Below are 144,179 nucleotides of genomic sequence, written 5' to 3' on the forward strand. Positions count from 1 at the left end.
AATACATTTATTGATAGACCCCAATCAGAGACAAATGTGCTACTGGAGCAATTAGTAATACATAAAAGACATAAAAGCCTGCAGTACAATATGCAAAAATATATGATGAAATGTTTGAGAAATTGGTTAGAGATAGGGCACCACCATCCGTAGAACTTAGTGGTGCTGGTGCCACTGCTCTCAAATGTTAGTCTCGAGCCCTGGAATGGTTAATCATGGCATGATGAAGTCTTTAACTTGAATCTTTTTTGGAATTGACCTAGTATCTGATTGCTGATTGCATGCCCCCTGAGTCTGAGCGGAACTCTTTCCAAACAACATATCCAGGATTCTGCAAACCTTATGGCCAATAAGTAAATTCTCAAACACCAATTACAGTTATGACCCCCTATATGGTCTAACCATTTAAATAATAATACAGCATATGTATAATACAATATAATTACAAATTAACATATCCACAAACACAAAATAAGTATACTGTTTTCATTACATGCCGAATTCTTTTAATAGGTCTGTTTGGTTATAGCTTCTTCATACAAAAGCTGCACATTTAAAACTGGAGGGTTTAAACCAATTACAATGACAAGATGGAAGCTAACCCTAACCATAATAATAAGTCACTATAGGGTTTTTTCCCAATCAAATGAAATCAACATGAAAAAAAAAATCTAATTTTCACTACAGAAGTTGCAAAAACTGTATCTGAACCAATTCATTCAAATGGCTTTATTCTTGAATCAATAAAATGACTCTCTTTGTGAATGAGTGTGGATTCATTCAGTAACAATATTGTGATTCAAAAGTTCAAGTGCTGACACACTCAACAATTATTTTAAAAATGTTTTTATTAATTAAAAACGTTTTCAATAATATTGCAATGTGAGGTTTAAAATTATGCTTATACATAATTTTTAAATATAGCTGCTGTTGACTAATGTATTTGATACAGATATATGAATAGACATATAAATACATAAACAAAATACATGACTTTCTTAAAAAGTCATTCTTCTTCTCTAAAAATAACATTAAATCATTCTTTGATACAACATTTACAACAGTTAGAGTACACCAATTGTATAGATTTAAGTCTACACAACTATTTACAATTCTAATTTTTAACTTTAGTATTACATTTTGGATAAAATTAGAGGGTAATATCAGATGCTCAGCTGATCGGAATGACTGTACAAGGAGGATTGAGAACTTTGTGTTCTGTTGTGTCATTTTTAGTTGTTTCTTTTCTCGTAAAGTGTAAAACCGCCAAGTATGCAGATATGATTCCCAAAAAGAGTAGCAACCCAATTGTGATGTAACTGTTTCGTTGACTGACTGGACTTTCATTGGGATTATTTTCATCTGGGACACTGAGATCTATGAGAGAGAAGAAAAAAACTGGTATGTAATAGTTATTTAGCAAATGTTTGAAACTTGGAATTCTAATAGAGGATGTTATATACCTTCTGTTGCATCAATTGGTGATTTGCCATCACTACATGTTTTTTCTGTTGGACCAAAGATTGTTTTATTAATAATACAATAAAAACATAAAGCATACTCTATTCTATTCAAGTATTGTGTATTTAATATAAAAAATAAATGTATTTCAACAAACCTGCAGACCTTCTACACCTTTTTTCTGTAAAAGGGAAATTAAAAAAACAACAAATAATTAACTTCTGCAATTTATCATAATTTTAATGGTATTGCTAATGAAATTATTTTAAGCATTAAGTAGCATTTACCAGTGATGAGTAGCCTAATGTTACAGGATGGTTTCCCATTGATGCAGAGAATATATACCCCTTGGTCTACTTTATTACAGTTATTAATAATAAGAGAGAAATTGCCACCAATGTCAAATTTCCTGTCAAGGAAAGTTTCAGCTGTTTTCTTCTCTCCAAAATACTTCCAGATCACCCTCTGACCAGTCTCTTTTTTCCAAAGTACATTTATGTTTGTTTTATCCTCAATATTACTCCCTGTAACTGTACAGGATACTGTAATATTGTTACCCTCAGTGGCTTTTATGATACCTAAACATAAACATTGAATCATGTTAGAAAATGGAAAACAAATAAATAAATTGAGAAACCACTCTCAACAATGAATAAAAAAATAAAATAAATTAACAGCCAACCTCCATTCACAATGCCGATTATGTGGACCAGCAGGTGGATGCAGGAGATGCCTTTTAACCTGTAGTTAAATTGTGTTCAATTTTAAAAAGCTTTTTCTTTTCAGACCTAATTGTCCAATGTATCATTGTATTTTGAGTTTATTGCTAACTTTATTTAGTTTTAATACACTTCTGTTATGACTTGTCAAATAGACATAGCCAGTCGGATGTATACCAAGATGTAGCTGCTGTGTAATATCAGAGCGTATACTCACAGCATTCTCTGCCTTCAAGGATTCATTCAATGTGGAATGTTAGTCTTTCTCTTTCAGCGTTTCTCTTCTTGGCTGTGCCTAACAAACTCACTTGCTTTATAAGAGAAAGGTGGGGCATGCAGTTTCAGTATGACAGCTGAACTTTACCTGGATGCGCCCTTGTTTATTTTACACAAAACCTGCATATATGCTGAGCGTTGGGGAACGAGTCAACGACTTGCTTCACAAATAAGAGAATAATGTTTTTTAATAGGCTAAATAAATAAACAAAATACACTGCATATAGTTAAAAATATTTATCACACTTTCTCTACAGTAATAATAATAATAATAATACTCCTCTACAATAGCTAATAATAATATAATAATAGTAATGCAGAACAATGTGAAGCTGGTAAGTCATAAGTTGGTAAGTCGGAGCAAAATTTTTTTTAAATCACCTCACTGATTTAGCAATCGTTCAATAAAATCGTCCCTGTACAGCAGTGGAAAGGTGGGAGGGTATAAAGTAAAACGAGTGGATAGTGTGAGGAGAAGAGGTCAAAGTGCAATAACCCACATATTTGCCATTTTTAAAAATATGACCCTATGACAACCTAGCATTTATCAGAGAAATGATACCAACAATGTTCGAATTTCATCGTCTTCTGTTCATGCTACATTTACATGCACAATTTTTGGTTCAACTGGATTGAATTCATTCCGATTAATGAATCTGAATGTAGTGTTTACATGAATGCTAAATAAAGTGTTTATATGTCACAAGCTTCAAATTGGAATTGATTTTTTTTTTTTTTACATGCGCACACTGCCCAAATATATAGAATTTCTCACTGTTTGCACATAACAACCAGACTCCTCCATTGTTTCTTTATTTGTTTTTAACAGCAGAATCGTCTCGGGTTACGTATGTAACCCTGGTTCCCTGAAGGGAACGAGACGCTGCGTCGAACGCTACGGGGAACGCCTTCAGCGTGACCGCGCTCTGAACCAGAGTGTAAAATGTCCAATGAAAGGGCGAGACGTCATAGGCGGTGACGTCACTGACCGGAAAGCATATAAGCACGTGCGGTGGAGCCGGCGTTTGCTTCCAGGAATGAAGCAACCGCTCGCAGGGATACAGGAAGTATGGCCTAGAGACGCAGCGTCTCGTTCCCTTCAGGGAACCAGGGTTACATACGTAACCCGAGACGTTCCCTTCCAGGAACTCGAGCTGCGTCGAACGCTACGGGGAACGAGATGCCAACGCCACCAGACTTCCAAATACCTGCCCTGTGTGTATCACTAGGAGCACAACGAGGGCGAGAGAACAGAAGAGCCGGGAGTGGCCCTGAGATCAAGACCGTAGAACCGGACAAAGGTGAGGGGCGTGGACCAACCCTCAGCATTGCAGATATCCTGCATCGAAACCCCTGCCAGAAAGGCCTTGGAGGCCGCCATACTCCTAGTTGAATGGGCCTTAAGCCCCAGAGGCGAAGGGATGCCTGAAGATTCATAGGCCAAGGAAATAGTATCCTCAATCCACCTGCTAAGGGTCTGCCTAGAAGCAGGCAGACCCCGCTTAGGAGGACCGAAGCAAACTAGCAATTGGTCCGTCCTTCTCCACAGCAGCTCTGTGGACGTATGCGTCCAGTGCTCGCACTGGACACACACAGTTATGCTTCCGCTGGTCAGGCTCCCGAAAGGGAGGAGGACTGAGGGCCTGCAGCACGACAGGCCGTGGTATAGAAGAGGGGATCTAGGAAATAACCCGCTCGAGGGTAGAAAAACGCTTTGGCCCGACCAGGGGCAAAGACGAGATAAGAAGGGGCCATGAAGGGCCTACAAATCCCCACTCTCTTAAGAGACCACAGCCAGGTCCCCGTAGGGACACGTCGTACAGGAGGCCTCAGCCTCAGCGCACCGTGGAGGAAACATGTAACCAGGGGGTGTCGACCCACTGAAAGGCCACCGAGAAGGGCATGGTAGGCCGATAAAGCCGCCACGTAACCTTCAGGGTGGAGTGAGTTACCCCTGCGGAGAAACGGGCCTGCAGGACCTGCAGCACTGTACCAAACGGGCAGTTAACTGGGTCAAGGTGGCGGTCTCCGCACCAAGAAGTGAAATATTTTCACTTCAGGGCATACAGTTTCCTCGTAGAGGGAGCTCTGGATTGGAAGATGGTCTCAGCAACCTCGGTTGAGAGACCGGAAGCTATGAGCTGCGCCCCCTCAGAGGCCAGAACTTCCACACGTAATGCGCGCGTCGCCTCGGCAACGTGCGCTGCAACAGCGAGCACTCACTCAGAGGGGGAAGAACCGCACACGCGGGCTTCCACGAGCGAGAGCGCTAGATCTGGGGAATGCAGGAGGAGATAGGGCAAACCGTCTCCAACCTGTTCACCAGATCCCTGTTTCCATCCAGAACTCCCGGGAGCAGAGCGATCGGGGAAAAACCGTACAGACGAAGCCTCGGCCAGGTCTGTACCAAGCGTCCAGTCCAAAGGAGCTGGAGGAACTAGAGGGGCATAGCGCTGACTCTCGAGTCGCACAGCCAAAAACCGCCATATCTGCTTCACCACCTCGGGGTGAAGCATCCATTCCCCGGGCCTCAGCCCCTGCCTCGACAGGATGTCTGCTCCCACATTGAGATACCCAGGGATATAGATGGCTCTGAGCGAGCGAAGTTTGCCCTGGAACCACACAAGGATCTGGTGCGCCAGCTTGTACAAGGGGCGCGAACGCAGACCTCCCTGGTGGTTGATGTAAGAGACCACCGCTGTGCTGCCGGTGCGCACCAACACATGGTGATCTCTTAGGTCCGGGAGAAAGTGCTTGAATGCACGAAACACGGCCAACATTTCCAAACAATTGATATGCCATGTTAGATGGCGACCGCTCCACAGACCCCGGGCAGGGTGGCCACTCATGACCGCTCCCCAACCGGTGAGGGATGCTTCCGTCGCTAACATTATGCGGCGACAAGAGGCTCCCAGCACCGGGCCCTGAGACAAGAACCAAGCTTGGCTCCACATGTCTAAGGCACGTAGGCATCGCCGCGTGACCTTGATCATGCGAAGCGGGTTTCCCCTCGGGGAGAACCCCTTGGTCTTGAGCCACCACTGTAGGGGTCTCATGTACAGGAGGCCAAAAGTAATCACGTTGGACGCAGCTGCCATGAGCCCCAGCAGTTTCTGAAACTGCCTGACAGTGAGTGACTGGCCCTCTTTCACTCTCTTGACTGAGGTGAGGATCGACTCGCTCCGAGCAGGAGACATACGTGCCTGCATCGTGGTCGAATCCCACACCACGCCTAGATAAGTGGTTCTCTATACTGGAGAAATCACACTTTCTTGGCGTTCAGTCTCAACCCCTTCATGTGCGGGAGAACGACATCTCGATGCCGACTCGTCACCTGCTCTGATCGAGCTAGAATCAACCAATCGTTGATGTAAAATGCGGGGTACGAGTGCAGGGCCAACGGGAAGAACCCGATATCGGTAAGCTTTACCCCTAAAAGCAAACCTGAGGGACTTCCCGTGAGAGGGAAGGATGGAGACGTGAAATATGCGTCCTTAGATCCATCGTGACAAACCAGTCCTCGGACTTGGTCTGAGACACGACTGATGAGTGTAAGCACCCTGAACTTCAGTCACATGACTGAGCGGTTCAACTGACGCAGATCTACCATCCTTCCTTGGAACAATGAAGTACCGGCTGTAGAACCCGGACTCTCTTCCGTGAGGAGGGACCACCTCGATGGCCTCCTTCCCCAAGAGAGTGTCTACTTCCTGTTCCATGATCAGAGCCTGCTGGGGACCCACGCACGTGGGAATCACCCCGTTGAAAGGCGGTGGCGGAGCGCCGAACTGAATACAAAAGGCCTTTCTCTACAGTACGCAGGACCCAATGAGATCCATTTGGCAGTAGTTTCCACGCTGCCTAAATGGTCTACTAAGGGAACCAGTCTCTCGAGACTGGCCTCTGATGTACCCAGAGCTGCTGGCACGGTGCCCTGAAGCGGAGGACCGGCAGGAGACGGCCGAACCAGGAGCTCTAGGGACCCCTGCAGGGGTGGCGAGCTTCTCAGCTCCGCTACACTTCGGGGCGGAAGAAACTGAGAACACCGCTCGCTGGAGCCAGCTGCGCCCTGGAACTCTAGCAGGGTTGGCAGACTGCTCTCCCGAGGGCACTGGGGGAGACGGACACCCGATCTGCCCCAGAGGGGTCTGCCCTCGTAAGTCCTGGGCACAGCACCAGGACTGCCTCAGCCTCAGCCTCCTAATGAACGACGGTCCTCAGACCCGCGTCATTCCTAGGAAGACCACGCTGAAGAACCAGACCCTGCAAGGCAGGACCCAAAGAGACACATCGGCAGTAGCTCCCACGCTGCCCGATGGTCTCCTAAGGGAACCAGTCTCTCGAGACTGGCCTCTGGCGTGCCTAGAGCTGCTAGCTCGGTGCCCTGAAGCGGAGGACCGGCAGGAGATGGCCGAACCAGAAGCTCTAGAGACCCCCGCAGGGGTGGCGAGCTTCTCAGCTCCGCTACACTTCGGGGCGGAAGAAACTGAGAACATCGCTCGCTGGAGCCAGCTGTGCCCTGGAACTCTGGCAGGGTTGGCAGACTGATCTCCCACGCCCGTAGGCTTCTTGGCCGAGAACCCCCTTAGACTTAAGAACGGTCCGCAGATCCGGCTTAGCCTTAGAGGTCCCCGACCCAGAGCGTTAGCCGCCACGGCGGGTGGGGTGCGAGTAGCCACGCTCTGTTTTGCGCCTCTCTAAAGAGGGGCTGGCACGCGGCGAGGACTGCTCCCGCCCAGCAGCCCCCTGAGCCAGAGATAAGCGAGGGAGAAACCGCTGACGTTTCTAGGGAGCTCAGCGATCAGTTAATATTCCAGTCAAATTGAGCCCCATCCCTCGTCCAGCTCTCTAAGCAGGTACGTCAGCTTGGTGCGCCCTTTTTTTTTTTTTTTTTGTAAAACTGCCATGATGTGCAGACACGCACCAGCCTGACATGCAGCCGCGAGCCTTCAGAGACAACGCCACGCAAGGGGACAGATAGCTCGCGAGCGTCTGTTCCACCCGGGGCATCGCTCTGATATGAATGAGAATACGCAACGCACGCGTCGCCTCGGCAACGCGCGCTGCGATCCCCGCACTCACACTCGCCGCCGTGCCTCAGCAGCGGCGGGAATGCGAGATGTACAGCGGAGAGAAACACAATCAGCCCCCTTTCTCCTTTTTTTTAGAGCTGACTGCGCGCCGTTCTCATTCATAATATGCTTGTGCAAACACTGTTTCATTGACGCGTCCACCTCCTCGGAGGAAGACAGGTCTAGGAAGGGAAGAAGACACGGGCTCGCCCGTCTTCATTCAAGGCTAGTGAAACTCACTCCTCTCTTTTTCTTTTTCAAAGAGAGCCTTCAGAGAGCAGGCGTAAGAAATGAAAAAGCTCACAAACGGGCAGTCAGCTCCCTCGAGAGCTGAATCTGCGCGCTCTGCTCTCAAGCAGACCACACACAGACTGCGTGTATCCCAAGCAGTGATATAATGTGTGTAGGGAGGAACACACAGCCCGGAATGCGATCTGCTATCGCCCCAGTGCTTGCACATATTGCTGGAACCTATTTAAGTGATTGTGCAGGACAAACAACACTAAATAAGACTCACAACATGCAAAGACAATACACACAGACAGAGAAGCGGTTGCTGAATGACAAAAAGCAAACGCCGGCTCCACCGCACGTGCTTATATGCTTTCCGGTCAGTGACGTCACCGCCTATGACGTCTCGCCCTTTCATTGGACACTGGTTCAGAGCGCGGTCACGCTGAAGGCGTTCCCCGTAGCGTTCGACGCAGCTCGAGTTCCTGGAAGGGAACAATATTTATCCATTTCTGGATAAATAGCCTACATATAAACCGCCGTGCGTGCTTGCTGCATATTTATCATGCAGTAAAATGCCCCTCCCTGTGCACAAAACAAAACAAAACTGGTGGAACGAGTTCACTGACAAGTGAAAGGAGAGTTCCAAACAAGTTCCAAACGGCTTTTTTGCACCCTTGAAGGGCACTTTGGGAAGGGGACGCCATTTGTAGGGACATTCCAAACAAAAGTGAATAACTTAATACCTTCAGGAAGGGTCCTTCCAGAAGTCCGTTAGTGAAGGTCAAACATGCAGTGGTCACTTCATGGAAGTGATTTCCATTTGTGATCACGTAATCTTCAGTTAGGAGATCTTGCAATGCATTTTAAAGCTAATTTTATTTTGACTTTACATACAAACGTAAGTAGAATAAGCTAATTAACTTTGTCTTTATTTTCATGTAATACAAAATGTTTTAGTCAGTGAAAGAAATATGATTTAAGACTGTATTGTAAGCAAGTTTAATTTGAAAAAGTTGAATAGTAAATAAGATTAAATTTGTATTTGAATAAAATAATAACAATAAGAAGAAATATTTATTTGCAACAACCGTGGGAGTGCTGAATGCTGAAAACGCGCAGCGTTGTCAAGGTAAAATTTTGTCTGTCGTTCCCTTCGCTAAGGGAGTTCCAAATGCTTATACGAGACAGTAATGCCCTACACCCTTCAAAGAACTCATTCAAAGGGCAAATTCCAAACAAAAGTGAGCACCCTTATTCCCTACTCCAGGGATAGGCAACTTCGGTTTAACTCCAACCCTAATCAAACTCACCTGCCAACTTTCTAGTGATCTTGAAGACACTGATTAGCTTCTTCAGCAGGAGTGTTTGATTAGGGTTGGAGCTAAACTCTGCAGGACACCGGCCTCCCAGGACCGAAGTTGCCTATCCCTGCCCTACTCCCTTCGAAGGGCAGAGCTGTTCTTTGAAGGGTGTAGGGCATTACTGTCTTATATAAGCGTTTGGAACTCCCTTGGCGAAGGGAAAGACTGACCAGATGTTACCTTGACAAGCGCTCCATCAGTTGTTGCAAATAAATATTTCTTCTTATTATTCAAATATTGTGTAATTGTGTCTTATTTACTATTACACTTTTTCAAACTAAACTTGCTTACACTTCCGTCTTAAATCATATTTCAATCTCTGCTGAAAAATATTTTGTATTACATTAAAATAAATAAAAATGTAATCAGCCAATTTTTGATACTTATGGTTGTATGTGAAGTCGAAATCAACACCAACTTTGCTTTAAAATGAATCGCAAGGTCTCCTAACAGAAGATCAGAATCGGAAATGAGTTCTGTGAAGTGACAATCGCATGGGGAGCAGTTGGGGGTTTGGTGCCTTGCTCAAGGGTCTCACCTCAGTCGTGGTATTGAGGGTGAAGAGAGCACTGGACATTCATTCCCCCCACCTACAATCCCAGCCAGACCTGAGACTCGAACCTGCAACCTTCAGGTTACAAGTCCGACTCTCCAACCATTAGGCCACGACTGTCCCAGTTTTGTTTGGAACGTCCCTACAAATGGCGTCCCCTTCCCGAAGTGCCCTTTAAGGGCGCAAAAAATCCGCTTGGAATTTGCCCAAAGTCTCTTTAAGACAAGTCATGTCACTTGGCAGCCATCTTTGAAACGCCTCTCGGGCATCTCTTTGAATGGGGAAACATCAAATTCTCCAATACTGTTCACTAAGCTTACGATTAAATTTAATATTTGAAATCAAATAAAAAGTTTATTTTTCAGGCTAGATCAGTCAGTACGCATGCGCAGTCCTAAGCACGTCTCAGAAAACCGACTGTTTCTATGGCAACCGGGACTTCTAATGGCAGCTGCAGTGACACGCTGACTTTACTGATAAGGATTGGCTCTTTCATTCAGAAGGCGGGACTTCCTGCGATATTGCATATTGACACCATATTGAGCGTTGCATTTTTCCCATTCAAAACTATACAAGTGACATTTCTTGGGTATTCTATAGTCTTTGACACACTTCAAGGGCTTTGCTCTTTGAAGGGAGTAGGGCATGGGGATGCTCACTTCCATTTGGAATTCGCCCATAATAACAGGACATGCATTTATACAACACTTTATTCAAAAGGAAGAAGCGCTCCTTCCGTGCGTTTTACGTAATTACGCTATTTCTGCGTCATTGCACATGCGCAGTCCTTTCAGTTTCGGTTTTCAATCAGATTAAAGGGTGGGTTGCACCAACAAGGATTAATCTTAAATCTAGATTAAATCAAGGTTTTCTAATAATTCTGTTGCACCAAACTTCAAACCTTGTTTAAAAATAAGCAGGTTTACATTTAAACCATCAGTTTGATCCTGGATTTATTTTATATTTAAAATAGATTAATTTTAATCCTGTTGCTCCATAATTTTAAACTCAGATTTAAATCTCAATTAAGGATTAACTTTAAATTTACAGGTGAGGAGGTTTAAATACAATAAAGTGCACTTACAGTTACAGTATGTGGCTGATTGAACAAAGACAGAAACAGTGGGTGTGTTCTCAGGTCTCAGAGAGGTGTTTATTATAAATAAAAATGAAAATTAAAGCGTACTGAGCCCCCAGATTGTGAAGGTAGTGGCAGCCTGTAGACTGTATCGACAAAAGCAATTTATGTCAGAGACAGATGATAAGGAATATTAACACTGTTGTTGATTAATTACATGACGAATCCATCATGACGGAGAAAATTAATCTTAGATGGGGGTTTTAATCGCAGGTTAGAATTCTAATCCCCGATTTGTTAATCTCAGTTTAAAATTAAGTGGTGCAACACAACTCGATTTAAAATAAAACCCAGATCAACAAATCCTTGATTAGCTCTAAACTTTAATTTAATCCTTGTTGGTGCAACCAACCCTAAAAGTGTTTACATTCACTCTCAATCGTATTAGAAAAGGAATAAACTATAGAAGCAGAATAATGACAATAGTTTTTGAAACATAAAGCATGCTGAATTCTATGGAAAAAAAAGATGCATTGCAATTAACAGTGCTTGCATTTTAATGCCTTGTATTTCCAGGACTTGCATTTTTAGGTCCTGAAATTTAACATAGTTGTTTATTTAAGATGTGAATATTTCAATTCAAAATATTTCACACACATTTTCATAATTCAAAATTCTATAATTCATATTCACCTTCCAGAATTCACTTCCAAAATATTCAGCCTGTTTAAAAAAAGTAAAGTGAAGTGACATACTGCCAAGTATGGTGACCCATACTCGGAATTCGTGCTCTGCATTTAACCCATCCAACGTGCACACACACAGCAGTGAACACACACACACACACACACACACACACACACACACACACACACACACACACACACACACACCGTGAACACACACCCGGAGCAGTGGGCAGACATTTATGCTGCGGCGCCCGGGGAGCAGTTGGGGGTTCAGTGCCTTGCTCAAGGGCACCTCAGTCGTGGTATTGAGGATGGAGATGTAAAAATACGATGTATGATACTCGACAGGCAAATTTGAGTAATTTTATTTCACTTTCCAAATTCAGTGGTTAAAATTCGGCAGAAAATTCAGCGGTGCACATCTGGGACCAGCAGGAATAGCAGTAGAGCACTGCTGCATCATCTCCAGCTGATGTCAGCTGTTAACCAGCATGTGGCGCAAGCGGCTGTTGATGAAGGCCATATGTGGATCAATTCATTAATTTACAAAAAGTGATTTGCAGAAATGGAGCAAGTCCTAAGTAGACGTTTTGATTATCGGGTGTATGTTTAAAAAAAGCTGATTGTGTGTATGTTTAATTTAACATCTTTGCTGTTTCCCGTAGCCTACATGTAAGCAGCTTTCTCTATCACAAAGAAGATTATAATGCTCTTTTACCCAACGCTGAAGTACAGAAATAACATTACATCTGAGGAAAATATATATTGCTTTCAGTTGCTTAGTTTCTGTAACTTTGTATCATGGCTTGTGTGACACTGTGCTGTAATACTGGGGTTCCCCTCATACGTCACACTCCAGGCAGGGTTTCTGCAGGATTTTTAAGATCAAATTTAAGACTTTTTAAGACCTGCACAAATAAAATCAATACCATATGAGCGGGGTAGGGCAATGTCTATAGTACCATATTAAACTGTAAAATGACTTTCAAACATGAGTTTTCAATGTTTTATGTTTCAAATATCAAAACATCATTTATGCATTTGTAACTGCAACTCAGTGTCGAACACAGCACTAAGCTCAAGTAATACTAGCAATGAGATGCAGCCTTGGTCTGAAGCAAGAAGTAAGTCATTTATAATTTTAACAAGTGCAGTTTCCATTCAGCCATAGCACAGAAACGTCTCGGTTACATAGGTAACCCTCGTTCCCTGAAGGAGGGAACGGAGACGTATGTCGGACTGACCGATGAATAGGAATCTCGCTAGAGAGGCCAATCTGCTTTGAGTGTAACTAAAACGAGCCAATGCACATTGGCATGCAATCACATGCAGCAGCTGCTCGCCTCGCAGAGCGGGTATATAACGAGCAGCAGGTGCGCTTTGAAGCTGAACAGTTGTTTCTGCTAAGAAGTGGTCTCAAAAGAGTGTCTGCTGGACGATCTCTTTGTGAGGTGCGGGTGTGTTCTCTTCGTTCCTTTTCTTCTCTTTTTTTTGCCTTTTTTTGAGCAGAAAGAGCGGAAAGCGCAGTTTTCACGGCTGGTAAACGGTGCGCTTAAGAGCGCATAAAAGCTGTTTTCACAGCTGGTAGAAAGCGGCGAGAGAGAGAGAGAGAGAGCACACAGACAGGCTGCACAATTTCCTGTCTGTGTTGCCACGGCCTTTCCCCTGCGTGCTTCAGCACTGACTAAGAGAGCGAGTCCCTAAAAGAGCTTGCACAAGTAGAGCTTGCGTCTTTTTAAAGATGACATTCTACTTGTGTGTTTCTGGATGCGGTCGTTACCTGGCGCCGGGAGATGATCACGAGCGCTGCATCGCGTGTCTGGGCTTAGTGCACGCTGAGGCAGCGTTTGTGGATGAGTCATGTACCCATTGTGGGAAGATGACCATCTCGGAGTTGCGGTCGAGACTCCAGCTCCTGCAAAGGGGCGGAGTCCCAGTGCCGCTGCCTCGTTCCAATCCTCCTCCTCCTGAGGATCACAGTGAGTGCGCTTCCTTTGGGGAACCAACCCCCTAGGAACCCTCACTCCTCCTGCACTCCGCAGCCAGTGGAGCTGCCAGGGGAGCGCGGTGGGCCATCTCAGAGGTATGCACCATCTGTGTCCTTCGGCGCTCCTCCCGATGACCGGATGTCGTTAGCTGCATCGGAGGGTGAGTCAGACTTTTCTGGAGATGATGTGTCGGCGCAGTTGCCTCCTTCGGGTACAGTGGCTGTGCCCAATACAGATCCAGAAATGATGGCTATGCTTTCCCGTGCCGCCAACAGGGTCGGGCTCGTGTGGAATCCTCCACCGTGTCCTGAGCCCTCGAGGCTGGATGATTGGTTTCTCGGGGTGGCACGAGCTGGTTCTCAGCCACCAACCCCGGTTCCTTTCTTCCCGGAAGTGCATGAAGAGCTCACTGGTACGTGGAAGTCACCTTTTACTGCCCTAAACCGTGCCAGTGGGTCCTCCTCCCTCACCACCCTCGATGGCGGCATGGCTAAGGGTTACACGCGCATCCCCCCGGTGGAGCAGGCCGTTGCTATGCAGCTGTGCCCTAACTCAACCTGGCGGGGGGAGCCGTCTCTCCCTTCCCGGGCCTGTAAGCACTCGTCGGACCTTACCGGCAAGGCTTACCGGGCCTGTGGGGAAGCCGCCTCCGCCTTACACGCTATGGCGTTGTTGCAGGTCCATCAGGCCAAGGCACTGAGGGGCCTGCACGAGGGTGGTCATGACCCGCAAGTTCTTCAGGAACTTCGTGCCGCGACAGACCTCGCGCTTCGGGCGACGAAGGTGACTGCGCGGTCGGTGGGTCGTGCGATGTCCACTTTGGTGATCCAGGAACGCCATCTCTGGCTGTGTCTGGCCGACATGAGGGATACCGACAAGGTCAGGTTCCTTAATTCCCCTGTGTCCCAGACCGGCCTCTTCGGCGACGCGGTCGAGTACTTCGTCCAGCAGTTCTCGGCTGTACAGAAGCAGTCTGAGGCGATCAGCCACATCCTGCCACGGCGGTCCGCTGCTGCATCCAATCCACCGCCGGCGAAACCTCAGCCTGCTCGTCGCCGAGGGCGACCCCCTGCGGCTGCCCCCGCTCCCGCGCCGCAGCAGCAGCCTCCACCCAAGCGGCACCGTGGAGCCAGTCGTAAGCGGGGTCCCCAGCCCGTCCAGGCCCCCGCCAAGAGAGGCGGTAAAGCCAAGAGCAAGAGGCCCTAGGACGGGCGACCCGGAGATGGTTGGGACTGCTCTTCAGGAGATGGTGACTGCACCGCTCCTTCCCCCGGAGGAGGGCCGGGTGGTAAATCCTTTGTTCCCTTTTCTTTCTGTTCCGCCGCTGGCCCAGCAGCCAGCGGTACCCAAATTTTCAGTAAAAGAGCAGTTTCTATCATCTCCGGGTCCGAAGAGGGCTCGGAGAGTGGTGGGAGGAGCAAAACCTCTGCACTCTCATCCACCTCTTCTATCGCCAGCAGACAGCAGCTCGCAGTTCGAGATGGGCACCCAAGCCTCTCCTGCAGCCCCTGTCCGATCGTGGAACCAGGTAAGTGTTGCACAGCACACACAGACCCCGCTACGGACCGCCTCCCAAGGAGAGCCCCCCGAGCCGTGTCCCTGCGTTCCACCTCGCTGCCCCACTGCGGGTACGCCTACGGTCTCTGCGAGCCTGGTTAGTGCTCCCCAGTCCGTCTCGCTGGCTCATTCGGACCATCAGGCTCGGCTATGCGATTCAGTTCGCCCGGCGTCCCCCCAAGTTCAGAGGGGTCCACTTCACTTCAGTGAAAGCTGTCGATGCCCACGTCTTGCGTGCAGAGATCGTAGTCCTACTGCGAAGGATGCGATAGAGCCGGTCCCTCCAGCCGATATGAGGTCAGGGTTTTACAGCCCTTACTTCATTGTGCCCAAGAAAAGCGGTGGTTTACGACCGATCTTGGTTTCCACTGCGAGTTTTGAATCGGAGCCTTCACAGGCTACCGTTCAGAATGCTCACGCAGAGACGCATTTTCGAGTGCATCCGTCCCCGAGATTGGTTTGCAGCGATCGACCTGAAGGACGCGTACTTTCATGTCTCGATTCTTCCTCGACACAGGCCGTTTCTGCGCTTTGCGTTCGAGGGTCGAGCATATCAGTACAAGGTCCTGCCCTTCGTGGAAGGAGCCCTTGTTCCCATGAGAGAACAGGGCGTTCGCATCCTCAACTATCTCGACGACTGGCTCATTCTTGCTCAGTCTCGGGAGCAGTTATGCGAACACAGGGATTTGGTGCTCAGTCACCTCAGCCAGTTGGGACTTCAGGTCAACTGGGAAAAGAGCAAACTCGCCCCAGTGCAGAGGATCTCTTTTCTCGGTATGGAGTTGGATTCGGTCGAACAGTCAGCACGCCTCACAGAGGAACGTGCTCAGTCGGTACTGAACTGCCTGAATACATTCAGGGGCAGGACAGCGGTCCCACTGAAATTTTTTCAGAGGCTCCTGGGGCATATGGCAGCCGCAGCGGCAGTAACCCCGCTCGGTTTGCTTCATATGAGACCGCTTCAGCACTGGCTTCACGGCCGAGTCCCGAGATGGGCGTGGCAACGCGGCACGTACCGGGTGGCAATCACTCCGGAATGCCGCCAAACCTTCAGCCCGTGGTCAGACCCCTTGTTTCTTCGGGCAGGAGTGCCCCTGGAGCAGGTGTCCCGGCATGCGGTAGTCTTCACGGATGCCTCTGCCACCGGCTGGGGGGCCACGTACAGCGGGTATGGACGGGCCCTCAACTGCATTGGCACGTCAACTGCCTCGAGTTGCTAGCAGTACGTCTTGCCCTGGGCCGCCTGAAACGGCCATTACGGGGCAAGCACGTGCTGGTCCGTACGGACAATACTGCGACCGTGGCGTATGTCAACCATCAAGGGGGTCGTCGCTCCCGTCGCATGTCGCAACTCGCCCGCCATCTCTTCCTTTGGAGTCAGAAGCATCTGAGGTCGCTTCGCACCATTCATGTCCCTGGTGTGCTCAACCGTGTGGCCGACGAGCTCTCACGAGCTGCGCTGCCGGGAGATGGCGACTCCACCCCCAGGTGGTCCAGCTGATTTGGGGAGAGTTCGGCGAAGGTCAGGTAGACCTGTTTGCCTCGCCGGAAACCTCTTACTGCCAGTGGTTCTACTCCCTGTCCGGGGGCACACTCGGTACAGATGCACTGGCGCACAGCTGGCCCCGGGGCCTTCGCAAATATGCGTTTCCCCCAGTGAGCCTACTTGCACAGACCTTGTGCAAAGTCAGGGAGGACGGGGAGCAGGTCCTGCTAGTTGCGCCATATTGGCCCAGCCGGACCTGGTTCCCGGAACTCACGCTCCTCGCGATAGCCCCTCCCTGGCGAATTCCTCTGAGGAGGGATCTTCTTTCTCTGAGACGGGGCACCCTTTGGCACTCGCGTCCAGACCTCTGGAAACTCCATGTCTGGTCCCTGGACGGGACGCGGAGGTTCTAGGTGACTTACCCCCTGAGGTACTTAACACCATCGCTTCGGCACGTGCACCGTCTACGAGACGTGCTTACGCCTTGAAGTGGAACCTGTTTGTCAAGTGGTGTTCTTCTCGCCGAGAAGACCCCCGAAGATGTTCGATCGGTGTCGTGCTTTCTTTCTTGCAGCAAGGGTTGGAGCGTAGGCTGGCTCCCTCCACCCTCAAAGTTCATGCTGCCGCTATTTCCGCATGCCACGACCACATCGATGGTAAGTCCATTGGTAAGCACGACCTGGTCGTCAGGTTCCTTAGGGGGGCGAGACGGTTAAATACTCTTCGACCCCCCTCCTTACCCTCTTGGGACCTTGCTCTGGTGCTTCGAGCACTCCAGATTGCTCCCTTTGAGCCTTTGCAGTCAGCAGACTTAAAGATTCTGTCTATGAAGACTTTGTTGCTGGTTGCACTGGCCTCCATCAAGAGGGTAGGGGACCTGCAGGCATTTTCGGTCGACGAATCGGGCCTAGAGTTTGGGCCGGGTGACGGCCACGTGGTACTAAGACCCTGGCCTGGCTATGTGCCCAAGGTTCCTACCACTCCCTTCAGGGACCAGGTAGTGAGCTTGCAAGCGCTGCCCCCGGAGGAGGCAGACCCAGCCCTGGCTTTGCTCTGTCCAGTTCGCGCCTTGCGACTGTACATAGACAGAACTCAAAGCCTCAGGACCTCAGACCAGCTCTTTGTCTGTTACGGAGGCCAGCAGAAGGGAAAGGCTGTCTCCAAGAAGAGGATGGCCCACTGAATAGTGGACGCCATCGCCTTGGCTTACCAAGCTCAAGGCGTGCCCTGCCCGCTCAGGTTGCATGCCCACTCTACGAGAGGCGTGGCATCCTCCTGGGCGCTGGCTCGAGGCGCCTCGCTGACAGATATTTGTAGAGCTGCGGGCTGGGCGACACCTAACACGTTCGCTAGATTCTATAGCCTTCGTGTCGAGCCGGTCTCCTCCCGTGTTCTCAAACAGGGGCACGGAGAGGTCCCGGCTTAGTGTCGGCTTGCTGCGTTACATGCGCTTATTGCTCCAGAGAGTCCCTACAAGGCAGACCCTGTTGAGTCCTCCGATCACCCCTCGGCAGCCAGACATGGCGGAGCGTTGGCGCCAGGCCTTACTCCATTGTATCCTTGAGAACTGGATTTAGGCTGGGTTCCATATGTGTGACCCTACGGGGATCCCATATGTGTTATTCCACGAGTTGCTCCTAAACGAAGCCCTTGTCTTTCCCTCTGGGAGAACCCACCTCTCGTCGGGTTGGAGTCACCCCAGTATTCCATGTGTAGTACAATCCTACGGGGTTAGTCCATATGTACTTCTCCACATAACTCCTTTGGGAAGGATGTGGCTTCCGCAGCGTTCCTTTCCAGTGGAAGGGTACGCTTTCCCAGTGTTATCCAACAGTCTCACTGAATGGGTTTGGGGAACAGCAGTGATCGACACTCTCTGTGTTTGCCCTGTCCCACCGTCCTTAAGCAACAGAGCTTGCTACAGAGCGCTGGAAGGGGGCAGCTCCTGTGGCGCTTTGGTAGGGATTCCTATTCGTCGGTCAGTCCGACGTACGTCGAACGTGACCGACTGAATGGGAACGTCTCGGTTACATAGGTAACCCTCGTTCCCTGAAGGAGGGAACAGAGACGTACGTCCCGTCGCCACAGTCGCTGGACCCTGCTGATGCTGCCGCCTTACCTGTTCGGCTCCTCAGCGAAAACCTGAAGATGCAACGCACCTGCTGCTCGTTATATACCCGCGCTGCGAGGCAAGCAGCTGCTGCATGTGATTGCATGCCAATGTGCATTGGCTCGTTTTAGTTACACTCAAAGCAGATTGGCCTCTCTAGCGAGATTCCTATTCGTCGGTCAGTCCGACGTACGTCTCCGTTCCCTCCTTCAGGGAACGAGGGTTACCTATGTAACCGAGACGTTTCTGTGCTATGGTGAGGCCTGAAACCTGACTGAAATTCTTCATAGAGATAATTTTTTTGCAAGAAGGAGCACAATTGAGCAGACACAACTTTTTCTAAAATTTTAGACATAAACGGAAGATTTGAAATGGGTCTTTAATTTGCCAGTTCATTAGAATCTAGTTGTGGTTTCTTAATAAGAGGCTTAATAACCGCCAGCTTGAATGGTTTTGGGACGTGACTTAAAGATAACGATGAGTTAATAATATTGAGAAGCGGTTCTTATGCTACAGGTAACAACTATTTCAGTAGTTTAGTGGGTACAGGATCTAATAAACATTGCCAAGCTTCGAAACATGCTACCTGTTTCTGATGCAGAAAAGCTAGTTCTTGCAATCATGACCTCTAGACTGGACTATTGTAATGCACTGTTAGGTGGTTGTCCTGCATCTTCAATAAACAAGCTACAGATAGTCCAAAATGCAGCGGCTAGAGTTCTTACCAGGTCAAGAAAATATGATCATATTACCCCAATTTTACAGTCTCTGCACTGGCTACCTATTCAGTTCCGTATCATTTACAAAATATTATTACTTGCCTACAAGGCCCTAAATGGTTTAGCTCCTGCGTACCTAACTTGTCTTCTACCACGCTATAATCCAACCCGCTCCCTAAGGTCGCAAAACCACTTTTGGTAGTACCTAGGATAGCAAAGTCCACTAAAGGAGGTAGAGCTTTTTCACATTTCGCTCCCAAACTCTGGAATAGCCTTCCTGATAACGTTCGGGGTTCAGACACACTCTCTCTGTTTAAATCTAGATTAAAGATACATCTCTTTAGCCAAGCATTCACATAATGCATCTTATAATCTTGTACTGCAGTTATATCTGATCAAATGTACATTATTATTATTCTTTAGCTTGGGTTGAACAAATCATTTTTGCTTAGATGGAACAGCAGCGACGATAATTATGTCTCTATTTGTTTCTCTGTTTCTGCCACGGGATTAACATCCCGTGGTAGCTAGGAATTACAGAACTTCAGTCTGGATCCAACCCTTAAATAATCTGAGATGACCGAACACCTGAGAAAAGATAATGCCAAGCCCTCAGAGGACCTCAGAGGATGCCAATGCTCAGACAACATACAGAATTACCAAATTTTGCCATAAATGAAATATATTAAGCTTCTGCAATATATAAATATATTGTGGAAACTTAAATTCCTGTAGAGCTGCTTTGCAACGATTTGTATCGTAAAAAGCGCTATACAAATAAACTTGAATTGAATTGAATTGAATTAATGTTATTTCTGTACTTCAGCGTTGGGTAAAAGAGCATTATAATCTTCTTTGTGGTAGAGAAAGCTGCTTACATGTAGGCTATGGGAAACAGCAAAGATGTTAAATTAAACATACACACAATCAGCTTTTCCACATGTTTATACTGGTCCCGATAATCAAAACTTCAACTTAGCGCTTGCTCCATTTCTGCAAATCAGTTTTTGTAAATGAATGAATTGATCCACATATGGCCTTCATCAACAGCCGCTTGCGCCACCTGCTGGTGAACAGCTGACATCAGCTGGAGATGATGCAGCGGTGCTCTACTGCTATTCCTGCGGGTCCCAGATGTGCAACGCTGAATTTTCTGCCGAATTTTAACCACTGAATTTGTGACAGCGAATTTGGAAAGTGAAATAAAATGACTCAAATTTGCCTGTCGAATATCATACATCGTATTTTTAAATAGACTGAATATTTTGGAAGCGAATTCTGGAAGGTGAATATGAATTATTTAATTTTTTAATTACGAAAATGTGTGTGAAATATTTTGAATTTAAATATTCACATCTTAAATAAACAACTATGTTAAAGTTCAGGACATAAAAATGCAAGCCCTGGAAATACAAGGCATTAAAATGCAAGCACTGTTAATTGCAATGTAACTTTTTTTTTTCGATTTATGGAATTCAGCATGCTTTATGTTTCAAAAACTATTGTCATTATTCTGCTTCCATAATAAACCACCCCTTTCAATCCGATCGAAATTTCATTCCGATCGAGCTCAATCGGATCGATTAAGGTGTTTACATGAAGCTTTTCATTCCGATTGAGCCGTCAATCTGATTACAGACGGATTATTTGGTTGCATGTAAACGTAGTGTGTCATCACTTTCATGATCAGACGTTCCATTGTAGGCTATCAATGCTATTTTTATAATGTATTTCATTCGGAGAAGATGTAGGCCTTTACATCTGGAAATAGGCTATATACACACAATGGTTCATTTTGGAGCACTAGAGTACATTAAATACATGCATAAATTCTTGAAACATGCTTGCTCTGGTGCCATCTGTCTCCTAGTGGTTCCACTATAATACTGCCAAATAGATGGCAATACACCAAGTATTAAAATTAAATGTCAGTGACTGATTAGTAGTAGCTTTGCAAAAGACATGGATTCTGTCCGTTTTGTTATTATCTGAACGGCATACATTTTATTTATTTATTTTATTTTTTGCTTTGAGTCTCTTTCTTTCTTTCTTTCTTCTTTTTTGCCTGATCACAGAATATGATATACAGATATATATCTTTTTTAAAAGTATTACTTTTATTTGTACAAAAGGTATGCAGATATATTCTAGTTCTGACATGTTTTTTTTTCATTTAATCCTTGCATACACTGTGTCCTGTGTGAGTTGATGTTCTCCCCTGATTTTTTTTGCTTTGATTATATTCACAGATGCATATGAAATCTCATCAGCTTCATTCGCCTGAAACAAACAAGAGGTAATGGTATATGGAAGTCTATTAAGATTATTAGAAAAAGGTATCCCCTATTCCCCTCTAACACAATTGTATAGAGTTTAGCCCTATTCACATCAAAAACGGTAATAAAGATAATTATGTTAGTGTCCACACCAACATATGAAAGCATTGTTTGCCACTATAAATGCTCAAGCTCTTTGAAACAGGGTGGATTCTGATTGGCCGATTTTATCATTCATCATCTGAAAAAAGTTTTTAAAGTGATTCCAATGATACTGGAACAATTTTTTTTTTAAAACTTTATATTTATTGCTATAATTAGTCAATTGTCCTCAGCGTGAACAGGCCTTTAGTCTACTTCATAATTCTGTTTGATAACCAACAAGAAAATGTGATTGTTAATAAAAATGTAGAAAAGATGGATACCTGCTTAACTTTTTCACATCTGTTTACTTTCTTTGATGCAGCCTTTACATTTTCTGCTGAGAGAGAGAGAAATATTTAGATCATAACAATTTAGGCAATTTAGGTTCACCGAATGATTTATTAATTGAACAACATAACTAAAAATAGGCATGTATTTGAACTGTATTATATCCTTATGTTGATTATGTTATGTATTGTTGTTTACCTCTTTTGTGTTTTCTTCTTCTCAGGCACACACATACATTTAACACCAGTGACACTAAAAGAAGCACACAGACAACAGGCAGCCACGGACCACAGGTCGAGAGTTGTTTGATATTGTCTGTATCTGTATCTGTATCTGTATCTGTATCTGTATCTGTAAAAAGAAAAAACACAAAACGAACTTCCTATGCTCTCCTTCTATTTTTAGTGCATTTTCATTTTACATTTTTCTTTGATCACATGGTCATTCATTTTAAATCACTATAAATTAATGTACCTATGCAATTGTCTGAAGCATGTACCTTCATAGTCCAGTTTTGTGCAGTGAGTTTGCTCTAACATGCATTCAGTGCAGCAGTAGAGCATGAGATCAGTGTCAGTGATGTTCATCAGAAGCAGAGAGTGAGTGTTTGTGGATGAACTGAGAGCTCTTATCCGACCTGCGTAACTGGGGTGAATATTAGAGGGCTCGGGTTTAGATTCTGGACCATAACCATATTCTAGTCTTAGAATTCTAACAAATGTTTGGTTTCCATCTGTGATGATCCAGGTAATCTCTTTATCATCTTTAATGCTACAGGGGAGTGTTGTGTTTCCTCCTGGATGAACTTTCACTGATGATCCTTCAGTGAGAATCACAAAGACAACACTGAAACCTAAACATGAAATAATACAACAAAACCATTGCAATGTACATTTAATCCAAATTAGATCATGAACAATGCATATTTTTTTAAACATTAACATTTACTATAATCTATCATAATATTAATATCATAATATCATATGCACTGTAAGCAATGTGCTTCATGTGGACTAGATTACATTAACAAAACTCAGGAGATCAAGTAGAAATAACTTCTTACGGTAACAACTATATGAATAATTTTTTTTACAGTGTTAGTATTTATGAAGTCATCATAGTGTCGCTGTACAATTATAAAGCATACTTACATATTAAAATGTTGATCATTGTTTTTTTTCTTGGTGTTTCTTTCCCTAAAGTCTATCTGAAATAGCAATTTCTGTTACCCTTGTCATTAAAATGCCTACAACTAACTGAGACCATTATGTGGTAAAACTGTGACCAGTAAGGAAATAAGTACAGTACTAGCCGTTTAATTTAAGTTCATGTTATTTCTCTCTCAGTAGCTCCGCCCACCATGAGCTCTTCAGACAAATGAGCTAAAGGACAAGTGAATGTATAGTGGCATCAGAACATATACATATTATCTCAGTTCTCTATTCCTTTTCACTTATAATATTAAATGTGTAATTCAATTAAAGTATTTACATAATTTGAAAAAAATGAACTGAAAGAAAATTATTACTCATTAAATAATAAATTGAACTGACCTGGGGTGCGTTTCTCAAAAGCATCGTTAGTTAACTATGGTCGTTATTGCCATTGAACTCTATTGGTATCATATGAAAGGATGATCATGGTCACTCATAACATATATTCACATTTGTTCAGACCTAGATATTACAGGTCTCATGAATGGGCACTTCCATTTCTCATTTCTCCATTTCAATTTCTCAAAGGGCAGACCATGGGGAGTGCTGTACATCAGCAGTATAACCACTTAGAAATTAGGTACAATCACTATCATACATGAGTGCCAGTTTCCTGAAGTGACAGTAAAAGTCATATCCAATGTAAAAGATTTGCTAGACAAAAACCAAACCATAATGGCAAAATCAACGTTTCACTGCTGATTTGCAATCAGTTTAAAAAACAAAAACTGAAAACTATAAATTTTAGTCTATCTCTCAGTGAGTAGACAGGGAGGATCTGTTTACAAGGACATTAGTGTGGACTGATTTAATTAATCAACTTTTAATTAGTTCTCAAAATCTGGCTATATCGACATAACCTAACAGGATGATTAGTATATGACAACTTTCTCTATTATGTTTCCAAGGGAACTGATATTGATATTGAATTAAGAGTATTGATTGCTCACATGATCATTCATTTTAAATTAATATATTATATTTGTCTGAAACACATGATGTTTTATTAACAAAGTTCGGGAGGAGCTCGTTCAGATAATTATCACAAGTGGAGAGCACTCAGCAATCAATGGTAAGAGGTATATATACACTCAGCAGTCTCACCTCATTCCATTGACAGTTTGCAGCATGTCTCAACGTCTAAGCTCTTCCTCCGACGAAGAAATAAACTTAGCCAGGGATGCACCTGCACATTCCACCGGTCCCACGACCATACCTCCTACGCCGGACGTCGCACCTGAGCCCCAGGCTTCTTCACGCGGCCGCACATCGGCCCGAACAGCCCTGCGCTCACCAAGACGCCGCGGCCAGTCTTCACCGCCCCCGGCAAGACTTCCATCTTCTTCTCCGGCTTCCTCCTACCGCTCGGCCGTCCCGACGATCCCACCTATCAGGAATTGGACCGTAGCGGGATTAAAACAAGCACTGGGGAATTCAGACGTACAAGCTTCGCGGAAAATGAACAAGGCGGAGCTGTATGATCTGTATGTTTCCTTACAGTCAACTCCCAAGACGACCCACAGGCAGAGCAAAGCCCGCAGGGCCCAAAAATCGCCTGCCCAATCACCACCGTCATCTTCCCGCACAGGATCCGGATCGCTTCGCCCATCAAAACGCAGCAACAAGCCTTCAGCGAGCCTGGGCCGCGCACCAGATTCCGCCATGGCACCCCCACCTCTCAATGAGGCCCAGCCCTCCACCACGGCTTCTGCTGCCACAGCGCCGCATACAGCCGGGCCCAGCGGCCTCCCCACAACCACTCAGTTTCATACTCCCGCTGTTTATAACCCTTTTCCTTTTCAGTGGCCTCCAGCTCCTGTCACAGACACTAGCGCGAGGCTATCACCGCTAGCAGCACAGGTCCAACCACTCCAACAGTTTCACCCAACAGGTTACAACCCCGCCCACTTTCAGTGGCCTGCAGCTCCAGTAGCTCAAACAAGCACGGGCCCGCCTCCGCTTGCAGCTCAAGCTAATTTTTCATCATATAATCCTTCTATTCCTCCATATCCTCCAACTAACTTTCCTTTTCAAACCACAGCAGGTCATCCAAGCGCGAGGCCGCCGCCGTCATTTGCAGACCCGGCTTATACCCTTCCCAGTTCTGTTTTACAACATAAATCACCTTATTCTCTGTTCACAGCAACACCGATGCCCGTTCCGTCCAACGCCGTCGCTATGGAACCACCAGCAGTATCCCAAAACATCCGCGCACAGATCCTCTCAGGTGCGGATGTAGACCTTTCCTCCCTTCTCTCTCTACTCCCCGCAGCTGAACCAGACCGCCAAATAGATTGCGGGGATTTCTCCGTTACCCTAAAAAACACAAACACTCACTCATCTCGCGTTCTTTCATTTTCTGAATTTTCAATTGCTTTTTCCCGTTACACTGAAATCATCTGTTCAGCTTTCCCCCACAGGCGGCGCGAACTGAATGATTATCAAGCAATCATAGCCGAACTTGCGCTGTCCTATGGGGGTGGGCATTTTTTCACATACCATAAACTGTTTTCAGCCAAAAGTGCCGTGCGAGTCGCACAGTGGAACCAGTGCACATACTGGGGCGCACTCGACCAGGATCTCCACAGCAGGGTGTTTTTAGGTTGCAAAAACATTTCTTGCGCAGTCTGCAGGTCAGTAGCGCACACGACCGCGTCGTGCCCGCAGGTTAACCCTTCCTCTCTTCCCTACCCGGGATCAAGCACCTCTAAATCCACCAGCTACGTGCCTCGTGCAGCAACCACCAGCGCAAACCAGGATTCCGCTTTCGACGAAAGCAGACATCCTTGTAATCATTTCAACGCGGGTAAATGTAACAGATCGCGCTGCCGGTTCATGCACATTTGTAGTTTCTGTGGCGGCGCTCATGCCCGCATTGTATGTCCAGTTTACAAATCTGTGAATAAAAAATCCAAAAATTATTTGGCGACTCCTGTAAATACTTCACGCATGCAATTCGAACTAGCTCATCACCCGGACATTGAATTTACTCATTATCTGCTGTCCGGTCTAAAAAACGGATTTAAACCCGGCTTAGAACGCCCGCTCTCCCAAAACATCACATGTAATAATCTTCAATCCGCCCTCATAGAACCTGAAGTCGTAAGCAAACTGATCAAAAAAGAAGTTGAGTCAGGCTTCATGATTGGTCCGTTTGACAATCCTCCATTTAATCTGTTTCGTATCAGCCCCATCGGAGTGGCTACAAGAAAATTCTCGGGTAAAAAACGCCTAATAATCGACCTGTCAGCCCCGCACAATTCCCCGTTCCCAAGCATAAACAGCTTGATTCCTCTCGATGAATTTTCGCTGAAATACCACGACATAGATCAGGCCATCAACATGATCAAAATCGCAGGTCGGGGTGCTTGGCTTGCAAAAATCGACATTACATCTGCTTTCAAAGTAATGCCCATCCATCCAGATTCATGGCACTTATTTGGAGTTCGCTGGCTCGGGAAATATTATTTTGCAGTGCGTTTAACTTTCGGATGCAAAAGCAGCCCTAAAATTTTCGACATGCTATCAGAAGCCGTCTGCTGGATTTTGTCGAACAACTACGCCATTCCCCACCTCATTCACCTGCTAGACGATTTTTTAATAATCTCGTCTCCCAATGCCATCCCAGCCGCGCACATCCTCACGGTCCAAAACGTTTTTTCTGAGCTAGGAATTCCAATCGCAGAGGAAAAAACCATGGGCCCTGCAACATCCATTGAGTTCCTAGGAATTACTTTGGATTCAGACAAATTCCAAGCATCCCTGCCCAAAGACAAAATTGATCGAATAATTGTCGTCTCTTCTACTCTCCTTAAAAAATCTAATTGTTCAAAACGCGAACTCCTATCCCTGCTCGGCCATTTAAACTTCGCAATGCGCATCATTCCGCAGGGCCGCCCCTTCATATCGCACCTCCTCTCACTCGCATCCTCCGTCCACTCGCTAGAGGACCTCATTTCTATAACTCAAGCATGTCGCGACGAACTTAGGCTATGGTTAACATTTCTAAACCAGTGGAACGGCCTATCCTTTTTCTATAGCAACCTTGTTTCGTCCCCGACCGATATCCAACTGTTTACAGACGCCGCCCCCTCAATCGGTTTCGGGGGATTTTTTCAAGGTCGTTGGTTCGCGGCTCCGTGGCCACCGCAGCTCCAGGATATATCCCAATCCTCAGCTCTATTCGAGCTTTACCCTCTCGTAGTAGCAGCTTTTCTGTGGGGGAAAGAATGGGCTGCTAGTAGCATTTTATTGCATTGTGACAATGACGCAACAGTGCATTGCATTAACAAAGGCCGTTCCCATTCACCTGCTCTGATGCCACTACTAAGGCGTCTCACCTGGATTTCAGCTTGCGACCAATTCATCATAATTGCTAAACACATCCCTGGGTCAGAAAACCAAATCGCTGACTCCCTGTCTCGTTTTCTGTTTCAGAAATTCAGGACGCTGGCTCCAGAGGCGGATCAATTCCCAACTCCAGTACCTCGCTATTCAGAACTAATATTCCCGTAACCCACCCGTTAAAACCCCTGCTTGACGCATCGCTCGACACTATCCTCCAAGCAGTTTCTCCCAGGACCCTCCAATCCTACGTGACTGCTTGGAGATGTTTCAAAACATTCCATGTCTCTTATAACATGCCTTTCCCTGATTTTTCTCTTCTCTCAATCACCTCTTTTATTTCCTACCTTAATAGCGTTAAGGGCCTTCAAGTCGGGTCCATCAAAGGTTACTTGAGCGGCATCCAGTTTTTCCATAAATTGATGTACGGCGCTCCTTCCCCTGAGATAAACAATTCACAAACCTCCCTCCTGATCAAAGGGATTCAAAGATCCCAGCCCACCCGTCCCGACGCCAGACAACCCATAACGCTAGACATTCTCACCAAATGTATTCACGGCCTCCGCACAGGCTACCAGCCCATCAGTACCGCTCGCACACTCGATGCCATGTTTATCCTAGCCTTTTTTGGTTTTCTTAGATGCTCGGAACTCGCCATCACTTCCAAATTCGACCCAAAAATCCACCCCACCATCTCAGATTTATCAGTACTAGATGGTGAAACAATTTCATATTTGATTAAACAAAGTAAGACCGACCAAACCAAAAAAGGTCATTTCATCTACATCTTTAACCTCTCTTCGCCAATCCAACCATACCAGTCAATTCTGGCATATTTGCAATGGAGAAACTCTCAGGCTAAATCTCCTCTGGAACCCCTATTCATAGACGAATCCAAAAAACCTGTGACACGTTTTTGGTTCCAGAAACACCTCAAATCTGTTCTCCAACAGTCAGGCATTCCAGTAAAGAATTTTTCAAGTCACTCTTTCCGTATTGGGGCAGCAACTTCAGCAGCCCAAAAAGGCCTCTCCCAACAGCAGATCCAAGATGGTCCTCAGATGCTTTCCAAAGCTATATCAGGACCAACCGATTCCACATTAAAAAAGCTCACCAAACCCTCATTGATTAAAAACCCGGGAAAAAAAAAAAAAAAAAAAAATTATAATTCTGTCCAGCGAGACATTAATTTGGTCTCACAGCGGACGCAGCGAGAACTTTCCCGGTAGAGCAGTTACGTTTTCTCTTTCGTCCAGCGAGCATTTGGTCTCACAGCGGACGCAGTATGAGAAAATCTCCCGGTCAAGCTCTCATTTTCCTCTTTCCTGTTTCCTCTTTCTGTCCAGCGAGCATTTGGTCTCACAGCGGACGCAGTGAGAACTTTCCCGGTAGAGCAGTTACATTTTCTCTTTCGTCCAGCGAGCATTGGTCTCACAGCGGACGCAGTGTGAGAAAATCTCCCGGTCAAGCTCTCATTTTCCTCTTTCCTGTTTCCTCTTTCTGTCCAGCGAGCATTTGGTCTCACAGTGGACGCAGTGAGAACTTTCCCGGTAGAGCAGTTATGTTTTCTCTTTCGTCCAGCGAGCATTTGGTCTCACAGCGGACGCAGTGTGAGAAAATCTCCCGGTCAAGCTCTCATTTTCCTCTTTCCTGTTTCCTCTTTCTGTCCAGCGAGCATTTGGTCTCACAGTGGACGCAGTGAGAACTTTCCCGGTAGAGCAGTTACGTTTTCTCTTTCGTCCAGCGAGCATTTGGTCTCACAGCGGACGCAGTGTGAGAAAATCTCCCGGTCAAGCTCCCATTTTTTCCTATTCCCTGTTTCCTCTTTCTGTCCAGCGAGCATTTGGTCTCACAGTTGACGTAGTGAGAACTTTCCCGGTAGAGCAGTTACGTTTTCTCTTTCATCCAGCGAGCATTTGGTCTCACAGCGGACGCAGTGTGAGAAAATCTCCCGGTCAAGCTCTCATTTTCCTCTTTCCTGTTTTCTCTTACTGTCCAGCGAGCATTTGGTCTCACAGCGGACGCAGTGAGAACTTTCCCGGTAGAGCAGTTACGTTTTCTCTTTCGTCCAGCGAGCATTTGGTCTCACAGCGGACGCAGTGTGAGAAAATCTCCCGGTCAAGCTCCCATTTTTTCCTATTCCCTGTTTCCTATTTCTGTCCAGCGAGCATTTGGTCTCACAGTTGACGTAGTGAGAACTTTCCCGGTAGAGCAGTTACGTTTTCTCTTTCGTCCAGCGAGCATTTGGTCTCACAGCGGACGCAGTGTGAGAAATCTCCCGGTCAAGCTCTCATTTTCCTCTTTCCTGTTTTCTCTTACTGTCCAACGAGCATTTGGTCTCACAGTGGACGTAGTGAGAACTTTCCCGGTAGAGCAGTTACGTTTTCTCTTTCGTCCAGCGAGCATTTGGTCTCACAGCGGACGCAGTGTGAGAAAATCTCCCGGTCAAGCTCTCATTTTCCTCTTTCCTGTTTTCTCTTACTGTCCAGCGAGCATTTGGTCTCACAGCGGACGCAGTGAGAACTTTCCCGGTAGAGCAGTTACGTTTTCTCTTTCGTCCAGCGAGCATTTGGTCTCACAGCGGACGCAGTGTGAGAAAATCTCCCGGTCAAGCTCTCATTTTTCCTCTTTCCTGTTTCCTCTTTCTGTCCAGCGAGCATTGGTCTCACAGCGGAGAAAGAAGGCGCAAACTCTCCCGAACGGTCGCTCCAAATTACAACTGCTCCCCGTTGCAGGCCAGCAGGGCCCGTCAGTCCAGGCACAGTGAGCCACCATCACGGGCCCCCCTGGGCAAACATCCAGACCCTTTCTCGAGATACCAGCCCGCCAAACTCGGCACTCATTTGGGGGGGGTTTTTGTTCGGCGGCTGTCCTCTGCCGTTTAGCCTTTTGGGGGGAGTACTCTGGGTTCGGGCCGAACTCCGAGCTCGGAGCCCTCCCCCCGGACAGCACGCCAAATACGCATTAAACTTACCCCTTCAAATTATATGTAAGTGTGAACTCGTGAAATGATGTTTTATTAACAAAGTTCGGGAGGAGCTCGTTCAGATAATTATCACAAGTGGAGAGCACTCAGCAATCAATGGTAAGAGGTATATATACACTCAGCAGTCTCACCTCATTCCATTGACAGTTTGCAGCACCCCTCCACCACCCCTTCTCCACGCTTCTAGTCCTAAGCACTTACATAGGGGGGGAGTACTCTGGGTTCGGGCCGAACTCCGAGCTCGGAGCCCTCCCCCCGGACAGCACGCCAAATACGCATTAAACTTACCCCTTCAAATTATATGTAAGTGTGAACTCGTGAAATGTGGATCAGTCATAAATGAGTGATAATCGATATCATCCCGTGGCTGCCTGTCGTCTCTGTGCTTCTGCTGCTGTTACTGATGTCAAGTGTCTATGTGTTGGAGAGGAACAGGACTGTGGATAGGTGCATTTTACCTGAGCATGATTTAATTTTAATGAATACCAAGATTTTATTCAGTAATATGTTTTGGTATAATTGTTTTCTTGTGGAAGAATTGATAACCTGAAGCAGGACTGGATTTACAATAGTGTTCATGTCAGAATCTCTCATTCAGTATAATTTATTAGTTAATAGTAACTCTAAAAGGGCCTTTCACACTTGAAATAGTTAACCCTGGGTCATCCTAAACCCCGGATAAGTGGAATCCTGGGTTATCTGTAATCACGTTTCACACTGCTCATACTATACCTGGGGTTAAATGTTAACCCTGGGTATTCATTAACAGTCGTTTCACACTGTACATTCCTAAACCCCGGGTTAACGTTCTTATTTGCATATTTGCAGTGTCACTGTCACTGATTGGACGAACAGCGATTTAGTGCTGGAAATCCATTTATCCTTTGCTGAAACTTATGCGTCTTCATGAAGAGCGCGGGTCATGGTTGCTTAGCAACGGCAGACGCCACGGGAACGCGAGCTACACGATGCGCGCTTGACGTGACACGAGCTTCGCTGCTCATTTTCTGATTGGCTGTCTGTTGCCAAGCGTCTAGCAGCAACAAGCAAACACCGCTCCGTTTCACACTGAACAAACTTAGCGCCGCAATGCGGGGTTAACACCACAAATGCGGTGCTAACCCTGCTCCGGAGCAGGGTTTCATAACCCCGGGTAAAATGCGGTGCTAACACCGCTTTCAAATTGCCGGTGTGAAACATGTCTTTACCCGGGGTTAAAAGCGGTGTTTAGAACGACGATAACCCGGGGTTAAGCACAGTGTGAAAAGCCTTTTTGTTCTTGCTTTCCAGGGTAAACTGGGACAAGTTGATTGGACACTGGCTGAAGTTTCAAAATTGTTTCAAAATTCGTTTATAAACTTATCTTCATCTTTTGTCTTTAATTCTTTAATACAGTTAGGCATCAGTGTCTCTGTGGTAATCAGAGAAGTAGTATTATAACACCTATTTTCAGACATGCTTATATTAGATTGTTATGAATTGCGTAGGCCTATTGAAGACTTAACTGTTTATATCAATGCTGTATGAACACTTTTTCATGAACACTTTTTCTGACACTTTAAATATCTAATTTGTGCACATGAATAACGACAATACTTGCAATGGCTTATACTATTGTATTTTGTTGTGGTTACAAAGCATCAAAAAGCTCCTCTCTCACAACAGCCTTTTAACAATGTTGTTTCCTGTCAGTGATTTTTGACAAAATGTAGCTCTTGTGCTAGCAGTTAAACAAAGAGACACTCTATTTAAAGAAATAGTTCTAATAAAGAAATGAATTAAGAAGCTTTTTGGATGCATTTTCTTGTGGCTGTTTGAAGCAATGACTTTGGTGAACATATCCTAAACTTTATATGTTAGACATATATTCTGTTCAGTGGCTGTTTTTCACTGCTATTAGTCATTGGTTGTTTATGACCACATATAGCACTTTACCACAATGAGCCACAAATGGGAGAAATGTGCTGTGGTATCTGACCAGAGAGATTGTGATCATTTCAGAGAACAACAGATGGAAAGATGGTCACACCACTCAGAATATAAATGGGGTTTATATCTGCTTGGTAGTCTTTGATAAATTGTATGATGTTTATGATGTGGATTATTGTGGATTGATTAATTAAATCTACAGTTAATTAGTTCTGATAAAAAAAACCTGTGCTTCATTTTATTATAGTAAATAATTCACCACTGCCTGATTTTTATAGGTAAAATAGACACCATAAGTGTTTTTTAATATCTCTATAATACCTGGAGAAAGCATCTGCCACTAGATGAACGTGAACACATACTGTAGCTCTCTGTAGGTATTAGTCCTCTTTAGTTTAGCCCAATTTTAACCGTGGATTGTTCGCAATTTAGTCTGAATTGGACAGATCAGGTGGTGAACTCGTTTGAAGAAATACCCAGATAGCAAAATTCCTGAGGCCAAAATCAGGCCCACACCTGACACTTTCATCTGGCCCACATACCTCGTGGAATGATGGCACTTGGGTGGTCCACTCCTGTTTGCCAGATTTGGGCCACAAGTAAGCCAAAGGAAGGCCCAATGTCAGCCTTGAATAAACCAAATAAATCAGAACTGGCCCAAATCTGGGCCACATTGATTTTAATTCTGGCCCTGATCCAACATCTTGCTCCGGCCCACATACCGTGGAGAATGATGGCGGTTGGGCGGTCCGCTCCTGTTTGCAAAATTTGGGACACAAGTAAGCCATAGGAAGGCTGCATGGCAGCCGTGAAACAAATAAATAAAATAAAGCAGAACTGGCCCAAATCTGGGCTACATTTATTTTAATTCTGGCCCAGATCTAACGCCTTGCTCTGGCCCACATACCGTGGAGAATGATGGCACTTGGGCGGTCCGCTCCTGTTTGCAAAATTTGGGCCACAAGTAAACCTTAGCATTGCCGCATGTAAGCCAACCAAATAGACCAAAACTGGCCCTAATGTGAGCCACAGTTGATTTGAACTGCCAAAATACAGACAGCACGTTACATGTCCCACCAGAGACAGTAATATATTGGATCATTGTTACACAATAATTAAAGATGCATATCACTTTGTCCCACGGGCAGCTCTGGGGCTCTCTGATCACTGTTTGGTTCATCTCATACCAACCTATAGGCAAAAACTCAAATCTTCTAAGCCTGTATTAAGAACTGTTAAGAGATGGACTAATGAAGCAGAGCAAGATTTAAAAGCTTGTTTTGACCTCACTGATTGGAGTGTTTTTGAAGCCGCTGCCACCAATCTGGATGAACTCACAGAGACTGTAACGTCATATATCAGTTTCTGTGAGGATATATGCATCCCCACCAGGACATTCTTATCATTCAATAATGATAAACCGTGGTTTACTGGGAAACTCAAACAGCTTCGTCAGGCCAAAGAGGACGCTTACAGAAGTGGGGATAAAATCTTGTATAACCAGGCCAGGAACAGACTAACAAAGGAGATCAGAGTGGCTAAAAAGAACTACTCTGAGAAGTTGAAAAAAGAACTTTCAGCCAACGATCCGGCGTCGGTATGGACTGGTCTGAGGAACATCACCATGTACAAGTCACCACCCCCACAGTCTGTGGAGAATCAACAACTGGCTGACGATCTCAATGTGTTTTACTGCAGATTTGAAAAGGCCAGACTGACACCCAGCACCCGCTCTGATCTGCACTTCACACATTCACCTTCACCCCCTGCAACCCCCCTTACTCCTTCCCCCACCATTCTACCTGCGTTTAAAGTCTGTGTAGAGGATGTGAACCGGGTCTTCAGAAAACAGAAATCTAGGAAAGCTTCAGGACCAGACGGTATTTCACCTGCCTGTCTAAAAGTCTGTGCTGACCAATTGGCCCCCATCTTTACACAAATCTTCAACAGATCTCTGGAGCTGTGTGAAGTTCCCTGCTGCTTCAAACGCTCCACCATCATTCCCGTCCCCAAAAATCCCAAAATCACTGGACTTAATGACTACAGACCTGTCGCACTCACGTCTGTGGTCATGAAGTCACTTGAGAGACTGGTCCTGGCCTACCTGAAGGACATCACTAGACCCTTGCTGGATCCTCTTCAGTTTGCCTATAGAGCAAACAGGTCTGTGGATGACGCTGTCAATATGGGACTGCATTACATCCTGCAACACCTCGACAAACCTGGGAATTATGCAAGGATCTTATTTGTGGACTTCAGCTCGGCCTTCAATACCATCATACCTGACCTTCTCTCAGACAAACTGAGACAGCTCTCGGTGCCCTCCTCCATCTGTCAGTGGATCACCAGCTTCCTGACAGACAGGCAGCAGCTAGTGAAGCTGGGAAAACTCACATCCAGGACTCTCACCATCAGCACTGGTGCCCCTCAGGGTTGCGTTCTCTCCCCACTGCTCTTCTCCCTCTACACGAATGACTGCACATCAAAGGACCCCTCTGTCAAGCTCCTGAAGTTTGCGGACGACACTACAGTCATAGGCCTCATCAAGGACGGTGACGAGTCTGCTTACAGACAGGAAGTTGAGCAGCTGGCTGTCTGGTGCAGTCTTAACAACCTGGAGCTGAACACGCTCAAAACTGTGGAGATGATAGTGGACTTCAGGAGAAACCCCCCTGCTCTCCCCCCACTCACCATCATGAACAGCACTGTGACTTCAGTAGAGTCATTCAGATTCCTGGGCACCACCATCTCCCAGGACCTGAAGTGGGACAATCACATTGACTCTATTGCGAAAAAGGCCCAGCAGAGGCTGTATTTCCTCCGCCAGCTAAGGAAGTTCAACCTGCCTCAGGAGCTGCTGAAACAGTTCTACTCTGCAATCATCGAGTCTGTCCTATGTTCTTCTATAACTGTTTGGTTTGGTTCAGCTACCAAAACAGACATCAGAAGACTACAACGGACAATTAGGACTGCTGAGAGAATTATCGGTGCCCCTCTGCCCAGCCTCCAAGAACTTTACACCTCCAGAGTGAGGAAAAGGGCTAAGAAAGTCACTCTGGACCCCTCACACCCAGCTCACTCTCTCTTTGTACTGTTGCCCTCTGGCCGGCGCTACAGATCACTGAGCACCAGAACAGTCAGACACAAGAACAGTTTTTTCCCCCAGGCCGTATCCCACCTGAACAACACATAACACACCCCGGTACTGTACATCTGTAAATAACTCATCAAACCTTCATCTGTACATAGGACACATGCACATTCACAGATCTGTCTATGGTCATGTCTCTTTTCTGTATATTTTTATTTTTATTACTATTGTTATTCTTAATTATTGTATATTCTCTTCATTAGTGTTCTTTATCACCTTAATTATATGTTGTCTGCACTATGTTTGTACTTTCTGTACTGGAAGCTCATAACACCAAGACAAATTCCTTGTGTGTGCAAACACACTTGGCAATAAAGCTCTTTCTGATTCTGATGCAATGACCACAACAGCCAAACTCCTCATGAGGATTCTTTGTATCATTATTTCCATATTTGACATCCAGCTTTCACTTTATTTATCTGACAGAATTCAAGGTTCTTGTTAGTTGACCTAAGGAAAGAGGAAATTGCATGAGACACCCTGTCCATTGCAAGCACATTTATTTGGTGATTTATAATTTTTCTGTCTCATCAGTAAATCTTGATATCTAGTTATTTTGGAAGTAAACTCCGTAAACCTATCTGTTTACTTAAAATCATTAGTGGTTACTATTGATCATGTTATGTGGCCTTAATTACTACTCTAAAAAAATCAATACAAGCAGAAGTGAAATAGAGAATTAAAAAGCTTTATTTGGATGCATTTTCTGTCTGAAGCAATGACAATATGTTCAGTGGCTGTTAACTAAATCCTGTTTTTCACTGCTATTAGTGATGATGGTTGTTTATGACCACATATACAGCACTTTACCACAATGAGCCACTAATAAGAGAAATGTGCTGTGGTATCTGACTAGAGAGATTGCGATCGTTTCAGAGAACAACGGATGGAAAGATGGTCACACCACTCAGAATGTAAATGTCTTTGATACATTGCATGATGTTTGTTTAAAAAGGATGTTTGTTCAATCTATTATTGTGGCTTGATTTATTTAATCGACATTTAATTAGTTCTGATAAAAACAAACAGGTGTGAATTAAAAAAAAGTTTCCATAGTTTATTGACTATGTATTACATTTTCTTATAGTAGATAATTCACCAGTGCTTGATTATTGTAGGTAAATCTGCCACCACCTGCAAGAGATTGATATTAACGTGAACAGATACTGTAGCTCTCTGCAGGTATTAGTCTACTTTGGTTAAGTCCTTTTCTGTCACCTAGTGGTGGAAATTCTGTTTTCAGATTCCTAAATGAATTTAGAGTCTGCTCTTTTCCATGGATTGTCTACAATGGGTCTGAATCGAACAGATAATGCGGTGAACTCGTTTGAAGTGGTAGGGCCTATCTACCTCTGTAAAACAAGAACTCAGTAGGCCTGCTAAGAACACAGGAAACAAGACGAGCGCTGGATTAAGGGAAAGTTGAAAAAAGCATCACTGTACTATGGTTATTTTGACAAACTCTGTCACGTGTATAAATATTAAAATAATGGGCATTGATGGTGTCCTTTGCTGACAGAAAAGCCTACTATATATGTGTAACACAGGGAGACCGGGTATAGTTGTAACATGGGGAGAGTTGTAACAACACCATTTCCACCAATCAGGGATAAACTAGGAGTCCTATGATAATTTCATTATTCACTTCCTCCCTGATCTGAATGGTTGTCAAGGCTATAAATAGGTATATGCAGATTTTATAAATAAAAAACTGATTTTTTTAATGTAAATTTAAGAATGTAAATTTTTTTGACCAAAACTACATTTTGTTTAGTACTTAAACTGTTTCAGATAAAATCATATAACTTAAGAATAAATTGTAGATTCTCAGACAAAATGTGACGCATTTCTAAACTGCTAATTTCAAACCATTTATGCTAATACAGCTAACTAAACACTGGATAACAGGAGTGGGGTAAGTTGTAACTATGAGGTGCCTCGTAGGATTTAAATCAAACTTCGCTTATCAGTACATACATAAAACATGTGCATATACACCTATAAATTACTCACATATACATGTATACTATTGGATGTTCAAAATATATATATGAAATACATGTGCACACTAATATGAAATCCATACCAATAATATTATGTTAGTAATGAATGCATATACACTTGTGAATAACTTGCATATACATTTAAACCTGACGCATGCATACCCCTATAGACACTCGCTAATACATATAAACACGAGCCATGCATATACACCTATAAACACTCGCACATGCATATAAACTCAATGCGCGCATACACACCCATAAAACACTCACGCAAACATACAAAATAAAATTCACAAACCCATCGTTGTCTAGGGTCACTGCAGAAATGTCCCCGCTCCGTCTCAAAGCTGTCAAAGAGAATAAAAACATTGAAAACACAGAAATATAACATCAGATGCTGTTGATGTCTAATCATGACATGTTTTCTTTAGAGAGGAACTGTGATTCTTACATGACGGCCTTCACACATGGAAGACTTTCACGTTGCAATGTGACATTGATGATGGGGTCAGTCACCTCTGCAGCTGAGACTTTAGTACAGCATGAGTTCAACACCTTTTCATCTGCTAAGATTGTCACGGTTCATGAATTCACTGGTTTCTTCATGTCTCGTGCATTGTTGTTCTCTGTGTGTGTGTGTGTGTGTGTATGTGTGAGTGGGCGTCGCCGCTCAGTGCTCATCAGCGCGCCAGCTGATCTCATTACCCGCACCAGCTGCTGCCAATCCACTCACCTATAAAGTCTCACCGCACTCTCCTGTCTTTGTCAGATCGTTGTTTGATGTCCTCCGTATCGTGCTTCGTGTGTCGTCTGCTTCATTGTTCCTGGTCCTCGTCTGTCTGGAGTCTTCGTGGTTTTCGTCATCTGGATATTCACCGTCACTGGATTCACCGTCACCACTCATCATCAGCACGCTGTCCATCTTGTCCCTGCGTCACCATCCCATCCGAGAGACTGTACTGTATTCATGTCATCTGAGTAATAAACTTCTTGTTTCACCTGCATCTCTGCTTCCTCCTTCCAGTCGTGACAGAACGATCTGACCTACATGGAAGCAGCAGGTGGAACCACGTCTTCACGAGAGGATTTTCTAAGATCCAGCGTCTCTCGGATGGATGCCCAGGAAAGGAGCATGAAGGAGTCGGGACAGGCGATTCGTGCTCTTGTGGCGCAGGTGTCTGAGCTCACCCAGCAAGTGCAACATCTGCAAAATCCCGCTGCGCCACCCACACCGCCAGCTCCCTTCGTACCACCGGAGAGCGTCTCCCAGTCAGAGCCCCGCCTACCAACTCCGGAACTATACAGCGGTGAGCCGAACTTTTGCCGTGCCTTTCTGACTCGCTGTGCTATGCATTTCTCCCTGCAGCCCAAGACCTTTGCCAGCGAGCAGACCAAGGTGGCGTTCGTGCTCACGCTGCTGACTGGGAGAGCAGCATTATGGGGAACAGCGGTGTGGGAGAACCAGGATCCATGCTACGCCTCGTTTCAGACACTCTCCGCCGAGATGAAGAGAGTGTTTGACCGCGCGGTCGCTGGGAGGGAGGCCGCGTGGAGTCTGGCGGATCTCAAACAGGGGGAGAGATCCGTCTCTGACTACTCCATTGAGTTCAGGACCTTGGCGGCAGAGTGTCAGTGGAACGAGGAGGCGCAGTGGGATATGTTCCTGCATGGGCTGGCTGATCGCGTCCAGAAGGAGATCTATGCCCTGGACCTACCCCCCACACTCAATGGGCTTGTCGATCTGGCGTTGCGTGTAGACTCCCGGCTCTCTCGAGTCGAGCGGCGGAGGTTACCCGCTCGGCTTCCCGGGGAGACGTCTACACCACGAGCCAGCGGCAGGGACGCGGTCAGTCCCATCTACGATCACGAGCCCATGCAGGTCGGGCGAGCTCGGCTTTCCCGGGAGGAGAAGGAGAGGCGGAGATCCCAGGGCTTGTGCCTGTACTGTGGCACGGCAGGACATTTCGCCCACAACTGTCCAGCTAAGGGGGCAAGCCCCACAGTAGGTCTGAGGCTACTGTCGGGTGGGATCTCCGCTGAGAAGACCTCATGGACATCTACACTCCTCCCGGTAAGACTACGATGGTCAGCCCACACTCAGGACTGTCACGCACTGCTGGATTCTGGGGCTGAGGGTAATTTCATGGACTCTGCTTTTGCACATAGGACTCAAGTTCCCCTTCTACCCCTCACACAGACCATCGCAGTTCACGCCCTCAATGGCCAAGCCCTTCCCATCATTTCCTTCACCACCGGACCCGTCACACTCATTGTATCTGGCAACCACTCTGAAACCATCTCCTTTTACATTCTGGACTCCCCCCTCGCACCCATTGTTTTAGGTCACCCCTGGCTCATCAAGCACAACCCCAGAATCGATTGGCAGCAGAGAACAGTATCGGAGTGGAGCAGTAAATGTTATGAGTCTTGTCTTATGTCTGCTTGTCCGTCTGTTTATGTTTCTACGTTTCAGGAGGAGGCAGTGGATTGGTCAAACGTGCCCACGGAGTATCACGACCTGAAGGAGGTGTTCAGTAAGTCTCGGGCTGCTTCTCTCCCTCCACATCGTCCCTATGACTGTGCTATAGAGTTACTGCCAGGTACGTCTCCGCCTAAGGGCAAGTTATATTCACTTTCTGTTCCAGAGAGAGAGGCTATGGAGAAATATATTTCTGATTCTCTAGCAGCAGGGTTCATCCGTCCCTCCTCTTCTCCAGCGGGGGCGGGGTTCTTTTTTGTGGGGAAGAAGGACGGGTCCCTGCGACCTTGTATTGATTACCGGAGACTGAACAACATCACGGTAAAGAATACTTATCCTTTGCCGTTAATGTCTTCAGCCTTCGAGAGATTGCAGGGAGCGTCTATTTTCACAAAATTGGATTTACGTAATGCTTATCATTTGGTCCGCATTAGGAAGGGGGATGAGTGGAAGACTGCTTTTAACACCCCTAGGGGGCACTTTGAATACTTGGTCATGCCCTTTGGGCTGTCCAACTCCCCAGCGGTCTTCCAGGCACTCGTCAATGACGTGCTGCGAGATATGGTAGATCAGTTCATATATGTTTACCTGGATGACATACTGATTTTTTCTTCATCTCTCCAGGAACATGTGCAGCACGTCCGGCGAGTGCTTCAGAGGCTGCTAGAGAATGGGCTTTTTGTCAAGGCGGAGAAATGCGCTTTTCATGCACAGTCTGTTCCTTTTCTAGGGTACATTGTGTCGTCCGAGGGAGTGCGCATGGATCCTGACAAGGTTAAGGCTGTGGTGGAGTGGCCAAGTCCAGATTCCCGTAAGGCCCTACAGAGGTTTCTGGGCTTCGCCAACTTCTACCGGCGTTTTATTCGCAATTTCAGCCAACTAGCCGCGCCTCTGACCGCCTTGACCTCCCCCAGGACTACGTTCAGGTGGTCAGACGCAGCTGAGGCTGCGTTTGCCAAACTGAAGGGCCGCTTTGTTTCAGCCCCCATCTTAGTCACCCCTGATCCATCACGTCAGTTCGTGGTGGAGGTCGATGCGTCAGAGGTGGGGGTAGGTGCAGTGCTATCCCAGCGCTCTCCGGCGGACGACAGAATGCATCCATGCGCGTTTTTGTCCCATCGTTTGTCCCCTGCCGAGAGTAATTATGACATTGGTAACCGAGAGTTGTTGGCAGTCAAGTTAGCATTGGAGGAATGGCGTCACTGGTTAGAAGGGTCGGGGGTACCTTTTATCGTATGGACCGATCATAAGAACTTGGAATACATTAGAACTGCCAAAAGATTGAACTCCAGGCAGGCTCGGTGGGCACTTTTTTTCGGACGTTTTGATTTCACTCTCTCGTACCGCCCGGGTTCCAAGAACATCAAACCCGATTCCTTATCACATATTTTTGACCGTTCCGATCGCCCGTCTACTCCCGAGTGCATTTTTCCAGAGACACTAATTGTCTCCACACTCACATGGGAGGTCGAATCGAAGGTCAAAACAGCCTTACAAGGGGTAACGCCTCCGGTCGGCTGCCCACCGAACCGGTTATTTGTGCCGGAGGGATTACGGTCCAACGTTATTCAGTGGGGTCATTGTTCCAATGTGGCTTGTCATCCAGGAGTCAGTCGCACTACATCTTTAGTCAAGCAACGATTTTGGTGGCCACTTATGGCTCGTGATGTTCACAGTTTTGTTTTGGCTTGCTCCGTGTGTGCCACTGGTAAGACTTCCAATAGACCCCCAGATGGGCTCCTTCAACCGCTGCCGGTCCCTTCGAGACCCTGGTCCCATATCGCTCTAGATTTTGTCACCGCCCTCCCACCCTCTCAGGGTAACACGGTAGTTTTAACCGTGGTGGACCGATTCTCGAAGGCGGCCCACTTTATTCCCTTGCCCAAATTACCCTCAGCCAAGGAGACAGCGGTAACAGTCGTTGACCACGTCTTTCGGTTACATGGCCTCCCGACGGACGTGGTTTCCGACAGAGGTCCCCAATTTGTGTCCAAATTTTGGCGAGAGTTTTGTAAGTTGCTGGGTGCTACTGTTAGTCTGTCCTCAGGGTTTCATCCCCAAAGCAATGGTCAAACTGAGAGAGCCAACCAGGATTTGGAGAGAACGTTGCGATGTCTGGTCTCCAAGAATCCTTCCTCATGGAGCCAACAACTGTCAATGGTGGAGTACGCCCACAATTCGTTACCAGTGTCATCTACGGGCCTGTCTCCGTTTGAATGCAGTATAGGTTACCAGCCACCAATTTTTCCTAGTCTGGAATCCGAAGTCGCGGTTCCCTCCGCCCACGCCTTTGTCCAGAGGTGTCATCGCACTTGGACTAGAGCCCGCGAGACTCTACTCCAGGTGGGAGCGCGCACCAAGGCCAAGGCCGATCGCCACCGGTCTAGACCTCCCGTATACGTCGTCGGTTCCAAAGTGTGGCTTTCTACTAAGAACATTCCTCTCCGCTCCGTGTCTAATAAACTTGCTCCTAAATTCATTGGCCCGTTCGCTGTCACCAAGATCATTAGTCCGGTGACAGTCCGCCTCAAACTCCCTCCAGTGTACAGGAGGATTCATCCCGTTTTCCATGTGTCCAAAATTAAACCCGTGTTTTACGCACGCATAAATCCGCCAGCCCCGGTTCCCCCACCGCCGCGACTCGTAGAAGGGGAACCCGCTTATTCGGTCAATCGTATTCTGGACTCTAGGCGGAGGGGACGCGGATTCCAGTACTTGGTGGACTGGGAAGGTTACGGTCCGGAGGAGAGAAGTTGGGTACCTGCTAGAGACATTCTGGATCACTCCCTTATTGATGATTACAATCGACAGGTAAGGGAGTCTGGGAACGCCAGGAGGCGTTCCTAGGAGGGAGGGTACTGTCACGGTTCATGAATTCACTGGTTTCTTCATGTCTCGTGCATTGTTGTTCTCTGTGTGTGTGTGTGTGTGTGTATGTGTGAGTGGGCGTCGCCGCTCAGTGCTCATCAGCGCGCCAGCTGATCTCATTACCCGCACCAGCTGCTGCCAATCCACTCACCTATAAAGTCTCACCGCACTCTCCTGTCTTTGTCAGATCGTTGTTTGATGTCCTCCGTATCGTGCTTCGTGTGTCGTCTGCTTCATTGTTCCTGGTCCTCGTCTGTCTGGAGTCTTCGTGGTTTTCGTCATCTGGATATTCACCGTCACTGGATTCACCGTCACCACTCATCATCAGCACGCTGTCCATCTTGTCCCTGCGTCACCATCCCATCCGAGAGACTGTACTGTATTCATGTCATCTGAGTAATAAACTTCTTGTTTCACCTGCATCTCTGCTTCCTCCTTCCAGTCGTGACAAAGATAGAAGTAAAAAAACCAAATAAACCTCAATATTCTGCATCATTCCATCAGATTTAATAATGTATAAACAGTTAAAGTACTTTAAATGTTGTAGTCCAGATCACAGATTCAATGACCACCGCAACAGCCAAACTCCTCATGATGATCCTTCGTGTCTCCATTGTCACAGTCGATCTTCAACTCTCACTTCTTGTATCTGAGAGAATAAAATCAAGACACTTACTAGCTCGCCTTTAATAGTCAATAAGGCAGAACTTAAAGGGATACTCCACCCCAAAATGTAAATTTTGTCATTAATAATTAGTAACGCATGGATACGTATTGTATGTTTATTTACGCTTTGATTTGAACGGAAACAACGTATCCATGCGATGACAGAGAACAGCATACGCACTTTGCGTTCATCGGATGCTCTCCAAAATGGTGCTACACTGACACAGAGAGACAGAGAGGACACGAATTGTTGAATAAATGTAGTTATTTTAATTTTCTTTGCGTACAAAAAGTATTCTCGTCATAAAATTCAGATTGAACCACTGATGGCAGATGGACTATTTTGAAAAAAATACTTTTCTGGGCCTTGACTGTTATTTACTTGGCAGTCAATGGGACAGTCACAAACCTCCCGGCTTTCATCCAAAATATCTTAAATTGTGTTCCGAGGACGAACAAAGCTTTTACGGGTTTGGATCGACATGGGGGTGATTAATGACAAAAAATACATTTTGGGGTGGAGCAAAGGCATTCCCCGCTTTCTCAGCCAAGTCCAAACAAGGTTGGTTAATTTTTTGAGCATTAAATTGTACTGCCTATAATAGCACCAGTGGCGTGCGGTGGTGTTTTGAGGAGGAGTAAAATCAGGAGGCAGGTATACAGTATATATATATATATATATATATATATATATATATATATATATATTGTGGCGGGAGGAGCCAACGACAGACACAGTGGGTGTGGCGTCAAGCCTCGGAGAGGTTTTTATTAAACAATAAGGGATAAAATAAAGTGTCCAAAGGGGAAAAGTGTCCAAATAAACGGGGAATCTGGTGTCCTCGTTGTGCCGCGGGGCTAGTGAAGGAGGGTAGTGTTCGTCAGGGAAGGGTCCAGGGAAGGGGCGGAGTCCGGTGGCCGCACGCGCTCCCCTCTCGGGGCCGGGAGCGAGTGGCGGCGGCGTCTCTTGCGCGGCTCCTTCCTACTCCTGGGTTCCCGGCGCTTCTGGGGGATTCAGCGGCCCGGCATCCTGGCCCGTCAGCCGCCTAACGGGTGCGGCAGTCCTCCTCGACGCTCCCTTCCTGGACCCACGAGGACACCAGCGTGCATGCACGGGGAAGAGACCGGTCTCCCGAGGAGAGGCGCGCTCGGCGTTTAAACGGCGGCGGTGATGAGGCTCTATTCACGTCAGGTGCGCCTCATCACACGCCGCCAGCCCTGCGTGTTCAGCGCCCCTCCTCTCTCACACACCCACTCCCGTCAGGAGCCTGGTGAAGGGCGGCGAATACGGGACGGGGTGGTGATGATGGACAGGGGGGAGGCAGCCGACTCGTTACATCCCCCCCCCCAAGCGACATCCCCGTCCGAGGGTCGCCGCCCACGCGGGAGTGCTACCTTCCTCAACCAGGCTCCAGCGGTCGGAATGGGCGGGGCAGGGATTCCTCTCCGGGCAACTCTCCCTCTCGCACCGCGCCGGAACCGGGACAGAGGAACCGGGTATTAGTTATCAGCCTCAACCAGCCACAGGGTAAATGACAAATAGAAAGAACGTCACTTACCCCTTTGGTGGCTGGGAGGCTGTCCCCGTTCCTTCCTCCGTCCCCTTACGGGCTCGACGGCTTCTTGCGAGCGAGAGGGGATGACGTCATCTGATGTTGCCCAACTGCTCTGTCTAGGCTCCGCCTGCCCGCATTCTCCACCACTGTGGCGGGAGGAGCAAACGACAGACACAGTGGGCGTGGCGTCAAGCCTCGGAGAGGTTTTTATTAAACAATAAGGGGTAAAATAACGTGTCCAAAGGGGAAAAAAGTGTCCAAATAAACGGGGAATCTGGTGTCCCCGTTGTGCCACGGGGCTTGTGCAGGAGGGTAGTGTTCGTCAGGGAAGGGTCCAGGGAAGGGGCGGAGTCCGGTGGCCGCACGCGCTCCCCTCTCGGGGCCGGGAGCGAGTGGCGGCGGCGTCTCTTGCGCGGCTCCTTCCATCTCCTTGGTTCCCGGCGCTTCTGGGGGATTCAACGGCCCGGCATCCTGGCCCGTCAGCCGTCTCACGGGTGCGGCAGTCCTCCTCGACGCTCCCTTCCTGGACCCACGAGGACACCAGCGTGCATGCACGGGGGAAGAGACCGGTCTCCCGAGGAGAGGCGCGCTCGGCGTTTAAACGGCGGCGGTGATGAGGCTCTCTTCACGTCAGGTGCGCCTCATCACACGCCGCCAGCCCTGCGTGTTCAGCGCCCCTCCTCTCTCACACCCCCACTCCCGTCGGGAGCCTGGTGAAGGGCGGCGAATACGGGACGGGGTGGTGATGATGGACAGGGGGGAGGCAGCCGACTCGTCACAATATATATATATAAATATATATATATATATAAATTTATGTCCCTGTTACAATTTTTTTCGTATTTTATTAACATTATTTTTATTTTATTTAATATTTTAAATAATATTTATACATTTCATAGTGTTTCTATGCAATTTTACATCCCCCCCCCTAAAAAAAAATAATAACGAAAGGCAGTAACAATTTGAACAATATTTTGGAAAGACTTCATTAGTTAGGCTAATATTAGTTAACATGAACTAAGACTAAACAATACTTCTACAGCATTTATTAATCTTAGTTAGATGCTATTTACACTAAATGAAAACAGCAGTGCAAATACTAAGTGCAAATAACTATAGATTATATTTAAACTATGTTAAAATACCAGGATTTTCTGCTATTTATACTACTTTTTTTCAAATAGTGGCAATTATCTACACATTAGTATTGTAGAATATTATAAAATGCAATAATAACATATTGAGAGTAAATTCAAATTATTACATGGATGCCACTGTGTTGTATTGGGGCAATATAAGCCCTCCCTACACCTACCCCATGTGATATGAGATCTGAAAATAGAGAGAGAAAAACAAGGGCGGAATCGAACCCGTGTCGATCGCATCAAAAATGATTATAACAGGAGCTTTACTATCTCCGCCTGTAAACTTGTTCATTAATAGGTGTATTTTGTAGTAACTTACATTGATGGGCGGGGTTAGTGTAAATAACTTCTACCAACTATTTGCACTTAGTGTAATAGACAGTCCGTTTTTTAATATTGAGCTGATGTTCAGATATACTTTTTAATAGTTAACTTATTCGAGTCAGTCATAAAAGCCATGTAAACACTGTCACAGACACGAAGATACTTTATTTCATCACTGACTGACAGTTATCACGTTTTCAAGCATTTCAAGTTTTATTGTGTGACTCATAGCAGTGATGTTTAAGCGGGTGAGTTTACTTACTTTATAAATCGTCAATAACGCCACTATTTTCTTCATTCAGGCCAAGAGCCCGCAGGAAACAAGAGGCGGGATTTATCGCATGAGCCAATCACATTCAATCATAACCGATCTTATCCAATCATATCGCGATTGAGGCAGTGCCTCCCACAGACATATATTTATATGCTGCCTCCTCTCACGTGAATTAGGCTACTATGTTGCATATCAGCACAGCTAATCAAATTGATTAAAACGGATCATTATTAGATTATTCCTCACTTAATTAGTAGATTTCAAATCACTGAGAAACATCAACCACAACTCAAACCAGTAGTTGCTTATCATACTATATTTGTAGTTTCCACCTCACATAGTCATGCTAACATGTCCATGTTTTTTTCATACAAATCAGTCACTTTCATCACACTTGCCAAGAGTACTTTATTAGACGATAGTCACTAATGGGTTATGTTAGCGGGAGCATGGAAGTCAGAGCTACTCCAATAAAAAAATAAATGTAAACAGTTTCTAACATAGCACCACAATATCCACAATCATCAGTTTTCCCCCCTTTACTATTTATGCAGTTATTAGGGTCCTCTAAATGGTTGCTAGACTGTGAACAGTGAGTAGTGTCAGGGTGGTACTGAAATGCTGCTTGCTAGCCTGAATTAAAAGAGCCCACCCTGATCCACCCCATGTTCTGATCCAGATTTGATGCAAAGTCTGATTCATACGTTTTAGTAGGCCCTATATATTAGTATTGCTACAACACCACCACTAAAAATGGTGTATACTAAATATTTGAACACTTTATTAGCAAGTTATGTTGATACAAATGCTTGAGTTTACAACTTACAAAAACTGCAGAATTTTCCTCCTCACCCATGGTTGCCTAGGATCACTGCAGAACTCCCCCTGTTCAGTCTCAAAGCTTACAGAAAGAATACATTGTTAAAGACGCACTAAATGTCAGATGCCATTGATTTTTAGTATTGATGTGTGTTTTTTCTAGAGAGCAACTGTGATTCTTACATGACGGCCTTCACACATGGAAGACTTTCCCTTTGCATCCTGAGACTGATGATAGGATCGGTCACCTCTGCTGTGGAGACTTTAGTACAGCATGATTTCACCTCTTCAGCGTCTGCTAAAAAACAAAACAAAAGTAGAGTAATCCACAATATTTTGCAAAGTTAAATCAGAGAGAATACCGTACAAACAGTTTGCAGCACTTTACCTGTTATAGTCCAGATCACAGATGCAATGACCACAACAGCCAAACTCCTCATGAGGATCCTTTGTGTCTCCATGTTCACAGCTGATCTCCAGCTTTCAATGAGAGAATATATTCAAGGTTCTTGTTAGTTTGCCTTAAATAGTAATAAGGGGGAAAAGAAAGAGGAAATTTCATGGGCTACACCCTGTCCATTGAAAGCACATTTATTTTTGTGGATGATTTCTCGTCAGCAAATCTGGATATCTGTGTAGTTTAGTTTGTTTACATGTTTTTGAAAATGATTACATTTACTTCTGTGTCAGCAGCTAACTGCCGAAGGCTTGGAATATAGCAACGCACGTTTTACGCACACATCCAATGTCCAGTCTTCGTGTAGATTTCAATTTAAGATTACTTTATTGAACATAATACAAATACAAACTTGCAATGATGAATGGTGGACAACTTAGCTTCCGGAAGTGTGGTAAAAACTGTAAACTTTCCATGCACCAAGCCTGCTAACTGTACATGAATGAAACAACGACTTAAAAACCCTATGTGCACATACTGCCCCCAAGTGGTGACAGCCCAAAATACACCGACATTAACACATTGGCTCCTACAGCCAAGTAGGGCTTGCTGCATCTTCTAATACATTTGAGGTATGGTTAGGTTTAGAGGTTAGAGTTTTGGAGTAAGGGTTGGGTTAGATTAGGGGTAAGGTTAACAGTGTAACTACACGTTTGAATTAAACCCTTAAAATCCTAAAATCTCTGTTTGACATTTATTTTATAACCTTGCTGTAATTTCGGACATTTTATTTATAATTAGCTAGAAATTTTGGCCTACACACAAACATTGGGTGCGGATATCAGTAGACTTTGCTAATGGTAAAAATTATGTCATGGATGGCAAAGTATGCTTTGCATTGTAGCCTGATCAAATGTTCAGAATGGTTTAAAGAAATTTATATGGATTCCTTCAATTAATAGTCTTAAATAGGATTAAAGACTGGACATTGTTTCAATGTTTGTTTCTCCTGAAAATTTTAATCAGATAAAAGAAAGCAGGTAAGTGAAACATATTGACTAACATTCTCATAAGCTAAAGAAACATCTAGGTTTTTTTTTTTTAAATAATGAAATGAACACAGTAATGTCATGGTTATAAAAGTCTTTGAGATTAGCAGTGTTGGGCAAGCTACTTGGAAAATGTAGTGAGCTAAGCTAACAGTTACTCCTCATTAAATGAAGCTTCACTACACTAAAGCTACAGCCCTGGTAAATGTAGCAAGCTGAGCTACAGCAACTTGGCAAAAGTAGTTTACTACATCGAAGCTATTTTTTTTTTTTTTTTAATAATTGTTATATTGAACCATCATACCAAGTTAATGCTCTCTCAGTGATCAATCAAACTGTCAGTCTAGCAGATAGACAGGCATAATAGTTCAGGTAAATTGTTTATTCAACAACTGTTCCAAACCAATTTGGCAACAAAAATCCGTATCAAGTATACTTGATATACTGAAGTATATTGATATACTGTATACAGGGCCGGATTTACCTTATATTGTAACATTTTTACCTTATTTTGTGACATTCAGAAATTATGGCTGTCAGCTGGAAACCTCCTATTGGTAGTTGGTATTGTGGCTTTATTTTATACAGATACATTTATATAAATGGTAACACTTCACAATAAGGTTAATTAGTTAACATTAGTTAACTAGTGTAGTTAACATAAACTAATAATGAACAATTCTTCTGCAGTATTTAATAATGTTGATTTCAACATTTACTAATGCATTATTACAGTTTTTCTCAGCTGCTTTGGTGCATTTCTCAGATCAAAAATGAAATTCTCAAAACTACTTGTTCAAGCTCCACATTGTCAGGGAACTGTTGTGTGTCTGTCATGTGTTCCTGCCCCTTGTGCCCATATTTGGTTTGTTTCCTGTCCTTGTCATATGTAATCATCAGTTAATTCTTGTCTAGCCGTGTTCGTCTCATTAGCGTGTGTATTTAAGTTCCTGCCTGTTGAGTTTCGTGCTGTCTGGTCTACTCGTTATCCCCGGTGTTGGATGTCTGTGTCTTACCCTGCCTTGCCTTGTCTTGCCCTGCCTTGATGTCCTCAGTAAAGACATATTTGAGTTTCTATCCTCGTCTGCGTGTTCCTGGTTCCTCCCTCGTGTGTGCACCGTGACAGAAGACCAGACCTAAACAGTAAGCGGCGCCCCTTCACCTCGTTTTGTTTTCCGTTTTTTAAAAGTCTTTTTGTTTGTTCCTGTTTCGTCTGTCCCTCGCGGCATGGAAGTCGCCGCTTGTCATCCTGCCTTAGCCCGCGTCAAGTGGGCGTGGGAGTTTGGTGGGATCACCGCGAGTGCCGCGAGTCCGCTGGCCGCGAGCCCTCAAGTCAAGCCCGCGGGATCGCCGCTGAGTCAAGCCCGCCGATCGCGGGAGATATCCGCCGCTGCCCGCGGCTATCCCAACCTCGCCGCTCACACCGAGCCCGCCGTTCGCGGGAGTTCACGCCGCCGTCCGCGGCACACCGAGCCCGCCGTTCGCGGGAGTTCACGCCGCCGTCCGCGGCACACCGAGCCCGCCGTTCGCGGGAGATCACGCCGCTATCTGCGGTTCACCCAAGTCCGCCGTCCGTGGGGAAAGCCAACCCACCGTCGGCGGCTTCACCGAGCCCGCCGTTCGCGGGAGATCAACGCTGCCGTCCGCGGGGAAAGCCAACCCGCCGTCGGCGGCTCCCCCTGTTCACGCCGCCGTCGGCGGCTCCCCCTGTTCACGCCGCCGTCCGCGGCTCCCCTGTGCACGCCGCCGGTCCGCCTCTGACTCAATGCCCGCCGGTCCGCCTCTGACTCAATGCCCGCCGGTCCGCCGCTGACTCAAGCCCACCGGATTGCCGCTGACTCAAGCCCACCGGATTGCCGCTGACTCAAGCCTGCCGGTCGCCGATACCCTCTCCGTGGATCAAGTCCACATGTCACGGCCAGGAGAGCCGTGTTTGTGTTCGTTGTGCCCACAGGAACATTTTAAACTTACCTTGTCGTGTCATGTCTTGTCCATGGAGACTCGTCTGGGGCAGGCGGCTCCTTGAGTTGTGGCCATGGAGGCCAGTCGCAGCCGCTTGCCCCCCCTGTCGCAGAAGTGGAGGAGGTCGCTGAGGGACCCTGTGAGGGCCCCTGACTCCTCGTCATGCCCAGAGGAAGACTCAGCTTCCTAGCCAGCCCAGGAGGGCTTCTGGTTCCTGTGGGATGTCCTGTCGTGTTTGTCTGACCCTGGGGGGGTTCATGTCGTGTCTTGTACTGTTTTGTTTGTCTAGCCCCGGAGGGCTCCTGATACCCCCTGGATTCCCCATGGAAATTTTGGGGGGGGGGTAGTAGAGCTCTGGGTGGAGTGGGTGGGCCGAAGAAGGATGCCATGGCCACAGTTACCACCTGCCATGGCCTCCTGAGCTCCCTGCTCCGCCATGGGTCCTGTCTGTCTGTTCCGCTCTGGAGGTCCCCGTCCTGTGGTCCGTGTCTGTCCTGAGAGGCCTCCAGAGCGCCCACCCCCCCCTCCCTGATGGAACTGTTAAGGCTCGGGACGAGCCTTTCGGGAGGGGGGAGTTATGTCAGGGAACTGTTGTGTGTCTGTCATGTGTTCCTGCCCCTTGTGCCCATATTTGGTTTGTTTCCTGTCCTTGTCATATGTAATCATCAGTTAATTCTTGTCTAGCCGTGTTCATCTCATTAGCGTGTGTATTTAAGTTCCTGCCTGTTGAGTTTCGTGCTGTCTGGTCTACTCGTTATCCCCGGTGTTGGATGTCTGTGTCTTACCCTGCCTTGCCTTGTCTTGCCCTGCCTTGATGTCCTCAGTAAAGACATATTTGAGTTTATATCCTCGTCTGCGTGTTCCTGGTTCCTCCCTCGTGTGTGCACCGTGACACACATCATCTAGTCACTTGTGTGCATATCATAAAAGCAGTTTCCCATTCTTTTGAACAAGTTGCATTTGCTTTGGTACCATAATGCAATTGATTATGTACATTTGTCTGCGGTTTCCTACATGTCATGTTGCTTAAAATGTATTATATAGTTCTCTGTGCAGTCTTACCCTCCAAAACATCTAGTCATTAGTTCATCGTATGAGTCATTAAATGCAAAATGGTTCATCTAGTTGTCATAAACTGTCAAGCATATTTTCTACACATTTCTATTAGTGATTTTGTAAATTTTCCATGAACTGTGCAGGTGAATCTTGACTTTCACTAAAGAAGAGAATGTAGAGCAACTAATGATAAACCAGTTCTCTGAAATTCCTCATACAGTGGTGCATGCAAAAGCAAAGCTCTGTCTGTTTGCCTTTCTAATTTTGTATTTATGCCTTTGTGCCCATATTTCTTTTTCTTTTCTATGTTTCAATGACATTGTATTTTTTTTGTCAGCTCACTAGTAAAAGTGTAACTGTAAATCCTATTCAGTCTCTTTCAATCAATATCCCACATACAATAATGTGTAAATGTGTACTTCTGAAATGAATATATGACATACATAATGTCACGCTCCCTCTGGGAGCAGGGAAAGGCAGAGGCGAGCAACTTCTCTTCAACACAGACTTTAATGAAGCAAACTTAGGAATCACAGGAACCGTGGAGACATCAACTGAAGAGAGGGGTTTGACGGTCAGACTGGACACAGAGGCAGGGAAACACAGGGTTTAAGAACAGGGCGGTGCCCGTTCCAGGGGCCATGGCGGGTCAGGGGACTCGGGAGGCCATGGCGGGTCAGGAGACTCGGGAGGCCATGGCGGGTCAGGGGACTCGGGAGGCCAGGGCGGGTCAGGGGACTCGGGAGGCCAGGGCGGGTCAGGGGACTCGGGAGGCCAGGGCGGGTCAGGGGACTCGGGAAGCCACGGCCTATTTTTTTCGGGTCGTGTGGCCTTGGCCCTTGGCCCGGCCACACAGGCTGTGACCCTCTTACCCCCCCCCAAAATTTTCTTGGGGAAGCTCCCCCCTGGGAGCCACAGAGGAGCGGACTCTGTCGGGCGCTCTTGCAGCGCGGACTCTGTCGGGCGCTCTTGCAGCGCGGACTCTGTCGGGCGCTCTTGCAGCGCGGACTCTGTCGGGCGCTCTTGCAGCGCGGACTCTGTCGGGCGCTCTTGCAGCGCGGGGCTGGACAGAACCAGCGGGAACGTGCGTGGAGCCGGCACGGGAGGGCACGTGCGAGGAGCCGGCACGGGAGGGCGCTCGGGAAGCGCGGACACCTGGGGGCGCTCGGGAAGCGCGGAAACTTGGGGACGCTCTTGAAGCGCAGCCACTTGGGGACGCTCTTGACGAGCTGGGCTGGACGGAACCAGCGGGAACTCAGGAGGGCACGTGCGTGGAGCCGGCACTGGGGGGCACGTGCGTGGAGCCGGCACTGGGGGGCGCTCGGGAAGCGCGGACACTGGGGGGCGCTCGGGAGGCGCGGACACTTGGGGGCGCTCGGGAGGCGCGGACACTTGGGGGCGCTCGGGAGGCGCGGACACTTGGGGGCGCTCGGGAGGCGCGGACACTTGGGGGCGCTCGGGAGGCGCGGACACTTGGGGGCGCTCGGGAGGCGCGGGGCTGGATGGAACCAGCGGAGACGAAGGAGAGCCGGACGGAACCAGCGGGAACTCAGGAGGGCTGGACGGAACCAGCGGGAACTCAGGAGGGCTGGACGGAACCAGCGGGAACTCAGGAGGGCTGGACGGAACCAGCGGGAACTCAGGAGGGCTGGACGGAACCAGCGGGAACTCAGGAGGGCTGGACGGAACCAGCGGGAACTCAGGAGGGCGCTCTTGAAGCGCGGGGTTGCGGGGGTGCTCTGGGCTGAGGACAGCAGCAGTGCTGGGAAGAGTTGGGTGGCAGGAACATTTGGCAGGGTATGTGGAGGGTCCTGGCGAGCGGTGAGCTGGTGAGGCCGGGTTGTTCTCGGGTTGGGTTGGACGAAGATCGGTTTGACATTCTTCGACTTCGAAATCAATGCCATGTACATTGAGGACATAATTTATCAGCCCGATAAGGGAAAAACTGGACGTGGGGATATCGCAGCTGATGACATCTTTGTCCAACCCAAACCGAAAACACACACCGAGCGAGGCGTCAATCCAGCTCACCTCGTTGGAAACCTCAAGAAACTCCTCTACATACTCTACCAACTCCCGACCATCCTGCCGCAGACACCAAAGCCTGTCTTCAGCCATAGTGTTGTTGTAGGTCCAGTCTTCTGTCACGCTCCCTCTGGGAGCAGGGAAAGGCAGAGGCGAGCAACTTCTCTTCAACACAGACTTTAATGAAGCAAACTTAGGAATCACAGGAACCGTGGAGACATCAACTGAAGAGAGGGGTTTGACGGTCAGACTGGACACAGAGGCAGGGAAACACAGGGTTTAAGAACACAGGGAAATAAGGAACAGGTGTGGACTAATCAAACACAGGGCTAGGGACTAATTAAACAATGATGACAAACGAGGACAGGAACAGGAAGGCCAAATATGGGCACGAGAGGGGAACCACAAGACAAGGACTGACACATAAGAAGTGCAGCCTTCTGCATTTCAGTACAGTGGCTGTCATCCAAACTGTTCCCATAGTTTACATCAGGTAATACTAACAGAGTGCACTGTTATATTGACAACATGACTAAGCATTTTGACTATCTTTTTTTTATTCTGATGGCACTAATTTGTTCATTGACATAAATACTTACTTTTGAGAGATGAACTAATGATTTTGAAAAAGTTACAGCTAGGGTTTTGCAGGTAATCCATTGTGTGGTGCTGTTTGTATGAATTGTTTTGAGAAATGCACATATTAAGGATGTTGTGTTTGTTAACATTAGTTAATGCACTGAACTAACATGAACTACCAATGAATGACTGTATTTTCATTAACATTAACAAAGATGAATAAATACTGTAATAAATGTATTGTTCATTGTATGGTCATGTTAGCTAACATTAATTAAATCTTATAGTGTTAGCATATGTATAGGCCTGGCTACATTTATTTGCATCGTTACATGCGTGATATTATTAACATTTCCCTAAAATCAAGTTTAAGCTTTTGACCAACAAATGTTTTTTTTTTTGCAAACAAGCTGAAAAGCTCCTTCATTCACGAGAGAGGCGGGAGGAATAATGAGGTTTGACTGACAGTTTGAGGAGGTTTAGGGCGGTGGCGTCACTTACTGATCCAGGATCAGTGATCCTTAGCTGTAATATTTATGATTTGAACTTGACTTTCAGAAATGCTTTGGATAATGTGACGTTAGCGTTTGTTGACGGTACCGCGCTACTTGATAAAAAAAGAGCTTAGCTACTGAAAAGCTATTTGATTCAGAAAACAGCGACGCTACCACCACGTTACTGAGAAATGTAGTTAAACTAGTAGCGTCACTACTTGTAGCGACGCTACTGTCCATCACTGGAGATTAGACTGTGTACAGAGAGCTTATATTATAGCATCACGAATGGATGTGGTCTTCTTTAAGGAGGGCTTTGTACCTTTGACACATCCTTTTAGCAGTTGACAAAACTGATGTAAATGCAACAAACCACAAAGAGAGAGAGAGAAAATGATCCTGATACAGATAATATGTGAGTATGGGAAGTTCTCAAATGCTCTATTTTCTGTGATGCTATAGATATTTTTTGATAAATTGCTTGTGATTTTCCTTGTTTGTAAATTAGTTTTGATAAATACCTCTGCTACATGATTAAATGTAAATAATCACAATGATCCAGACTGTCAAGTGATCACTGTCAAGTACGTTTTTCTTGGATTCACATTTTCCATATCAGTCAAATTATTTTATCGTTTCATTTTCAGGTTTCAGTGTCTTAATGATTGTTACTAAAGGATCATCAGTGAAAGTTCATCCAGGAGGAAACACAACACTCCCCTGTAGCTTTAAAGACGATAAAGAGATTACCTGGATCATCACAGATGGAAACCAAACATTTGTCAGAATTCTGAGACTAGAATATGGTTATGGCACAGATTATAAACCTGAGCCCTCCAATATTCACCCCAGTTACGCAGGTCGGATAAGAGCTCTCAGTTCATCCACAAACACTCACTCTCTGCTTCTGATGAACATCACTGACACTGATCTCATGCTCTACTGCTGCATGGACTATAAGAATGAGCAAACTTACTGCACAAAACTGGACTATGAAGGTAGGATTATTTTCTTTATATTTTTCTATTAAACACAAATTTATTAATTTATTAATTTATTATACACAAATTTTATATTTAATTATTATTTTTTATTTAATATCAGCCTAAAATAAAAGAAAAAAATGTGACCACTGACTTAATTTAGCTTCCTATGAATCAAAACTTATACTAAATTAGAAATCTAATTTTATGTGTTGTGTGTAGAAGTGAGCAATGCAGATGTTGATCAGCAGGATACAGTTACTATCAGTCATGAATCAGCGATCACTGATATCATCCCATGGCTGCCTGTGATCTGTGTGCTTCTGCTACTGTTACTGGTGTCAAGTGTCTATGTGTGTTGGAGAGGAACAGGACTGTGGAAAGGTGATTTCCATTTAAGTTTAGATGGCATTAAAATACCATTAATTTACATTACATTTTCTGTGTAATTGTGCTCTCAATTACAGGTTTTGCAAGAACTAATGACCTGCACCAGGACTGGATTCACAATAGTGTTCAGGTCAGAAGCTCTCATTAGTTTGCTATAAGATTGCATTTACCACACGTATCACATTCTCTTTTTTCTTGCTTTCCAGGATAATATAAAGTTGGGTCATATTTGGATGAGTCAAGATGATTGGACACTGGCTGAAGTTATTTATACACCACTAAATAATATTTTTTGAATAATCATTTCAAATTTCCTTTATATAGCCTACCTAACATCTTTTGTGCTCATACACATTATATTGCCTTTATTGAATTGTATCACATTGAATGTTAAAATTAAAAAGCTATGAAGGAACTTTTCTTCAACTATGTGTAAAATACTCTTTTAACGTAAGCATATGTATTGCTTAGCATCACCTGTACTGTTGTCTCGTAGCTCTGATATTGTTGTGATTATTTGACATCATAAAGCACCTCTTTCAGACTAAACCTTTAACACCATTAGTTTGATGGATACTGTTATTAGTGTGAAATAAGCAAGAAGGAGTTGCACTCTAATTAGAAAAACCCTCTTAATAAAGTTCATACAAACAAAATGAAATGTGGGTGTCTGAAGGCAACCACTTTATAAGCTTTATATTCGACAAATATTCTGTTCTGTGGCAGTTAAACCACATCCTGTTTTTCATTGCTATCAGTCATGATAGTCATTTATAACTCAATACAGTGCTTTATCACAATGAACCACTAATGGGAGAAATGTACTGTGGTATCTGTGCTACAGGCCACAGCAGGTTCAGAGAGCTTGTGACCGTTTCAGAGACCAACAAATGGAGAGATGGTCACAGCACTGAGAATGCAAATGGGCTGCTTATATGAATTTAATTCATTACATGTTTTCATTATGAATAAACATTTAATTAGTTCTAAAAAACAAACTTGTGAATTTTAAAAACATCCAAAGTTTGTTAAACAACAATTTTCTTTAGATGAAATAGTGAAGTCATGTCACCTTTATTATAAGATTGTTTCAAAGCAGCTTTACAGTGATAAACATAAAAATAGTGATTCAGTGAAGCAAACAAAATTCAATTCTGCTGTAAAGCAGCTCTAAAAAGACAGACAATAGTAAATAGTAATTATTCACTTGAAATCAGTTTAGTGTTGATTAAGTTTGGTTCATTAACTGTAAAGTCCATCAATTTTTGAATGAGGTTAATTTATCTATAAAGCAACTCTGGAGAAAACGATGTCATCATCAAGCTCAGTTCAGTTCTCATTCAATAATATCCATACAGTCAATAATAATCAATAATATTGCCAAATATCACATGTCCCCAGAAAACCAAGCTCATTTTGGGGACCAGTTCTCCTCTGACCAGACAATCTTTTGAGTGATGGATTGCTTGCGGTTCAGTCTGAACATTTCACTTTAACTATATCTCAGCAGGTATGAATAGGCCTCTCTGATTAAGAGCATTTTTGACACCTAGTGGAGGAATTGCTCTCTATGTTTTCAGATTCCAAAATGAATGACTAAAATTCCCACTCATTTCTGGTTCTTTTCCACTGATTTTTCATGATTCTGTCCAAATCAAACAAATCATGCATGCGCTGAGCTCGTTTCGAAGCGGTATCTACCTCTGTAGCTCGATACTTAACACAGAAAACAAGACGAGCAGTGGATTGAATATTTGCTTGCGGTCAACTGAAAAAAACCCAAAGGTGTCCGGTTGGTTGTCCGCACGCGCCGCTTTTAGATGCCATCACTGCACTGCAACAGGAGGTAGGTTATTTTTTAAAACATAATTTTGAGAAAATGTGTGAGTAAAATAAATATTTTGAGCAGTTTGTTTCCCAGTTTCCCTTTTAGAAGGGTGCACTCGTGACCCAGTAGACCAGTGGTGTCAAACTCAGTTCCTGGAGGGCCACAGCCCTGCAGAGTTTAGTTCCAACCTTGCTCCAACACACAAACCATGTAGTTTTCAAATAAATCTGAAGGACCTGATTAGTTGGATCAGGTGTGTTTAATTAGGGTTGAAGCTAAACTCTGCAGGGCTGCGGCCCTCTAGGAATTGAGTTTGACACCCCCGCTGTAGACCTATGATTGAAAATGATCTGGGTTACTTAGGCCAGAAGTCTTCAACCCTGCTCCTGGGGACCCAATCTCCTGGATAGTTTATTTCCAACCGGCTTCAGCACACCTGCCTGCAATATTCAAGCAGTCTTGAGGAGATTGATTGGCCGCTTCAGGTGTGTTTGATTAGGGTTGTAGCTAAACTCTGGTGGGTCCCCAGGAACAGGGTTGAAGACCTCTGACTTAGGCTATATCAGGGATAGGCAACGTCGGTCCTGGAGAGCTGATATCCTGTAGCGTTTAGCTCCAACCCTAATCAAACACACCTGAACAAGCTAATCAAGGTCTTCAGGATCACTAAGGCCGTTTCTCAATATGCGTACTTGTCTGTACATGTGTTCTTGTGGACTTGTGAAACGTCATCAGTCGCTGCCCAAGTACTGTTCCAATTCAAAGTTCACATCTAGCCAAGTCCAGTTCAAATCCCCGGATGTGTTCTTGATCCGCCCCTTTTACCGAGGATGCATCGAGAGGTGACTTGTGCGGACTTGATACGGGCCATAACCCAGAATTCAGTTCGTCCTCCCGTCCTCGAGAGTTCGTTCTTCCGAGTCGAACTTGGCAAGTCCAAACTCGAAAGGACGGAAGTCCAGACTCTGCGAACTTGGTATTGAGAAACGGCCTAGGGCTGCAGACAGGTGAGTTTTGTTCAGGGTTGGAACTAAACTCTGCAGGACATCGGCACTCCAGGACTGACAGACGTTGCCTATCCCTGGGCTATTTAATGTAGTACAGATGCACTTTTACTTTTTGTATTTGAATGATTTTGCTCTTGTGTGTGCACTTTACATGTTACATAATTAAATAATTATTTATTAATTTTATTATTACACATAAAATGAATTTAAAGTATTAATAAAAAATTATAATAGTATCTTATTGATTCTAAAACAACATTGCACAATACATTAATATTTTCTCTTGTTGTATAAGCAACACTTCAAAGTTTGAAAATACATCTTCCAACAGATCCCTATTTCCCTAAAAAAAAAGAAAACTGTCTGCACCTGCAAATAATTGTTAACTATTTCTTTAATTATTCAGCTTAAATATGATTAAATACAATCAAAACTATTACAGCGAACAGGCTGGATTGTAAGTAAGCCGCTTGAATGGTTATTTGTATAAAACAAAGCGATTAGGAAAGATGATGTTATGAGATTTTTTATCAGTACATAAGCATTAAGATGTCATTAATATTAGAGTACCTTTCAGACGGTTTTGAATCCTGGGAGCTTTTGGATCAGAGCAGAACTTTTCCTTCTCTGTGTAGAATCTGCAGGAGATAAATAAAAATGAAATGAAATGAACACAATATCATGCATATTAACTTCTGTGAAATAACAGCTCGCTCCAACTCGAATGGGACGACGATCTGAAAGAGAGACAGAGATTAAATCTCCATCATACTCATATTGTGTGTAGACTGTATATGTGCGAAAACTAAACGGTTGTGATCTTGATAAGGGCTCAAAGAAAACATAACAGCACTACAGTTAAATGCAATATATATAGATAGTTCACCCAAAAATGAAAATTCAAAACATTTTATTTTGTCTCCCACAGAAGAAATAAAGGCATACAGGTGAGGATCAACACGAGGATGAGTAAATGATGACAGAATTGGCTTATTTTGGTAGATTATTCCTCAACACTAGACTACTGGATTATAAATGTAAGCATGAATTAAATAAATTATAAATAGAAAATAAGTATAAATCCATAATAATCACAACAAAGGACATTATAAAATACAAATTCAGCAATAAAAATACCAAAGCTTACAGCCGTCTTGCTGTGCAGTAACACACACAAGAACAATCATCATCATCATCAGAGCTCATTTCCAGCAGAGCTGCATGATGTTGGTGTAAAATATTCAGATAACCACAAGAGGAAGATGTCTGGAGGCTATAGCTTCTATTTTGTAAGTGCTATCTAGTCTAGGTCTTTTTATATGATGTTTTTCAAGACAGGATATTCACTTCCTTTACATCTCTAACCAGTAAGAGGGGTAGCTGCAGACCCCATGTGACAAAAGTCAATTTCATGATCACAGCAGTATGAGATCCTGCAAATTTGGGGCTCTTCCTAAGGTTTCTCATTATCAGCAGCACATGAATAGAAATTCTTTTTTTTTTTAAGAAGTTTGTATTGAATTATAACTAACATTTATTTTTCTTGCAGGCTTAACGTTTATATGCTTTTGTGTGTTCAATAAAAATCATGTTGCTCTATTGAGTTTAAGTCAACACTTTATATTTCTGTTTGCAGCAATCACAGCAACAGACACGAAGACTGCATGTTTCCTGCAAAGAACATCATCTTTAACTAATTTACCAAGTAAGAACAACACTTGCAATACAAAATCGACACCTAATGGTTATTCCAGGATACTACATTCTGATTATTGAATGTCCCCAACACTCAAGCCAAATTTGGTTAGTGTATGGCAATAACAGATGCATATGGACAGGACGGCTAGACATCTGAATAATAAGAACACATGACTTAAGGTAATCAAAAACCAAATTTAAATGAAAGCATTTTCAAAGGTATTATCTGGAGTCTGTGGTTACTGCTGTGCAGCAGATATAGTGGAACACTAGAGATAGTCTTGAGTGATGGTGTTCATAGGAGGTCTTTTAAGACATGTACAGTAGCAGTCAGATGGAAATAATGTGTCACAAACTTACCATCACCGTTTTGAACATTACAAGTGATCCTCAAAGCCTTCACACCTCTCACCCACAATACAGTCAGTTTATCCATCAACTTAATTTATGACAAACTAATATCCCCCTTGAAAGAAAATACAATAACAGACCACAAATACTAACAGCGCTTTCATTCATTTTAGGCAAAAATGCACATCTTGAAGTTGAAATGTTCAATCTTTGATGTGCAATTAGATTGAATTGGAGAAACCGGGTGTTTTTTTTCTGTTTTTTTTCTGTTTATTTTCAGAAAAACATTTCAACCACATTTCCATTTCCACCACATCTCACATTATGCATTGTTTTTATTATCATTCTGTGGAAGAGATTAGGGTGATGAAAATGCAATAAATTAATATTATTCATATTTTTTTATGAATTTTCATATTTGAATAGTTAAAGAGCCAAGAGTTTTACAGTAAAATATACAATTTAAGAGAAAAATCTATACAGAAAACTTCTTCAGATGAACAGTACGCTGGACAGACTTTACCTTCATATGACGGGGAAAAAAGTAAATCTGTTGAATACAAATGAACCCCTGGGATATAAAAATGCAAGTTCAAGGAATGTCCAACTATTATGTCTTTAATATAATGTGGCTTGATGATATTTTGGTATTGATGTAAATTAAGCAGAGAAGTCAAACATACATGAATATGTGGAAAAAAGACTCTCACTGTCAGCACTCAGGTTCATACTGTGCCAACTTACTCATGCACTTTAACATTTGATGATGGATGAAATATATATAATCAGTAGTACAAGGTACAATACACAGCAATAAATAGTACATAACCTGCAACCATCCGTGAAGAAAAGAATAAAGATGCTAAAGAGAAAAGATGTCTTCATGTTTGAGGAAGGACCTCTTGAACACATTCAGAAACATCAGCCACAAGCAAAACCAGTAGATGCTGCTCAGTTTATTTGTTGTTCCAGATTGCAGTTGTTCATTTGCTTCATCAAATGACAAAAAATTCCAGATGTCAGCCTTATTGACAAGTCCATTACCACATTGTGTGAAATATAATATATACTAATATTTTATTTAAACCACTTTTGAAACAGTTTCACTATAATTCAGTTTCTGAATAAGTTTCTGAACTGTCACTGTCAAATTGCACTACATGTATTTGACAACATACACAATATTTTAAATATTTAATATTGAAATATGTGTTACAAACATTTTCCAAATACAACAGTTAAATGTTATTTTTCTCATGTTTAAATTTTTGAAAATAGTTTTAAAATGTGTAACTTCTTAGAGATGTGTTCTCATTACTTTTAGACGTTCATGATTCATAATAAGCTGACAGTTGCTTGTGTAGATTCTCCCACACGAGCTCAGTCACTAATAGCTGATGTTGGTGGTTTTTTTTTTGAGATTGCTGTAAAAACAACAAACAAAATAAAACAGCATGAATACAAGAATACTATACTAAATGCACCACAAAACACTTTATAAGATTTTTATGTTGCTATGTTTCAGCATACTTGAGTTTAACTTACAAAAACTGCTTAACTTTCTCCTGCACCCATGGTTGTCTGGGATCACTGCAGAAACGTCCCCGCTCCGTCTCAAAGCTGTCAAAGAGAATAAAAACATTGAAAACACAGAAATATAACATCAGATGCTGTTGATGTCTAATCATGACATGTTTTCTTTAGAGAGGAACTGTGATTCTTACATGACGGCCCTCACACATGGAAGACTTTCACGTTGTAATGTGACATTGATGATGTGATCAGTCACCACTGCAGTTGAGACTTTAGTACAGCATGAGTTCAACTGGTTCACCCTGTATTCTTCCGCTAAGAAGAACCAAATAAACCTCAATATTCTGCATCATTCCATCAGATTTAATAATGTATAAACACTTAAAGCTCTTCACCTGTTGTAGTCCAGATCACAGATGCAATGACCACCGCAACAGCCAAACTCCTCATGAGGATCCTTCGTGTCTCCATTGTCACAGACAGTCGATCTTCAACTCTCACTTCTGGTATCAGAGAGAATATATATTCAAGACTCTTACTAGCTGCCTTAAATAGTCAATAAGGCGGAACTTAAACTGCATGGGCTACATCCTGTCCATTGCGGCCACGTTTATTTTTGTAGATGATTTCCCATGCTGTGTGCGAGAAGTGTACAAACGTCACAATGCACTGTACAAACTTCTGTTGCTTAAACCACTATTCCTACAGTGCAACAATACTGAGGAAGGTGAACATGTCTGTTTGAACATTTTTAAGTATCTAACATACTTAACATGAACATTTACATTGTTTACGGCATAAATGGCATACGCTGTATGGAAATAATAAAAGCAGAGATAATTTTTTCTTACACATTCTTCTACGTTACACAATGATAACAATGAATAATTACATCTTTTCAAGAATTTACAATTACAATATTTCAATAAACCAGTCATTTTATGGCTGCAACTAAAATAAAGAGCATATTTAATATAGAAACAAACAAACAAACAAAGGCATTCCCCGGTTTTTCAGCCAAGTTCAAACAAGGTTGATTCATTTTTTAAATTGTACTGCCTATAATAGCACCAGTGGCGTGCGGTGGTGTTTTGAGGAGGTGTAAATGAGGAGGCGGGTATACAGTATATATATATATATATAAATTCATGTCCCTGTTACATTTTTTTTCCGTATTTTATTAACATTATTTATTTTATTTTATTTAATATTTTAAATAATAATTATACATTTCATAGTGTTTCTATGCAATTTTACATCCCCCCCCCCCAAAATAATAACGAAAGGCAGTAACAATTTGAACAATATCTTGTAAAGACGTCATTAGTTAGGCTAACATTAGTTAACATTAACTAAGAATGAACAATACTTCTACAGCATTTATTAATCTTAGTTAGATGCTATTTACACTAAATGGAAATAGCAGTATTTTCTTTGCAAAATGCTATTTAGACTAAGTGCAAATAACTATAGATTCTATTTAAACTATGTTAAAATACCAGGATTTTCTGCTATTTATACTACTTTTTTCAAATAGTGGCAATTATCTACACATTAGTATTGTAGAACATTATAAAATGCAATAATAACATATTAAACATAGTAAATTCAAATAATTACATGGATGCCACTGTATTGTATATAAGCCCTCCCTACACCTACCCCATGAGATATAAGATCTGAAAATCGAGAGAGAAATACAAGTTCTGTAAAGGGTGGAGTCGAACTCGGGTCGATCGCATCAAAAATGATTATGACAGGCGCTTTACCATCTCCGCCAGTAAACTTGTCTACAGAGTTAGTGTAAATAACTTCTACCAACTATTCCTAATTCCTAAGCATTTTATGTTATATTTTGTTCAACCCAGGGATGGATTATGACGCACCGGTGCCCTGGGCACGGACTGATTAAAGGCCCCCCTCAGTTGAAATAGCGTTCATTTTTTCTTAAATTCAAATAGTAATGAATTCTATTTATACCAAGTGAAAATAGCAGTATTTTTAGCAATATGCTATTTACACTAAGTGCAAATAGCTATAGATTATATTTAGCCTACACTGTTAAAATAGCAGGATTTTCTGCTATTTATACTACTTGTCGCAAAATATTGGCAAATATCTGCACTTCAGTATTGTATTACATTATAAAACAGTATGCAATAATAGTATTGAGTGTAAATTTTTAATAATTTGAATTCAAATTATTAAATGGATGCCACCTTATTGGTAGCCTACAATAAAGCCCTCCCGACACCTACCCTTACCCGATACTTTATTTTCAACTTTTTGGTTATTTCTTACATTTTTCTTGATAAAAAATGCTTTTACGATGTGATATGAGATTTGAAAAGGGAGAAAAAAAGTTCCTCTTATTGGCTATTGTACTCATAAACTCAACAGAATCATGTGTGATTGGTTATAATGCATAATGCTGTAGAAACACACGGCTGTCTCTGGCTCCGTGCCAGCCAGCGAAGATGAGCGAACAATTTAGCAGCTGATGATGTGAATATTATTCGGCTATTTTTTGTCTTTTGGAAGCTGCATTCAAAATCTGAGGGGGAAATCGCGGTCCGGGAGTAGCTGGGCCCCCCTCTGGTCCAGTGCCCTGGGCACGTGCCCGGTAGGCCCGTGCGTTAATCCGTCCCTGGTTCAACCCCTTGAAATAAAGCTTAAAGTCTGCACTTCAATTTCATCTTGATTTTTGTCATTTTAATTCTATTCTGGTGGCTTGCAGAGCCGAAATTATGAAAATTGTGTCACTGTCCAAATATGTAAGGAAGGACCTAACTGTATTTATTTTTTAAAATATTTACATGTATGTATACATTTATATTCATATATAATTTATATTTTATATAAATATAAATATATGCTTCTTAAATATATACATGCAAGAGTGGGCATTTACATAATAAATATAAGGCAGTACACACACATATTATGTAAACAAAACCTTTTATTCTGGATGCGATTAACTGCGATACATTGTTTGACAGCACTATTGTACTCTTGGACAGGATGTTGAGGTGCAATTTCACAAGGATGAATCTTCCTTCTGGTCTGACAGTACAACAGTATTGAAATACATAGCTAACACCACAAAAAGTTTCAAAACTTGCGTAGCAAACAAAATCTCCATTATTCACATCCATTCAAAAGCCTCATAGTGGAAGTAAGTCAGTTCTAAGCTACTGTAAATCCTGCAGATGCAGCCTCAAGAGGCATGTAAACTGAAGAATTGCTCTGATCTTAAGCTTGGATTGGTGGAACTGACTTTGTCTTATAAAGCCACAATCTCAATGGCCTGAAGCAAAGAAAGAAGTGAGAGGAAAGATGGCAAGTGAAATGGCAAGTGAAAAGAGAAAATGCAGAACAAACCCAGTGAACAGCATTTTTAAGCAGGAAACGAAACCACAGAACCCTAAGAATCAGAGTTCAACACTTTGTTTTGAGGATTTGAGTATAGCGATTTAGTTCAGGATTTGAGTATATGCCATCATACCGTTTGTACAAAGAGAAAATTACAGTGAAGAAATATCTGTTTTAAAAAAGGGCATTTAAAAAACACAGTAATTTATACAAGCTTGATTGAAAGTGTGTAGCGTTCAGAGTGGGCGGGAGGCTAAGCAAGTCAGCTTTACCAGAAGTGGTGAAATTGTTATTTTACCAAAATCATGTTTCAAAACCGATTTCAAAACCGATTCTCCGAAATGTACACGAAAAAATAGAGGAAGAAATCACATGCTTTCAACACTTTGTCAGTACTACTGGGATCCTCATGCTAACTCAGCTTAAAGTAATCAAAGAATGAATAACTTGCCAAGGAAAAAGCCACCAACCAGGTGAACAAAAAATGTCATACTTGTCTGCTGACAGTTTCTGTAGACCATCCTCCATTTACATAGGTTGTAATGAATTATGTTGGCCCAATTGAGGCTACCCAGGTGAAAAAGTGCAGTATAAATACACTTTATTTAAGTGCACTTCGTACACTTCCATAATGTACTTAAAGTGCTCTATTTTCACACACTAATTTTGTACTTAATATGCTAAAAATGATTCTTTAGTACTAAAGATAAACTTAAGTTCAACTACTCCACTGTGCTGTATTGGGACACCATGAATATGAATGAAAATGCACTTTTAACATGCTATCTCTGTATTTAAAAAAATTAAAAACTTGCAGTAAACTTGAATAAGTGGTGTCTAAATACATTTTTAAATACAGAGATAGTAAAAGCGCATATTAGTTCATATTCATGGTGTCCCAAAATAGCACTGTAAAGATCACTTAGATGATCTTAAGTTTATCTTAAGAAGTACTAAAGAATAAGTTTTAGTATATTAAGTACAAAATTAGTGCACAAAAATAGAGCGCTTTAAGTACATTATGGAAGTGTACTTTTTTAAAAACCTGGGAACACTATTAAAAGGTATGGTGTTACGTATTTATATGTTGGTGTTATATTCATACTGAATGATTGTCCGAATCACTCCATCTTCTGATGATCCAAAAGGCCTAATACTTTGACATTAACACTCAGTCACATCATACTGCTCAAAGCCTAATCATTTGGTCTGTTTAAGAAAGAAGACTTGTCTATAAAAAAAAAAAAAAAAAACTGGAGACAAGTTCAATACTTAGCAGATTTGTTTTGGAAATGGTGGGTGAAGGAATAATAAGCAGCAATGCAGCAGTGCACTATAATGCAGCAATGCCAGAAATGGAATAAACCATGCCGAAACTTTAGTATTGGAGTTCTAATACTTCCAGTTGATGAATTGGCATCTAGAAATTCTTGGCCCATGGGATGCATTACAGAAACATTGGCATATTCTAAAGGATTTGTTTGTTGTGTACTTGAAAAAATGAAATTAATTTTGAAATGAAGAAGGCATGTTGAGTTTAGTACATGCAAAATAATCACCCGTCCCTGAACCCACGGCCTAATACGAAACACTGATACACCACATTTGTTCTAAAACAGCTTCATTTTAATTCAGTTTCTGAACATATTAAGAATTGCCCAACATGTGTTTGACAATATACAATATTTTAAATATTCAAATGAAATATGCACAATTTATGAAAATGTACTCTCAAGCTTCCTTTTATGAAAATCTCTCTAACTTTAAAAATAGTTTTAAAACATTTAACTACTATGCATTCTCATTATGAGTTTATTTTAAGATGTTTATGATTCCTGAGCTGCAAGTTGCTTAATTATTTTAATCCTTTTTGGGTCATCTCACGAAATCAGTGTCTTTTCCACTTGGAAAAAAAACAATAAAACAAAACAAAAAAGAAAAATAAACATTTAATCAACATTTTTTTAAATATCCATGAAATGAAGACTCCTTAAAATTACAAGAAATTGTATCATGCCATGTCAGGCTGTGTAATTTATTTTATGACTATTTTTCTACCTCATATTTTGGTATTTTTGTCAACCCTGTTACAGACACAAGCGTTACTAGATACTATAGTTTAATTAGAAATATGTGAGAGTTATGAGCAGCATTTTAGTCACTGGGATTGGCTCAAATTTTGGAATTTTAAAATATTATTATATTTGTCATTCTGATGACCAAGAACATCCTAATTTTGGAGGGTGACCACATGTCAATTAAGAATATATATATATATATATTTTATAAGAGAGATATTAAAAAAGGGCTTTGTCCAAAATAAACTATAGTTAAGTTAATAGTCAAGTTCACAAAAGCACATGTTGTACACGTTGAAAGGATGTTACTTGTAAATATTGATTATATTAAATGTAATAAATAACAGTACTGACATTGCATGATGCCCCCCCCCCCCCCCCCCCCCCACAGTCAAGTGTCATAAATAATCAGAAATAGACCATTATAGAGGAGTGAGAGAGACATGGTTGTGCTTAAAGTGTTGGAATCCTGGTTGAGAGATGATGTAACCTCTTAGAAGTGATGTCACTTGAATGTAAATTATTTTACAATTGTTTTTTGATGAGGGTTACAGGGCTGACATGAAATCAGGGGACACCAATAAAATTATTTATATTTTATAGAAAAAATGTATACTTATGCCAAAAACATTGCTTAACAATGAGACTGTGTTTAGAACAATATTCAAAAGTGATTTTTATATCCTGCTGAAAAAGAAAAATCATAGGGAGGGACAGGCCAAAAACCTCTTATCAGCATAAATTCTATTTAAAATAAAATGTAATTTTTAAATGTAATATAGATGAAAGAATACATAGTTATGTTTTTAAATTGCAAATTTATTTGTTATATTAATTCTATGTTTGATTATTTCTTAGGGACGCAAAAGGCACCGATTTCATGGAATGACCCTTTTATGTAAATCACATTTAATTATCATTATTATTATTATTATTATATAAATGAACTTGTCTGGCCTTGCCTTACCTTGTGTAGATCATGAGTTTGGTCACTAATAGATGATGTTGGGGGTGGTGTGGAAGTCAGGTGCTGGTTTCTTTGAGCTCTGTTGTAAAAAACAAACAAGCAAACAAAAAAGGTGAATACAGCAATACTATACTAAATACATAACAATGTGAACACGTTACAAGCGTTTTATGTTGTTTCAGCGTACTTGATGGGTTTAACTTACAAAAACTGCTTAACTTTATCCCGCACCCATCATTGTCTAGGATCTCTGCAGAAATGTCCCCGCTCCGTCTCAAAGCTGTCAAAGAGAATAAAAACATTGGAAACACAGAAATATAACATCAGATGCCGTTGATGTCTAATTGTGACATGCTTCCTTTAGAGAGGAACTGTGATTCTTACATGACGGCCCTCACACATGGAAGACTTTCACGTTGAAATGTAACATTGATGATGTGATCAGTCACCTCTGCAGCTGAGACTTTAGTACAGCATGGGTTTAACATGCTTTCTTCCGCTAAGATAGAGGAACCAAGTAAACCTCAATATTCTTCATTGTTCCATCAGATAGAATAATGTATGAACAATTAAAGCTCTTCACCTGTTGTAGTCCAGATCACAGATGCAATGACCACCGCAACAGCCAAACTCCTCATGAGGATCCTTCGTGTCTCCATTGTCACAGACAGTCGATCTTCAACTCTCACTTCTTGTGTCAGAGAGAATATATTCAAGACTCATACTAGTTCGGCTTATAGTCAATAAAGCGGAACTTAAACTGGTTGCATTCTGTCCATAGCGGCCGCATTTAGTTGCATCATAATATGTTGCCTTCCATGTAGTATAGATTGGGAGTGAGTGAACTCATCTGTTATAGTAAGTGTAAATGTCATGTGCTAAATTAATATATGTAAATGTAGATGTCAGAAACTCTGTTTGAGAAACTTCTTGGATGATATTTCATTTCTAACCTTGCTGTCAGTCATTTAATTAATATAAATTCAGTGTATCCTGAAAAAACACTTTGTTTTTTAATATGCCAATAGGAGCGTATCAATAAACTGTATTTTTTATTCAGTAATTCAAATGTATTATATCTTGTAGTCAAATGACCAGCTGTCAAATGAAGCAAAATATGAAGAAAGAGCTGACATCCCACTCTTACTTCACCTACTGTAAGAGGATTGTTGGGGAGGCATCATTTGGATCGATATTCTCAAACGGTAACAGGAAACCGATAACCAAAAGATCCCCGGAATAAGTATTTATTTATCTAATATCAGCTAAAACAACCTGTAGGGCAGTTTAACATCTGCATGTGCAACGTCTTTTGAACGTCTCTGCAGGTAAATACATCTTATGACCACAAAGTGTTGTAAAACACTGTATTATGATGCTGCCAGGCTACTATTTTAAAGGTAATTTTGAGAAACCGTGCCATTTTACTAAGTCTTAGATACTTGTATTTGTTTTTGAACGTCTTGTTTTGGGGGTGTGTTGTTACTTTGTTCATGTATATTTCTGCTTATGGCGTTGTGTGTTTATGAACCCCCTAACATGTATCATTTATTTAGCTTCTAGCCCAATAAACAAGGGTTGACACTTTATTTGATGCATTGCATTACCTGCTTTGTACTTTAGGTGCTGTTCTCCACTAGATGGCAGAGGAATATTTCACCCAATATTGATTATTTCCATTCAGTTACAGATGGATGAAACATTTTAATAAGCCTTAAAAGGTCTCAAAAAGCATCATTATAGTATCCCACAGACACAAAAGTCATAGATTCAGAATGATGAGTAAATAATGACAATTTCTGTTTTTCTTTAATGGTTTAGCTTAAATATGATTAAATACAGTCCAAACTGCTACAGAGAAAAGGCTGGATGTTTGTCAAACTAAACAGTTTGAATTGTTATTCTAAAGCAGATAAAATAAAGTAATTAAGTGAAACATCTTTTAACATTCACATGAGGTATAGAGCATCTAATGGTAAATAAACAAACATACAGTAATACATTCTTTTTATAGATAAATGTATGTATAGGTAGATGATCATGTTATGAGTTTGTTTTTTATCAGTACATAAGCATCATATTAATATAGGGTTGTACCTTTCAGACGGTCCTGAATCCAGCGCGCTTTTGGATCAGAACAGAACTTTTTCTTCTGTTTGTAGAATCTGCAGGACAGATGAAATGTGTATCATGCATATTAACTTCTGTGAAACAACACTGTGTAGAGAGAGCTTACATTATAGGATCCACACATGGACATTCTGACGCTTGTATCCAATCAGTTTAATTGTAGAAGGGATTCTTGCTTTCGTCACATCCTTACAACAGCTCCCTCCAACTCGAATGGGACGACGATCTGAAAGAGAGACAGAGATTAAATCTCCATCATACTCATATTGTGTGTAGACTGTATATGTGCGAAAACTAAACGGTTGGGATCTTGATAAGGGCTCAAAGAAAACATAACAGCACTACAGTTAAATGCAATATATATAGATAGTTCACCCAAAAATGAAAATTCTAAACATTTTCTTTTGTCTCCCACAGAAGAAATAAAGGCATACAGGTGAGGATCAACACGAGGATGAGTAAATGATGACAGAATTGTCTTATTTTGGTAGATTATTCCTTTCAACACTAGACTACTGGATTATAAATGTATGCGTGAATTAAATGAATTATAAATGGAAAATAAGTATAAATCCATAATAATCACAAGAAAGGACAATAGAATACAACTTCAGCAATAAAAAATACCAAAGCTTACAGCCGTCTTGCTGTGCAGTAACACACACAAGCACAATCATCATCATCATCAGAGCTCATTTCCAGCAGAGCTGCATGATGTTGGTGTAAAATATTCAGATAACCACAAGAGGAAGATGTCTGGAGGCTATAGCTTCTATTTTGTAAGTGCTATCTAGTCTAGGTCTGTTTATATGATGTTTTTCAAGACAGGATATTCACTTCCTTTACATCTCTAACCAGTAAGAGGGGTTGCCTACAGACCCCATGTGACAAAAGTCAAATTCATGATCACAGCAGTATGAGATCCTGCAAATTTGGGGCTCTTCCTAAGGTTTCTCATTATCAGCAGCACATGAATAGAATAGATTTTTTTTTTTTTTTAAGATGTTTGTAATTAATTATAACTAACAATTATTTTTCTTGCAGGTTTAACATTTATATGCTTTTGTGTGTTCAGTAAAAATCTTGTTGCTCTTGAGTTAAAGTCAACACTTTATATTTCTGTTTGCAGCAATCACAGCAACAGACACGAAGACTGCATGTTTCCTGCAAAGAACATGATCTTTAACTAATTTACCAAGTAAGAACAACACTTGCAATACAAAAACGACACCTAACGGTTATTCCAGGATACTACACACTGACTACTGAATGTCCCCAACACTCAAGCCAAATTTGGTTAGTGTGTGGCAATCACAGATGCATATGGACAGGACGGCTAGACATCTGAATAATAAGAACACATGACTTGAGGTAATCAAAAACCAAATTTAAATGAAAGCATTTTCAAAGGTATTATCTGGAGTCTGTGGTTACTGCTGTGCAGCAGATATAGTGGAACACTAGAGATAGTCTTGAGTGATGGTGTTCATAGGAGGAGGTCTTTTAAGACATGTACAGTAGCAGTCTGATGAAAATAATGCGTCACAAACTTACCATCACCGTTTTGAACATTACAAGTGATCCTCAAAGCCTTCACACCTCTCACCCACAATACAGTCAGTTTATCCATCAACTTAATTTATGACAAACTAATATCCACCTTGAAAGAAAATACAATAACAGACCACAAATACTAACAGCGCTTTCATTCATTTTAGGCAAAAATGCACATCTTGAAGTTGAAATGTTCAATCTTTGATGTGCAATTAGATTGAATTGGAGAAACTGGGTGTTTCTTCAACTACGGTATAAGGACTTTTGGTTCTGATTTTTTTTCTGTTTCTTTTCAGAAAAACATTTCAACCACATTTCCATTTCCATCACATCTCACATTATGGATCATTTTTAATATCATTATGTGGAAGAGATTAGGGTGGTGAAAATGCAATAAATTAATATTTATGAATTTTCATATTTGAATAGTTAAAGATCCAAGAGTTTTACTTAAGAGAGAAAAATCTATACAGAAGACTTTTTCAGATTAACAGTACGCTGGACAGACTTTACCTTCATATGACGGGGAAAAAAGTAAATCTGTTGAATAAAAATGAACCCCTGGGATATAAAAATGCAAGTTCAAGGAATGTCCAACTATTATGTATTTAATATAATGTGGCTTGATGATATTTTGGTTTTGATTTAAATTAAGCAGAGAAGTCAAACATACATGAATATGTGGAAAAAAGATTTTCTCACTGTCAGCACTCAGGTTCATACTGTCACGAATCTGGTCCATGCTCTCCCGATTAACCACCACTAGAGGTCACCCGTTCACCACTATGACTTTTTCACTCACAACACATTGGACTCAATTTCCCATAATCCTTTGCACTGACGACATTCACAGCTGTTCACTATTTCGCCCACACCTGATCACCATTTTCCAATCACCACCACACACCATATAAGCCTGGGACTTGCTCTTGCTCAGGGCCGAGTATTGTTAGCGTTTATCACTTCCCAGCGATAGCAACTTTACAGAGCCATTGTTTTAGTCTTGCCTTGTTTTCCTGCCGTGTCTGACCCTGCCCGTGTTTATTGGATTTACCCCTTGCCTTGCCGTTTGGACTGTGTTTGCTCCCCGTTTGGATTATTGCTCTCGTCTCTGGATTATCTCTCTGCCTTGCCCCTTTGGATACTGTTCGCCGATCATCGACCCACGCTTGCGCCCCGGATTTTGCTCTGTCTTGCCCTTGCCATACCTGTTTGCCCCTGTCTGACCCTGCCTGTTTTCTGACCATGTTTAGTAATAAAGCTTTGCATATGGATCCGCACGTCTCACGTCTCGTCAGCCCCGTAACACATACTGTACCAACTTACTCATGCACTTTAACATTTGATAATGGATGAAATATACATAATCAGTAGTACAAGGTACAATACATAGCAATAAATATAACCTGCAACCATCCGTGAAGAAAAGAATAAAGATGCTAAAGAGAAAAGATGTTTTCATGTTTGAGGAAGGACCTCTTGAACACATTCAGAAACATCAGCCACAAGCAAAACCAGTAGATGCTGCTCAGTTTATTTGTTGTTCCAGATTGCACTTGTTCATTTGCTTCATCAAATGACAAAAAATTCCAGATGTTCTCAAACAAATCAGTCTAAAATTCACTCAGACTTGTGTCAGCCTTATTGACAGTCAATTACCACATTGTGTGAAATATATTTCATTGTGAAATATAATATATAGTGATATTTTATTTAAACCACTTTTGAAACCGTTTCACTATAATTCAGTTTCTGAATAAGTTTCTGAACTGTCACTGTCAAATTGCACTACATGTATTTGACAACATACACAATATTTTAAATATTGAAATATTCATGTTACAAACATTTTCCAAATACAACAGCTAAATGTCATTTTTCTCATATACTGTCATCCCCATTTTTGAAAATTCACGAAAAAGTGCACTATGCAAATTTTAATTATTATAATTCATGAACGCTTTTGAATACAGACCTAAGGGTGGTCTCTTTTTAAAGAAGACAATTAGCAGATTACAGAAGTGAAATCATTAAAAAAATAATTATTAAAAAGTTATAGAAGTTTAAATTTACTGTAAAACAAATTTATTATTTTATTTTTATTATATTTTATATAAAATAAATATTTTAAAAAATAGGTCAAAATCTAAAATTGCTATAAAATTAAAGACATATGTGTACATAAGTTGTGTTCCAAATTTGAAGTTGATACAAAAAAAATTGAGGTTCATATGCAATTTTGTTTAGGTGTTATACCAAACACAGCAACCGGGTGCCATTCAAACTCCGTTTAATTTTTTGTTGATGCATTTCTGTCACAAATCTATAAATCTCTCTCTCAATATTACATCTATAACAAAATAAACACCAAATATGGAATCTTGAGACTCAGACCTTTCCAACGATATGTATTTTGTCAAGATTATAAAAGGTTTTGATTCTAAAAGACCGTTATACATTTTGTAATATGACACCCCCGCTAAGGGGGAGGAGACCGCTAAAATATTTTGAAGTACAATTTCTATGGTAACGCAATGTTCGATTTCAAAATGGTTTTCACAGGATGAATTGTGAGATTTTAAGCTTTCAAATGGTATATAACATATGATGATTGCAAAAACATGTGATAGGAATAAAGGCAAGGAAATAAAGACTTTTTGTGACAAAGGTCAGAACTCCTGTTGTGATGTAGATTTATCATAGACTCTTGGTGCACTCTTGTCATAAATTAATCGATTACTGTTCCTACATAATTTGTAACACCAAAATCTTAAATATCTATTTAGGAGACTTGGACCTTTGCAATGATATATAGTTTATCATGATTACATTAGGATTTTATTGTAATATAGTGAAGTAAAGTTAGGTGTCCTATATAGGGGACGGTGACAGTTAAAGGGTTACATTTTTAAATAGTTTTAAAATGTGTAACTTCTTAGAGATGTGTTCTCATTACTTTTAGACGTTCATGATTCATTATAAGCTGACAGTTGCTTGTGTAGATTCTCCCACACGAGCTCAGTCACTAATAGCTGATGTTGGTGTTTTTTTTTTTGAGATTGCTGTAAAAACAACAAACAAAATAAAACAGCATGAATACAGGAATACTATACTAAATGCACCACAAAACACTGCATAAGCTTTTTATGTTGCTATGTTTCAGCGTACTTGATGAGTTTAACTTACAAAAACTGCTTAGCTTTCTCCCGCACCCATCGTTGTCTAGGATCACTGCAGAAACGTCCCCGCTCCGTCTCAAAGCTGTCAAAGAGAATAAAAACATTGAAAACACAGAAATATAACATCAGATGCTGTTGATGTCTAATCATGACATGTTTTCTTTAGAGAGGAACTGTGATTCTTACATGACGGCCTTCACACATGGAGAACTTTCACGTTGAAATGTGAAACTGATGATGTGATCAGTCACCTCTGCAGTTGAGACTTTATAACAACATGAGTCCCCCGGCCTCATCTTGTATTCTTCCGCTAAGATAGAGGAACCAAATAAACCTCAATATTCTGCATCATTCCATCAGATTTAATAATGTATAAACAGTTAAAGCTCTTCACCTGTTGTAGTCCAGATCACAGATGCAATGACCACCGCAACAGCCAAACTCCTCATGAGGATCCTTCGTGTCTCCATTGTCACAGTCAGTCGATCTTCAACTCTCACTTCTTGTCAGAGATAATAAATTCAAGACACTTACTAGCTCGCCTTAAATAGTCAATAATGCCAAACTTAAAGGGATACTCCACCCCAAAATGTAAATTTTGTCATTAATCAGTTAGTAACGCATGGATACGTATTGTATGTTTATTTACGCTTTGATTTGAACGGAAACAGCGTATCCATGCGTTACTGATGACAGAGAATAGCGTACGCACTTTGTGTTCATCGGATGCTCTCCAAAATGGTGCTACACTGACACAGAGAGACAGAGAGGAGACAAATTGTTGAATAAATGTCGTTATTTTTATTTTCTTTGCATACAAAAAGCATTCTCGTCGCTTCATAAAATTCAGATTGAACCACTGATGGCAGATGTTCTATTTGACGATTTTTTAAAATACTTTTCTAGGCCTTGACAGTGTTATTTACTTGGCAGTCAATGGGACAGTCACAACCCTCCCGGGTTTCATCTAAAATCTCGTAAATTGTGTTCCGAGGACGAACCAAGCTTTTACGGGTTTGGAAGGACATGGGGGTGATTAATGACAAAAATTGCATTTTGGGGTGGAATATCCCTTTAAACTGCATGGGCTACATCCTGTCCATTGCGGTCACGTTTATTTTTGTAGATGACTTCATAATGTTTCTGTTTTATCACTACTTTATCTGGCTTTCCGTCAGGGGTGTTGCTAGATCTAAAGCTCTACTGGGGCTCAGGCCCCCATTACTTTTTCTATCACTTTTTTCTTTCTTCATAAATGGCATACGCTGTATGGAAATAATAAAAGCAGAGATAATTTTTTCTTGCAAATTCTTCTACGTTACACAATGATAACAATGAATAATTACATATTTTCAAGAATTTATAATTACAATATTTCAAGAAACCAGTCATTTTATGGCTGCAACTAAAATAAAGAGCATATTTAATCTAGAAAAAACAAAAAAAACAAACAAACAAAGGCATTCCCCGGTTTCTCGGCCAAGTCCAAATAAGGTTGATTCATTTTTTGAGCATTAAATTGTAGCCTACTGCCTATAATAGCACCAGTGGCGTGCGGTGTTTTGAGGAGGAGTAAAATGAGGAGGCAGGTATACAGTATATATATATATATATATATATATATATATATATATATATATATATATATATATATATGACCACCGCAACAGCCAAACTCCTCATGAGGATCCTTCGTGTCTCCATTGTCACAGACAGTCGATCTTCAACTCTCACTTCTTGTCAGAGAAGATATATATATATCGCATCAAAAGATTATAACAGGAGCTTTACTATCTCCGCCAGTAAACTTATTTATTAATCGGTGTATTTTGTAGTAACCTTACATTGATGGGCGGAGTTAGTGTAAATAACTTCTACCAACTATTTGCACTTAGTGTAATAGACAGTCTATTTTTTAATATTGAGCTGATGTTCAGATATTCTTTTTAATAGTTAACTTATTCGAGTCATAGTCATAAAAGCCCTGTAAACACTGTCACAGACACGAAGACTATTTATTTCATCACTGACTGACAGTTATCACGTTTTCAAGCATTTCAAGTTTTATTTTGTGACTCTTAGCAGTGATATTTAAGCGGGTGAGTTTACTTACTTTATAAATCGTCAATAACGCCACTATTTTCTTCTTTCAGGCCAAGGGCTCGCAGGAAACAAGAGGCGGGATTTATCGCATGAGCCAATCACATTCAATCATAACCGATCTTATCCAATCATATCGCGATGGAGGCAGTGCCTTCCACAGACATATTTATATGCTGCCTCATCTCAGGTGAATTAGGTTACTACGTTGCATATAGACCAGTTTTTTCCGCGTTATCGATGTAAATGAATACACTGACAAATAAATAAAGTTAAAAATAAGCTTTTTATGTTACTATATTTCAGCATACTTGATGAGTTTAACTTACAAAAACTGCGTAGCTTTCTCCCGCACCCATCGTGGTCTAGGATCACTGCAGAACTCTCCCCGCTTCGTCTCAAAGCTGTCAAAGAAAATGAAAACATTGAAAACACAGAAATATAACATCAGATGCTGTTATTGTCTAATTGTGACATGCTTTCTTTAGAGAGGAACTGTGATTCTTACATGACGGCCCTCACACATGGAGGACTTTCACGTTGCAACCTGATGGGGTCAGTCACCTCTGCAGCTGAGACTATTACAGCATGAGTTTAACATGCTTTCTTCCGCTAAGATAGAAGAACCAAGTAAACCTCAATATTCTTCATTGTTCCATCAGATAGAATAATGTATGAACAATTAAAGCTCTTCACCTGTTGTAGTCCAGATCACAGATGCAATGACCACCGCAACAGCCAAACTCCTCATGAGGATCCTTGTCTCCATTGTCACAGTCAGTCGATCTTCAACTCTCACTTCTTGTGTCAGAGAGAATATATTCAAGACTCATACTAGTTCACCTTATAGTCAATAAAGCGGAACTTAAACTGGCTGCATTCTGTCCATAGCGGCCGCATTTAGTTTCATCATAATATGTTGCCTTCCATGTAGTATAGATTGGGAGTGAGTGAACTCATCTGTTATAGTAAGTGTAAATGTCATGTGCTAAATTAATATATGTAAATGTAGATGTCAGAAACTCTGTTTGAGAAACTTCTTGGATGATATTTCATTTCTAACCTTGCTGTCAGTCATTTAATTAATATAAATTCAGTGTATCCTGAAAAAACACTTTGTTTTTTAATATGCCAATAGGAGCGTATCAATAAACTGTATTTTTTATTCAGTAATTCAAATGTATTATATCTTGTAGTCAAATGACCAGCTGTCAGATGAAGCAAAATATGAAGAAAGAGCTGACATCCCACTCTTACTTCACCTACTGTAAGAGGATTGTTGGGGAGGCATCATTTGGATCGATATTCTCAAACGGTAACAAGATACCGATAACCAAAAGATCCCCGGAATAAGTATTTATTTATCTAATATCAGCTAAAACAACCTGTAGGGCAGTTTAACACCTGCATGTGCAACGTCTTTTGAACGTCTCTGCAGGTAAATACATCTTATGACCACAAAGTGTTGTAAAACACTGTATTATGATGCTGCCAGGCTACTATTTTAAAGGTAATTTTGAGAAACCGTGCCATTTTACTAAGTCTTAGATACTTGTATTTGTTTTTGAACGTCTTGTTTTGGGGGTGTGTTGTTACTTTGTTCACTTTGTTACTTATGGCTTTGTGTGTTTATGAACCCCCTAACATGTATCATTTATTTAGCTTCTAGCCCAATAAACAAGGGTTGACACTTTATTTGGTACATTGCATTACCTGCTTTGTACTTTAGGTGCTGTTCTCCACTAGATGGCAGAGGAATATTTCACCCAATATTAATTATTTCCATTCAGTTACAGATGGATTAAACATTTTTAATAAGCCTTAAAATGTCTCAAAAAGCATAATTATAGCATCCCACAGACAAAAAAGTCATAGATTCAGAATGATGAGTAAATAATGACAATTTCTGTTTTTCTTTAATGGTTTAGTTCTTCAATTGTCTTATTTTGGTAGATTATTCCTTTCAACACTAGACTACTGGATTATAAATGTATGCGTGAATTAAATGAATTATAAATGGAAAATAAGTATAAATCTATAATAATCACAACAAAAGACATTATAAAATACAAATTCAGCAATAAAAAATACCAAAGCTTACAGCCGTCTTGCTGTGCAGTAACACACACAAGAACAATCATCATCATCATCAGAGCTCATTTCCAGCAGAGCTGCATGATGTTGGTGTAAAATATTCAGATAACCACAAGAGGAAGATGTCTGGAGGCTATAGCTTCTATTTTGTAAGTGCTATCTAGTCTAGGTCTTTTTATATGATGTTTTTCAAGACAGGATATTCACTTCCTTTACATCTCTAACCAGTAAGAGGGGTTGCCTACAGACCCCATGTGACAAAAGTCAAATTCATGATCACAGCAGTATGAGATCCAGCAAATTTGGGGCTCTTCCTAAGGTTTCTCATTATCAGCAGCACATTAATAGAATAGATTTTTTTTTTTTAAGAACTTTGTAATGAATTATAACTAACATTTATTTTTCTTGTAGGCTTAACATTTATATGCTTTTGTGTGTTCAGTAAAAATCATGTTGCTCTATTGAGTTAAAGTCAACACTTTATATTTCTGTTTGCAGCAATCACAGCAACAGACACGAAGACTGCATGTCTCCTGCAAAAAACATAATCTTTAACTAATTTATCAAGTAAGAACAACACTTGCAATACAAAAACGACACCTAACGGTTATTCCAGGATACTACACACTGACTACTGAATGTCCCCAACACTCAAGCCAAATTTGGTTAGTGTGTGGCAATCACAGATGCATATGGACAGGACGGCTAGACATCTGAATAATAAGAACACATGACTTGAGGTAATCAAAAACCAAATTTAAATGAAAGCATTTTCAAAGGTATTATCTGGAGTCTGTGGTTACTGCTGTGCAGCAGATATAGTGGAACACTAGAGATAGTCTTGAGTGATGGTGTTCATAGGAGGAGGTCTTTTAAGACATGTACAGTAGCAGTCAGATGGAAATAATGCGTCACAAATTTACCATCACCGTTTTGAACCATTACAAGTGATCCTCAAAGCCTTCACACCTCTCACCCACAATACAGTCAGTTTATCCATCAACTTAATTTATGACAAACTAATATCCACCTTGAAAGAAAATACAATAACAGACCACAAATACTAACAGCTCTTTCATTCATTTTAGGCAAAAATGCACATCTTGAAGTTGAAATGTTCAATCTTTGATGTGCAACTAGATTGAATTGGAGAAACTGGGTGTTTCTTCAGTTATGGTATAAGGACTTTTGGTTCTGATTTTTTTTTTTTTTTTCAGAAAAACATTTCAAACATTTCATTCCCATTTCCACCACATCTCACATTATGTATTGTTTTTAATATCATTCAGTGGAGGAAATTAGGGTGTTGAAAATGGAATAAATTGGAATAAAATATTATTATTTACATTTACATTTATTATTATTAGTTTTCATATTTGAATAGTTAAAGAGTATTACGGTAAAATATACAATTTAAGAGAGAAAAATCTATACAGAAAACTTCTTCAGATGAACAGTACACTGGACAGACTTTACCTTCATATGACGGGGAAAAAAAGTAAATCTGTTGAATACAAATTAACCCCTGGGATATAAAAATACAAGTTCAAGGAATGTCCAACTATTATGTCTTTAATATAATGTGGCTTGATGATATTTTGGTACTGATGTAAATTAAGCAGAGAAGTCAAACATACATGAATATGTGGAAAAAAGACTCTCACTGTCAGCACCCAGGTTCATACTGTACCAACTTACTCATGCACTTTAACATTTGATAATGGATGAAATATACATAATCAGTAGTACAAGGTACAATACATAGCAATAAATATAACCTGCAACCATCCGTGAAGAAAAGAATAAAGATGCTAAAGAGAAAAGATGTCTTCGTGTTTGAGGAAGGACCTCTTGAACACATTCAGAAACATCAGCCACAAGCAAAACCAGTAGATGCTGCTCAGTTTATTTGTTGTTCCAGATTGCAGTTGTTCATTTGCTTCATCAAATGACAAAAATTCCAGATGTTCTCAAACAAATCAGTCTAAAATTCACTCAGACTTGTGTCAGCCTTATTGACAGTCCAATACCACATTGTGTGAAATATATTTCATTGTGAAATATAATATATAGTGATATTTTATTTAAACCACTTTTAAAACAGTTTCACTATAATTCAGTTTCTGAATAAGTTTCTGAACTGTCACTGTCAAATTGCACTACATGTATTTGACAATATACACAATATTTTAAATATTCAATTGAAATATGTATAAGTTACAAACATTTTACAAATACAACAGCTAAATGTCATTTTTCTCATGTTTAAAATTTTAAAAATAGTTTTAAAATGTGTAACTTCTTAGAGATGTGTTCTCATTACTTTTAGACGTTCATGATTCATAATAAGCTGACAGTTGCTTGTGTAGATTCTCCCACACGAGCTCAGTCACTAATAGCTGATGTTGGTGGGTGTTTTTTTGAGATTGCTGTAAAAACAACAAATAAAATAAAACAGCATGAATACAGGAATACTATACTAAATGCACCACAAAACACTGCATAAGCTTTTTATGTTGCTATGTTTCAGCATACTTGATGAGTTTAACTTACAAAAACTGCTTAACTTTCTCCCGCACCCATCGTTGTCTGGGATCACTGCAGAAACGTCCCCGCTCCGTCTCAAAGCTGTCAAAGAGAATAAAAACATTGAAAACACAGAAATATAACATCAGATGCTGTTGATGTCTAATCATGACATGTTTTCTTTAGAGAGGAACTGTGATTCTTACATGACGGCCTTCACACATGGAGGACTTTCACGTTGTAATGTGACATTGATGATGTGATCAGTCACCTCTGCAGTTGAGACTTTATAACAACATGAGTCCCTCGGCCTCATCTTGTGTTCTTCTGCTAAGATAGAGGAACCAAATAAACCTCAATATTCTGCATCATTCCATCAGATTTAATAATGTATAAACAGTTAAAGCTCTTCACCTGTTGTAGTCCAGATCACAGATGCAATGACCACCGCAACAGCCAAACTCCTCATGAGGATCCTTCGTGTCTCCATTGTCACAGACAGTCGATCTTCAACTCTCACTTCTGGTATCAGAGAGAATAAAATCAAGACACTTATTAGTTGCCTTAAATAGTCAATAAGGAGGAACTTAAACTGCATGGGCTGCATCCTGTCCATTGCGGCCACGTTTATTTTTGTAGATGATTTCATCATTTTTCTGTTTTATCACTACTTATATCTGGCTTTCCGTGTAGTTTATATTGGGAGTGATTTCATTTGTAATAGTAGGTGTAAATGTCAAGTGCTAAATTAATATATGTAAATGTCGATGGGGGAATCTCGAATGATATTTAATTTCTAACCTTGCTGACAGTCATTTAACTGATATATATTCAGTGTATGCTGAAAAAGCATTTTATTTTTAATATGCCAATAGGACAATTAAGCAAATCAACATTGTTTTTTTTAATGTATTATATCTTGTAAGGCCGGCCAGTTGTCAAATGAAGCAAAATTATCAAGGAAGAGCTGATTGAGGTTTGTTGGGGAGTTTTGCAGCTGGTGGGATGGCATGCAGGTCAAGTTTTTCCATTTCACAATATTGCCACGCTTAGATGCTCATACTGTCAGATTCTTCTGAAATGCAAGACACAGTTTGAGTTTGTCATGATGGCATCCTTTACTGACATATTGGAACATGGTCATTGGAACACATCCACGAATGGAAGGCTGATTTTAAAAAACAGTGTATAAAAATATATTAAAATATGGGCAACACTTTACAATAAGGTCTCAATTGCTGAATTTACACTGTAACTTTTTTGTTCAAAATCAACAATTTAAAGGGGCTATGTGTAGGTTTTTACTTAAAAAAATCTTTAAAGCCGGGCTCACACTGCGATTTTTAAAAGTATTTTGCGATTGTTGCTTGTCACACTGTACGAACATGATCCCCATGTCAGACTGTAGGATCTCAGTTGTCTTAATGTCAGACTGTACGACAGTCAAGACGCGACAAAAACGGACGTACTTTTTTTTTTTTTTTTTTTTTTTTTTATTATGAAAATCAAAAAATGTACAAGCAAAATAGGCTTTAACTGAACAAACTTAAGACAGAAAAAAATCATAATTTCATATACAAGGCAGACACAACTAAGTTATATACATTGTACATCATTAACATCAATAATTAAATATGATTTAGAAATAAACAAAATAAATAAATAAAACAAATAAATAAAAAGAAAATACAGAAGGGGTTACAATATATTATGAGTCACTAAATTGGTTGAAAAAATTAGCTAATGTAATAGCTTTATTACTTTTAAGTGTATGTAGAGAAGAAGCAATAATTCTAAGCTCATTTATGAAATGAGGTAAAGAAGGGGTGCTTTTCAAAAATCTACACTTATGAATAAAAAATTTACCACAACAAATAAGGTTATTAACTAAATAGTGTTGCATACAATCTTTTCTAAATACTCCAAACTTAATTGGTTTATAGTTAAGAAGGTTAATATGGATATTAACACAAGACAATCTGTCATTCAATTGAGACCAAAACAGCTTTGAATGAATACAGTTGAAAAAAATATGCTCAGTGGTTTCAATGTCACTTTCACAAAATTGACACGAGTTTTCCTCAATGTGAAATTTTGATCTAAGGAATTCTTTCGATGGATATATATCATTCATTATTTTAAATTGAAGTTCTTTTACTTTTGGGAAGATTGGAAAAGAGAGGTAGCTTATTCTAATTTCTTTTAATTCCATTGAGTCAAAACCTTTAAAAATATGGTGACGTCTGAGTCGATTTGGATAAAGTCTATTAATGAAAATACTTCTTATAAATTTGTTGGTACATTTTTGATCTCTAATAGATAACGTATCCAATCTCAGAGACGGAAGAGAAAATACCACAGAATAATGAGAAAGAGTTCCTTTGAGCAACAATACCACATTTTTAGGAATGGCATTTACGACTGTATAAAACTCTTTAGGATGACACACAAAACCATGTTTCAAGCAGAAATCATTGTAACTTAGAATGTCACCATGGTTATCCATCATATCCAATAAAGAAAGAATATTATATTTAAACCAACTCTCATAAAATAAAGACTTATTGCGATGTAAAATAAAACGATTGTTCCACAGACAAGTCTTGTGAGGACTGAAATTGTGAGAAAAGGCTAGTTTGCAACACAACAAAACCTGTTGATGAAAAAGAGACAATTTGAGAGGTAGCTTAGACAATTCAAAATCACATTTGATTAAAAATTCGAGACCACCTATTTTCCCAAACACTGAAGACGATATTGTAAACCATATACTGTTTGTGTTGTGAAGAAATGATCTTAACCATTGAGTTTTTAAGACATTGTTCAATGTTTCCAAGTCAATAACATTCATACCTCCATCTTCAAAGCTGCGAATCAAATCACTTTTGTTTATATAGTGATGCCTATTTTTCCAAATAAAATTTAAAATTGTGCTGTTATATTCCTTTATTAAATGAAGAGGGATAGCAAGTGAAGAGGCTGGGTAAACAAATCTAGATAGAAATTCAATTTTGGTTAATAAGATTCTTCCAAAGATTGAGACATCTCTTTGTAACCAGCTATTGAGAATTAATTTTGCTTTTAGAAATTTGTTTACAAAATTTTCCTGAATGTTATGATTATTATCTTTAGTAATAGTAATGCCCAGGTATTTTACAGAAGTTTTAACTGGGATATTACATAAAGAGTCTAATTCACTGTTATGAATTGCAATCAATTCACATTTGTTTATATTTAAATGCAAACCAGAAGCTTTGGAGAAGAAACTAACTAATTGAATAGCTCTATCAATTTGATGTTTATCTTTTAAAAAAAAAGTTGTATCATCTGCCAACTGACTAATAGAAATGTGTCTTCCAAATACACTGAGTTTGTCAAAACTATTGTCATTATTGATCAAAATAGCAAGCATTTCTACAGCCAAGATGAATAGGAAAGGGGAAATGGGACAGCCTTGCCTAATTCCTCGCGTAATATTAAATCTCTGAGATGTCCCATGCAATAGTGATATAGAACTATTAATGTCTTTATATAACATTTTAACAAAAGATATGAAATTGTTGCCAAAACCGTATTTACTAAGAGAATCAAATATGAAACTGTGTTCAATGGTGTCAAATGCTTTTCTAAAATCCAAAAACAAAATGTAACCATCATCCTCAATCCATTCATGATAATCTAAAATATCTAAAACTAACCTAATATTATTATGTATTGATCTGCCTTTCATAAAACCAGATTGTGATTCACTTATTATTTGGTCTAATCCTTCCTTTAATCTATTAGCAAATATGTGAGCTAAAATCTTATAATCACAGTTAAGAAGAGTAATGGGCCGCAGATTATCTATTTGTCTAGCATCCTTGCCTGGCTTGGGTATTAGAGTAATCAGACCTTGCTTCATAGTTGAAGTAAGTGCATTATTGTGTACACATTCAATAAAGATTTGAAACAATAAATCCCTCAAATCTTCCTTAAAAAATTTATAAAATTCAGGAGTCAGACCGTCAGGTCCGGGAGATTTGCCTGAGGATAATTTATCTATAGCTTTATCAATTTCCTCAATTTTAATGTCCGCCTCACATAAATCTTTAAAATCTTCGCCAATCTGTGGTATATCATTATGTATTCTATCAAAAAAAACATTACAATCCTGTGCAGAGAAATTTGAGCTATATAAAGTGCTATAAAATTTAAAGATCTCAGAAGAAATTATTTTTGGGCAATCATTTATAATTCCATTAACAAAAAGGGAATTTATAGTATTTTTTTCCTGTCGCCTTTTTTCGAGTCTACAAAAATAACTATTGTTTTTTTCCCCTTTCTCTATCCATCTTGCTCTAGATCTCACATAAGCTCCTTTGGCTTTTTGAATATACAAATTGTCAATTTTAGATTGTAAAGATAAAATTTTTAGTTTAGTTTCATCATCCATTTCACTTCTATTACATAAATTATTTAACTCTCTTGTTAATTCCTCCTCCAAATGCACTCTAGCTTTACTCAAATTTTTACTAAAATGTATAGAGTGTTCCCGAATCTTGTGTTTTAGGTACTCCCATTTACTTGTGAATGAAGAATGGTCTTTATCTAACTTTGCTTTATTTATCATTGATTGAATTTGTGAACAAAAGCTACAATGTCTTAATAAATCAGAATTAAATTTCCAATAACCCTTACTTCGCGATTCTTTTTTATTCGAACAAAAAGATAAAGAAATACAGCAATGATCAGTTAAGGGTGCGGAAGAGATTGAGATGTCTTTGATAAATTCAGTTAAATTAGAAGAAATTAGCCAGTAATCAATTCTGGATTTGGAAATCCCATTTGGTTTAAACCAAGAGAATTGTCTTAGATTTGGATTTCCAACCCTCCAAATATCTACCACATTATTATCTAAACAGAAGTTTATGAAATGAAGGTTCGGGTGTGAGTTACTAAATTTAGGTGGGTAACGATCTAATGTCTCATCCATAACCATATTGAAATCTCCTCCTATGACAATATTATCAGTTGGGTACAAAAGTTTCAATTCAGACAGAAGATTTGAAATTTCAGGTAGTAGTTCGTTGTTAAGAGGAGTACTATTGTAGCCATACACATTAAATAAAATAAACAGAACATCGTCGATGTTTAAAACAACTGAAATCCAATGACCGTTCGGGTCGGCCCTTGACTTTATTATTTTTCCAGGGAGGTTATTGAATAATATGGCTACCCCTGCTGACTGTGTTGAAGCGTGGCTGAAGACTATTTTGTCACCCCATTGACTTGTCCAAAATTTAACATCATCAGGTTTAGAATGCGTTTCTTGTAGTAATACACAATGTGCACCTTTGTTTTTACAAAAAAGAAAAAAGGCTTTTCTTTTGATAGAATTACGAAGACCCCTTGCGTTTAAAGAAATAAAAGATAAAGATGTCTTCACCGAGAACATCTAATGTAACCTAATAAATAAAATGAAATAAAAAATGAAAAACCAAATCTATGTATGTAAACTTAAATCAAAAGAGTAATACAAAAATGTTTATAGAACACAGAACAACGTCTGCCTTAAACAAAGCACCGTAACGAGATCCCGCTCAACAGCAAAACATGACAGAACATCCCACTTACATCTCTTCGACAAGGAAAGTAGATGCAGTCAGTTCAAGTGATCAAAGTCAACTATTTTTGACGATCCGAGTGCCCTCAATGTAGCCGTAAGGGCCGCGGTAGTAGGCTTTCTTGCCCGCAGCTCTGGCCTCGCTGATCGTCGGCCACAGCACAGCACGAGCCTCTCGATCTCCTTTGGATAAGTCCTCAGTGAACTTTATCCCCCTGGCTTTACAGATATCGGAAGATTTCGTGGAGCGCCAGAACTCATCTCTGTATTTCCTCATGCAAAACTGAATGATCACCTGTCTGGATTTATCCCTTTGCCGTGGGCCAACGCGGTGGACAGTATCCACGATGTCATCAAGCTTGTGTTGCAGGTGAGGAGCGATTTCAGCTAACAGTGGGACGATTTCTTTACGAATGTCTTCACCTGCGGTCTCCTTCATCCCAATCACTCGGAGGTTCCATCTTCTTTTGTAGCGTTCAAGCTCTGATGTACGATTGGTCAGGTCTGCATGTGATGCGAGAACAGAGGTGAGTTGTTTATCGAACAGATTCATCTTGGTTTTACAGTCCTTAATTTCCGCCGCGTTGAATTCCACTGCCTTGGATAGGTTTACAATCATCAAACTATTCTCCGTGATCTTACTTTCAATGCTACTCAGCTTCCCATCTTACAGATCAAATCTTGCTGTTAAAGCTTCCAGAAGAGCTGCATTGGAAATCTCAAGATCCTCAGTACCTTTCATTTTCTTGGAGGAGATCTTAGTTGGGGTATTTTGTAAGGATGAGGGCTCTTTTCGTTTATCCTTGTGGTCACCGCGATCAATTTCCATGGCGTATTCGTGTTCGGCATTAACATCCGACGCTTTCATAGCTGTTGCCTTGTTTCCTGGAATAACTATTTTTGGGTGACTAGAAACTTTTTTTGTCGACATAATGTCAATCCTCTCCGACGAATCAGTAACAAAACTAACAATTGGGATGATAACAAATGAAATATGAGCGAAAAGTTCTAAAATTGCTGAAGAGCCGAGAAAACTACATGTGCTTAGCTCGCCATCTTGTTGCCGCCCCCACAAAAAAAAAAAAAAAAAAAAAAAAAAAAAAAAAAAAAAACGGACGTACTCAAGAAGACTTGTCCGGAGTTTTACGTCATCAATACGTGACCCACATTCTCTCGCTATAATGGTAGCTAGCAAACAACAGCAACGTGTAGCGTTAGTTTTATTATTTATTAATTATTATGCCTTGATGTTAAAAAAAAAAAAAAAACGAAAAAGACGACGTGTGTGGAGCAAGTCATGGCTGGGCAAACGAGGACTTTATGGACTTCCAGTTCTACAGAGCGAACTTGAGGTAATTTTGTTATTCGAGTTTAAACATCCTGCCCCTTAATAAATAAACTTTAAGTAAACTTTACTTTGTACATATATTGTTTTTACAAATAACGAAGTTGAAGTTTGAAGTTGTCGCGCTAATTGCGTCATCAAGTTCAGTGCTCCTATTGGTTCTTGGTTTGACGGTCGTCGTAGGAGATGTCACACTGCAGGAAAGTGTCTGAAATCTTCTGACGCTGCCAGAATTTAATCGGAGGAAAAAATTTATCGCAACGGCCATTAATCGGCTGTCGGTGAACATGTCAAACCAGCGATCTAGACAACCGATTTTAGCCTAGGATTATAGGAATATTTTAGGATTTTAGGATTTTCTAAATTTGTCTCAGACGAACAAATCGTGGCCAAAATCGCACAGTGTGAGCCGGGCTTAAGATAGAGTTTTCATTTGTCCATTTATGAGCCAACCATAATGTAATAGGAAGAATGACACCTTGACTGTCCACCACGGTTGCCTCTATCAGCCTGTAGGCTCAGTTGTGTCTGGAGGAGTCGGGTCCGAATTGGCGCGCAAATTCACAAAATGTAACGTCATGCGCGTTCTCGTCTACAGCTGCAATCGCTAGTGTTTGAAATGGACTCTGCGGATGGAAAGAAGCGACCAGCCTCCAGCACAACACAGACACCCACGGAAACTCCTCGTAAGCTTAAAATAAAAGAAAAGAAAAGCCTTCTCTAGTGCACACCGAGAACGAGTATGAGACTGGCTGCAGTTCCTCTAACGGCCACTGGTGTCAGTAACTATTAGAAATTTCAGAACTTACGCAGTGCTCCTTTAAATAATGAGTCTATACGTCATCAATCCTTCTTCCAGAATGTGTTTTTGTCCCTGATTCACTATGGTAAGTCTACTGTGTTTTTTTATTTTTTTATTTATATTTTAGACCTAGCAGGATGATTTTTGCAGGAAATTACATACATACATCGCTCAACCATACGAGTCTTGTCAAATAAGTAAAAAAAAGTTGGTCTGGCTGGGTTAACGTTCAGGGTAGTGATAAGAGATATCTTGCATGCACAGTTTTGAATGATTGTTGGGAATATAAAACGAATGGGGGAAATAGTTTTGGATGGAAATATGAACAGTTGGTCAAGGATTGTGATCTGGAGAATTAAGTAATCTGTCCCAACATGCCATTAAATGGTGTGCCAGTATGGAATATTCCTGAACCTATTGTTGAAGTGAGATTTTTGGAGGCCCAGGAAAAAGCTGAAGAAGGATATAGTAATAGTTACAATTTTTTTTTTATTTATACAGATGGATCTAAAGATCCAATCTATCAAGTAGGTATAAGAGTGTACATTCCAAGATAAGACAAGATACGACAAAATAAGTTTAAGATTAAGTGACAAATTGTCTGTATACGCAACAGAATTAACTGCTTTAGTAGGACTACAATGGGACGAACAGATTAAGCCAAATAGGATTTTAGTTTGCTCCGGTTCCTCATCAGCTCTGAAAACACAATGTCCACAAAAAATGATAAAGAAAACCTGCTAGTGGAAATTCATACATTGTAGAAGGGTAGACTGAGTACATTTGAGACATGTACAGTTGAAACAGCTTAAATAACTTGTGTACACAAGAACCCCGAGCCGTGATTTTTTTTCTCCACACGTGTATTAGGGTTCTCTTTGATCGTGGGAAATTTGAAATGTGTGCGTCTTTCCACTCCGAAGATATTGGCAAAAGTTATTTTTCCAAGGTGAGATTTTCATTTCACCATGTCCCTTCCACAATGAATAGCTTATTATTCTTTTATGATTGTTAAACTTAACTGTAACACTTTATTTTACGGTTACACCTATAAATTGCTTATTAGCATGCACATTACTAGAATATTAGCCATGTATTAGTAATAATTAAGCACATATTAATGCCTTATTCTACATGATCGTATTCTACATCCCTACCCAATACATAAACTTAACAACTACCTATTAATAAGCAGCAAATTAAGAATTTGAGGGAAAAGTCGTAGTTAATAGTTAACAAGTGTTATCTATTCTAAAGTGTTACCAACTTAACATATATCATTGCAAACATTACTCTGTGCTCTAAAAATAGACATCCTTTTAACATCCTTTTAATCCTTTTAACATTCATGTTAGAAAATATGCAGCATAGCATTTTAAGAAATATACAAGGTGATAAAGTGGATACAGTTGAGACACCCTTTAGGTTTCTATGTACTGTATACAGTAACAGTTCAGTCATAGAAAATAAAATGCATACAGAGGCTGTGTGTGTTTGTGTACTGGTATTACCTACATTATGGGGACCAAATGTCCCCACAAGTATAGTAATACCAGTAAATTCACCTTATGTGAGTATTTTTAGGTCCCCATGATGAAACGAGCTTATATATCATACAGAATGATTGAAAATGTAAAAATGCAGATTTGAGTGATGTGTAGGTTTAGGGGTAGGGTTATAGAATATACAGGTATTTATATTGTTGTTTTTACTGTTATGTTTACATTTGTATTGTTTTCCATTTATTTTTGTAGTGTTAAATATTTGTTCCTGTTTTGTTTAACTGAATCTGAATTAAATAAAGTAAATCCATTTAGGCCTATTTTTAAACTGTAATTATTTAAAACTGTAATTTTGTAATTTATTACAATTGCTATAAATGGTTAGCCAGCTTTAGAGCATTAAGAATGGGTGTCTCAACTGTACCATGCTACTGTTTCAACTGTACACCATATGGGTACAGTTGTGATAAAACTGCGCCTCATGTTTATGAGCTAATTGTGGAAAATATGAACTACTTATGGCTACACTCTTAAAAATAAAGGTGTTTCACGATGCCATAGAAGAACCTTTTTGTCTAAATGGTTCCATAAAGAACCTTTAACATCTGAAGAACCCCTTTCTGTTTCACAAAAGGTTCTTTGTGGTGAAAGAAGGTTCTTCAGATTATAAAAAGGTAAGCAAGAAAGGGTTCTTTAAAGAACCTTTGATTTGAATGGTGGAACAAAAAATGGTTCTTCTATGGCATCGCTTGAATAACCTTTTGAAGCACCTTTATTTTTAAGATTGTATTATCAATTTATATTTTAGTACACAAACAAAAGAAATATCACGTGAAAAATCACTTCATTTCAGCTTCTAGTTTTTCTGTAGTGATGAACAAAGCAGAGAGTGTCTCTACTGTACTCAGTCTACCCTACAGATTGAAAGCAGAGTATATACTTTTGGTATGCTTTTAGTATACTTTTATTGGTACACTCTTAAAAACACTGTTGCACTATTTGCCTGAATTATTCATTCAATCAATCTTTGCAAATGGCTGATTCATTCAGGAATGAAGCAAGTGACTAACAGGAATAGTTCACTGTTAATTTACTCACCTTCAGACCATGCAAGATGTAGGTGACTTATTTTTCTTGTATATTATTGTTCTCTCTCAACAATGCTTTACTTACTTTTACTTTTAGTCATTTAGCAGACGCTTTTATCCAAAGTGACTTACAAATAAGAAAAAGTAACTAAAACTAAAAGTTAACTCTCTGTAAATACTCTATACATATCCATTTAAGAAAATACAGAAATTAAATAAAATTGACAAATGCATACAGCAACAACATTTCAATAGTAAACATATAAAGGTAAAAAATAAATAAATATATAAAAATATAATATGTAATGGCTTTAACATCACATGCAGATGACAATGCAATCTTGCTAAGCTGCATCCTATCTGCAACACTTCTGCTGCATCTCTGTCATTTTCTGTGGGTCTCTGCATTGTCAGCCAGCTGTCAACAAACTTCATTCTGGCCATTGCTTCTCAGTCTACTCTTAGTATCTTGGGCTTGACTGAGACCTGGATTCGTCCAGAAGACTTCGCAACCTCTGCTGTTCTCTCTAACAACTTCCCTTTCTCTCACACGCCCCATCAGGTTGCAATAAAAATTATTTGAGTTTTATTTGAGTTATTATATGAGTTTCATGCTATTATGGTAACAGCTCCTGTTAAACTCCATATTTTAATGATTTATCGCCTTCCAGGTCAACTGGGCACCTTTATATAGGAGCTGGGTGGCTGCTATCCTCATTCTCTGTGGATGGCAGTCCACTTGTAGTCTTTGGTGACTTTGAAATAACACATACAATTGTATCACAGACAACATTTGGTAAAACCTCTAGACATCTCTGCTTATTTCTTTATTACATTTAACCTACATATTTGTTAACCTACACACCTGTGTGCCACTAATTCCTCTATCCAAGACTGCTGTAGAGACAAAATGTAATTCCATCAAGTTAGCATTTTTAAATATTCGCTCACTTAAAAATAAATCATTTCTGATCAACGAATTAATATCCACAAACAACCTGGATTTTATGTTTCTAAATGAAACATGGTTAGAAGACAGCTGCAGTGCAACAGTCCTTAATGAAACAGCCCCTCCTAACTTTAATTGTATAAGTGTCTGCAGGACTGTTAGGAGAGGTGAAGGTGGAGCTGCTCTGTTTAAAGATGTTTATCAGTGCAAGCAAGTGTCATTTGGTCAGTATTTGTCTTTTGAACACCTAGGTATTGTGCTGAAAGGTGCTCCACGCACCCTGTTTATCATTATTTACAGGCCTCCAAAATATTCTCCAGCCTTTGTTGATGAGTTCACTGAACTGTTATCAATTATTTCCTTAGAGTTTGACTGTTTTGCTATTGCAGGGGATTTTAATATTCACATAGATAATGCAGAAATCAAAACTACAAAAGAAATTATAACTATTTTAAACACTTTTGACCTGAGTCAGCATGTGCATGGACCCACACACAATAGTGGACACACTCTAGATTTACTCATCAGTAGAGGTCTAAACATTTCATCCATTGTTATTAAGGATGTAGCACTATCTGATCACTTCTGTATTTTCTTTGATATATTGATCTCAGTCACCACTGAATCTAGATCTGTCTCTATCAGTAAGAGATGCATTAACGAGAACACAAGTGCGCTATTTATGAAGGCAATGTCATTAACACCAAGCATTTCTGCAGACCCTGTTGATCTTCTCCTGGAGTCATTTAACTCAAAAATTAAGAATGTTATTGATGATATTGCCCCGATAAAGGTCAGCAAGAAGACGGGGAAACAGAAATCAATTTGGAGAAAATCAACAGCAGTTCAGAGTATGAAAAGACAATGCAGAAAAGCTGAGCAGATGTGGCGGAAGACGAAACTCGAAATCCACTATAGCATCTATAAAGACAGCCTTCATGCTTTCAATGTGGAACTAGCCACAGCTAGACAGACTTACTTTTCAAACCTTATAAACAGTAACTTAAACAACACTCGCACTCTTTTTGCAACTGTTGAGAGACTGACAAACCCCCCAAGTCAGATTCCCAGGGAAATGCTCTCCGACAGCAAATGCAATAAGTTTGCTTCCTTCTTTTCTGAGAAGATCAATAATATCAGAAAGGAGATTGGCACATCCTCAAGTTATGCAGAGGTCACACAGATTCGACCGCAATTTCAAAAAGAAGTGACTATGTGTGTTTAAAAAAAAAATGATAACAACATTTTGGAAGAAATAGTACAGCACCTTAAATCTTCAACCTGCTATCTTGACACACTTCCCACATCCTTTTTCAAAAATGTGCTTAACTGTTTAGAAGCTGATCTCTTAGAAGTAGTGAACGCCTCACTTCTTTCTGGGACTTTTCCAAACTCCCTCAAAACTGCAGTTGTTAAGCCCTTTCTGAAAAAGCGCAATCTTGATAACACCATGTTGAGCAACTATAGACATTTACATTTATTCATTTAGCTGGTCGCACGCCTCTGGAGCAACTAGGGGTTAAGTGTCTTGCTCAGGGACACATTGGTGTCTCACAGTGGATTCGAACCCGGGTCTCTCACACCAAAGGCATGTGTCTTATCCACTGTGCCATCACCACCCCATATCAAATCTTCCTTTCATAGGTAAGATTATTGAAAAGGTAGTTTTTAATCAGCTGAACAACTACTTAAAGTCAAATGGATATCTGGACAATTTTCAATCTGGTTTCCGAGCACATCACAGCACAGAGACAGCACTCGTTAAGATAATAAATGATATTCGCTTCAATTCTGATTCTGGCAAAATATCAGTGCTGGTACTACTAGATCTTAGTGCTGCGTTTGACACTGTCGATCATTACATACTCTTAGAGAGACTGGAAAACTGGGTCGGGGATGTCTTTCTGGGATGGCACTCAAATGGTTCAGATCATACTTAGAAGGGAGAGGTTATTATGTGAGTATAGGAGAGCATAAGTCTAAGTGGACGGCGATGACATGTGGAGTCCCACAAGGCTCAATTCTTGCACCGCTCTTGTTTAGCCTGTATATGCTCCCACTAAGTCAGATAATGATGAAGAACCAAATTGCCTATCACAACTATGCTGATGATACCCAGATTTACCTAGCCTTATCTCCAAATGACTACATCCCCATTGACACCCTCTGCCAATGCATTGATGAAATTAACAGTTGGATGTGCCAGAACTTTCTTCAGTTAAACAAGGAGAAAACTGAAGTCATTGCATTTGGAAACAAAGATGAAGTTCTCAAGGTGAATGCATACCTTGACTCTAGGGGTCAAACAACTAAAAATCAAGTCAGAAATCTTGAGGTGATTCTGGAGACAGACCTTAGTTTCAGTAGTCATGTCAAAGCAGTAACTAAATCAGCATATTATCATCTCAAAAACATTGCAAGAATTAGATGTTTTGTTTCCAGTCAAGACTTGGAGAAACTTGTTCATGCCTTTATCACCAGCAGGGTGGATTACTGTAATGGTCTCCTCACCGGCCTTCCCAAGAAGACCATTAGACAACTGCAGCTCATCCAGAACGCTGCTGCCAGGATTCTGACTAGAACCAGAAAATCTGAGCATATCACACCAGTCCTCAGGTCCTTACACTGGCTTCCAGTTACATTTAGGATTGATTTTAAAGTACTTTTACTTGTCTATAAATCACTCAATGGCCCAGGGCCTAAATATATTGCTGATATGCTCACTGAATATAAACCGAACAGACCACTCAGATCATTAGGATCGAGTCAGTTAGAAATACCAAGGGTTCACACAAAACAAGGGGAGTCTGCATTTAGCTATTATGCGGCCTGCAGTTGGAACCAGCTTCCAGAAGAGGTCAGATGTGCTAAAACATTAGCCACATTTAAATCAAGACTCAAAACTCATCTGTTTAACTGTGCATTTGAATGAGCACTGTGCTATTTGTCCGAACTGACTGCAATTCATTTTATGTATAATCATTTAATAATTTTCTTTAAATTCATTTTAAATCAATTTCTATATCATTTTAAAATTCCTTGTTTTTATTATTTTTATTTCCATGTTTTTATTGATTTTTAATGTCTATTTCACTTTCTTTTATGTAAAGCACTTTGAATTACCACTGTGTATGAAATGTGCTATATAAATAAACTTGCCTTGCTTTGCTTTGCCTTGCCTACCAGTTCACGAAGCGGGTGCAGTTTATTATAAAAGTAATCCACATGGGTCCATGGGGTTACTTTTTTCCACAGAAGAACAGCTGTTCTGAATCCTACTAACCTTATAGTTACAAAGTAATTTACTGCTACATAAGTTTTCTGCAATACAGAAAAAACATTTTACTTTTTTTTATTTTTTATTTGTCATACTAACTAGGAGAAGGATGGTATATAGTCATGATCTTTTGCCACTTCACCCACAGGCAGTGCCTCCTCTGTCATGTTTCCTGGGACAGGCATCTCCTCAGATACATCCAGAACAGCAGCTCTAAACTTCTTCCTTGCTCTCTGGTAAACTGACTCTCGAGCTTGTGAGCCTCTTCCAAGAGATGTGAAATAAATGTATACACATGATTGTTATAGATATTTGATAATCATTTCTCGGCCCTGAAAATTTACACACCATCATAAATGCAACAACACCTAATGACAATTTTAAAGGCAACAAGATGATTTAATATACTTTGTACGGACTAATGCAAGCTGTGTAAAAATGCTAAACATGCTCCCTTTCAACCTACCTTTACCCCAGTCATTCCAGGCGAATCTAGACGGTACTGCTCCTTTTTTTAATCCTAGTTCGTCCGCTTTCTGTTGTATATGTATCCTCTGGGGAAAAGTGCTGGCTGCATATGTAGGTGCTCCCACAAAGGATTTTAAAACTCGGCCCCTCATCTCTTTTGATCGCCCTAACCCATTGGGCACGTATTTCTGCGTCCACTGGAAAATCGTGAAAACTTAAATATGGGAATTTCTGTTTGTTGTTTGAACAACAAGGAACACTACAGTAAATGACTGTGCCATGCTCGTTGGGTGTTAAACTGTTGAAAGATGGAGACAGAGAAATTAGTGATTTATCACACCAGCATATGAAAATTAACTGATATTTAGCTTATATTGAGATACTTATTCTAAGCATATAACTCATGGAAGAAGTGAGTGATTATACATTAATATATAAAGTTAACAGAATTTAGCAGCATGAAAAACTAAATATTTATTCAAATTTTGAATGGCAACAACACTGTGTCCCCAAATAGCCTATTTTTCAGTTGCAAATGCAGGGTCATTCAGGGAACCCACTGAGTAACATCTGAAAGAGTAACAGACAACAAAAACACTCTTAAAAAACAAAACAAAACAAAACAAAAAAACACACAAAATCACGTTTCTTATTTATTTATTATAAAGTACCAGGTGATTAGCATCTGATACCACCACTTTATTATGGTGCTGCCAGGGTAGGCTACTTTTTAAAGGTAATTTTAAGAAACTGTGTAATGTTATTAAGACTTTTAGATATACGTGTAGTTGTTTTTGAACGTCTTGTTTTGGGGTGTGCTGTTACTTTGTTCATGTATATTTCTGTTCATGTATCCAATAAAATCTATTTTGTCCAGTTGTTAGTCAGTGTTAGTCTAATCAGGGGTGACACTTTGCTTGATTTATAACATGCGTTATGACCTGCTCTGTGCATTAGCTGCTGTTCTCCACTAGATGGCATACATGCAATTATTGTAACACAATACCCAGAGTAATATTTCACCCAATATTAATTACTTCCTTTCAGTTAGAGGTGGATTAAATCTTTAAAGCCTCAAAGGGCTCACAAGCAACATTATATTATCATTATAATATCTTGCGCAAGAGAAAAAGTCATACATTTTGGGAATGACATGACACGAGGATGAGTAAATAATGACAGAATTTCCCTTTTTTGTGAACTATTTCTTTAATGAGTCAGCTTAAATATGATTAAATACAGTCCAAAAGTCTGAATGTTTTTGTGAAAAGAAGTACAGTTTGAATGGTTATTTTTCAAAAATTGCGTTTTAAATTTAAAGCAGATAAAACAAAGCAATTAATTTCTTAACATTCACATAAGCTAAAGAGGATCAAATATTTTTTTTCTTTGCTTAAATAAACATGCATATTATATAGTCTCTTTTTAATAGATATATTTATTAATATATAGATAGATTTTCAGCATCCTCTGGGCCTCCATTAGCTCAGTCCACTATCTCCTTCAGACCTGGAGAAAAGATTAACATGTTATGAGTTTTTTTTTTTTTAACCAGTACATAAGCATCATATTAACATATCACATTATTATTAGTTATACCTTTCTGACGGTTTTTAATCCAGAGCGCATTTGGATCAGAGCAGAACTTTTCCTTCTCTGTGTAGAATCTGCAAGAGATAAATAAACATGAAATGAAATGAACACAATATCATGCATATTAACTTGTGTAGAGAGAGCTTACATTACAGCATCCACACATGGACTCAGGGCATTCTGATGTTTGTATCCAACCAGTTTAATTGAGGCAGGGATTCTTCCTTTTGACACCTCTTTACAGCAGTTCACTCCAACACGAGTGGGACGACGATCTGAAAGAGAGATTGAAATTGAAATCTCCACTGTAGGCTAATTATATTGTGTGCATACTGTATATGTGTGAAAATGAGATGATCGTGATCTTGATAAGGGCTCCTTCAAAGAAAACAAAACTGGATTCACCTTCATTAAAAGGATCTTCCACACAAAAATGGAGATTCTGTCATCATTTAGTCACCCTCATGTCTTTCCAAACCTGTATGCATTTATTTCTTCTGTGGAAGACAAAAGAAGATATTGAATTTTGGTAGCTAAACAGTTTCGTTTCCCATTGACTTTTATATAATATTTTTGGTCCATACAATGGAAGTTAATGGGAACCGAAACTGTTTAGCTACCAAAATTCTTTAAAATATATTTTGTCTTCCACAGAATGATAACCAAATTTGCATTTTTGGGTAGATTAGGCCTTTAAACATCAATACTAGTCTGATAACATATTGCTGTGAATTTAATGAATCCAAAATGCAAAATCTGAGTATAAATGTAAAAAAAACGTTTATTCAAATCGAAAGATCCATAATAATCAAAACAAAAGGCGTTATAGAAATACAAATCTGGTATTAAAAAAAATCCCAAAACTTACAGTTGGCTTGTGCAGTAACACACACAAGAACCATCATCATCAGAGCTAATTTCCAGCAGAGCTGCATGATGTTGGTGTAAAATATTCAGATAACCACAAGAGGAAGATGTTTGCAGGCTAGCTTCTGTTTTGAAGGTGCTATATAGACTGGGCCTTTTTAATGCTATTTATCAAGGCAGGATATTCACTCCCTTTACATCTCTAACCAGTAAGAGGTAGCCTGCAGGCCCCATGTGACAAAAGTCAAATTCATGATTACAGCAGTATTATATCCTGAAGATTTAGAGCTCTCCTTAAGGTTTCTCATTATTAGTGCAACATGAAGAGACAGTGACACCGACTTTGATATTGAGATATTGTGCGTTGCATGTTAAGTTACTTACAGTTGCCTTGTGCACCAGTGAAACATCCCATGAGAGCGATCAGAACAGCAATGGTGATTAATCTAGAAGTCCAGGCCATGGCTCTTGGTGTCCAGATCAAAGGTTATTTGCTTTTTGGTCAGTTAGTTGATTTTGTTGATTATGTGGGTGAGTTATTATGTGGAGGTCTTTTAAGAGATACAGTGCAGTAGCAGTCAGATGGAAGTAATGCGTCACAAACTTACCACCACCCTTTTGAAACCATTGCATCAAGTTATCATAGAATTCACACCTCTCACCCACAAAACAGTCAGTTTTACCCATCAGCATAATTTATGAGAAACTACTATCCCCCCTAGTAAGAAAATGCAAAACAGGTCACAATACATGAAATTAGTTTAGGGATTAAATGAGATTAAGTTGAAGTGAAGTTGAATTGTTGAGTTTCTGATTTGGATGTAATTAGGTGTTCTTTACCTTAATAGATTTTTTTAATCAAAAAAGGTTTTATATTTACATTTTAACTGGTTGTTTCTTCAGCTATTAGCACTTTTGGTTCTGTGGATTTTTATATATTTTTTCTCTCTGAAAAACATTTCCACCACATTATTATTTTCACATTTCTCATTATGTATTGTTTAATATCATTCTGTGGGATACATTATGGTCGTGAAAATGACATTTTATTCAGCTTTGGAATAAGCTGTCCAGCTGCTTTGTCTTTGTAAGTTTAGTAAGTTTATGTAGCTAGATTTTTACGTATCCTAAATACACACAATTGAATGTTACTCATAATGTTTTATGAATTTCATATTTGATGATTAAAGGTCTGAGTCCAGGATATTACATTTAGCAGACGCTTTTATCCAAAGCGACTTACAGTGTATTCAGGCTATTCAATTTTTTATCAGTATATGTGTTCCCTGGGAATTGAACCCACGATCTTTTGCACTGCTAACGTAATGCTCTACCACTGAGCCACGGGAACACGTTACAGTAAAAATACAATCTAAGAAAAAAAAAAATCAGTAACGTACTTCTAATTTTAATGTTTATGGACATTTTCTTTAACTGTAAAACACACTGCAATGCGTAATTCAATATGCGGGGAAAACACCTGTGAAAAATCAATACGGAAAATTTCCTCATATTAACACTGTACATACATAAAACATATTTAAGAAAGGATAATTAATAAATGAGCATAATTAAACATTTCCTGACAGTTTTAATGTCACCTTCATATACTTGTAAAGTAAATAATAATAATAAAAAATGTAATTTGTTGAATAAAAATCAACACCTGGGACATATAAGTGTCTGGAGTTGAAGGAACATTTAGCTATTGTGTTTTTAATATCTGATGTGGTTTATGATGATTTTTTTGGTATTGACATTAAGTAAATGAATATAGACACTATTTACACTAAGTGAAAATAGCAGTATTTTTTAACGATATGCTATTTACACTAAGTGCAAATAGCTATAGATTCTATTTACACTATGTTAAAATAGCAAGATTTTCTGCTATTTATACTACTTATTGCAAATAGTGGCAATTATCTGCACCTCAGTATTGTAGTACATTATAAAACAGTACCCAATAATAACGTACTGAGTGTAAATTATAATTTTAATTCAAATTTATTAAATGGATGCCACCTTATTGGGACAATTAAGCCCTCCCTACACCTACCCGATACTTTATTTTCAACTTTTTGATTATTTCCTTAATTTTTATTGAAAATAAATGCCTTTCTGATGAGATATGAGATTTGAAAAGGGAGAAATTTTTTTTGGCAAAAGGTGGGCTTGAACTCGGGTCGATCGCGTCAAAAAGCATGTGCCTTACCATCTACGCCACTGAAACTGATGTTGAACTTGCTTCTTTTTTTAATATTGACTAACCCAATCACACGTCAGTGTGGAGTTCGTGTAAATAGCCTTTGCCAACAAGATGGGCTATTTGCACTTCGTGTAAATAGACACTCCGAAAAGGGCAACCCAAAAGGTCAGCACTCAAGTTTATACTGTACCATCTTACTCATTCTACAGTACGTAACATTTGTTTATGGAGGAAATGTACAAAATCATTATCACAAATAACAAAAAAATAGTGCGTAGCCAGCAACCAGCCACAAAAAAAAATGCTAAAGAGAAAAGATGTCTTCATGTTTGAGGAAGGACCTCTTGCACCCATTCAGAAACATCAACCACAAGCAAAACCAGTAGATGCTGATCAGTTTATTTGTAGTTTCAGATTGCAGTTGTTCATTTGCTTCATCAAATAAATAAAAAAAATTCCAGATTTGTTCTCATACAAATCAGTCTAAAATTCACTAAGACTTGCGTCAGCCTTCTTGACACATGAGTTAATGACACAAGTCTATTACTACTACACTGAGTGAAATATATTTCAATGTGAAACATAACATATAATATTTAAACCACAATTGTTATAAAACAGTTTCACTGTAATTCAGTTTCTGAATAGATTAAGAAATGTAACTGTCAAATTGTCCTACATGTATTTGATAACATATAATATTTTAAATACTCAATTTAAATGTGCATAATTTACAAATATGTTCCAAAATACTACAGCATAATCTCTTAAACTTTATAACTAGTTTTAAAGGCCTAACTACTTAGAGATGAGTTCTCATTATTATCTTATTTTTAGACATTTGTGACTGATGAGCTGTCAGTTGCTTGTGTAGATCCTCCTGCATGAGTTTGCTCACTAATAGATGATGTTGGGGGTGGTGTGGAAGTCAGGTGTTCTTTTCTTTGAGCTCTGCTGTAAAAAAAAAAAAAAGTGAATACAAGAATACTATGCTAAATGCATCACAATACATTCAATAAGCTTTTTATATTGGTACTAATTCTGTTAAGTCTCACCACACTTGATGAGTTTAACTTACAAAAACTGCTTAGCTTTCTCCCGCACCCATCGTTGTCTAGGATCACAGCAGAAATGTCCCCGCTCCGTCTCAAAGCTGTCAAAGAGAATAAAAACATTGAAAACACAGAAATATAACATCAGATGCTGTTGATGTTTAATCATGACATGGTTTCTTTAGAAAGGAACTGTGATTCTTACATGACGGCCCTCACACATGGAAGACTTTCACGTTGCAATGTGACATTGATGATGGGATCAGTCACCTCTGCAGTTGAGACTTTTTTACAGCATGAGTACACCATTTCAGCACCTGCAGGTGTAGTAAGGCAAAATAACTTGGTAAACCTCAATATTCTGCATCATTCCATCAGATTTAATAATGTATAAACAGTTAAAGTACTTTACCTGTTGTAGTCCAGATCACAGATGCAATGACCACCGCAACAGCCAAACTCCTCATGAGGATCCTTCGTGTCTCCATTGTCACAGTCAGTCGATCTTCAACTCTCACTTCTTGTGTCAGAGAGAATATATTCAAGACTCTTACTAGCTCACCTTAAATAGTCAATAAAGCGGAACTTAAACTGCACGGGCTGCATCCTGTCCATTGCGGCCGTATTTATTTTTGTGGATGATTTCATCATTGTTCTGTTGCATCACCATATCTGGATTTCCATGTAGTTTATATTGGGAGTGATCTCATTTGTCATGGTAGGTGTAAATGTTATGTGCTCAATTAATATATGTAAATGTAGATGGGGGAATCTCTGTTTGATAAATTTCTTACATTATATTTCATTTCTAATCTTGCTGTCAGTCATTTAATTGATATGAATTCAGTGTATGCTGAAAAAAACAACAACATTATTTTTAATATTCCAATAGAACAAATCAGTGTACCAATAGTTTTTTTTTCTTTCTTTCTTTTTTTTTTAATTCAGTAATTTAAATATATTTTATCTTGTAAAGTTGACCAGTTGTCAAATGAAGCAAAATAGGAAGGAAGAGCTGACATTCTACTGTTACTTCACCTAAGAGGGTTGTTGGGGAGTTTTGGTAGCTGGTAGGGTGGCATGGGTCAAGTTTTTCCATTTCACAATAATGTCACACTCAGCTGCTCCATACTGTCAGATTCTTCTGAAATTCAAGACTCTTTTTCAGTTTGTCATCATGACGGCATCCTTTACTGACAGATTGGAACACATTCATGACTGGAAGTCTATTATATTTTGAAAATGGATATATAAAAACTAAATAATTATATTAAAATATAAAATCAAATGAATGGGATATAGATAGAACAAAAATACACCCCCCCCCCCCCCCCCCCAAAAAAAAAGGTTTAAAAAAAAAGTCTCAGTTTTCACAGTATTATTTTCATTCCTCAGAATATCTTCTTTTGTGTTCCACAGATTAGCAAACCAGGGCCACTACCAACATGAAATTGTCCAGTCATGTTCCTTCCTGTTTCACGGGAGTATAAATATAAGGTAATATAAAAGACAAATTCCCTTAATCATCCATCACAATGAGTAAAACCAGAGAATACAGTTCAGGGGCCGTAGGTATAAAGCCGCTCAGAGAAAATTTTACTCTTAAGTGTGTGAACTCTAAGAATTATGTAATTTTACTTTTATTCCTAGACTTAAGAATAAGAGTGATTCATAAAGGGACCTAATTTTCTCAGCTCTTAAATTATTTAAGAGAACTGGAGAGGTCTCAAGGTCAAAGGAGGCCGTACAAATATATAAGACCATTTAGTTGTTTCAGTTTGTTATTTTCCCAATAAACGACTATACAGTTTTTAGTTAATAAATGTTTGACTGATTCTTAAAATATTTGTTTTCTTTCTTTATTATGACAGGTGGTGTAATAAATTTGTTAAATTGTATATATATATATATATATATATATATATGTATATGTATGTGTGTGTGTGTGTGTGTGTGAGTGATTAGGGTAAAATTGGAAAAAAAAGACCCTATATAAAAGTGCTCTTTTTTTCCCCCTGAACGACCAATCACAGTCCAAAATAATGTGTCATACATAACAACGGGTTCAGCCCCCTCTCCTCACTAAGATGAAAGTTTTTGTCTTTTCCTTGCTCAGAGTTGCTCTCTGATTGGTCTTGTATCACTCTTAAGCTAAGGTTCCTAGTTTTTTAACTAAATTATGAGCTCTCTGAGAATTTCTTAGAAGCTTTAAGAATACAGGCCCTGACGTGCAGCAAAAGATTGTTGAGCTTCACTAAATAGAAAATGGCATTGCAAGCATTGAAAATTCCCATTTCCACCATCACTGCAATAATTAAAGGGATGGCTGATTGCGATTTCACTTTTTTAACGTTAGCTAATGTGTAATGTTGCTGTTTGAGCATAAACAATATCTGCAAAGTTATGACGCTGAACGTTCAATGCAAACGGAGATATCGTGTTTTAAAATTCGGGCAGTTTAATGCCTATAAAAACGACTGGTAAGGGACTACAACGAGTTACTTCCCGGATCCGATACGTCACGGACCCAGATAAAGCCCGCCCCCGGGAACACGCAGGAAAGTTGGCAAGGCCATGCTGCACTGCTTTAGAGAAGAGGAAGAGAAAACTAGGGGTGCACGTAAAAATCTGAATCACGATTCTGTCTTCTACCGATACTAATGGATTCACAAGTTTCAAAATCAATGTTCTAAAGCAGCAGTGCTGCTCTGTACATGCTCTGCATCTCTCTCTCTCAATTGAATTGAATTGAATTTAATTCAATTCAAATGAGCTTTACTGGCATGACTGTGTAACATATCACAATGTTGCCGAAGCAATAAGTATATTATATAAACATACAGATTAATAAAAAAGGGGAAAAATAAACAGATATACATGTCCAACTTATCACAATAAAAAATGTGTAAATGGTAAAGAGGGTTCAGCCTTTGTCCCTCATTTGATGGCAGGAGTACACATACTGCGCTGCCAGGTGGGTGCACTTTCTCTCCCAATATATACCAGAGTTTCTCTTTGTTGCTTGTTTGCTGGAATTCAGGTGACACTAGCGCTATTTGTTTGAAATAGGCATCTCTGATGTGTTTATACTTGCTGCACTCTGTAAGGAAGTGCAGCTCGTCCTCTATGAGTCCCTCTGTGCAGTGGGAACACAGTCGGAGTTCTCTGGTTCTCCAGCTCTGCTTTTGTCGGCCCATCTCTCCACACACAGACTGTGCTCACTCAGACGATACTTCGTCACCAGCTTTCTCTGACCATAGTCTTTAATACTGCTCAGGAATGGCGCTAATTTATAATCAGCTTTTATAATGTGGAAGTAAGTTCATTTCTTTACTTGAGTTACTTTTTGTTGCCAATCATGAATGTATTCTTCCTGGGTTATTTTTTCAGTTTCTTTAACTTTTGAATGTTTACACCGAATTGTGGAATTGAGTTGATATTTTTCCACTAAATAGTGTAAGGGGTCACTCTCTGGGTGTTTTTGCCGATAAGTGAAAGCACAGTGATGGTAGCTATCTGTCCGCATGTCTGAAACGCACAATGAGTTGGAGAAAAAAATTATTTAATGTGCACCCCCCCAACCCCCACCACCCCCAAAATGTTTTTAATGAAAGCTTAGATTTTTTTGTGATTTTTTGTTAAATATATATATTTTCACAGTCTTCTTTGCTGTTTTATTATTATTTTCTTAATTTCTGACTAATTAATTTATGAATTTAATGGACATGGTGATTGCTTACAAATCAGACTTGACTGAGATCAGTTCTCAAAGCTTTAGACTATACATTTCCTACATAAGCAAATTCTTAGACATGTCTGACTGTTATTAGTCTGGAGGAAGATGATGCACAGTTCCCATCATGTTATAGAGAAATGGAACATATGACTGCCGTTGTTTCATCAGACAGTCATAGGGTGGGGTGTGAGTGTATCTCTGTGTGTGTGTGTGTGTGTGTGTGTGTTCATCTCATCTCTACTGTGACCTCTAGGTTAAATCTGTGTGAGAATAGTTGTGAAACCCACAAAGACCCTCTTTAAATGTTCTGATGGTTTCAAATAATTTAGTAAGATGTCGCTAACCTCATTCCTCCTCATTCCTGTAGGCCTAAGGCCTATAATCAAAGGTTAATACAGTCACAGGAGAAATAAACTTGGTTTTTAGAAAAATTTATTCCAGAAGACCAATATTTAGTAAAGTGTTTATTAAAGTGTATCTTTGTTACTGCATCCAATAAACTTAAAGCACTTTAACTGACGTTTCTCATAAGTAAGAGAAAAAAAGAGAAATAATACTATATAAGTCATAATAGGAAAATAAATATATACTCTGTTAAATGAAAAACAAATTAAATAAATATATTAAACAAACAAAAAACAGTACTTATAGGAAATGCATAATACATTCAATTCTAAAAAGAAAATAACAATTTATAAATTAAGCATTATAAATAAAACTAGAATATCCATATTTGAAAAATAAATAAAAAGACAAAGGCATAACCATACTTAGACTGCACAGCAGCTAAGTGTGAAAGCGAACCGCAGATTGTTTCCTTTGTGCAATACGTTCAACATATTTTTCCCAGTGTAGAAGAGCCATGTGTATTTACGGTTTAGAGCAGAATTGTGTAGCACAGTGTAGCTTGTCTGGCCAACAGAGATGGAAAAGAAGCCTTGCTGGTGTGGCTGGTGAAGACCAAGTTCTGCTTGAAGTTCACAGATGTTTGGTCCCCATGTCCGTATCTTCAGATTTGGTATAATCTTCACATATCACACCATTCTGTTGAATTAGAACAGAAGAAAAACAGGTTAGGAAGTAGCCCTTTATATATATATATATATACCAATTTACAGTGCACTGTGTTTGTGTAAACCATGCAGAGGTTGTCATATTTTATTAAGTTCAACTGTTCTGCATTACTCCTTACACATTCTTATCATAATCTGTAAACTCTAACCTTTCTTAGACGTTTTATCCTTTTGCTGAGCCATGGAGCCTTGGGATCAATGCAGTGCAACCAGTTATTGTTATCAACGAACCTGTAAGGATGAAAGGGTGAAATGCATTTAGATTGCACATATTGACAAAATAAATGCAATAAAATGCTCTTTGACAAAGAAGAGAGTTGATAGGCAGATGATTTTTTTAAATGGACTGACTTACACTACAGCTGCAGGACATTTGCGTGTTGATGGAAGGATGCGACAACTTGTGATTTTGATCAATGGCTCTTTATCCGTGAGCATCTCCTTCTTGCAGCAAGTTGGTATTTTAGGGTCATGAGAGATCACTGCAAGCAGACAGAAAAAATTCATAAATAAAAGTTTTTCCCATTTTAGGTTGATTTCAGAGGCTCTCAAAGTGTAACACTGCAAATAAAGCAAAATTGCATAAGCTATTAAGACTTGTTTTGAGAGAATATGTCTTAATCAGAGTAATCCACTTGCCAATACTTTTCCTCTTGTTTTAAGCATCATCTAAAATAATTTCATTAGGTTTATGGTTGAAAACATTATTTTTCCAATATGATAAGAAAGATATTTTTTGTTTTAAATGAACTGAACAATTTTCCATAAGTGTTGAGTGCAAATATCAATTTGTGTGCTGAAGTGCAGTAGTCAAAGCACACTCACCTCCTGATGTAAAAGCACATAGGAATATAACCAAAGAAAACAAGCAGGTCATTTGTTGAGATGCTGAGGACAGGTGCATGTTTCCTGATGGATCCTGTGTGCTATCAGATTCCACAAACTGTTTGCTGCCCTTGGGCCGCTATTGGTTTTATGGCCTCAAAAATGGGGAAGTATTGTCTTTGTTCATGTGCATAATGGAATAACTTACGCCATGATTAATCACTCTGCAGCATGACATACACAGAATTATTGAGGTTACTTCTAAAAGATGAACATTTACAGTTATCTAAGTTGTTGCTTCACAGAGATATTAGCTAAATGATGTAATTATAATATGACAAGTCAAGGATAACAGGAGAGTATCGTCATGTGTAGGTTTCTGTGAAATTTGTCATTGGACTAGTGTCAAATCTGGACACGTGAAAGGGGTCAAAAATACAGGACTGATTAATAATGTTGTCACGAGGCTAGTCTGATGATGATGCTCTGTCAATGTTCTTTAATTTTACTCAAATGAGTTAACCAGGACAAAACACTGAGAATTAAGTAACCGTGTCTCAACAGATCAGCACTGTTGAGAAGTGTATTATTACACTATATCATTAAATAAGTAACATATTTTAATTAAATAATTCATGCAGTTATGATATAAGCGAAAGAGTGAAAAGTGAAACCAAGAACAATTTAACTGCACAGAAGCTTGTGTGAAAACAAACCACAGCATGTTTCCTTTGTGTAAAATGTTCAAATGGAAAAAAGCGGTGCATGCAAAAAATGTGGCAGACATTAGGCCAGTGCTTTTTGTGACGGGATAATATACCAAATCATTATTTTAGCAAACCAGAATCTTAACTAATAATATTTTTTGGTTTTATAACTTTTATTTTGTTCACTCAGAACTAGAAGCCTGTGATTAAAAAGTGCTATTTCTGTGGTGACTTATCGCTTTAAAGGAACAGTTCACGCAAAAATGAAAATTTGCTGAAAATGTATTCAAGATTAGGGCTGGGTGATGTCACAATAACATTTTTCAAAAGTTTCAAGATTAAGGCAGAGTTTTGCTTCTAAGTGAAAGCTGTAGTTTGAAAGTTGTGGTTTAAAACTACTCTTTATTGTCAGAACATGACAAACACTTCGTGCTTTTGAATTCTTCATACTTTTCCAGTCATTTTTCAAAATAGACATCTTAATAATAATAAAAAAAAAGAATTTCTTAGTTTCTGCATATTCTAATGAGTGATATTGTTTCAAATCATGAAACAGTTTTGTGTTGCCTGACTTTGATGACACACTTTTGATCTTCAGCACCGTTTGCAGGGCAGGCTCCAATATTAATAATATAACTTTTTTGTTGTCTCTTAGAAATGCGCATTTGACAGTACCTTGAGTTGACAGTAGTAGTAGCTTAGTAAATTTATGTTCAAAACAGTAGCATCTGTAAAAACTGTAACAATCGTGGGCCTAATGTTTAGAGAGTCGGACTAGTAACCCAAAGGTTGTGGGTTCGAGTCTCAGTCCCGGCAGGGATTGTAGGTGGGAGGAATAAACAACAAGTGCTCTATTCCACCCTCAATACCAAGACTGGGTGTGTGTTCACACCCTTAGTACTGCTCCGGGTGTGTGTTCATGGTGTGTGTGTGTGTGTGTGTTTACAACTCACTGCTGTGTGTGTGCATATGGATGGGTGAAATACAGAGCACAAATTAATTGGCCACACATGCTTTCCTTTCCTTTCCTTTCCTTTCCTTTCCTTTCCTTTCCTTTCCTTTCCTTTCCTTTCCTTTTCTTTCTAATTTAATTATTCCGACTGTTTGAATTTTATTAAAATTAACCATTGGTGTTCCATAGTAGCATATGTTTAGATCATGATAACTACAGTTAAACCACACATTCAGTACCTCAATACCATGATAAAAATGTAACTATATGGTTTCTAAGTATTTGTATGATATACATGCACGTAATATAAATGCACAAACACTATAGATTAATCACAAAAATACTGAAATTATACTCCATTACTCCTTTAATACATTTAATACATGGCTATATTAATTATATTACTGTATTAAATTCAATATAAATATCCCACATTTCTGCCACAATACCATGGTGCAGTTAGTGTTACTACAGTAAATCCATGGTACTGTAGTTTGAACTTGGAGCCAAATGGATAAATAGTCTGCGGTTCAAATGAGTAGCACTGGTTTGTTCCACTTTTGGCAATTAAACAATATATCAAACATTTATCGAACTCTTGTTATCATTTTATCAAGGAAAATTATATCACAATTATAATTAGCGCCAAGCTCTATGAGTTTGTTTCTTCATCAAAACAGATTAGGAGAAATTTAGCATTAAATCACTTGCTGACCAGTAGATCCTCTGCAGTGAATGGGTGCCGTCAGATTGAGAGTCCAAACAGCTTATTAAAAACAAGTAATCAATACAACTCCAGTCCATCAATTAACGTCATGAAGCAAAAAGCTGTGTGTTTGTAAGAAACAAATCCATCAAGCTGTTTGAGCTCTCATTCTGATGGCACCCATTCACTGTCAAGGATCCATTACTGAGCACGACATTTTACAGTTTGACCATGATTAAATAATTCAAAATGTAAATCGTGAAATAAAATGCAATAAATGCAGAATATTGAAGGTACTGGTGTAGTGTACACTGACATTCAAAATGCTTTTGAGTTAATTTATTTTATGTTTGTGTAATTGAAAATTCATTTCAAATTGTGTAATGGACGTGTGACTCTAAACCTTACAGTTACTGAGAAAAAGTCTTCGTGACAACTTTCCATGTGACAACTAGCCCCGGTCTTCACTACGCATCATTGCCTTAGTTGGTCTTGACCATAAAAGCTGGTCTGTGAATGTCACTTCTCACATCCTCTTCTCTTTTATATATTTGTAACAAGGGAATATACCATGTACAAAATTAGCATTAGATGGAATACATTCCAGCCAAGAGGAGTTATTTTTATGTGTGGTGGATAGTTATAGTCCAAGTGAGTTTGAGGCTTTAGTCACACTCAGGACAGGAAATCCCCACAGTCACATGACAGCAGAGTCATGGGTGGTTTTAAGAGTCTGTCTTTAGAGCTTTCCTCGGCATCATTTTGGTAACATCACAGCTTCAACCAGTTTTGAAACGTGAGAGGCTATTTTTTCCCCCAAATGTCTTTGTGTGGCTTACAGATTAGCCACAGTGCCAACATGCATTTTCTTTCTTGTGCTGCTTTACCAACACAGAGGAGATTGAGGAAATTGTGGTTAATGGTCATGGAATTTAAAAGTTCTGTCTGCTCAGTCTCAGACTCATTCTTGAACTAACTATTGAAACAAACAAACAAACAAACAAACAAACAAATAATTTAGAATCACATTTGTTGGTTTATAAAGTTGCTCTTAGAAAGAATTTGCTGGGTTGTGATACAACAAACATGCCCTATCATGTACTCATGATATATCTCAATACACAGTATATATTTATGATAGATAACATTAAAATATATAGATAGCAAGTACAAAATATACAATACACGGTATACAATACAATACAGCAGACCACTTTGGCAATATAATCAGATTCATAAAAAGGTATGAATATTTATTTCAAATCAAGAATTAGGCATGGAATATATGATATATATTGGTACCATCTGATATTACATTTTCTTTTATTAGATATGAAACAACTTTTAAAATTATTAGTATTGTGTTCTCTTACAAAAGCATTGAAATATAGTTCTTCCTCACACATTTCCCACAAACACTTTTTACGAACTCACCCATTTTTGTTTGCAAAAAATAAATTGTGTGTGTGTGTGTATAAAGTTAAGTATAAAAATAAGGGTAAATAAAGTTAAGTATAAAAATAACACTTAGGGAATACATATTCACTATTAACTAAGAGTTTTCACTCAAACTCGTAATTTACTCTTTATTAAGAGTAAATAGGGTAGTTGTAGTAGTAATTGTGTTTTGGTATTAAAAAAAATCTAGAATATGGTCGTGCAGAATAATGCATTAATATGTGTATTATACGACCTAATAAACAGTCGATATGCTAGTAATATGCCTGTTAATAAGCAACTAGTTAAAAGTAAACAGTAGTCCCTAATCTAAAATTATTACCAAAAATACTAATAATGTAGATGTGTATGTGCAAATATAAATGTAATCTTTAGCAAATCTCAAAGTGAATATCGATATTTTCATATATTTTCATACTGTTCATTATATGCAGTGGCACCTAAACCCATTTGTATCTTTTACATTAAAATTTTTGTTTTATTTAGAAATAATTGTGTAGAATCTATCTATCTATTTATTTTTTTATTTATTTTTTTTTGTCAGTCTCAGTGCTGACATTGTTACTATAATTTACAATTGTAATGCATGTATTCATTTTGTTTTTCGACAATAGGATTTAGAAGCTGGATAACGCAATAGGAGGGGTATTGTAGGGGTCACTGGTTATCTTGTCATCCTGCTTCCTGGATCTCACCTCATTAAAGTCCTGGGGGCAGGACAGACTGTTATCTTGAAATATTCTCCACCCTTTACTCCCATGTCTAGGACTGATACTGTCACGTGGATTTTTCTAAAAGTGGCTTTAAATGTTCAAACTCATGAAAAATGAAACAAAGTCTGAAGTGTGACCCTTAGGTTGATTTGCGTCGCAGTGTTTCTAAGGAAAGCTCAAGTGTTAGTGTAGGCGATGCATGCAAAGATAGCAAAGCGAGACAAGAAACCACAGCTCAGGAAGTTGCTATAGTCAAGATGAAATCACCCCACGTTGCTGACGACTGAGTCAATGAGACAGATATTAATAACACTCATGCATACGCTATGTGCATTATCATGGTGGCCCACACAACATTTAACCTCATGTATTTCTAAATGTGTGTTTTGCAAAATGGAAACAAAGTCTACAGCTGTGTGTCAGTAAATGTGCTAGTCAGAGTCAAACTTAAACTAATAAATAAACTACTTGCTAAACTCCATCCAGAATTATGGAATATTATTATTATGGCATATTATTAATAGTATAACATTGTACACTTTTATACTAAGTGTTCTTTGATTTTATTTAGACCATGCTTGTGTTTAACTTAATATATCTGGCTTGTAGCCTTAGCCTTTCTGTGAATTGCTAGCTCAGCAAAACTGTTTGTTTATTAGCGGTTAGCACTTAGCGAAACCACAGATGAGCACTGATAACAGGAAATATGAAATATTCAGACATGAAAAGTTTGAACTTGCAGACTGCATCACATACTTATCGTGTGAAATACTATAGTCTACTATAGTTTTAAGTTGAAATATGTTTTTTTGGAGAGTCTTACTTGTTTATAAAGATAAGCGTATTGGTTACTGAGTAGTCATGTAACGTTACTGTTAGATACATAGTTTAACTCAACATAACAAGGTTCTCTTGGTGGAAGATAAAACTAGCTCTCCTAAACTTTGATATAAAATACGCTGATAGAGAAACACACATTTGTGTAACTGGGAATTTGAGTCAAAACCTTATAATGACTGAGACAGTGCCCTTGTGACAACTGTGTGAGAACAAGCAGACCAATGACTAATCAATATACAACACCATCACCCGTTGTGTAGGAGTAAAATGGACTTTACCATTTCAAAATGGACTTTACCAGTCATTGTTTGATTTACAAACATTTACCATACTAATCACAGTTTCCACCAAAATAGTTAAGTTACTACAGTAAATTGTAAGTGTTCTTCAACACTATACACTTTTAGAATCTTTCAGAATTTTTTTGTGTATTTATTCATTTTATTTAATTTAAAAATTTTTGTGGAACTGGTGGATAATACACAGATGTAGCCTATCACACTTTGGTACCTATGGTGTGTGGACGGAAGCTATGGTTACCATGACACAATTTGTGTTAAGAGTGCTGCCCAGAATCATACAAAACATAGGTACTTTAACACATTTCTTTCTATCTCACTAAGTGAAGTCAAAACATTTTAAAATGACTAAAGTAGTATTATATATGCTGTTTATGTGAACATTTATTCTCCATGGAGTTTTTTTTTAATTGAAACAAGAAAATAGTGTTTCACTCAATTTGTTGTCTGAAGTACATTTTAAGATACAAGGCTTATCATTTGTGTTGTAAGAAACAATTTTGAATTCCAGTAGTGCCCCCTAGTGATAGACTTTGTTTCTTTTTTTCGCTCTTTTTTTGTTACATGCTGCCATCTGCTGAGTGCTCATGTCTGCTTGAATGCTGAAAACCCATTTTCTAATGCATTTCTTCTATTTTTTTCCTCTTTTTCCCTGCTAAAAAAAAACCAAACAAAAAACAAACATCAGCAAAGAAAGTGGCCAAATCCCCTCTAAAACCAGCCTGCTGACCAGCTATCACCAGCCTAGACCAGGTTGGATGACCAGCTAAAACCAGCCAACCAATCTTAGGCTAGGTTTAGCTGTTTGCTTTTTTTTTTTTTTTCAGCAGGGTTCTTAGGTAAATATCAGTTCTATTGCATTTTCACACTTTATATTCTCCTTTGTATAGCACATTATTCATCCCTTTGAAAAGCAACAACTCAGACCACTGACAACACACCTGTTGCTGTCTGCATACTGGCAAATATAGGTGTGAAGACTCATGTTCATCATATTTTACAGAACTTATTTCATCTTAGCAAGACTGACACAATGTTCTTTGATTTAACTCTACCTGGTTGATTTGAAAACAAGAGTTTTTAACTGGTCATACACACTAAACAGGTTTAAATAACCATATTTTAACTCTCATCTGTGCATTTTCAATTCAATGGCTGTTAACATTTCTCTGTTTGATTATTCATTTGTGAATTATGGCCCAGACCAGCAGTTCCTGTTCCGTCAACAACCCCCTCTGCTGGTGGATGTCGTAACTACACCATTATTCAGGTAAAAATAGCAATGTATTCTGATGAAATAATACAATTTTCAAGCAACATAAACTGCAATGATGACATTATGTTACAGTATATGTGCTTTTGTAGTGTCATTGTGGTCATGGCGTCATTTTCCTGTGGCTCCATGGTGATCAGTCACATGATATTTATAGCTCAGGCATCAAGATTGAGGTTTTAAAAAGTATGATGTCTGGCTGTTTCCAGTTATATACAATGAAACCTCTTCTACTGTAGAATCCAATTGTTTTCACGGCTTCATGTGCCCTTAAATGTTACCCCACAATCTGTAGATTGCTGTTTTGCATATTGTGTCTTTTATATTGCTTGTCAAAGTGCATATTGTCTGGTCCGTGCTTGGTATTGCTGCAAAGAAATTTCCTGTCAGGTATGAGAAAAGGCTGACCTATCAGTCAATCAATCAATCTATCTAGCCCAACGGAAATCACATATGCTTGCATTCAGCGATAGCGTGCCACTCTTTGTTTCAAAGGTTTGCAAAATGATGCTGTGTTTATTTGTTTATTGCCGTTGCTGTACAGATGAATGTGTCTTAGTGGCTTATGAAAGTTTTGTGAAGAAGGAAAAGTTTTGTGTGCCACTTGCAGTCCCTGTCAAGCCTCATCCGATCTTTACATAGAACATGCTAAAGGTCACATGATGCTGCAGTACACCACAGTGACTTTCCCTAGTCTGTCAGACACATCTGTAGATGCACGTCAAAAGATGCCCCCTCACCAGCTTCGCTTTCTGCAAATATTGTACAATATTTGGTTACACGTTATTTTAAATGTATCCTTGTTACAATGTAATTAACATTACTTACCAACATGCACTTACTTTAGGGTTAGGATTAGGTTAGTTTCTTGTAATTATGCATAATTTACTGTTATTCCTGTAAGTATATATATAAGTGTAACAAGGACACTGTAAAATAAAGTGCTGCCCAATATTAAATCTGATATCTCTTGACAATATTAAAGCCTTCAAACCTAAACACTCCAATTTCTATTATTTGGTCGCTGGAAAAGATTATTTTTCTCAATATAAATAAATTACAAAGAAATTTGAGTTTAAAAAGTGTTTCTGTTTTTTTATTTTTATGAGGAACATTCAACATCACATTGATTATTTCCAGATGAAACACTCACCTATTACTTAATGGGTTTGATTATTAGAAATTGTGCCCTTTGTACTTGGAAAAAGGCTGTATGTATGCTTAATGCGTATTTCCCCCCAAGTTCGGTGAATGACCACAGAGCCCCTTCTAAAAAATAACCACACCAGCAGACTGCAGGAAACCAACACTAACTCTCAATATTACCAAGTTAGAAAGAACTCATGAAGAGCAATTTCACAATGTTTACGATGTCATTTACATTTGTTTTGTTAGAGATGTATGCAAAATATTAGCTTATAATAAATATGGAATATATGTACATACTGTATATATATATATATATATATATATATATATTATAAGCTAATATTTTAATATATAAAATAACTTTTAATTTAACAATTTGTTACTTATATATTACCAGAAGCATAACCATTCAGTGAAAGTGAAACACTGTAGTAGCTGATGTAATAGTCAGTTAATATATCATTTGCAAAGTTAATTTATTATTTATTTTATTCTTCATTATGTGAACATCTTGGTACTTTCCACTCTACGACACAACTGCATTAGCAGTGACCATGCGCTCTCTCGGGGTCATATAAACCTATGAATGTTCCTGTACACAGTGGTCGGCCGTGAGGTGATGAGGGGGGTCTTTTGTTTCCAAGCGGACAGGTGATAGCTTTGTGGGAGGAAGTTCTGATGCTCATTTTCCACTCTGTGAGTGTTCATAAAAGTGTGAGTTGTGGTGAGCCGAGATAATACGCATCAGACTCACAAGAGAAGATGAGGTGTGCTTCTGTAACCCTTCTGCTGTACTTGGCTCTAATGCTGCTTGCTCAAGACTCCTGCCAAAGTAAGAAAATGTGTGTATTTGTAAAATAAATAATATATTTACTTGATATTAAGTCTTCATATCAGTTCAAATGTATGATGTTATTTTGAATTAAATAGTGTTGTCAACATGAATGTCTGTGTTAAAAATGCTTTTGTTTCCTTTTGGTGTTTGTAGTAAGTGGATGGCCAAATTGCCTTTGTCTCAAGACATCAAATCGGATTACCCGCAAGGAAAATATTAGAAGTTACGTGATACAAAAAGCAGGCATCTGCCATATTGATGCTGTTTTGTGAGTTCTTTTTTCATATTGAGGCATATATTGAGGTGATAGATCTCAACCATTCAACAATATATTTCACGATAAATCTTAGCTATTATGTCGGAATACTAGTAGTTATTTTGTCTTGGCTTTATTTTAGTACATTGACATTTTACCAATAACATGTTGATACCAAAATTCTTAACAGTTTAAATTGAATAATCATATGTACATTTTGTTGTATTGTCATGCTAAATTGTTACTTTTATGGACTTACAGATTTAAAACAGTCAAAGATAATTTCATTTGCTCCAAACCACAAAGCTCTTGGGCAATAGAGGCCATGCGATATGTGGACACCAAGAAGAAGGCAACCGAAACAACAGCCCGTCCCGTAAACTCTGCATCAACATTTAAATCAGCATCAATGCTGAATAGCACATCACGATGAAATACAACGGGATGAACTAAGAACTACTTCATTTGTACTATGCAAATTTTTAACACGTCTGTGATGTTTGTGTTGGATTTTATTTTATTTGCACATGATTAATTAAAATGTATTGCATAAAGTATATTGCAGTGCTGCGTATGATTTTTTTTATTGAGCTTGACAATTATTTTAGCATCATAGAGATACTATTATAGATTTTACTAATATTTTGAATGATTTTTTATTTTAGTTTTAGTTCAAATCTGAGTAATTTTGTTGTGTGATTTGGTCATTTTTATAAATATCTTTTTATAAATATATCTACATAGTTTTCATTCATTTTTAATTTTAGTTTTAGTTATTTTAGTATATCAAGATGAACTAAATGAAAATGAGAACTGTTATTAACTAGATGAACTAAAATCATTGAATAAAAGTTATATATACTCCTGTTGTTTATACACACACACACAAACACACACACACACACACACACACACAGTGGCCTCCAAAAGTATTGGAACAATAAAGACAAAATTGCTCTGTTGGCTGTGGAGTCAAGACATTTACAAATATAATTAAAAGATGAATATGAGACAAAACTACAGAATGTCACGTTTTATTATTGGGTGATTCAACACATAGATGTTTTACCAGCTAAGACGTTCAGCACTTTTAGAGTTTCATCCCCCTATCTGATGTGATCTATCTGATCTATCACAATCTACTGTCCTCAGGAGATTTTGACACAGAATTACAGATGCTACACAGCAAGATGCAAACCTCTGACCAGCACCAAAAATAGAAAGGCAAGATTAGAGTTGAGCCAGAAGAGTTTTGGAACTGTGTTTATGGACCGATGAGACAAACATGAACCTTTATCTAAGTGATGCGAAAGAAAAATTCAAAAAAGGGAACTGCAATGATCCCAAGCATACAGCCTCATCTGTAAAGCATGGTGGAGGTGGCATGGACATGCATGGCTGCCTCTGGAACAGACCCTCTCAACTTTACTGATGACTTAATGTATGATGATAGTAGCAGAGTGAATTTGGAAGGGTACAAAACCATCTTGCTTACCAATATTCAAGAAAATGCTACCAGATTCATTGGGAAGTGCTTCATATTGCATCAGGACAATGACCCAAAACACCCTGCCAGTTCAGTCAAGGAATTTATAAGGGCAAAGAAATGGAAAGTCTTAGATTGCCCAAGTCAATCTCCAGATTAAAATCTGATTGAACATGAATTTCACCAGCTGGAGAGGAGAGTAAAGGCAGAAACTCCCCAAAACAAGCAACAATTGGAATTGGCAGCATTAAAGGCTGGGAAAAGTATTTCAAAGGATGAGACCAAGAGTCTGGTGATGTCTATGGGTCACAGACTCACTGCTGTCATTGTGTGCAAGGGATCTGCAACTAAATAATAGCTTTGCATCTTTTATATCTGCCTTATGTTCAACTGTCCCAATACTTATGCTCACATCAATGAGTGGGATGGACTCTAAAAGTGCTGTTCCTTTTATTTGGGGGTGGTGATGGCGCAGTGGATAAGACACATGCCTTTGGTGTGAGAGACCTGGGTTCGAATCCACTGTGAGACACCAATGTGTCCCTGAGCAAGACACTTAACTCCTAGTTGCTCCAGAGGCGTGCGACCTCTGACATATATAGCAATTGTAAGTCGCTTTGGATAAAAGCGTCAGCTAAATGAATAAATGTAAATGTAAATTTGGTAAAACATGTATGTGTTGAAATGGCTAATAATAAAATGTGACATTCTGTAGTTTTGTCTCATATTCATACTCATATTCTGTAGTTTGGTCTCATATCCTCTTTATTACTATTTAAGTCAACAACATACTGACCTGCACATTTATATTTACATTTTCTATCTTTTATTATTATTTTATTTTATTCTTTAATTTTTTTCGACTTTTCTTTTCCTTAATATTTGTATTCTATATAATTGCACTGTCCTTGGAGCGGACCAGACCTACATTTCTCTGCTGGTTATACTCTGTATAATTGTGTATGTGACAAATAAAAATCTTGAATCATATTCATCTTTTAATCATATTAGCAAATGTCTTGACTCCACAGCCAACAGAGCAATTTTGTCTTTACTGTTCCAGTACTTATGGAGGGCACTGTATATATATATATGTATATGTGTGTGTGTGTGTGTTTAAGTTTCAGTTAACTATAATAAGCCTTCAGGTCCATTTAGTGTTTTTTTCCCCCAATGTGGTTAATAACCAATAAAAATGTAAGTGGCTGTGTGATTAGGTTTGCAATGGATTTAGAACTGAATGTAAAATTCTTTGTTCTTTAAAATGGCTGGTCAAAAAAAAAAAAAAAGTAAAAGTAAATGAATGAATAAAATGTGTCATGTTAAAAACATTAGTTCTGAGTAACTTTGACTTTTGTTTGCATGAATACGTGTGATTGTGAGTGTGTCAGTGGGTAGAAGATAGTAAAATGTTCACACTGTTCACCCTTGTGTGGGTTTAGACACTAAAATCCACATAGTTGTGTGGGTTTTCCCCTTTCACTGTACAAATACGTCACACAAACTTTAGCATATCTGACCCATGTAGCCAAAGATATCTTACATTTAAATGCTTTTTTCCAATATGGTATTAGCATATGAAAAACGGTTAGACAACACATGTACTCGTGAAGAACTGCAGTTGTGCACATTAAAACCCCCGTCCCCTTGCACGGTGCATTATATTCCATGCACACATGTTGGTTTGAGAGGAGGTGGAGTAGATCACAGGGTGGGTTTGTGAGAAAATGTGGGTGCTTAAAGAATAGGTTGGTGGGCAATGTGTTTTCCATACAGTCAAGCTTACTCTGGTGTACTTATGTAAAAATCAGTTGAGTCTAGTTGCATTTCACTTTTGTTGAACCTACTGACTACTGCATGTACATTATGGCTAGCAGTTTATACCATGGAGATGTTCGTATCTGTCAGATAACATGAGCGGGCCTTGTCTGAATTTCTCAAAAGTCAGTGAGGTAAATGAAAGCTAGGTCAGGTTTTTGTGGTCTGGGATGATGGTTGCATATCATAGCAGCCTATGCAACATCATAATGATGCCACTGCTAGCAGCTATCACTCTGCAGCTCTTACCTGGTTTCCCACTGAAGTATAGCTGGGTGGAACCTGGTTAGTACCTGGATGGGAGTCCTAGGCTGCTGCTGGAAGAGGTGCTAGTGAGGCCAGCAGGGGGTGGTCACCCTGTGGTCTGTGTGGGTACTAGTACTCCAGTATAATGACTCAAGAAGCACCGTCCTTCAGATAAATCATTAAACTGATGTCCTGACTCTCTGTGGTCATAAATATTCCCAAGATGTTTTTTGAAAAGAGTAGAAGTGTAACCCTGGCATCCTGGCCAAATTTGCCCATCATCATGGGCTCCTAATCATCCCTACACAGTATCTATAGATTGGCCTCATCGCTCTGTCTCCTCTCCACCAATAAGCTGGTGTGTGGTGGGCGTTCTGGTGCACTGTGGCTGCCATAGATCAGATGTGTTGGTCTAGCACATCCCATAGATGCTCAGTCAAATTGAGATCTGGGGAATTTGGAGGCCAAGGCAACACCTTGACCTCTTTATCATGTTCGTCAAACCATTCCTGAACAATTTCTGCAGTGTGGCAGGATGCATTATCCTGCTGAAAGAGGCCACTGCCATCAGGGAGCATAATTGTCATCAAGAGGTTTATGTGGTCTGCAACAGCATATGTGAGTGGAGTGGAGCATCAACAATTTCCCTTTCCCACTCCGAGCATTTAATAATCACTCCGCTCCAGCTTCGCTCCGGGTTCACCGTTTCCAACTTCCACTCCACTCCTTGCTCACTGATATCAGAAAAACTGCTCCGCCTTCGCTCCGCATATAAAGTATTTCTGTATGTTTGAAATATCACAGTTCTGTTCATAACGTATATTAAAAAACAGAATAAATAAAATACCAGGGGTGTTTCAAAGTGGCTTATTGGAAAACTAGTGTGCAAACGTTTTTCCTACCACATGACATGCTAATAACATGGTTGTCAGCATTAAAAGGTATAATTGCTGCTTTTTGCGGTGCAAATTTTGTTTGTGATGAAAATAACAGTACGTTTTCGTCAATTATTTTACCTACGGATCGTTATATTTCTTACAGATTTCTGCACATTCGAAATCGGATACAGATGAAGTAACACTGTAAAGCTGCCTTTCCACTGCACACGACATTCGGACATGACTGTGGCATTTATCCCCCTAGTGGTAGTTGCACAGAACTTTCAAACTGCTCGGCATATTCACCTTGGTAAAATTAATAATTTTAATGAATATAATTAATGTATGAATGCATCGTCACAATGATGATGCCCAAAATAAAAACATAGTAGGTTTCATGGGGCTAATCAACGTACATAATGATAAAATAATTATTTCTGCCATAATTATTCTAGAGCACCATTTTACAGAAATAGTGTTTAAAGAATAATGTTAAAGTAAACAAAATATTGGTAATTCTAACCTTACGCTTACCGGTCGGGCGGTCGCATACGGTCTAGCCGCAGAAGTTCAAATATTTTAACGCACCCGAAGCTCAAATTGGATCCGAATTTTCCGCATACGCGCATATGATCGGAACTCCACGCAGCCTCCACGCAGCTCCCGCTCTACTTTCCATTGGAAATGAATGACTTCCGGTCTGTCGCTTGTCATTTGTCTGGGATAGTGGAAAGGCGGCTTAAGGCAGAACATTTAAAAAAAAAAAAAAAATTGTAGGCCTAATTATAATTGCGGAAATTGTTGTTAGATGGTTAGGATAGAACTTAAACTTTGAAACAGCTATCTGCTCAAGATGAGAACGTTTTGATTATAGCTACACTGTTTTCAGTAGGCTAGATACTGCTTTTAAGTAAAATATTAAAATGGTATAGATTTCAGGAGGAAAACCCTGAACAGAAACTGTATTTTCTTTTTCTTTTTTTCTTTTTTTTGTCACATGGCCTTTTTAAAAATACAATACATGTAAAAAATTATTTCTTTCTTTATTTTGTCCGGAACTTTGCTTGGAAGAAAATATTGAGGGCACGCCTCTTGGAACTTTAATTGAATACCCCTGACTTATATAATAAAGAAATTATTTATTTGTATGTTTTTTTTTTTTATATCTGTGTCAAATATTTCCTTATGTGGCATGGTAGATCGGACTATTATTATTATCGAATTTGATTACAGAAAAACTGTTTTGAACGAATGGTAATGGATTAAAACATAAGTAACAGGTTGGATGTACATTAACCTAAAATCTTAACACCTCTTTTTTTTTTTTTTTTTTACAAAGCAGATCATAGATCATATATTTTGTCTATAGCCTATAAAACAGCTTCGTAAATATGAAGATTTCAATAAATGAGGATTCTGAATGGGATTTTTTTAGCGAGCCATTAAATGACTTGAGACTCGACTCGGACTCGTGACCAAATACTTGAGACTTGACTCAGACTCCAGCGACAGACTTCAGACATGACTCGGACTCCAAGTTAAAGACTTGTGAACATCTCTGCTTTAAAGGTGTTTTCACACATGTAGATAGATCGCTTTGTTCTGAAACAGGGATTAAAATTATTACAGTGTTGCTTTTTATTGTTGGTGCGGTTTGCTTTCACACGGCAAAGCTTCTAAAAGGACCAAAATTGTTAATACAAGTCACGTGTGAGTAAACTGTCCTCTCACTGGTCCAAGTGTCACGCAACGGCGAAGGAAGCGCCACGAAAAGACGAAGTCAGGGTCCAAGTGCAGGGAAGGTGCTTTTAATTGAAACAAAAAGGCCAACACGGCACAAAAAAACAAAACAGAAAAGGACTGGGATACAAACGGCAACAAAGTGCATGTATCCCAGACCAGAGCAAACACAAGAAATGCAATCACTGCAACACATTTACAAATACCAAATACCAAATAATGCAACCAGGCAGAGTGGTAGGAGAGGGGAGACTATATAGTCTGTGGAAAGGGGAACAGCTGCAGGTGTAATGAGTGTAATTGAATGATGCGGCAGGTGTGTGTGATGTGGCAGGTGTGTGTGATGTGGCAGGTGTACATTTACATTACATTTACATTTATTCATTTAGCTGACGCTTTTATCCAAAGCGACTTACAATTGCTATATATGTCAGAGGTCGCACGCCTCTGGAGCAACTAGGGGGTTAAGTGTCTTGCTCAGGGACACATTGGTGTCACACAGTGGATTCGAACCCGGGTCTCTCACACCAAAGGCATGTGTCTTATCCACTGCGCCATCACCACCCTGTGTATGTAATTACGGGAGATGAGTCCGGGAGGATGGGAGATGGCGGCCTCCTGTGGCCACAGGGAGAAGCGCAGGACCCGGACTCGTGACACCAAGTTCCACGGAGCTGGAATGACAATTAATGATTCATTTGGAAAGAAAGGCAAACAAACTCTCTCTCTCTCTCTCTCACACACACACACACACGCACACACACACACACGTCAGGATGGAACGACAACAGCTTTGAGGGCTTGTTGTTGTTTTTTTGTTTTTTTTAACAACAGTGGTTTCTGGAAGTATTCCTGGGCCCATTTAGTAATGTCAATGACAGAATCATGCCGATGAGTGATTCAGTGTCATCTGAGGGCCCGAAGACCACGGGCATTCAACAAAGGTCTTCGGCCTTGTCCCTTACGCACAGAGATTTTTCCTGTTTCTCTGAATCTTTTGATGATGTTATGCACTTAGATGATGAAACTTGCAAAGCCTTTGCAAGTTGACATTGAGGAACATTGTTTTTAAAGTATTCCTTTTTATGCACTCTTTCACAGATTGGAGAGCCTCTGCCCATCTTTACTTCTGAGAGACTCTGCCTCTCTAAGACATCCCTTTTATAGCTAATCATGTTACAGACCTGAAGTCAATTAACTTAATTAGTTGCTAGATGTTCTCCCAGCTGAATCTTTTCAAAATGTCTTGCTTTTTCAGCCCTTTGTTGCCCCCGTGCCAACTTTTTGAGACCTGTAGAAGGCATCAAATTTGAAATGAGCTTATTTAGTGAATAAAAGTGTAAAATTTCTCAGTTTAAACATTTGTTATTTTCTCTAGGTTATATTGTGAATAGAATATTGGCTCATGTGATTTAAAATCTTTTAATTTCCATTTTATTCAAATTTAAAGGGGTCATATGATTTTTTGTTTTCCCTTTCTTTAGTGTGTTATGTAGCTGCTTGTGCATCGTCCATAAGATCTGCAGAGTTACAAAGCTCAAAGTCTCCACAAAAGGTTTTTTTCTATCTAAAAGAGAAGCCTGATCCAGACCGGGCTAAAACGCCTCATTCAAACACGCCTCCACATGTCTATGTCACAATGTGGAAATATTTGCCTAATGCCGCCCAAATGTTCACGCAAAGAAAGAAGACGTGGTTTTAGTAACCGCAGTAGTGTTGGTGCAGCCATGTCAGGGAGACGCTGTGTGTTTCTATGCGAAAAAACAAAAGCAACTGTAAGTATCTTTTATTATTAGTTTAAGTATTTGGGTAACGCTTTAGAATACTGATCCTTGGTTAATGAACAACTATACAGGAACAAGTTGCTAATGTACTATTAACATTGTAGTAACTACTATTACCTAACAAGAAACTCTGATTATTGATTTAGTAAGTAATAGCGCTCAGTTGAAACTGGTAGTTCACTATTAGCTAATCAATAACTACTATTTTTTATATAAATATTGGCGAACTACTAAGAACTACTGTATACAGGTTCACAATTAATGTGAATCATGCATAATATATAATTAATTCTAAAAATGAAGATCATGGTAACCCACTAGTAATGACTCAAGAATTATCAAATTCTTCTAAAGGAACTACTAATTACTTGGATCAGTATTCTAAAGTGAAAAGCATCATAACTCCCTAATATTGACTGACGTAATTGTAAGCTTTTGAATATACCGGTATGTATAGGTTTTGGATAGTAATGACTCAAGTGTTACTGCATTCTTCTGAAGAAATGACTCATTATTTGGATCAGTATTCTAAAGTGAAGATCACAGTAACCCACCAGTAATAATTTACGTGATACCAAATGTAGCAAAATAAATCACAAACCAAAACCTCAGGGGCAGTCGTGGCCTAATGGTTAGAGAGTCGGAATCATAATCCAAAGGTTGGGAGTTCGCGTCTTAGGGTCCTTAGAGTCCGGCAGGAATTGTAGGTGGGGTGAGTGAATGTACAGCGCTCTCTCCACCCTCAATACCACGACTGAGGTGCCCTTGAGCATAAAATGGCTGCCCACTGCTCTGGGGGTGTGTTCATGGCTGTGTGTAACAGGGTAAATGCAGAGCACAAATTCTGAGTATGGGTGACCATACTTGGTCGTATGTCACTTTCACTTTTACAAAAAACCTCAAAAGTTTACAATGACTTCAGTAATTACTAGGGAGTTATCATGCGCTTCACTTTAGAATACTGATCCAAAAATGAATAATTCCTTTAGAAGAATTTGGTAATACTTGAGTCATTACTAGTGGGTTACCATGACCTTTACTTTAGAATTATGTATTATTCATATTAATTATGAACCTGTATACAGTAGTTCTTAGTAGTTCTTAGGGAGGTATGAAAAAATAATAGTTACTGATTAGCTAATAGTGAACTACCACATTCACTAAGCACTATCACTTACTAATTCATTAATCAGAGTTTCTTGTTAGTTACTAGTAGTTACTAGAGTGCTAATATTGCGTTACTCATGTGTTCTTGTGTAGTTATTCATTAATGATGGAACAGTATTCTAAAGTGTTACCAGTATTTGCTATTGACTGTTCAAATGCGGAGTATTGCACAGACGCGTTGTGTGTGTGTGTGTGTGTGTGTGAGAGAGAGAGAGAGAGAGAAAGGATCACATCAGCTGTCTTAACCGCGGCTTGTGTACTGCAAATACATATGAGCATCATCACTGTGTCTTTCACACGACTCTGTTCCCCTTTTGGGCTTGAACTGATGGTAAAACGAAGGACATTATTTAAGGGGTCATATGATACGATTTCAAGTTTTCCTTTCTCTTTGGAGTGTTACAAGCTGCTCAAACCCAAAGAGATATTCTTTATAAAAGTTAAGACTCGTCCACGCCCACCTAAAATGGCTCATTCAAACATGCCCCCACATGTCTACGTCATGATGTGGAAATATTTGTGTAATACCTCCCAAATGTTCACACAAAGAAAGAAGGCGTGGTTTCAGTAACCGCAGTAGTGTTGATGCAGCCATGTCAGGGAGACGCTCTGTGTTTCTATGCGAAAGCAAAAGCACTTTATTTGGCCTTCTGAAAGTAAATGCAATTAGGAATCATTGTTTAAGATTTGTTTACAGCACAACAGAACAACCCAAATGTTCGAATTTGTGCAACGCATTTTATGGACGACAGTTTCGTGAACCTAGTAGAGTACAAGGCTGGCTATGCACAAAGGCTATTTCTAAAAAAAAAAAAGGGTAAATTCCGACTTTGCTCTGACAATCTGGCACTTCTGAATCAGCGACTGTAAGTATGTTTTGTTATTAGTTCAAGTATTTGCTATTGACTGTTCAAATGCGGAGTTTTGCGCATAATGCGTTGTGTGTGTGAGGGGAACTGCATAGACATATTAGCATCACTGTGTCTGTCATATCCTGTTCCCCTCTTGGACTTGAACTGATAAAACTAACTCGAAAGCTAAAGCTAGCGATTATGGTAAGGGGCGTTACATTTCTGACGCCTGCTTGTGGTGTTCGTTTTGTAGAAAACGATGCGTTTGAGAGAAGCAGGGCATAGAGGAACTACAATAATGCACAGTATTTGAAGAATACTCTGTTTTTTGAACATTAAAGCATATCAACATATTCTGTTACACCAAATACACAAAATAATGATCTTTAAAATAGCATCATATGACCCCTTTAAAAAAACGTCCCAACATTTCCGGAATTCGGGTTGTAAAAGAAAACATGATTTAACAGACAAGCAACCTTCTTCCATTGCACTGTGGTCCAGTTCTGATGGACCAGGGTCACCAGACTGACTGGTCTGCAGCTACGCAGCACCATACTCATCAAACTGTGATGCATTGTGTGTTCTGACACCTTTCTGTCATTGTCAGCATTATGTTTTTCAGCAATTTGAGCTACTTTAGCTCTTTTATGCGATCAGACCAGACAGACAAGCCTTCGCTCCCCATTTGCATCAGTGAGCCTTGGATTATGAGCCTAAGACCCTTATGGTTGTCATTCCTTGCACCACTTTTGGTAGGTACTAACCACTGCATACCAGGTAAACCCCATAAGACTTAACATTTTGGAGCTGCTCTTACCCAATAATATTAATTATAATAATATTAATATTAATTAATATTTGACCCTTGTTAAGTCATTTGACCCATTTTTCCTGCTTCCAACACATGAACTTTAAGAATTGAATTTCACTTGCTGCCTAATATATCCCACCCCTAGACAGGTGCCATTGTGACAATATAATCAATGTTATTACCTCACTTGTCAGTGGTTTTAATGTTGCGGCTGATCAGTGCAATGTCACACCTTTTTAGTTAAATATTTTTGTTTTCAAAATAGAGCATTGAATTAAATGTCATCGAATATTAACGTCTCATTGAACAAAATCTGTTGTACATTCACAATCATGCTGATATTCAGGGAAAAAACAGCACCCTTACTTGTGTGAAATTACTTAACAATATTGAATTTTATAAATATAAAACAAAAACTACAGGGTCATTTTTACACCAAGTCTGCATGGGTCTCCTCTGGGTGCTCTGGTTTCCCCCACAATCCTAAAAGGAGAATTGGAAACTATAAATTGTCCGTAGGTGTGAATGTGTGTATCTGTGTGTGACAGGCCAGCCGTTCAGGGTGTTGCCCAAGACGCTGGGATAGGCTCCATCCTCACAAGGCTGCAGAGGATAAAGCGATATGGAAAATGGATAGATGGATGGATCTTATCCCATATCTTGAGTTTTTAATCATTTTGGTGCCATTGTCTACCCAGGATCCAATAACTTCCAACTGTGGTGTATTTGTGGCCTGATGATGTGGGGCTCTTTTTAAGTCGAGGTCTGTTTCAATCTAACCGACTGGAATTCACATGATGCAAGGTGCATAAATGTTAATTTGTTGTTTATTGCCAGGTCTCTAGAATGTTTCTTAGGTTAGAGAAAGGTTTTGTAAGTTGACATCTCTGTGGGAGGAAGTTCTGATGTTTGTTTTCCTGCTTACGAGTGTTCATAAAAGTGCAAGCTTTGGTGACCCAAATTAACGTGCATCAGACTCACAAGAGTGAAGATGAGGTGTGTATTGATAACCCTTCTGCTGGCTACAATTCTGCTGGATCAAGTCACCTGCCAAAGTAAGTAGCTTTATGAATTTGTATATGTTATTTTAATTTTTTCCATATTTATGCTTCACATTCATTCAAATTAATGATTCTTGTCTGATTTAAATGATCTTGGCTAAATGAATGCCAATTGTTTATTTATTTATTTTATTTGTCTCCTTCGGGTTTTTTTTTTTTGTCATAAACACAATCACACAATCATACAGGAATTGTATGATTGTGTGAATGTCCAGCGCTCTCTCCACCTTCAATGTCACCTTCACCACAACTGAGGTGAGACCTTTGAGCAAGGCACCGAACCCCCAACTACTCCCTGAGCGCCACAGCATAAATGGTTGCCCACTGCTCTGGGTATGTGTTCACGGTGTGTGTGTGTGTGTGTGTGTGTTCACTGCTGTGTGTGTGTGCACACTTGGATTTGGGCAGAGCACAAATTATGAGTATGGGTAACCATACTTGGCCACACGTCACTTCACTTTCTTACACTTTCTTTTCTTCATTATACTCCAAATTTAGTTATTGCAGTAAATTTAACTTAATTTACTAATTGTACATCAGGTTATAATTGATAATATAAACACACACATACACACATACATACACACACACACACAATCTTTTTTTTATTTAATGAACAATTTAATGAACACACACAAAGTAAAATGTCTCTGTAACTCATTTACACATACCATATAAAAGTAAAAATCAGTAGAGAGTTAAAGCTCTGGTGTTGAATTATCCACACGTTTTGTTTTTTGTTTTTTCCTCAAATTTCAGACCCATCACCTATGTAAGTTTAATTTGACTTCCAGTACAATAGGTGGCAATAATGCTCTTAAGGAGTTACTCGCCATTAAACAAGATGTTACATCCGGGACATTTACATACTTTGTGCGCCTAAACTGGCTGAAACTTTTCTCACAGGCGCCATATTCTTTGACCCGCGAATCGCAATGCGAAGCAAACAAGGAAAATACAGAGATTAAGCGTTTTATGTTATTCACACAGTATTAATTTTATAACATCACATTGTTTTAGAATGTTATTTATGTGCTGTTTGTGCGGCTTGCGGTGCGGAAATGACAAGGAGGTTGCTTTTTAACAGGAAAACACTGAAAGTAAGTGTTTTATCTCATTTACAATATGTATTTTATAACATATTGATTTATAGTGATATTTATGTGCTGTGCGCGTTTAAACGGTCCGAAACCTTTCTCTCAGATGACATTTCCTCTGACTGGCGGTACAGACATGGAGGTTTTAACAGAGAGAAGACTGAAAGTAAGATTTAGTCTCATTTACATATGTATTTTATGACGTTATATTATTTTATAACAATATTTTTGTGTTGTGCGCTCCTAAACTTTTCTCATAGACAATTTTCTTTGACTCATGATACTAAGAAGACAAAGATTATGCTTTTTGGAAAACACCAAAAGTAAGTGATTTACCTCATTCACAATTTGTATTTATAACATCATATTGTTTTACAACGACATTTATGTGATATGCGCTCTTAAACTCAGAGAGACATTTGCTTTGATTCACGATGCGGAGCAGGCAAAGAGGTTACAATTATCTAGACACCTAAAGTAAGTGTTATACCTCATTTACAATGCTTTTTGTAACATCATATTGACAAATCAAACCATTGTAAACTCCCCAAATTTAAAATGGTAATATAAGCCACAGGCAGAAACTTTCTTTTTTTTTTTTTTCTCCATGCATCTGTCAGTTTTGAAATTTTAGGCTTTCCAAAATTTATTTCTCTCTCTCTCTCTCTCTCATCTATAGATTTAATTTTCAGTACAAATATTTAAAGGTGGTTTTCTCAAAATTAGATTTTCCTCCTGCTCTGAGCCAAAAATCTCAGCATTTACATACACCAAAGTTTACAGTTTTATTCCTATATATTCTGAAGGGTTTTTTTCATATACAGTATATGCCTGATTTTATAAAACATTTTATTTAAAAAAAATGGCTGAGTGCTTTAAGGAGTGATAAAAAGAAATCCAAAATCCCCTCTATAAAAATCTTTAACTCTAATGTCAACAAAACAAAACAATTTTGAACCTGGCTTCAGTGTTTAGATTGTTTGTTATATATTGTATATTTAATTAGTCAATGCCTTATTTGCATATAATATTAGAATTATAATAACAATTCTATATACATTACTATATTATAGTACTTTATTATAATATATTATATTATATTGTTATAATGATTATTAAATCCTGCTTTTTATTTTTTACAGGACTATCGTATGTATCATTACAATATAAGATATATCTTTTAATGTGCTAAAATATACATTTTTAATAATAAGTTCCGGAGGCGTGGTTTGTGGGTGTGACTTGGGGCGTGGTTAGATTTTCCTTCTTTTTTGTCTCTAGCTGATCACATGCCTGAAGGGATAACAAGGGGGTGTGGTAAAGAGGAAACAACAAGGAGGGACTAGAGGGGCACATGGCAGACAAAAACAGCAACAAAGCCATGTGCTGACAAGACAACGGACACTAGAAACAAACTCAAGGCAAGACAAGACAAAGGGAGTGTCAGAGCACTGACCCTGACACTACCCCCTCCCATGGACCAGACCATAGGTGCGGGACAGTTGCGGACAGAGTGCAGAAAGCAGGGAGAGGGCACAAATGAAGTCAGGGTAATAAGCAGACAGCACTGGGGCTGGAGCAGACTGCACAGGAATATCTTCAGTGGTCATGACAGGGAGAGCAAGATGTTCAGGGATAGCCTCTACAGGTAGAACGTAACTAGCAGGAGCATACTCTGAGGGACTTGTCAGAAACAGCAGAGAGCAGATCTGGTATGTTCTCAGTGGGTGCAACTTGACTAGCAGGAACAAACAAAATCTTCAAGAACAAAACTTTAAGGAACAGCCTCTTCGGGTGGAACACAACTAGTAGGAACATCCTTCAGAAAGACTCATCAGAAAGAGTTGAGAGCTGGCTACCAGGAACCACCTCTGCAGGCTTGACAAGACGGGAACAATCTCTATGTGGAAAACTTGTGGGAGCAGCCTCAGAGTGCATAACAGGACAGACAGGAACATTTTACATGGCCATACCTTGACAGGAACACTGGCCATGACCTAACTGGTGGGAATAACCACTGTAGGCATGACAGGACAGGCAGGAAAACTTTGTATGGCCAAAACATGAAAGGTAGGAATAACCTCTTAAAGTGCCCCTATTATGGATTTTTTTAAATTACCTTTCATGCAGTGTGTAACACAGCTCCAAGTGAACGAAAACATCCTGCAAAGTTTTAAATCTGAAAGTGCAAAAGTCAACTCTGAATCATTGAAACTGAGTCAATTTTAAAATGAATCCCAAGCCGTTTCACGTTGATGTCAACATGAAACATTAGCATATTGCCTGCCCACTTGTTGGTCTTTTCACGTTGGTGTGAATGAAAATGTAAATTCATTCTTTGCAACTAGGTGAAAAAAGCTTCGTTTGGGAGTCGTTGAGAATGTAAGGTAAAAATAAATGCATATAAGACAATGAAAGTGTTTTTTGACCTTGCATGCATGTCAACCTGTTGTTGGGGATTTCCAAGACCAAAATATGAACCTTTCATTACCCATAATAGGGGAACTTTAAGGAGTGACTTGACAGACAGGAATAGTCTCAATGAACATGAAGTGACATGACCGTAGGAACCATTTCTGTGGATTTGACATAACAGGCAAGACGGGAACAACTTATGTGGATGTGATATGATAGACGGGAGCGATCACAATGGACATGACTGGCAGAACAACTTCTGTAGGCGTGGCATGACAAGCTGGAACAGTCTCTGGCATAACTTCCATAGACAAATCAAATAGACTGGGTGGCTCAGGAAAATGCTTTGTAACTGTAAATAGAGGATCTGAGACAAAGGCCACCAAACTAGGCACCTCTTGACCTCCTGGACCTACAGTACGGGTTGAGACTTCAGAAGTAAGGCCAATAAGTTGAGGTGCATGTCCCCTCCTTCTCCTCCATCTGAGGGGGGTGATCAAATATTGATCAGACAACACACGGTAAAGTGAAGCCCTCTTGGACACAGAGGTGGCAACAATGGTCCGGGTCGACACAGGACTTGACTGCCAATGGGATGGCCATGGCAGTCTGGATTGACTCAAGAGTGTCTGGAACTGACTTGACTGACATGGATAGCTGCAGTGGTCTTGACCAACTCAGAGGTGACTAGAACTGGTTTAACTGAAGCAAGGAAGACCACAGCGGACTGGACATCTCAGGAATGATTGGAACAGACTTGACTGAGGCAAGGATGGCTGCAGCGGTCTGTCAACTCAGGAGTGACTGAAACTAGTTTGACTGACACAGTGATGGCCGCAGCAGTCTCAGTCGAATCTGGAATAACTGGAACAGACTTGACTATGGCAAGAATAGCCACAGCAGTCTCTGTCAACTCAGGGGTGTCTGTAACTGGTTTGATAGATACAGGGATGGACGCAGTAATCTCAGTCTACTTAGGGTTGTCTGAAACTAGCTTGACTTGTGATTCAATAGGAGGAACACAGGTAATGGATGAGACAGCCAGGGAAGACTGTTGGATTGACCCCAAAAACTAACTGGCAGAAGAACTGCATAGTAAGCAGCAAGAAGAACTGCATAGGAAGCAGAAAGACTGTGCAGATGGGGTGGACAGAGCAAGGCACCACAAAGCTGAGCTCAGGTACTTGTTGACCACAGGCTAAAGTGGATCAGGTGCCAGGCAGGGGGAACCAGCAGGCGGGAACTCACAAGAAACAGGTCAGGACAGTACAATGAAACAAAAGGAAATAATTACTAATTTAACCAGCACATAACTTAAAATATCAACCAAAAATACAAACAAGAGATCAGGACTAGACGAATAAGATGAATACTTAAATAAAACCAAAAAGTCAAAACAGACAAAATAAAATAAAACAAATACCAAGAATATAACATAGGATTTACAAGGGACTTGAAAAGACTAAGGAACACGACAAACAAGGCAAGGGGTAATGAGCACATACTTAACCACAGCCACAGATAGCACGGCGGTGAGGGCGAGAATGACCACAAACGGGCAAAGATAAGAAGGCAAGGGGAACTATAAATAGGGAGGAAACCACACAAGGAACAGGTGAGCACAATTAGACAAACAAGGACTAGACAAGAGCTAACAAGGGTGTGGTAAAGAGGAAACACGGAGGAGGGACTAGAGGGGCAAATGGCTGACAAAAACAGCAACAAAGCCATGTGCTGACACACAAGACAACAGACATGAGAAACAAAGACAAGACAAATGGTGTATTGTCTGTACAAGGCCCCGTCACCTTGCATGATGCATGGAACTCCCCACAACTTGGTTTGAGAAGAGGTGGACTAGATCACAGGGTGGGTTTTGTGAGAAAATGTGGGTGATTAAAGAAGAGAACGGTTGACAATGTGTTTTCCATACAAAGGCATGCTCATGTCTCAGGTTTTCAGTAGAGCAAGGATTTAAATGTAAAGCATAATTACAAATTTTGTTAGCCATTTAATGCATGGATCCACAGAGATGTATATATCTGTCAGGTTCTACAGTGAGTGGTGCTTCCGAGCATTTTTTCAATAAAAGCAGGTCAGTGAGGTAAATGAAAGCTAGGTCAGGTTTTTGTGGTGTGGAATGATGGTTGCATATTTACACCAGGATGCAACAATACAATGACATTGTTCAGACTGGCCATATAAGAATGATCCTGTTCTGTAAACAATGTCTGTCCTGCCAAATGACCTTTTATTATCTATGGAAACCATGGTTCCTTTCTCCCACAGTACAGACACATGATAGACCTTTTTTATTAAAATAATTTGCAACTGAAAAATCAAATGACATTCCTCAGTAGCGACATTTGCTGTTTTTGAAGCAGTTAAACTTACTCAGGTAATTCATACATGCTTAATCTCTCTCCTTCATAACTGCTTATCAATGACTCAAGTCTCCATTACAAACTCGATGACGATTTGCAATTACCATATTTTCAATATACAACACTAAAATTTGAAGGAAAAAAAGTGGTTTTCATTTCTGGATATTACTGTCTGTCGTTTAACGTTATCATCAAATATCACTATCATCAACAGTTGTTAAATATTACAAGTTTTGCTACTTCCATTTTACCTCGCTTTCTTTCAACGTTAAACTGACTCTTCACACTAGAATTTGCACTCTGCCTCTGTGTAAACCCTGCCTACTTTTCTTTGATTGGCCAGCTCAATCATTTTGACATTGTCGAGTGTCTGTTGACAGCTGAGGCAGACCAGCCTGGAAATGTAACTTGATGTAATTTTCCATTTCTAAGTTTTGGGGATACTTTCCCCCTCAATGACTACAATGATTAGGAGTTATCAGATGATTTCAATTATCGTGAGGCAACATGGTGAAGCATTGCATCTGTAACACAAGTTGTATGCATTCTCACATGTCATAAAAGTGTGCAGTTCTGTTCAATAGTTGTTCTTGTATTCTCGCAATGCACCTCCATTCATCTACAGTAGCTACCCAAGCTGTGGCGAGCTGTGCGGGTGAAGGACCAAACCAAGAACTCATCACTAGCGCCTTTTTCCGCTCATCAGATGGAGGCTCATTTGAACACATCCTCTCACACACATACACAACACCCATTTTGGAGGTTGAGGTTTGTGTGTGTGTGTGCACAAAAGAGTGGAGGAAATGAAAGTGTGAAATATTAAGGAGTAGTTTCAGTCAGTTTCTGTCTTCGCAGCCATCATGAGGTCGCTTATCTGTATTTCTTTCTGCCTGGTGCTGTTTCTGCTCTGCTTCACTGCAGGTGAGTTTAAGTTTATATTTTTTTACTCATACATGATTCTTAGAAAGGGTCAGTGTGCTTTCAATTTGAACGCTTAAATAAATCAGAAGTTAAAGTTCAGAGACAGTTTAATATTTCAAAAGTAACTGCAGTTTCTTTTTGTCATACAGAAGCAAGTCATCCTTCTTCAGCCTGCTGTTTGGGGACAAGCAAACACAGAATACCCAAAAACAAAGTGTTGAGTTACACTGTCCAGAAAGCAGGAGTCTGCCCTATCAACGCAATCGTGTAAGTGAAGAAATTCTCAAACTAAATGACCTTTAGTCAATTTTTTTTTTTTTTAATTAAGTCACAAATTAATTATAAACAAGTTGTTGTAAAACCAAAGTTGACAGTGCTTACAGTGCTTTAAATAGTAATTTAGCACTCAACTAATATTGAATAATAAAAAAACATTCACCATTATTTTCATTGTTTATCTTTCTAGCTTGTTGACCATACATGGGAAAATTAAGTGTTTTGATTCAGACTCAGAATGGATCAAAGAAATTATAAGAATGGTGGACCAGAAAAAACAGACACAACAAAACTCTGATCCAAAAGCCTTGCCAAGCCAAAATGCCAAAAGACAGAAAAAAAATAACAAAGGAAAGAGACGCAGACAAAAGAATCAAAAGAAATTTTGAGTTGTTTATTTACTTATGTGATGTATTGTTTGACCTGTGCCAACTGACATCAATCTTAATTTGTAAAATGTCAAAAATAAGTATTCATTTTATGCTGAATGTTTACATTCTCCATCTCTTTTGAAATGAATTTATTCTGCTTCACCTATTATTGTAATCTCTTATTAAGAATGTATTTCTGTATTCATTATTTTTATTGTTTAAAAAACATGCGATATTGAAAAATGAATAAGCTGTGCAGTTTTGATTTTGGAATTATTATTAAATAAATTAAGAAAAAAATATAACAACCAGGAACTTAATTTCTATTATTTTTTTGGTATGAATGGACAAAGAAAAAGTAAACTGACTAACTAACTAGCTGAATGAATGAATGTATGTATATTTACGATACTTCAAATAATATATGAAATATCACAATATGAAAGAGTAAATGCTTTAACCACAAAGCCACACGGTTTCAGGTCTGTTTCAGGAACACCTGATACTCTCTTTTTCAACAAGCAGGAATCAGATCCTTTTAAGAAATATTCAGAAGTAGACAGATATAGGCCTATGCATCTTTAAACACAAATAAGCAGAAAACAGTATGCATTCAGGCATTTAATTAATTGTCAGGTTCATTGTAAATATCAGACTTGGTGCTTGCTTTTACGAAATATTGTTTAAATATTGACCACCAGGTGGAGATATATGACAGAAGATACAAAAATCCCCCATAAATGTAACATTGGTTTTTAATGTTAAAAATCCTTCTCTTCTATTGGCAGCAGGTGAAGTCTCAATGATCATTTACAGTTCACAGTTAATAATAACGCTGTGTACTCACAGTTTGTGCACTTTTTTCCCTTGGTTGTAAATGGTTTCACTTCTCTTGTGTGAAATGTCTTTTATAAAATTGAGGAGTATGAACTATAGACATGCTATGAAACGATTACAGTGTTTTAGTATGTGTATTTTCATGCATTGATAATAGCAGCAACACCTAACATTTACCTTATGCAGTTTTAATGGCTAAAAATAGAGGCTTTTATGTAACATCCTCCTGAGATAGGCTTCTGAGAAGAATGTGTTTCTGGACAGGAACCTGAAGCTTCTCATGGTTTCTGCTTTTGGTTTGTGGTGAGTTTCTTTATGACTGTGAGCACTTCTCAGCTTTACACTTAACTCTGTTTTTCTGTCCGTCTCCTTGTCTTTAAATGTTCTTCAGTCCTGTGAAATTGTGGGTTTGTTATGGAAGTAGTGTGTGTAGCGTGTGAAGGATGTGTGGATGTGAGCGTATGTAGGAGGAAGGCCGGGTGAAATTAGACACCTGCTGCTTCACTGTGCTCTTATCAGAGTGTGTGTAATGCGGTGGAAAACACATCTGCTCCCTGTCAGAGGGGCAACATGGATGCCACACTCGCAAGGCGGCAGATTGGTGATAGACACCACTGGAAAAAAAGATGCACATGGTGTTACAAAAGATTTACCAGAAGGTAAAACGTATCCAGAAAGCCTGGACAGAATGAGAGAATGCTCAAATAAATAAAGAGCTGAAATCTATGGCTTCACTTAAAAATGTACCATGATATCACCATGGATTTTTGAGCATGGTACCACAGTAACACCATGGTTTTTGATCCAGTAGTACTTATTTGAAATGCCATAAATACCATGAGTGAATACAGTAATGGTATTAGTATTAATACTTTTAATCAGCAAAGATGCATACATGGATCAAAAGTGACAAAAAATCATCAATCAATATATGCTTTTTAATAGATTCTATTGATCAAGAATCATGGAAAGAATGTATCATGGTTTCCAAACAACGAGAGAGAGAGAGAAAGAGAGAGTATTTTGTTTGTTTTATTTTAACAAAATTTAAAACATAATACAAAAATGTCCAAAAAAGACTAGTTCATACACATTTTAAAACTGTCGAGGATAAAATACACAAAAAAGCCTTTGGTTTATTTCCATTGTGGTCCTCGGTATCTTAAAAAAAAATGGACGAACAAATCAATCTATCAGAGCAATCCACATCAAGTTCAGAAACTCAACGAACACAAACTTAAAAACATCAATGATAAAACAACCATTTTTTAACTTCCCTTCGAAAAATACTATCAACCTGTATCTCTTGGATACACCCAGGTAATTTATTCCAAGCAACAGAGCTAGTATATAAAAAATATTTTTTCCCCATTTCACTCTTAAACAAGGATATATATATCATTACTACTCGCCCTTGTAGAATTACAGTGAACCTCTCTTACAAATACATAATATTCTAACAGATACGTTGGAACCATTTTCTTTAATATCTTAAACACCATCAATAGTTTTAAAAAAGTTCCCCTTTTTTTGACTTTTTAACAAACTAATTTTCCTATTATGTTCCACACGCAAATGCATCAGTGGGTGTACTTTCAAAATAACCCTACACAAGTTATTTTGAGCTGTCTGTAATTTATTTTTTAATTTCTTTGAAATACCGCTATACCAAAAAACTGCAGCATAATCAAAGTGTGACTGTACTAATGCACCAGCCAACATTTTTTGAGTTTCAGTATCTAAGAATGCCGCCTCTCTTGCTAAAAATTTTATTAGATTACAAATTTTTGAGTGAGCTAAAGCAGCCATCGTTTCTCCTATCAAATTACTGTCAAATATTAAATATATTACACAACTCAAATATTTTACCTCTCGTTTAGGTGTAATAATTTGATCTCCAACCTTTACCTCTAATCTAAAGCATTTTTTTCAATTTAGAAGCAGAGCCAAATAATACAACTTCCGTTTTCCCCAAATGTAAAGACAGTTTATTGCAAAACCACTTGGAGACCCCTTCAATCTCTCTACTTAATTCATTTTCAATATCTTCCTTCCTCTCATGAGAGACAATTATTGCTGCATCATCTGCATATAATAAAAGCTTATTTGAACAGGCCATTTTTAAATCATTAATATAATAAAAAAAGTAAAGGACCTAATACACTCCCTTGCGGAACCCCATATGAAATGTTCAAACAATCCAAAAACACCCCATTTAAATATACTATTTGACACCTATTTTCAAGCTAAGACTTAATCCATTTACAGGCCATATTACTAAAACCCATCGCTTTAACTTTTAAAAGCAAAATACTGTGATTGACTGTATCAAATGCTTTTTGCAGATCTAACAGTACCATCCCACTTAACTTCCTTTTATCCATTTCTTTCCTTATATAATCCGTTAAATATAAAATTGTTGTTTCAGTGGAGTGCTTTCTCTTAAAACCAGACAGAAACTCATACAATATACTGTATTATGTTTAAGAAGATAATTTTCAATCTGCTCAAAAATAATATTTTCCATCACTTTTGATAAAGCACTCAGAATTGACACCGGCCTATAAAAAGTAAGCAGCATAACTGTTTTCAACAATGATAATAATGATGATAATAATCATAATAATAATAGTAAGTGTTTCTCAATCAGCATTTTAGAATAATTTCTGAAGGATCATGTGACACTGAAGACTGAAATAATGGCTGCTGAAAATTCAGCTTTGTCATCAAATGAATATATATAATATTTTTTGCTGTTCATTACACCACTAGACGAAACACAGACTGACCTTATCCCTTCCGAGATCTCAGACTCTGGAGAGACAGTGTTATCATTGCAGGTTATGAATATCGACTATGTCCTATAGATCGATACCGAGACCTTTCACATAGACCACAGCTATAATACAGCACAGATGAGGCTGCTCCATCATTTTCTCTCAGGTCACTCAGGTAGAACGCGGAGACTTAGAGGCGTCTGCGCTCTGTTCGACTGGACATCCTTGTCTCATAAACATCCTGGAGCCATATTTAGACATCTTTAATAAAACATAGCACAGGTTTAATGCCAAAACAGCAGCAGATTCTCAGTCTCATTGCCTGAAAGGCCTCTTTAGACAATGTTTTGGTGTGATTACCATACAAAAGGCTACAAAATGTAATCTAACTTCAGGGTTTGATTCACATCCTGGTGTCTTTTTGCTCCTTTCTTTCTCTTGATTCCTTTTCCTGAGGCTGGTGTTAAGAGGCTGCGCAGAAGAGATAGGAGTCTGGAGTTTGCTTAAGGGATTTTCTGTGTTTTAACTAGAGAGGTTAACTAGGGTCATGGCAGACCAGTGACGTTTTGGGGCAGAAAGCCCAGCTGTGTGCTTCTGATTAGGAAACAGTCTATATGTTGAGGATTTGAGGTTTTGTTAAGGGACCCGGTGTGTTTAGGAAGAGATGGTGTTAATAAAGTCAACATTCGGCTAAAAATATTGTCATCCTGAGAGAGAGAGTGAGGTCAAATAATGTGTGTTATAGATAAGAGTTAATTTCACTAGATCCAATAAAAGCTGTGTGAGTGCAACACAGAAATATCTGCTATGCAAGGCAATATATCTAATCCTATTGCTGCAGCGATAAAAATGTGATGCTCACAATCCAGGCATATGCATTCTTAAAAATATCTCTCGTTCTCTTGTGTATTTTGAATCACTGTAGTCCAGAAGCCTGAAGTTGCATAACTCTGAAGGAAAACCCTGCATCTTGACCTACTTAAAGAGACCATAAGAATCGGCTGTAGCCTGTTTAATGTTGTCCCGCTCTGCAGCTGAATGCATGCTGGATGTCTTATCACTAAATATTGATTAAATTAGGTAGAGCAGCTGTTTGATAATGAGATCTCAAATAATTACAAAGACTAATCTGCACCGGAGCATTACGGATTGATCTGTTTCTCTGCCTTGAAACGGAGAGAAGCAGGATTCTTTTTCGGAGCGTCTTTGACAGGGACGATGGAAGCAGAAACACAATGAACCCAAGTGATGTGCAACATCACAGAGCCGGCACTGAAAAACATTCTCTCTTGGTTATTATATAACCACGCCAGAGGGATGGGAGTCTTTTCTCTCCTCTGTGATCTAAAAGAGACATCCAAAAGCATTGCAGAAGAAGACATATTCAGAGACATTACAAAATAAACAACTCTGACAAGGTTTTGTTCTTCCAGGGGTGTGTTGTGTAAGTGTCTGAGGAAGCACAACAGAAATAAAAAGTGATGGAGATACTGGGAAATGGTTTTGGTAATGTGTTAGGTGGTTTTTAAGAGGATCTTAATACAGAGTTGAATTGTTTTCTTTTTGAATAGTTCAGTATATATTGGTAATACTTCCCAGCAATGCTCTTTCAACAATGTCTGTCAATTGTTCTCACATTGGCCAGGATTTAAATATGAAAGCAAACATTTTTATGAAAGGTAAAAAATATATTTTATTCTAATATAGTAAATGTGCATGAATATAATGAGAAAAATCTATCTACATGAATATGCAATAGTCAAAACCTAATTAAATGTAATGAATCAGGTAAAAATGTATAATCTTTTATTGAAAATGTAAACATTTTATAAAACTTTGATAATTGCCGTAATCTTATAAACAACTGAGTATATAGTGACCAATCAATTGAGTGAGCGAAGAACAAAATTATTCTCATGTCTATTATGTATTATGTTACGGTCTCTGACAGACAGCATGTTGAAATCGCTCAAGCTGCCATTTTCTCCCTCTCTGAGAGCGATGACATAGTCAAAACATCCGGTAACATTTTCCAGGAAATGCATGTATTCTCTGGACCTCTTCTCGTAAATACTACCGTGTATAGTGCATGTTATTTTGACAGACAAAATAGTTCATTTTGAGTTCATTTTGTGGTTTTGATACACAAAGTTGTTTTTTATTGCCTCTTCTAACAAAAATCTTTTATTAAACCCATGAACATGCAGATCCTGTAGTAATAATAATGAAAAATCGCTTTTTAAAACTGTTCAGTAATGACCCCTATATACAGATACATACAAACACAGTATATAAGTGTTGCTGTTGTTTTTAATTTAATTATTAATTTAATTATTCAATCACTTCAATGTTTCAATTATTCCTGGTCTGTATTGTTTAACTCTTATTAAAACATTATATCATGTAAAAATCATTGAAACTTCACCTAGGACCTAGCAACCACACAACCACATACCTTATAAACCACATAGCAACACTCTGCCAATAACCCACAACACCTAAACATCATGGCAATGGCTTTTGCGCAAGCAAACACAATTAATAATTTCT

General features: G+C 39.7%; 6 protein-coding genes and 1 long non-coding RNA gene across 14 annotated transcripts; 2 read left to right on the forward strand and 5 right to left on the reverse strand.

Moving 5' to 3' along the window:
* Positions 1 to 47,954: 47,954 nt before the first annotated feature.
* LOC306865312 (uncharacterized protein) lies at positions 47,955 to 48,236 on the reverse strand (the record flags this gene model as incomplete). The annotated part of the gene is made up of 2 exons (XM_079409861.1): positions 47,955 to 48,073; positions 48,164 to 48,236. 2 exons carry the CDS (start codon positions 48,234 to 48,236, stop codon positions 47,955 to 47,957), a joined length of 192 nt encoding a protein of 63 aa, XP_079265987.1.
* Positions 48,237 to 55,602: 7,366 nt separating this feature from the next.
* On the forward strand, positions 55,603 to 57,263 carry LOC306864620 (uncharacterized protein). The gene is made up of 5 exons (XM_079408736.1): positions 55,603 to 55,752; positions 55,985 to 56,335; positions 56,543 to 56,704; positions 56,788 to 56,840; positions 56,917 to 57,263. Exons 1-5 carry the CDS (start codon positions 55,731 to 55,733, stop codon positions 57,004 to 57,006), a joined length of 678 nt encoding a protein of 225 aa, XP_079264862.1. The 5' UTR covers positions 55,603 to 55,730; the 3' UTR covers positions 57,007 to 57,263.
* A 4,608-nt stretch (positions 57,264 to 61,871) lies between these two features.
* LOC306865111 (C-C motif chemokine 4-like) lies at positions 61,872 to 70,306 on the reverse strand. Its single transcript, XM_079409485.1, has 8 exons — positions 70,128 to 70,306; positions 69,929 to 70,043; positions 69,750 to 69,824; positions 69,545 to 69,623; positions 63,523 to 63,630; positions 63,319 to 63,442; positions 63,140 to 63,214; positions 61,872 to 63,018 (listed from the first exon to the last, which is right to left on the reverse strand). The coding sequence occupies exons 5-8, from the start codon at positions 63,596 to 63,598 to the stop codon at positions 62,982 to 62,984; spliced, it is 312 nt and encodes a 103-aa protein (XP_079265611.1). The 5' UTR covers positions 63,599 to 63,630; positions 69,545 to 69,623; positions 69,750 to 69,824; positions 69,929 to 70,043; positions 70,128 to 70,306; the 3' UTR covers positions 61,872 to 62,981.
* Positions 70,307 to 74,731: 4,425 nt separating this feature from the next.
* On the reverse strand, positions 74,732 to 104,423 carry LOC306865113 (C-C motif chemokine 8-like). 7 transcript variants are annotated; one of them, XM_079409489.1, is made up of 4 exons: positions 83,542 to 83,601; positions 83,334 to 83,454; positions 76,415 to 76,489; positions 74,732 to 76,290 (listed from the first exon to the last, which is right to left on the reverse strand). In XM_079409489.1, the coding sequence occupies exons 1-4, from the start codon at positions 83,594 to 83,596 to the stop codon at positions 76,254 to 76,256; spliced, it is 288 nt and encodes a 95-aa protein (XP_079265615.1). In that variant the 5' UTR covers positions 83,597 to 83,601; the 3' UTR covers positions 74,732 to 76,253. The 7 variants fall into 7 exon arrangements, 3 of the variants coding, with proteins under 3 accessions (XP_079265615.1, XP_079265614.1, XP_079265613.1); XM_079409488.1 differs by lacking the exon at positions 76,415 to 76,489 and adding an exon at positions 83,155 to 83,229; XR_013783842.1 differs by lacking the exons at positions 74,732 to 76,290; positions 76,415 to 76,489; positions 83,334 to 83,454; positions 83,542 to 83,601 and adding exons at positions 82,001 to 83,030; positions 83,155 to 83,229; positions 104,090 to 104,201; positions 104,292 to 104,423.
* On the reverse strand, positions 99,360 to 101,218 carry ccl34b.4 (chemokine (C-C motif) ligand 34b, duplicate 4). 2 transcript variants are annotated; one of them, XM_079409046.1, is made up of 4 exons: positions 101,008 to 101,218; positions 99,905 to 100,031; positions 99,763 to 99,830; positions 99,360 to 99,672 (listed from the first exon to the last, which is right to left on the reverse strand). In XM_079409046.1, the coding sequence occupies exons 1-4, from the start codon at positions 101,084 to 101,086 to the stop codon at positions 99,650 to 99,652; spliced, it is 297 nt and encodes a 98-aa protein (XP_079265172.1). In that variant the 5' UTR covers positions 101,087 to 101,218; the 3' UTR covers positions 99,360 to 99,649. The 2 variants fall into 2 exon arrangements, with proteins under 2 accessions (XP_079265172.1, XP_079265173.1); XM_079409047.1 differs by lacking the exon at positions 101,008 to 101,218 and adding an exon at positions 100,625 to 100,766.
* A 3,621-nt stretch (positions 104,424 to 108,044) lies between the features above and the next one.
* Positions 108,045 to 109,636, reverse strand: LOC306864972 (eotaxin-like). Its single transcript, XM_079409295.1, has 4 exons — positions 109,519 to 109,636; positions 109,049 to 109,175; positions 108,843 to 108,924; positions 108,045 to 108,664 (listed from the first exon to the last, which is right to left on the reverse strand). The coding sequence occupies exons 1-4, from the start codon at positions 109,595 to 109,597 to the stop codon at positions 108,599 to 108,601; spliced, it is 354 nt and encodes a 117-aa protein (XP_079265421.1). The 5' UTR covers positions 109,598 to 109,636; the 3' UTR covers positions 108,045 to 108,598.
* Positions 109,637 to 118,351: 8,715 nt separating this feature from the next.
* On the forward strand, positions 118,352 to 119,312 carry LOC306865269. Its single transcript, XR_013783854.1, has 3 exons — positions 118,352 to 118,447; positions 118,604 to 118,718; positions 118,968 to 119,312. It is a non-coding gene; the product is annotated as an uncharacterized lncRNA (long non-coding RNA).
* The last annotated feature ends 24,867 nt before the right edge of the window (positions 119,313 to 144,179 follow it).

This window comes from Barbus barbus, assembly GCF_936440315.1.
Source record: "Barbus barbus genome assembly, chromosome: 46".
NCBI lineage: Eukaryota > Metazoa > Chordata > Actinopteri > Cypriniformes > Cyprinidae > Barbus > Barbus barbus.

Excerpts from the sequence above, each read along its gene's own strand:
- LOC306865111 (XM_079409485.1), bottom strand. The coding sequence starts at position 63,598 with ATGGAGACACGAAGGATCCTCATGAGGAGTTTGGCTGTTGCGGTGGTC. Across the intron at positions 63,215-63,318 it reads CCATGTGTGAGGGCCGTCAT|CTTTGAGACGGAGCGGGGAC; the intron begins GTAAGAATCACA and ends TCTCTTTGACAG. Across the intron at positions 63,019-63,139 it reads GAGAAAGTTAAGCAGTTTTT|CAATCTCAAAAAAAAAACCA; the intron begins GTAAGTTAAACT and ends TTGTTTTTACAG.
- LOC306864620 (XM_079408736.1), top strand. The coding sequence starts at position 55,731 with ATGATCCTGATACAGATAATAT. Across the intron at positions 56,336-56,542 it reads CACAAAACTGGACTATGAAG|AAGTGAGCAATGCAGATGTT; the intron begins GTAGGATTATTT and ends TGTTGTGTGTAG. Across the intron at positions 56,705-56,787 it reads AGGAACAGGACTGTGGAAAG|GTTTTGCAAGAACTAATGAC; the intron begins GTGATTTCCATT and ends TCTCAATTACAG.
- LOC306865113 (XM_079409487.1), bottom strand. The coding sequence starts at position 83,617 with ATGGAGACACGAAGGATCCTCATGAGGAGTTTGGCTGTTGCGGTGGTC. Across the intron at positions 83,230-83,333 it reads CCATGTGTGAAGGCCGTCAT|CTTTGAGACGGAGCGGGGAC; the intron begins GTAAGAATCACA and ends TCTCTTTGACAG. Across the intron at positions 83,031-83,154 it reads GAGAAAGTTAAGCAGTTTTT|CAATCTCAAAAAAACACCCA; the intron begins GTAAGTTAAACT and ends TTGTTTTTACAG.
- ccl34b.4 (XM_079409046.1), bottom strand. The coding sequence starts at position 101,086 with ATGGCCTGGACTTCTAGATTAATCACCATTGCTGTTCTGATCGCTCTC. Across the intron at positions 100,032-101,007 it reads CACTGGTGCACAAGGCAACT|ATCGTCGTCCCACTCGTGTT; the intron begins GTAAGTAACTTA and ends TCTCTCTTTCAG. Across the intron at positions 99,673-99,762 it reads GATTAAAAACCGTCAGAAAG|GTCTGAAGGAGATAGTGGAC; the intron begins GTATAACTAATA and ends TCTTTTCTCCAG.
- LOC306864972 (XM_079409295.1), bottom strand. The coding sequence starts at position 109,597 with ATGCACCTGTCCTCAGCATCTCAACAAATGACCTGCTTGTTTTCTTTG. Across the intron at positions 108,925-109,048 it reads AAATGTCCTGCAGCTGTAGT|GTTCGTTGATAACAATAACT; the intron begins GTAAGTCAGTCC and ends TCATCCTTACAG. Across the intron at positions 108,665-108,842 it reads GGATAAAACGTCTAAGAAAG|AATGGTGTGATATGTGAAGA; the intron begins GTTAGAGTTTAC and ends CTAATTCAACAG.